This window comes from Marmota monax, unplaced genomic scaffold, assembly GCF_021218885.2.
Source record: "Marmota monax isolate L192 unplaced genomic scaffold, Marmota_monax_Labrador192_F-V1.1 WCK01_AAM20220418_F8-fsc00730, whole genome shotgun sequence".
Lineage (NCBI taxonomy): Eukaryota > Metazoa > Chordata > Mammalia > Rodentia > Sciuridae > Marmota > Marmota monax.
Window position 1 is genome coordinate 10,513 of NW_026693495.1, and position 110,477 is coordinate 120,989.

General features: G+C 37.8%; 4 protein-coding genes and 7 pseudogenes across 4 annotated transcripts in view; all 11 read right to left on the reverse strand.

The window, feature by feature from the left end:
• Positions 1-630, reverse strand: part of LOC124102099 (olfactory receptor 7E178-like) — a 936-nt gene extending 306 nt beyond the window's left edge. Inside the window, exon 1 of the mRNA XM_046458340.1 lies at positions 1-630. This exon is cut by the window's left edge and continues 306 nt beyond it. Within this exon, the coding sequence (XP_046314296.1) occupies positions 1-582 (582 nt within the window). The 5' untranslated portion in view covers positions 583-630.
• A 7,418-nt stretch (positions 631-8,048) lies between these two features.
• LOC124102100 (olfactory receptor 7E24-like) lies at positions 8,049-8,993 on the reverse strand. Its single transcript, XM_046458341.1, has one exon. The coding sequence runs from the start codon at positions 8,934-8,936 to the stop codon at positions 8,049-8,051; it is 888 nt and encodes a 295-aa protein (XP_046314297.1). The 5' UTR covers positions 8,937-8,993.
• Positions 8,994-25,406: 16,413 nt separating this feature from the next.
• On the reverse strand, positions 25,407-26,343 carry LOC124102107 (putative gustatory receptor clone PTE01; annotated as a pseudogene).
• Positions 26,344-31,856: 5,513 nt separating this feature from the next.
• On the reverse strand, positions 31,857-32,807 carry LOC124102101 (olfactory receptor 7E24-like). The gene has a single exon (XM_046458342.1). The coding sequence runs from the start codon at positions 32,751-32,753 to the stop codon at positions 31,857-31,859; it is 897 nt and encodes a 298-aa protein (XP_046314298.1). The 5' UTR covers positions 32,754-32,807.
• A 6,234-nt stretch (positions 32,808-39,041) lies between these two features.
• On the reverse strand, positions 39,042-39,988 carry LOC124102109 (olfactory receptor 7E24-like; annotated as a pseudogene).
• Positions 39,989-47,103: 7,115 nt separating this feature from the next.
• On the reverse strand, positions 47,104-49,453 carry LOC124102102 (olfactory receptor 7E24-like; annotated as a pseudogene).
• Positions 49,454-51,825: 2,372 nt separating this feature from the next.
• LOC124102103 (olfactory receptor 7E178-like) lies at positions 51,826-52,655 on the reverse strand (annotated as a pseudogene).
• Positions 52,656-61,683: 9,028 nt separating this feature from the next.
• LOC124102111 (olfactory receptor 7E24-like) lies at positions 61,684-62,669 on the reverse strand. Its single transcript, XM_046458345.1, has one exon. The coding sequence runs from the start codon at positions 62,512-62,514 to the stop codon at positions 61,684-61,686; it is 831 nt and encodes a 276-aa protein (XP_046314301.1). The 5' UTR covers positions 62,515-62,669.
• Positions 62,670-76,284: 13,615 nt separating this feature from the next.
• On the reverse strand, positions 76,285-77,221 carry LOC124102108 (olfactory receptor 7E178-like; annotated as a pseudogene).
• A 4,851-nt stretch (positions 77,222-82,072) lies between these two features.
• LOC124102104 (vesicle transport protein GOT1B-like) lies at positions 82,073-82,611 on the reverse strand (annotated as a pseudogene).
• An 11,430-nt stretch (positions 82,612-94,041) lies between these two features.
• On the reverse strand, positions 94,042-95,002 carry LOC124102115 (olfactory receptor 7E178-like; annotated as a pseudogene).
• Between the last annotated feature and the right edge of the window lie 15,475 nt (positions 95,003-110,477).

A 110,477-nucleotide genomic window follows, 5' to 3' on the forward strand; every position in this document is an offset into this window, starting at 1 on the left:
AAGGCCATAAAATGCTCCCAGAATATACTGGACAATGTTATTAGAGAAGTTGTCAGAACAGGAGAGATTCAGAAGTTGAGAAGGGTCAAAGAAGAAACTGGAAATTTCCACACTCTTGAAGTTAGTAATTTTTAAGATCATCAAAATAACTAGCTGGGAGTCCAAAAGGCTGAACAAAAATGACACCAAAATTAAGAAGCCACAGAGACGAGGGTTCATCATGACCAAACAGTGCAGGGGGTGACAGATGGCTACAAACCGGTCATAGGCCATCACAGTCAGAATCATGTAATCCATACAGACAAAAATGGTAAAAGTAGACATCTGTGTCAGGCAGCCCACATAGGAGATGGCTCTGCTGTGAGTCTGAATGTTCATGAGCATCTTTGGGACCGTGGTGGAGATTGAACAGATATCACACCAGGATAGGTTGGAGAGGAAGAAGTACATGGGGGAGTGCAGGTGGGAGTCAGAGCTGACGGCCAGGATGATGAGTAGGTTCCCAAGCACTGTGACCAAGTACATGCACAGGAACAGTCCAAAGAGGACTGGCTGCAGGTCTGTATCTTCTGAGAGTCCCATGAGATAGAACCCTGAAACGTGTGTTAAGTTTTGTGCTTCTGTGCTGCTTGGACACCTTTTGAAAAAGCAAAGAGTATAAGAAAAAAAGAAACCCATCAGCAGGTGCCCCTCACTCTGTGTGCATTCAAATTCAGGTATTCACTAGGAAGCTGCTCACAATGGAGATCCACATGCTCTCAATAGTTCTCAGGAGTGCAACACCCAGTCCTGCTCAATCTTTCACTGTTGCTCTCTCCATCATTCACCCCACTTTCCACACCCTCTTTGGAGACATTGAACTGAGAAAACTTAGAAACCCAGGAGCAGAGGAAAGAAGAAGTTCATGATCACAATAAAATATAGCCTACTGTTTAAGATAAAATTCAGGAAAAATAATAACTTTTCTACTGAGAAAAAGCAATCTTCATGAAAGCACAGTTATGAATCTTGAACAGCATGCTTTTTTACCAATGCCCTTGCCCATGCCCTTGCCCATGTCTTTGGCCTATGCCCTTGGCCCATGCCCTTGCCCTTGCTCCAAGCTTTGGCCCATGCCCTTGGCCCATACCCTGGGCTCAGGCCCCTGTAATTTGGGGAAAATAAACAAGTGCAGGGAAAAGTGGTGCAAAATTGTGAAGCTCCACCCTGGCTCCCCTCCTGTCCAGGTCCTGATACAGCCCTTCTATAAACATTGGACACCCTTCCCAAAACAAGGCTGCCTCTCACCCTCAAGACAGGCCACATTAACCCTTGCATGTGTACCTGCCTTTGTAAATAAACCTCTGTCCATGCCTCTGTCCAGCTCCTGCTGAAATCCTTCTCCATCACATATGACAAGAACCCCACTGGTCTGGAGTTGAGCTCCCCTCTGCCCTGAGAACTCCTTGGACTCATCTCCAGAAATATCTTTTCTCCTATGACATTAGTATCTTTGCCTGATCCCAATCTTCTGCAAACCTGTCTCCCAAACAACCTACTTCATGAAATGGGGATGTGTGATTTTCTGTTGATGTTTCTATGTCAATATTAATTTATGTTCCCATAAATGTTTCCATTAAAAATTACCTAAAGAGCATCTAAATCTCATCTAAGTAGTGCACAACAATGCCTATTGCCCCAGAAATGCACCATTTACATTAACTGGAGGTGCTAATTCCATTTGTGAAGAACATTCCTCTACTTCAAAGACTTCATCCTACACAAAGCATTTCCTGAAGAAAGGACATCTTTGATCCAGTAAGATTTTCAATATGACAATCATTTCAAAAATTCTGTTCCTGTATCCATATCACACAAGTAAGAAATTCTCTATAACCTATTGGAACATTGAATGTCCAAGTTTACTACATCAAAGCTACATATATTTAACAAATTTAGAAAATCATCATTATACTTACACTCAGTAGTTGGGTTCATTATTTTCCATATCATTATTGTATTATAGTTGTACATAATGGTTAGATTTATTGTTTCATATTCATACATGCACACAATGTAAGGATTTAATTTGTCCAGTATCATTCCCTAGTATTTCTTCTTTCGCTCCCATGCCCCTCTCCACCAGTCCCTTTTCTCTGCCATATTGATCTACCTTTGATTTTTAAGAGCATTATATTTATACATAGTAGTTGTGTTTATCCCAATATAATCATATGCCCATGGAACTTGATTTATTCCATTTCAATCCCCATTCTCTCCCCTAATCCCCCCTTCCTGACTCCCCCACTCTCCTCCCCTTCCTGTACTGATCTTCCTTTGCCTTATTTATTTGTTATGATTTATTGGTGCTTTCTATGTATACATCACATGGAAGTCACTGTGGTATAGTCATATACCAGAAGTAAGAAGTCCATTAATCCAAATTAATTTTGTTTGGTTTGGGGAAGAAAGATGAGGTGAATCCAATGTTGAAGAGATCTTTTTTTTATGCCTCCCTGTTCCAAGACAAAAATGGACCCCAGTGAGAAAGACAGAGGGAGACATTCAGCCAAATACACAGTGAATACATATGGAGATTCAAAAATAAAATATCCCATCCAGAAATAGAAAAATGTAAACTTTGAGTAGGGGATAATTATTTGAGTGGCATGAAGATTAACATAATCATTACTAACAGCAGCAATATCTAGATCTTATTTTGCCTACAACTTATTCAAATGTCCCATATTATTCCCTAAGACCAAGTATCTATCTAATCCTTAGTCAATGCAATTGTAGCAGAAAAATCAACTCAGATAACAAGGCTGAATCCAGACATTAGTGACTTGCTCTAATTCACAGAGACAAGAAGTGGGACTGACAGGCTCTGAAATCCATCCACTACATGTTTTTATTCTCTCCCACCCCATATAAAGATTCCTGCCTAGATCCTGAGGTCTTAACTACAGCTAAATATCAGGTGTACATTTGAATTCTTTCCAGTTTTATGAGTAAGAATAAAATCAAGACCCAATATTAGATTTGCTGTGAGATAGAGAGGGCTATTTTCAAGCATGGAGGAGCATGTGGTGAGCTCCAAGGAGGTTCTGGAGGGGGCCCAGGAGTGAATGATCATTACTCTGCTGAATGATCATCAGCCTCCCCTACTGTGACCTCTCCTGTGACCTGTGGCTGTTCTTCCATAGTGTATTCAGCAAGCGCCCCCCCCCCATACTCTGCCCTGTGATTCCCCAGGAATCTCACAGGAAGAGCACTATGGGCAAGGCTCTCTTTCTGCAGGAAAGGGATGAGGAATGGCTAGTGGGCTTGCTGATGGGACAGCCTGCCAGGATTTTCCCATGATGCCCTGCATCCATGGTCTGACAGCCCAATGCAACCAGGCTGCTGTCTCCTAGCAAACAAGAACAATTTGCATACATAGAAACTTTTCTTTTACTGTAAGATAATAATAAATGAGGTGTGCATTATCAGAGTAGGACACACAAGAAGTGAGACAGATAACACAAAATCTGTTCCTCAGCCTCTGAGCCTGGGAAGCCCTGAAAGTCAGTTCATGATGCTCTGGCTTCTGTCGTCCCCTCATCATCCTTATCAAGACCACCACAGTTCTTTCCTAGAGCTTCAGAAATGTAGTTGAAGGACCAATTTTGCTGTCATAGGTGATATTTTTATAGGAAATAAAAACAGAATGGGTGGAGAGCACATTTTAAATAAGATATATGACAGCACAGAAAAGTATTTTTTTAAAAAATCACAAATACCATACATGAAACTTGACCTCCTGAAATCCCCTCCATGTGGAAACTCCAACTTTGATGTTTGTTCTTCTGATGCAGAAGCAATACTCGTAATTCTAAGGCTCCCAGTGCACTTACAGGGTTATGCTGCTTCTCTGCTGGGTAATGATAAGTAGTGCACATGCCAAGACCCACCCATACCTGATGTCCAACAAAGGCTCAGACTCTGTGCCCAGCATTCCCAGGAATATGCTGTCAGCTGGGAGCTTCATGATGCAGAACCACAGCATGGAGACAGAAGCACGCAGCTCACTGAACAAAAATTATCAGCAAAAGGGCTGCAGGCACAGGCTGATTGTGGACTAGCATATGACCTTGGAAGCTCTATGCACAGAGCTCATAATTAGACTAATTGGTCCATGCAATGCCCATCTCTAAGGACTTCCCAATATTAATGCAGAATGATGAAGAAGAAAAATTGAAGATCCCCTTAAGATTTGGACCCTAGCTGTAATTAGGAAGAAACTTGCATAATCAATTACTTCTTTCATTTTATGTTTTTTAAATATTTCTGTTTTTTTTTCTTTTTTTAAAATTTGTTCTAACTGGTTATACATGAAAGCAGAATGCATTTCAATTAATTCATTGTACACAAAGAGGACAACTTCTAATTTCTCTAGATGTACATGATGCAGAATCACACAACTCATGCAATCATGCATGTACATAGGGTAATAATGTCCATCTCATTCCTCCATTCTTCCCACCCTCCTCCCATTACTGCACTATGCCTAGTCCAAAGTTACTCCATTTTCCCCTACCACCACCCACTATGGATTAGCTTCTGCATATCAGAGAAAGCATTTGGCCTTTGGTTTTTTTGAGATTGGCTTATTTCATTAGCATAATATTCTCCAGCTCTCCATTAGGCTGAGTAATATTTCACTGTGTATATGCCACATTTTCTTTATCCACTCATCTGTTGAAGGGCATCTAGGTTGGTTCATAGTTTAGCTATTGTGAATTGAGCTGCTATAAACATTGATTTGGCTGTGTCTCTGTAGTATGCTGATTTCAGGTCCTTTGGGTATAGACCAGGGAGTGGGACAGATGGGTCAAATGGTGGTTCCATACCATAAACTTAACACCAAAAAACAAATAACCCAATCAATAAATGGTCTAAGGAACTGAACAGACACTTCACAGAAGATATACAATTGATCAACAAATATATGAAAAAATATTCAACATTTCTAGCAATTAGAGAAATGCAAATCAAAATTACTCTAAGATTTCATCTCACTCTGGTCAGAATGGCAATTATCAAGAGCCATGTGCCTCAAATCCACATAGCACTTCAAATATGGCTTCAGTTATTCAATATGAATAACTAGCCCAAGTTACATGAACTTTCTCATTTCTGTTATCTAAAATGAAATTATGTGATACTTATGCCATGGAAAGACTTTGCACATGAATTCAAAGAATCTACAAATAGAGGATGTGGGGGGAAAAGGCTCACTCATACATTGCTGATGGGACTGCAAATTGGTGCCACCACTCTGGAAAGCAGTATGGAGATTTCTTAGAAAACTTGGAATGGAACCACATCTCTGTTTTGTTTTGTTTTTAAGTTCCATTTTTATTAGGTTAAAATATAAATAAGAAAATTTACTATTGAACCATAATAAGTATACACTTGAGTGACATTTATTTGGTCATTAAGTTTTCTTTAAATTAAACATTCAGTTTTTTAAAAAACAGTGGGTCTACTGCCCAGAAGGATTGTCAAAGGACTTTGCAACATTGAAATGATGTGAAACTCTGAAGTGTGTCTCAGACCAAGCTCTAAGGTTCCTTCACTTCCCTCTGTTCCTGCTTTGTGTTTCCTAGGTTCATGAATGTCTCTGCCATTGATGTTGAGTAATTGAATGTTGCAGATGCTGTTGAGAGGAAGTATGGGGCTTCTGTGTCCATGCCACAGACACAAACATAAGGTGCTCAATATCATCTCCTGCTCATAGGGACATTTTTTAGTAGATTGAAGGTACAAAAAGGAGAACACCACTGTGTAGAAACCCCGCTTGAGCATGTCCAGGACCTGTGAATGTAGCAAAGGTCTATTCAATGTTTAACAACATAGTTTTCATTTTTATCTCTCTGTGCCTAACATGGTAGAGGCTCTGGGAAATCAGAAATGAGAAAGAGAAGGTTTTTCACCCCACATACAGTATATACATATGAAAGGGAAATAAGAAACTGTACCATTACAGAAATATGAAAACAATAATAGGTCACAGGATAATTGATTTTAATAATAAAGATTGGCATTTCTATATTTATAATAACTAATTTTCTTTTGGCCATATGTTACAACTTCGTCACATATCAATCACACAGGAAGAAAAAATTTCTGTTTAATCTGGGTTCAATGATGTTGTATCAACTAGAAATCATCTTGGAGGACATTGCTGAGTATCATAGACACTAGCACCTGCACTTTGTTCAAGGTAGGATGAGTCCAGCCAACAGCAGCCAAAATTAAATTGTGAGTCTCTGGGTCTGAGGCAATCATCTTTTTCATTTTTTTTCAACAATTAGAAAGTTTTCAGCAGAATAAAGAGGTCTTAATTAGAGAAGAATCTCTGGTACATTCTTAACCCTTTAAAGTCCCTGAGTAGTAATGAAATCCAGACCTACTTTGCTCCTATTTGATGAAGAGGGTTAATTATAATATACAGGTGGATGTGGCAGCTGCAGGTGTGTCCTGGAGTTGGAGACACAGGGGGATGTTCTGGATTACTTGTGCTGACTTGACCTTAGATTTTGTCTCAGCTCAGACTTTTTTGCAGAAATGATTCAACTGATACCCATGACTGCATTGTCCTGGAATCTACCAGAAATCCCAAAGGAAGTACACAAAAAAATTGGTCCCATCTTGGAGTCACAGGAAACAGAAACACATGATTGTTTTGTGGAGGGGACAACCTGTCAGCAATGGCTTCCCCAAATGCCATGTGCCTCAAATCCACACAGCATTTCAAACATGGCTTCAGTAACTCAATCTGAATACCTAGCCCAAGTTACATAAACACCTAAGCTCATTTCGGTTCTCTAAAATAAAATTGGGTGATACTTATGCTGTGGGAAGACATTGCACGTGAATTCAAACAATCTAAATATAGTACATAGCTTAGCACCTGGCATTCAGAATCCCCAACAAAAGATCATCCTCATCTTCATTCACATCCTCATCATCACCTTCACAGACCATATGGAGTGTTGAGGACACAGTTTAAAGGGATGCATTTTCTCCCCTTGTGGGTGACAGTGTGTGGCAGGAAGAGTCAGGAGGCAGTTAAAGAGGACTTTCCATGAGCTTTCTGTTGCACTCACCACAACAAAGCATATGAACTCACAGTTTCATTCCTGACAATGTGCACCTCGTTCTCCCATCTGGGTAGACAAAGTGCATGCTCCTCCTGATGAGGAAGAAATAATGCTATGCAATGCCCTTCCTCCACCCTTCCCTTCCACAGCAGCTCCTGATTCACACTGGGGCTCTGCTGAATTAGAACTAAGGAGGGCAGGTCCAAAGCCCTCACCTCCCTGGTGCCCAGTGTCCTGACTTCAGCCTCCGGGTATCAACACACAATCAATTAGGTGCTTCCTGATACAGACAACCACAGCAGGAAGAGATGCATAATGGCACCCACTTCACTGGGGTCCTCAAGCTGAAGGGCTGGAGGCACAGGCTGGTTGTTGACTACTGTGTGACTTTGGTGGCTCAGTGCATAAGGCTCCTAGTTTACCAAGTAGCTAAAGCACATAAGAAACTCTTAAGAGCTTCCTAATATTAATGATGGAGAAAAGGAGCAGAAAATGAACAACTATCAATGTTTATCAGTTTATCTCTATTAAGGAAGAGGCTCTTCTCTACTATAAATTTTTCATTTCTTTAAAAAAACTTTTTAGCTTTATATTACTATTGTTGCAGTAAATTGAAGTTAAAAAACTTTCCTTCTAACCATTCTCAAGTATCATGATAAGCATTATTGATCACATAGATTTTTTTGAAATATTCATCATCACCATCTCAAAAATCTTTCATTATTTCAAAGTGATACTTTGTTCCAAATATGAAGAACTCCCAAACATTCCTCCCCATCACTGTCTGCAGGCATTACACTTACATCACGTGTGGTATTAAACCCATCAATGTTCCTGAAGAGGCAGATTAACCCAACTTGATAATTAGTTATAATGAATTTTCCAACACACATTGCAACTGGACACCACAAGGTCTGAGATTTAGGCCATCCTGCTGGGCAACCTCCTCAGGGCACCTTTAATGTCCCTGTTCCTCAGACTGTAGATGAAAGGGTTCAGCATGGGGGTGACCACAGTGTACATCACGGAGGCCATTGTACCCTTCCTGGGAGAAGGCAATGCAGCTGACCCAAGGTACACTCCAAAGCCTGTCCCTATAAATAAGCTAACAACTTCCAGGTGAGAGCCATAGGTGGAGAAGGCTTTGTACTTCCCACCTGAGGATGGAATCCTCAGAATGGAGGAAATAATTTTATAGTAAGAGAAAAAGATCCCTGAGATGGGGAAAAGGCCATAAAATGCTCCCAGAAAATATTTGACAATGTTATTAGAAAAGGTGTCAGAACAGGAGAGATTCAGAAGTTGAGAAGGGTCACAAAAGAAACTGGAAATTTCCACACTCTTGAAGATGGTTATTTGTAAGATCATTGAATTGTGCAACTGTGATTCCAAAAGGCTTAATAAAAAGGATACCAAAATTAAGAAGCCACATAGGTGAGGGTTCATAATGACCAGGTAATACAGGGGGTAACAGATGGCTACAAAGCGATCATAGGCCATCACACTCAGAAGCATATAATCCATACATGCAAAAATGCCAAAAATAGACATCTGTGTCAGGCAGCCCACATAGGAGATGACTCTGTTGTGAGTTTGGATGTTCACAATCATCTTTGGGACCGTGGTGGAGATGAAACCAATGTCAGCCAAGGACAGGTTGGAGAGGAAGAAGTACATGGGTGTGTGGAGGTGGGAGTCAGAGCTGACAGCCAGGATGATGAGCAGGTTCCCAAGCACTGTGACCAGGTACATGGACAGGAAAAGTCCAAAGAGGATGGGCTGGAGGTTTGGATCCTCTGAGAGTTGCATCAGATAGAATTCTGATATGTGAGTTATATTTTGTGCTTTTGTGTTGCTTGGACACCTTTTGAAAAGCAAAGAGTGTAAGGAAAAAAAAGAAAACCATCAGCAGGCTCCACTCGCTCTGCATGCATTTGGATTCAGGTATTCACTAGGAAGCTGCTCACACTGGAGATCCACAGGCCCTCAACATAGGTTGGGGCCCTCAACATAGGTTGAGACACCCAGACTTGCACACTCTTTCACTGTTGCTACCTACATCATTCACCCCTCTCTCCACACCCTATTTCAGACATTTAACTGATCAATATTAAAATCCCCGGAGCAGAAAGAAGAAGTTCATGATTGCAGGAAATTATAGCCTACCATTTAAGGGGAAATTCAGGGAAAGTAATAAGTTTTTTATCAAGAAAAAATAATGTTCATGAAAGTTTATAAAGAACCACTTAAATTTACTATGCTTTTTTCTACAACTTGAGGGGGATGTCTCCCAGTCAGAAAGCATGGTTATGAGCTACTTGTCTTCAAAGTGTTTCATCATTTTTTTAATTTTCTCATTGCCCTACTCTGCAGATTAAAGCTTGCTCTTTAAAGGTATGTAATATAATACAAATATCCTTGTCTTTGACACATTTAAAATTTAGATAAATATGATTGATCCAAATGCACAAAATCAATAGTAACCCTGATCACAAATGTGGCTGAAAGAGATGATATTAAAAACATAAATGATAATAAACACTTTGAATAGTTTGTTTTTATACTGGTTTATTTGTATGAGCCTATACAATATCAGCAGAATAGCTGGCATATAGAAGAGCTCTTCACTGTTTTTCTTTCCTTGATTCTGTCCTCCAGCTGACCTGTTAAAACTGCTCCATGGTTTTGTGATCTTAGTCCATCAAGTTTGCAGTTTAAGATTTCATCACCAAAAAAAGGCCCAAAGCTCAGCTCTTATTTCCAACATACTTATTTCTACTTTGTGGACTCTGGTCAGTCATTCCTGATATGCAGATTGTAATCCTCTCACTTATGCTATGTGAGTGTAACATGGGTTCATTATTTGTCTCTTCTTGCTGTGATTTAATTTGTCTAAATTTGGGGTAATGATTACCTATCTTGGTTTCTGGTTATAAAAAATTATTTTAAATATCTTTCCAATTGCCTAACTAGTGGTTTTGTCTCAGTTAAGGTTAATATTCATCTTTGGATATTTTAGATTATTCACATACTGTGAAATCAGACCAACATCAGTTTAATCAGGATATCTGCATGTGAAATCCTAGGTGGTTTTTTTCTTACACCAGAGTTGGAAACTACTGTCTGACAATATCCTGGCACTTAGAAAAAGCTCCATGAATATTACCTTCTCATATTTTAATAACACCCACTGCCTATGTTAAAATATAGGTATTTGACAATACTTGTCTAAGGACTAACTCTGTATAGAGAGACTTGAACAATTACCTCAGAAATTTGAGTTCTTAGTGAGCTCGGGATTTAGGATAAAGAGAGAGAAATATTGAATCTGAAAGAAAACATCCAATATTCACTGTGAGATGTAGAAAGTACAGTTATAAATCTTGAACAACATGCTCTTGGCCCATGCCCTTGGCTCATGCCCCTGTAATATGGGGGAAATAAACAAGTGCAGGGGAAACTGGTGCAAAATTGTGCAGCTCCACCCTGGCTCCACCTCCTGTCCAGGACCTGATACAGCCCTTTTATAAACATTGTACACCCTGCCCAAAACAGGGCTGCCTCTCACTCTCAAGACAGCCCACATTCTCCCTTGCATGTGTACCTGCCTTCATAAATAAACCTCTGTCCATGCCTCTGTCCAGCTCCTGCTGAAATCCTTCTCCATCACATATGACAAGAACCCCACTTTGTGGACTCTCTGGTCAGGCATTCAGGTGTTCACTAGGAAGTTGGAACTTCACTAGGTCAGAGCTGAGCTCCCCCCTGCCCTGGGGACTCCTTGGACCCATCTCCAGAAGTATCTCTTCCCCTGTGACGTTACTATCTCTGCCTGATTCCACTCTCCCACAAACCTGTCTCCCAAACACACCTACTTCATGAAATGGGGAGGTGTGATTTTCTGTTGATGTTTCTATGTCAATATTAATTTATGTTCCCATAAAGGTTTCCATTAAAAATTACATAAAGAGCACCTAAATGTTATCTAAGTAATGCACAATACAATACCTATTGCCCCAGAAATGCACTGTTTACATTAACTTGAGATGCTAATTCCATTTGTGAAGATCATTCGTCTATTCAAAGACTTCATCCTACACAAAGTATTTCCTGAAGAAAGCACATCATTTAACCAGTAAGATATGGCAATCATTTCAAAATTGTTGTTCATCTCTCCATATAACACAAATAAGAATTTCTACTAAATATATCAGCAGAGGATGTGTGTATGGTTTCCAAAGAACAATTCATGTCCAAATTTACTTTTTAAGAGCTACTTTTACTTACCAATTTAAAAAAGTAATTATTATAGTTATACTTAATAGTTGGGTTTGGGTTTTTCCATGTTATTATGAGTGTATGATAGTTGTACATAATGGTGGCATTTATTGTTACATATGCATACATGAACTCAATATAATGTTATAATTTGAGATGTATCATTCCCTAGTGCTTTCCTTTTCCTTGCATCCTCCCTCCCCCAGTCCCTTTCCTCCACCATATTGATCTCCCCTTAATTTTTAAAGAGCATTATAATTACATATATTAGTTGTTTTTATCCCAATATAGTCATATGTCCATGAAGGGGAACCAGATGTGTAGAATCAAAAGGGTCTTGGTATGCATACTGGCTGCTTATCCGATGGCCAAATGTGTCACAAGTTTACTGTGTTAAGTTTCCTTTTTCTCCAATAGACCAAAATATAGCAATCTTTAAGGATCAGAGAGAGAACATGGGAGTTTTCCATAGGAAAAGTTTCCCTAGAAGCTGCTGGAACAGTCCCTCAGTCCTTTACTTTACTCACAGGCACAGCTCCTCTGCTTCATCACAAGACAAAGCCACAAGGTCCTAGTTCTCCAGCAGTCATTTCTTAATAAGCTCACCAGCCACCTGGCATCCTTAGGGTGGAAGGGGGTTGCCTGGAGTGTTAGAGCTGCCCAAGAAGACTAGGGTGGGGGCAGCTGTGGGATCCCAGGTACATTACCAATTTGTTTCCAAAGCTTCATCTTGTCCCAATACCAATTCAACATTACAAAGAGGGCTTTGAGAAAAGGGAAAAATAAGAATTATTGCTTTGTTAGCAAAGAAGAAACACAGAGGAATCTTGACATAGAGACTGTGATTCTCACCTACATCTTCATCTTAATATGTGTCATCCAAACACTGCTGACCATGACATATTCTCTGCATAATGACTCCTGAAGAAATCTTATCTGGATTATAGGATATTTCCATGTTGCTCAGGTAGAAGAGAAAGCACTTGCACTTGAGTCATAAGAGCAACACTTGATATCACAGCCCTGCCAGTGTGTGCACAGTGTGTGAGAATCACTCCACTTTTCCTGGCTCCAACTGCTTAAGGAGAGAGGGAGAGCAACACCCACTTCCGAAACATGTGCAGCACCAAAGGGGAATTCAGAACTTGATAACTGATTGGTCATTGTCACTTTAAATTAAAAGATGTATGATTAGGGAAATGCCAACAGTATTGAGGAAAGAAATTGAAAACAGACCCCAGAGACTCCACAGTGGGAAACTCTGATATGTGCCTCAGTAGAAGGCTTGGGTTTCAGGGAATCCCCAGGTACTACCACATTTTGCTATTCTTTTACTTTAGAAAATCTATGCTGTGAGTGCTCAAATTTGACTAAGTTAGAGGGAATTAAATAAAAATGAAGGGTTCATATGTCCATGACAAGGACATAGAACGATAGTGATTAACTTGCCATGATTTTCATGGGACATTGCTTCAAAGAATGAAAGTACAGACTGGAAGCAAGAAGTCCATGAATCCAAATTAATTTGGACCATTTTGGGGAAGAAAGATCAGGTGAATTCAATGTGGAACACATCTGTTTTAGATGCCTCCCTGTGCCAAGACAAGCATGGGCCCCAGCAAGTCACAAATAGAAAGAGGGACACCTTCCCAAATACACAGCAGAGATGTGTGGAGCATCAAAATAAAAATATCCAATCCAGAAATAGAAATATTGTAACTTTGAGTAGGGGATAAATTATTTGAGTTGCATGAGGATTGACCTAATCACTACTAACAGTAACAATAATATCTAGATCTTATTTTGCTCAGAAATTTTTCAAAAATTCCTCATTATTCCTGTAAGAGCAGGATGTATCTATTTCATCCTTAGTGAATGCAGTTGTATCAAACAAAAACCAACTTAGATAGCAATGCTGAATCCAGACACTAGTGACTTACTCCTTCACAGACACAATTAGTGGGACTGAAAGACTCTAAGACCCATCTGCTGTGTGTTTTTGTTTTCTTCCACCCAACATAAAGTTCTCTACCTATGTCCTAAGATTTTAAATATCAGGTACACAGTTAAGTTCTTTCCAGTGACGTAAGAATAAAATAAAATAAAGACATAATATTAAGTTTGTTTTAAGATTAGAGGGCTGTTTTCAAGCATGAAAGGTCATATGATAAGGTCCAAGGAAGTCATGGAAGGGGCCCAATAGCATGATCTGTGCTGAATGATCATCAGCCTCCCCTATTGTGACCTCTCCTGTGACCTTTGGTTGTTCTTCCACAGTGCATACAGCAGGCACCCGCCCTGCTCTGCCCTTCATCACCAGGAATCCAGCAAGGAACTGCACCATGGGCAAGGCTCTCTTTCTGCAGTGACAGGGAAGAGGAATGGGACAGGATTCTCCTGTGGTGCCCTGTGTCCACGGTCTAACAGCCCAGTGCAACCAGGCTGCAGTCTTTCCTATCTAACAACAAGATCAAGTAGCATAATTATAAAGTTTCTTCTTTACTGTAAAATAATAATAAATGGGTCATCATTTTCAGAGTGGGACAATGCACAAGAAATGAAACTGATGATAGGGAACACTTGATCACCCCCTGAGCCTGGGAAGCCCTGAGCCTCAGTCCATGCTGCTCTGGTTTCTGGCATTGTCCTCCTCATCCTTATCACCACCAGAGGCTTCATGGTGCTTAGGAAATCTTTTTTCTATTCATTCTTTCTGGTTTTTTTTTTCTTTTTTTGGTACCAGAAATTGAACTCAGGGGTGCCTAGCCACAGGACCATAGCCTTAGCTCTTTTCATTTTTTGAGACAGGACCTCCTTACATTAATTAGGGCCTTGCTAAGTTGCTGAGGCTGGCCTTGAACTTGCAAACCTCTGCCTCAGCCTCCCAACCCACCGGGATTACATACACACACTGCTGCACCAGGCTAGTGAACACTTCTGAGGACACATTTTGTACCCTATGGGAAACAGAACCAGTGTGAATGGAGAACACATTTTAAATAAGATATCTAATACCCTAGTAAAAATAAAAACATAAACTTTTCAAACAAGATGCATGAAAATTTACATACTGAAAACTCCCATTTGGATACTCAAACTGTGATGTTTGTCCTTCTGATACAGGAACAATACTTGCCATCTTTCTTCCAGGGTCCCAAGGCTCCATCTGCACCTACTGGATTATACTGCTTCTCTGATGACTCATGAAAAAGAAGTGCACATGCCAAGACCCACCTATACCTGGTGCCCAACAAAGGCTCAGACTCTGTGCTCAGCATTCCCATGAATATTCTGTCAGCTGGGAGCTTCCTGATGCAGAACCACAGCAGGAGACACAACCACGCAGCTCACTGGACAGGAACTATGCACTGAAGGGCTGCAGGTACAGGCTGAATGTGGACTAATATAGGATCTTGGAAGCTCAATTCACAGAGCTCATTATTGAATTAACTGGTCCATGCACTGTGATCTCTAAGGATTTCTCAACATTAATGCAGGAAGATGAAGAAAAGAAAATGAAGGTCCACTTAAGATTTGGAACCTAGCTCTAATTGGGAGGGACTTTATGTACTCAATTTACTGCTCTCACTTCTGTGTTTTAAAGATAATCAGATTTTAATGTCTATTCTCAGTACAAATGTGCAATATAAATATAAATCACAAAACATTGCTATTTGAACCTAATGAGCATATGCTTTAGTTACATTTATTTGGCCATTTTTTTAATGAAGCATTCAGTCATTTAAAAAATAGTGGTTCTCCTGCTCAGGACAATTGTCAAAGGACTCTGCAGGATTGGAATGATGAGAAACTCTAAAGTGTGTCTCAGAACAAGCTCTAGGGTCTCTTCTCACTCCCCTCTGTTCCTACTTTACTTTTCCTAGGCTCATGGACATGTCTGCCATTGTTCTTGAGTAACTGAAGTTTGTAGATGTTGTTAAGGAGAAGTATAGGGCTTGTGTTTCAGTGACCAGACAAAAACAAGACCTGTTAGTCAGTGAAAACCAGCAAAGGGAGGATCTACACTAAAGGGACATTCAATCAAGGGAGAAACTAAGTCAAATTAAAAACCAGAAATAAATCAAAATGACAGGGAATACAAAACATCACAATAATAACCTTGGATGTCAACAGCCTAAACTCATCAATCAAAAAACATAGATTGGCAGATTGGATTAAAAAGCAAGACTCAACAATATGTTCATGGGCAAAGACATTTTCAGGCTGAAGGTGAAAGGATGGGGGGAAAACTTATCACTCATATGGATTCTGTATACAAGCAGGGGTTTCCATTTTCATCTCAGATAAAGTAGAGTTCAAACCAAAGTTATCAGAAGAAACAAAGAAGGACATTTCATACTTCTTAAGGGAAGTATATATAAGCAGGACATAACAATTATAAATAGTTATGCCCCAAACAATGGAACATCTATGTACATTAAACAGACTCAATTTCAAGAGTCAAATAGACTACAGCACAACAATACTGGGTGAATTTAACACACCTCTCTCACTGCTGGACAGATCTTCAAAACAAAAACTAAATAAGGAAACTATATAACTAAATAATACAATCAATAATTCAGACTTCACATACATAATCCATCAACAAATGTATATGCTTTCTTCTCAGAATCACAACTCTTTCTCTAAAATAGACCATATCTTATGCCACAAAGCAACTCTTAGTAAAAACAGATAGAGAGAGAGAGAGAGAGAGAGAGAGAGAGAGAGAGAGAGAATACACTATATTCTATCAGATCACAATGGAATAAGAAATCAATGATAAAATAAAAAAAATACAACTACTGTAACAAATGGAGACTAAATTATACACTATTGAATGATGAATGGATAGTAGAAGAAATCAAGGATGAAATAAAATTCTTACAAGTAAATATTATATCACAATCTCTGGGACATCATGAAGGCAGTAGTGAGAGGAAAGTTTATTGCATTGAGTGCATTCATTAAAAGAATAAAAAGTCAACAAATAAATGAATAAAACTACTTCTCAAAGCCCTAGGGGGAAAAAAGAAGAAGAAATCAACACCAACAGCAGTAGAAGACAGGAAATAATTAAAACCAGAGCTGAAATCAATGAAATCAAAACAATTGAAAAACTGACAAAAAAGTTGGTTCTTTGAAAAAATAAATAAAATAAACAAACCCCTGGTCATTCTAACAAAAAGAGAGAGAGAGAAAACTCAAATTTCTAAAATACAACATGAAGAATAAAATATCAAGACTGACATGTCTGAAATACAAAAGATAATTAGAAACTATTTTGAAAATTTATATTCCAAGAAAATAGAAAATATCAAAGACATTAAAACATTTCTAGACATATGATCCACCCAAGTTCAACTAATGAAATAAAAAACATCATCAAGAGCCTACCAACCAAGAAAAGCCAAGGACCAGATGGATTCTTTTTTTTTATAACAGTCACATTTGTAACATAGTTTTATTGCCTTGGTTAATTGTATTGTTAACCTACTATAGATGAAATTGTTTAACATAGAACAGTGATTTCAAGTTTTCAACTTATTTTGAATATATATTTTTTGTTTTGGGTGGACACAATATCTTTTTTATTATTATTATTTTTATTTTTTATTGATTAAAAAATAAATGACAGCAGAATGCATTGCAATTCTTATTACACATATATAAAACAATTTTTCATAACACTGGTTGTATATAAAGCATATCAGCACCAATTCATGTCTTCATACATGTACTTTGGATAATGATGTCCATCACATTCCACCATCCTTGCTAATCCCCTGCCCCCTCCCTTTCCCTCCCACCTTTCTGCCCTATCTAGAATTCTAGATAGGATCAGATCTGCTTTGCAGACTCATCAGTGCTCCATTAATGTCCCTGTTCCTCAGGCTGTAGATGAAGGGGTTCAGCATAGAGGTGACCACAGCTTACATCACTGAGGCCAATGCACCCTTTTTGGGAGAATGTGACACAGCTGAACCAAATTATTCATGAATGCCTGTTCTATAAAATAAACAAACACAGCCAGATGAGAGCCAGAGATGGAGAAGTCTTAGTACTTCCCTCCTAAGGATGGGATCCTCAGAATGGAGGACATAAAATTAGTAAAAGAAAAGGATCCTGGAGATAGGGAAAGGCCATATGTGGCAACAAAAAAAAATACTTGAATATATTATCAGAAAAGGTGTCAGAACAGTAAAGATTCAAAAGTTGAGAAGGATCAAAGGGCTGGGAATATGGCTCAAGCTGTAGCACGCTCGCCTGGCATGCGTGGGGCCTGGGTTCGATCCTCAGCACCACATACAAACAAAGATGTTGTGTCCACCGAAAACTAAAGGAAATAAATATTTTTTTTAAAAAAGGATCACAGAAGAAACTAGAAATTTCCACATCCTTGAAACTGGTAATTGGTAAGATCATCAAATTGTGCATCTGGGAGTCCAAAAGACTCAGAAAAAAAAGACGTCAAAATTGAGAAGCCACATAGGTGAGAGTTTATTATAACCGGGTAATGCAGAGAGTGACAGATGGCCACAAACTGGTCATAGGCCATCAGAGTCAGAAGCATATAATCCATACATCCAAAAATGGCAAAAAGAGACATCTGCGTCAGGCAGCCCACATATGAGACAAATTCCTTGTGAGTTTGAATGTTCACCAGCAACTTTGGGACAGTGATGGAGACGAAATCGACGTCAGTGAGGGACAGGCTGGAGAGCAAGAAGTACATGGGAGTGTGGAGGTGGGAGTCAGAGCTGATGGCCAGGATGATGAGCAGGTTCCCCAGCACTGTGACCAGGAACAGGGACAGGAGCAGTCCAAAGAGGAGGGGCTGCAGGTCTAGGTCAACTGAGAGACCTATGATGTGGAATTCTGGGATGCATGTTAAATTTTGTACTTCTTTATGTCTCAGACATCTTTTCAGAAAACAATGAGAGTGAGAAAAGACTACATCAGCAGGCCTCCCTGATTCTGTGTGCATTTGAATTCAAGTATGCACCACAAAGCTGCTCACAATAGAGATCCACATACCCTCAACATAGTTCTCAGTAGTGCAACACCCAGTCTTGCACATTCTTTCACTATGGCTCTCTCCATCATTCACCCCTCTTTCCATTCCCTATTTGAAGACATTAAACTGAGCAAAGTTAGAAGCCCAGGAGCAGAAGAGAGAAGTTCAAGAAGATAATAAAATATAGCCTATGGTTTAAAGGAAAACAGAGAATAAGTAATGGCCTTTCTATTAAGAAAAAGCAATCTTCATGAAAGTTAATTAAGAACCAGGACAATTTACTTCATTTTTGTGTATGTAACAAAACAAACTTCTTTGACTTATTCTATTTAAGATACCATTGGGGCTCCATTCTCTGACAACTAAATTGAGGGTGATGGGTCACTGTCAGAAAGCAGGTTATGAGCCAGTTCTCTTGAAAGGGTTTCATCATTTGTTGATTTTTCTCACTTCTCTCCTCTGAGAGTTTAAGATTGCTGTTCAAAAATTATGATTAATATGAAACAAATATTCTTGTCTTTGGCACAATTCAAATGTCAATAAATATGATTGAATTAAATGCACTTAATCAATAGTAACACTGACTATTAATGTGGCAAAAGTAGATGATATTAAAATTACAAATGATAGGAAATACTTTTCAATAGTTTAATTTTATACAGGCTTTTTTTCTATTCATACAATATCTGGAAAATATCTGATATTCAAAATAACACTTTGTGATTTTTCTCCCTCTGACCTGTTAAAACTGCTTCAGGGTTTGGTGATCTCAGCTCATCAAGTTCAAAATATAAGATCTGAGCACCATGGGAAGCCCTAAAGCTCTCTCTTATTTCCAACCATCTTATTTCCACTTTATGGATATCTGGTCATTCCTTATGTGTGGATTTCAGCTCTCTGTCTTAAGCCACATGATGACAAATCTGGTTTGTTATATGTTAGTTCTCACTGTGCTTGAATTAGATAACAATTCATAAAAGGACAGTACAAGAACTAACGTAAACACTTCTGGGGAATTTTCAAATTTTAAATATAGGAAAATAATTACCTATCTTGGTTCTCATAAGAAATTATGTTTTACCTTTCCAATTGTGTATCTAGTGGTTGTGTCTCATTTATTACTATATCCACTTGTGGATATTTTAGTATATCCATATAATGTGACATCAGATCAATACCAATTTAATCAACATATCTGCATTTGGAGGTCAGGGGTCCTTTTTCACTAGAGTTGGAAACCAATGTCTAACAACATCCTGGCACATAGAACAGGCTCCATGAATATTACCTATTCTTATTGTCAATAATACCCTCTGCCTATATGAAAGCATAAGCATTTGATAATACTTGTCTCAGGACTAACCTTGGATAGAAACTGTACAATTATCTAAGAAACGTGAGTCTTAGTATTTCTTCCTGATTCCATTCTCCTGCAAACCTGTCTCCCAAACATACTTATTATTATGAATTGAAAAGGTGTAATTTTCTGTCAATGTTTTCTATGTCAGTATTCATTTACACATCCATCTAGTTTTTCATTAAAATCCATCTAAAGAACCTGTTGTCTGCAACACAATACCCATTGCCCCCCAAATCTACTAGTATAAATTAACATGAAGTCTTAATTCCATCTGTGAAGTACATTGATAGACTTCAAAGTCTCTATTGGATGCAAAGTGTCACCTGAAGAATGGACATTGCTTAACTGGACAGTTTATTAGTATGGCAACCATTTCAAAACGCTTCTGCCTCTCTCCATGTCACTCAAATAAGAACTTCTGTATAAGATATTGACACAGTAGAGGTGTTTGATTTTCAATGGGAAAAAATGCATGCCCAAATATTCTATTAATGGCTGCATTTATGTCACTATTAAAAATAACTGTTATCATGTTTACCTTAGTCTTACAATGTATCATTAAAACATTGAAACACTGCTACATGCAGGCATATTCTCTACATGATAACACCTGAAAAATCTTATCTTCTATAAAGGATAATATTTCCACTTGGCTCCAGTAGAGGAGATGGTGCCCTGGGCTGGGTCAGAAAGGCCACAGCTCAGTCCCACCACAAGGACCTGCCAATGTGTGCACAGTGTGTGAATCCCTCCATCTCCCTCACTCTCTGCTTAATGAAAATAGGGAAAATCACACCCATCTCCAAAACACGGGGCAACAAAGAAAAGGAAGGAAGGTAATAAATTTGGTCATTGTGATTTTAATTTTAAGAATTCCATGATTAGGGAAATATCAAAGTTAGGGAGGAAAGCTATTTTCAGGTGACACTGGAACCTTGAAGGATGTGGAATCTGATCTGTGCCTCAGTTGAAGAGTCAAGCTTTAGGTGTCCCTTATGTTTCTGCTTCATTTCCTTTTTAAACTCATTAAGATCTGTGTCATGATCCCATACAAGTTGACTATTGTAAATGATATTACAAAATAATAAGGAGGACCTGTAACTGTGATAGGGACACAGAAAGACACTTTAAAGTTGTCATTGTTTCCACAGGGCATGGCTTAAAGAATGAACAAACAGACAGGAATCAATAACCCCATTAATTCAGATTGATTTTGGCCAATTAAGGTAAGGAAAATGGGGGAGGGGCAGGTTTCAGTGCTCAACAGACTTGCTCTAGCTGCCTCCCTGTGCCAAGCAAAGCAGTGTCACAGGAGTCAGAATAGAAGGAAGGAGATGTTCTCCCCCAGTACAGCACACATGCATCTCCAGTGTCTATTTAATCCTTACTCACTGAAGGGGTGTCAACTAGAAATCAACCCAGATGACAATGCTGAATCCAGACACTAGTGACCTGCACAACTTCACAGACAGAGTAAGTGGGACTGGCAGACTCTGAGACCCATCCACTACATGCTTTTATTCTTTCCCACCTAACAGGAAGTTCTCAGATTATGTCCAGAGGTCTTAACCACTGGCAAACCTCAGGTACATTTTTTAAACCTTTCCAGTTTCATGAATGAAATAAAAACCTGACCATAGGTTTGCTTTGAGTGTGAAAGAACTTTTTACAAGCATGGAGGAGCATGTGGTGAGCTCCAAGAAGGTTCTGGAGGAGGCCCAAGAGTCTGATCAGTGCTGAATTATTATCAACCTCACCAACTGTGACCTCTCCTGTGACCTGTGGCTGTTCTTACACGATGCATGTAGTAGGCACCACCTACTGCTCTGCCCTGTGGTCCCCAGGAATCCCAAGTGGAAGAGCACCACTCTATCTGCAGTGACAGGGAAGATAAATGTCAGGTTGGCCTTCTGATGGGACAGGCTACCATGGTTCTCCTGTGATTTCCTAGGTTCATGGTCAGACAGCCCAGTGCAAACAGGCTGCACCCTTTCCCACCTAACAATGGAGTACATGTTACAGAAGTAAAACACATTTTTTCCTTTTTCTATATACTAATAATAGTGTGGACACATATAACAAAATGAGGTGGTGCACATGAAATAAGACCAAACACTCTGCTCAGCACCTGAGCCCGGGAAACCCGGCACATCAGTTCATGATCTAGTCTCCTGTCATCCCCTTCATCATCCTTATCATCACTACATAGTCCTTTCCTAGAGCTTAGGAAACACTTCTGAAGGACTCATTTTGTGTGGTTGTTGGTGAGATTTCTGTGTGAATTAGAACCAGTGTGGGTGGAGAGCACAGTTTGAATAAGATTTCTCATCTCCCCACCTGAAACAAAATCTTGAACCCCACAACCCCAAGTTGAAGCTGCATGTGGTGTCCTCCCTTCTGGATACTCAGTGGTGAGTGTCCTCATGCTGAGGTCACACTACTTCCCCAGTCCTTCCTACATCCAAGGCCCCCTTTGCACTTACTGGGTCACGCTGCTTCCCTGCAGTGTCATGACCAAGAAGTGCTGATCCTGAGACCCTACCAAGTGTGGAGCCCAGGGAAGGAGCAACTGTGTCCAGAGGAACAGATCGTGTGCTCAGGAGCTTCCTGATGCAGATACCCCAGGAGGAGGTACAGCCATGCAGCTCACTGGACAAGAACTATCAATGGAAGGGCAGCAGTCACAGGCTGATTATGAACTATGATATGATATTGGAAGATCAGTACACAGAGCTCATAATTAAACTAATTGGTCCATGAAATCCCCATCTCCAAGGAGTTCCCATCACTAATGGAGAATACAAAGAAAATGTATGTCCACATGAGTTTTGGACCCTAACACTAATGAGGAGCTAAGCTGCATGTTCAGTTTACTTCTTTCACTTCGACATGTTTAAAGATACATATTTAACATCCATTCTTATTAGGATAAAATATAAATAACAAAAATTTGCTGTGGGAACCTGAATAAGTCTACCCTTAAATGGCATTTACTTAGTCATTATGGTTTTTATGTTTTGTGGTTTTTTTAATTAACCATTCAGCCTTCAGTTATATAGTGGGTCTAATGATCAACAAAACTGTCAAAGGACATTGTAGACTTAGAACGATGTGAAACTCTCTAGAGTATCTCAAACCAAGTTCTAAGAGTCTCCTGTCACTTCCCTTTGTTCTTACTTTGGTTTTCCTAGGCTCATAGACACCTCTGCCATTGTTGAGGTTTGTAGATGTTCACAAAGGGAGGTATGGGCCCTGTGTAAGGGTAACACAAACAGGAGATGCTCAATCTTGTCTCTGACTCTGGGGGACATTCCTGAGTAGAATGAAGATACAGACAGGAGAGCACTCGTGTGTTGAAAGACCACTGAGCAAAGCAAAACTGTTTGTAGAGAAATGGCCTATTCAACATTTAACACATTTTCTAATATATATAATTAAAATATATAATATGATATATATATATATATATATATATATATATATATATCTTCTGTGCCTAAAATGGTGTAAGTTCTTGAGTATAAGAAAAGAAAGACAGTTGGTCATTCCACCCCAGATATACAGCATATACTTATATAAGGGGAGTATGAAAATATAACATTATAGAAATATCAAAATAATAAATTCATGTCAAAAACATTTCACTTGAATACTGTGAAGTTTAGCCTTTCCATATGAATAATAACTATCTAACATTTTGTCCATATTTTGCACCTTCATCAAATACCAGTCACATAGGTAATACACATTTTCAGTTTAATGTGGATTCAATGACATTCTATCACCTATAAATCACCTTGGATGACATTGCTGAGTATCATAGACACTAACAACCTTCCAGGTATTGAAGAAAGAACCAGCTGAGACAACAGAAGCCAAAATTAAATTTTAACTCTCTGGTTCTGATGCACTAATCTCTTCACTGTTTTCCAAAAATCAGAGATTTGTCAACAGAATCCAGACTTCTTAGCTGCAGGTACGTATCGAATACAGTCTTATTCCTTTCCAAGTAGTAATGAAATCCTGACCTGCTTTTGGTCTCCTATTTAAATTGAGTGAGCTGATTATCAGCACACAGGAGGATGTGGCAGCTGCAAGGGTGTCCCAGAGAGGGGGACACAAGGAGATCTGTCTTGCATTATCTGTGCCCACTTGACCTTAGATCTTTGTCTTATAACAGCCAATCTTCCATAGCTGGTGCAACTGATGCCATTGGCTTCTCTGTCCTGGAATCCACCAGAATTCCCACAGGGAAGTACACAGAAAAACAGGGTCCTCTCCTGGACTGACAAGAATGTAAAACACAAATGGATTGTGGAGGGGACAACCTGCCAGCACTGTCCTGCCAAGATGCCATGTGCCTCAAACCCACAGTGCATTTCAAACATAGCCTCAGTTAGTTGATCTAAACAGCTAGCACAATTTACTAAAAACTCTGATCCTCTCAATTCTGTGAAATAAAATATCATGGTCATGGCACTTATACCTTGTGAAGATTTTCAGACAAATTTAAACAATCTGCAAATAGCTCACACTTCAGGCACTCGGGGATCTCTCATTGAAGGAACATATGTTGGTGTGCTGTCCTCATCCAGGTCCACCTCCTCCTCCTGACCTACATAGACATCTCTCAGTGCTGAGGACAGTGTGAAGAGCACATTCCCTCCATGAGGATGACAGTGTGTGGTAAGAAGGATCAGTTTGGGAGGAAAAGAAAACTGTAGTGACATTGCTGCCATGCTCACCACCACTGTGGATGTCACACACATGCCTCCACGCTCAATCCCCATGACTGACACTGTGCAGTGCTCTCCCCTCTGGGCAGCCACACTGCATGTTGGTCCTTCCTCCATCCTCACCTCCCTCAGCAGTTACCTATTTACACTGGCTCAGGTGGTCGTGACTAAGGAGAGTGGATTCCACATGGCTGGTACCCAGTCACCTCTCACATCATCTTTAGGGCTGACATCTGTGCACACTCAGGTAGGGCCTCCTAATAGACACAACCAGGGTGAAAAGAAACACAGGATGGGGCCCACCTGACTGGAGCCATCAAGCTGAAATGCTGGTGGCACAGGCTTCCCATTGACTATGGTGTGACCTTGGAGGCTCAAAGCATAGCACTCCTGGCTGGCCAATAGGTGAGCACATCACAAACTAAGGACTTCCTAACAGCAATGGTGGAAGAATAAGGGTAGAAAATGAACATCAACTGGTTATTTTCAGTAATTCTTTGTGAAAAAAGTCCATTTTCACTCTTGGATTCTTTAATTAATTTTTAAACATAGTAGCTTCCCAAGAACATTTTCATCATGGCATTTTAAAATTATAAATATTTGCCATTATCGTCATCATCAATAGCATAGTTTAATGGCATTAAATATAGACTTTGTTGTGATACAATAACCATCATCCTTCCCCAACATTCTTCATATCACCAATATTAATCCTTGTTCCCAGTAGGAAAACTTTCCAAATTTGCCACCCAACACAGTGTGCGCCATTCTACTATGGAACTCTATGGGAAATTAACACATAAGAAGCATATTGACAGGGCCAGTTATTTAGCTTTACTACATTTTCCCACACACATTGCAACCAGACCCTACAGGGACAAAGATCAGACTGTCCACCTCTGCAGCCTCCTCAAGGCCCTTTTAATATCCTTGTTGCTCAGGCTGCAGATGAAGAGGTTCAGCATGGGGGTGACCACAGTATACATCACAGAATCCACCGCATCCTTCCTGGGAGAGTGTGATGCAGCTGAACCAAGGTACACTGCAATACCTGTTCCTAAAAATAAGCAAACACCTGCCAGGTGAGAGCCACAGGTGCAGAAGGCTTTGTACTTCCCTCCTAAAGAGGGGATTCTCAGAAGAGAGGACATAATTTTATAGTAAGAGAAAACGATTCCTGAGATGGGAAGAAGGCCATATACAGTAGCAATAAAATACTTGCCAATGTTATTAGAGTAGGTGTCAGTGCAGGAAAGATTCAGAAGTACAGAAGGGTCACAGAAGAAACTGGAAATTTCCACATTCTTAAAGTTGGTAATTTGTAAGAATCATCAAATTGTGCAGCTGAGAGTCCAAAAGACTCAGCAAAAATGACACCAAAATTAAGAAGCCACAGAAGCGAGAGTTCATAATGACTGCATAATGCAGGGGGTGACAGATGGCCACAAACTGGTCATAGGCCATCACAGTCAGAACCATATAATCAATACAGACAAGAATGGTAAAAAGAGACATCTGTGTCAAGCATCCTACATAGGAGATGATATCATTGTGAGTTTGAATGTCTAAAATCATGTTTGGAACCCTGGTAGAAATGAAACCAATGTCAGCCAAGGACAGGTTGGAGAGGAAGAAGTACATGGGAGTGTGGAGGTGGGAGTCAGAGCAGACAGCCAGGATGATGAGCAGGTTTCCCAGGATGGTGACCAGGTACATGCACAGGAATAGTACAAAGAGGATGGGCTGCAGGTCTGGATCCTCTGAGAAGCTCATGAGTAGGAATTCAGAGACACGGGTTAAATTTTGTGTTTGTATGTTTCTTGGACACCTTTTGAAAAGCAAAGAAAGTGTTTAAAAATAAATAAAACAGGCACCCCTCATTCTGGAAACATTGAAATCAAGTTTGCTCAGGAAGGTGCTCAAGATTTAGGTCCACACACCTTCAACAATAATTCTCAATAGTGAAAAACCCCATCTCCATCATCCACCCCTCTTTCCATACTCACTTGAGACACATTGATCTGAGCAATGTTAGAAGTCCAGAAGAAAAGGAGGGAATAAATTCATGATCACAATGAAATATTGCTTATCTTTAAGAAAAAAAGGAAATTAAGAAGCAGTTTGATATACCTCCTTTGGTTCTAAGGCCTTTCAACAAAGTCCTTTGACAAGATATTTGAGACTGCATAAGGACTGCTTTTCCTGACAACTAGATCAAGGTTGATGGATCATAACAAGAAAGCAGTATGGACCCATTTTTTGCAAAGTGTTCTCATCATTCTCATTTGCCTCCTTTGTTCATTAAAGTTTTCTAATTAAAAATTAAGTAACATAAATAAAAATCCTATCCTTGGTGAACTTCAAATTTGGATAAACATGATTACATGAATAAAATTGCTGACCACAATGTGGCATTAGTGTGCACTGTACCTGTCAATGATTTTAAAATCATAGACTGTAAGAATCTCCTTTGAATAGTTTTATTTTATGCAGGTTTATTTTATCAACCCATATAATATCAGCAAAATATCTGTTATATAAAATGCCCCTTGATTTTTTTTTTCATTTTCTTGATTCTGTACTCCATCTGGCTTGATAAAACTGGATCATAGTTTTTTGATCTCAAACCATTAAGTACATTGTTGATGATCTAAACACTAAGTAAAGACTCAAAATTCCAAGTTTTATTTCCAATCTACTTATTTCTTCTTCATAGATTTTCTGGTCAGTCATTCCTGAAACATTGATTTCAATTCTCCTATTTAGGCTACATGAAGTACATTTAGGTTCATTATTTATCATTTCTCACTGTGACTGAATTAGATACAGTATGAAATAGAGTACAACAAGAAATAATGTAACAACTTCTTGGAAATCTCATTTGTAAAAAGTGGGGTAGTAATTACCCACTTTGTATGGCTGTCATCAGAAAAATTTTTTAACAAATCTTTCAAGTGGCATAACTTGTACTTCTACTTGTGCATATTTTAGGATATCTAACATAGTGATGTCATTACAACATTAATTGTATCAGCATATCCACATCTGAAGTTCTCAGTGGTTCTTTTTTATACCACAGCTGAAATTGACTATCTAACAATATCCTAGTGTATAGAACATGCTCCGTGAATATTGCTTATTCTTATGATCCATAACATCATCACCTATATTAAAACATATGAATCTGACAATACTTCTTCCAGGACAAACATTGGCTAGAGATCTGAATTATTACATAGGAAATTTGAGTCTTAGTATCTCTGCCTTTTTCCATTCTCCTCCAAACCTGTCTCCCATACACAGATATTGTCTTGAAGTGGGGATGTGTAAATTTTCTCTTGGTGTTTTCATGCCAGAATCATCTACTTTGCAGTTTTCCTTTACCATGTCGCCTTAAAAGTACTTAAAAATACTCATCTAAGTATTCTGCAAAACAATACCTATCGCCCATGAAATATGCAAGTTTACATTAACCTGAGAATGTACTCTGTGAAGTACATTCACCTTCTGCAAAGTCTTTATCTGATGCAAAGTGTTATCTATTGAAAGGACACAATCTTTTAATTGGATAGTTTATTAATTAGATAATCATTTCAAAACCCTCTGCCAATCTCCATGTCACTCAAATAAGAATATCCAACTCCAACAAATGTGTTGGTTGGGGCTAGGTGATTGATTTCCAATAGAAAAATGACTGTTCAAATTTGCTACTAATAACCTACATTTATGCCCTTCAAGAACAGCCAGTATCACCCATATCTTCTAAATCCTAATATGTATCAGGAAAATGAAGCGTCACCCCAAGTAGTAATAATCTCTCCTTGATGAATCCTTAAGAAAATTTGCAAATTCAGGAAATACTCTTTCCCTTGGATCCAGCAGAAGAGATCATGCTGGAGTCAGGAAGGTAGCATTTCAGGCCCACATCCCACCTGCCAGTGTGTGCACAGTGTGCGAATCTCTCCTCTTCTCCCTGCTCACTGCTTAAGGGAAACACAGAAAATAACACTATCTCCAAAGGGATATTTGAAACTCAACAAATGTTTGGTCATTGTGATTTAATAAAAAAAATTCCATGATTTGGGAAATATCAGCATTATGGAGGAAAGCCATGGTCAAGGGCACTGGAGGCTGGAATGAGGTGAAACTCTGATCTGTGCCTCAGTAGAAGGCTGCAGTGTTAAGTGCCCTTCAACTTCTGCCTCCTTGCCTTTCTTCAAACCCATGAAAATCTCTGCCATGATTTCTGAAACTTTTTCTGCTGTGGATGACATTAAATGAAAATAAAGAGTCTCTACATCCAAAACATGGACACAGAGAGACAGTTTTAACTTGTGTCTATACCCATAGACACTGCTGAAAGGAAAGAAAGTACAGACAGGAGGCCACAATTTGCTAATCCAAATTCATTTTGGTCAATTTAGAAAAGAAATGGTGCTGGGGGTTCAATGCTGAACAGACTTATTCTGATGCCTCCCTGTGCCAAGCAGAGCATAGGCCTCAGGGAGTCAGAAATAGAAAAAAAAGGAGACGTTTTTCCCAAATATCCAGCACACATATCTGTAAGGTCAAAATTAAAATGCCCATCCAGAGATAGGAAAATGGTCATTTGGGGTCACTGGATATATTTGTTGAGTGGCATGAAGATTAACCTAGTCAGGACTAACACTATCAATGATATCCAGATTTTACTAATGAATCATAATAAATATATACATCAGTGACATTCATTTGGTCATAAGTTATTTTTTAACTAAGCAATCAGTAATTAAAGAAATAGTGTATCTACTTCTTAAAATGATGGTCAAAGGACTCTACAGCATTAAAATGCTGTGAAATTCAAAACTTTGTCTCAGGCCAGGCTCTAAGTGTCTACTGTCACTTCCCTTTGTTCCTACTTTGCTTTTCCAAAGCTAATGGACATCTCTGCCATTGTTTGGAGGTAACTCTATCTAATTTGGTTTTTCCTATATTTTATTCTATGATCACATATTAACTACATAGATAGCACAGGTTTTCTGTTTAATCTGGATTCATTGTCATTGTATCAACAAGAAATCACCTTGGATGACATTATTGAGTCTCAGAGATGCTAACAACCTGCCCTTTGTTGAAGAAAGAATGAACCTAGCAAACAGCAGAAAAAATTAAATTGTAAATCTGTGGTTGTGTTGCATTAAACTTTTTGACTTTTTTCCAAAATCAGAATATTTTAACTGGGATCCAGGGGTCTTAGCTTGAGGTACATACATATCTGGTACATTCTTAACCCTTTTAAAATTCCTGAGTAGTAATGCAGTATAGACCTGCTTTGCTCTTCATCTGATGGAGATGGCTTATTACCAGAATGCAGGAGGATGTGGCAGCTACAAGGATATCCTGGAGTGGGGGACACAGGGAGATCTTTGCTGGAATATTTGTGCCCATTTGATCTTAGATGTTTGTGCTCATCTCAGCCACTCTTCCACAAAGAGATCCCTCACCATAATTGTAACATATAAGCTTCTTTGGGGACAACATCATAATTAAGCTTTTTGACAGCAAGATTTTGCAAAGAGTATCAACAGGATTTCACAGGAGATCTGCAGAGTGCATATTCTTGTTTGAAGCTTCCTCTTTCTAAATACAAGGTTTGCTGACAAAGGCTGTAATAGACTGTTTCAACAGACATTTGTATAAAAGTTAATATTTTGTTTTCTTTGGTAAAACTTGTGAAACCTCTGTCAAGACTAAGACTATGGGACAAAGAGTACCTGCCATGTAACCAACCACTATTATGAATCTCTGCCCCCAACTGTGTATAAATCTCAAATAATCTTCAGATCCAGAGTCCAGAGATTTTAGTCATTAGACTCTTGGGACCACTGCAACTTAAATAAACCTGCTTCCTAAAAATACCTTGGGTGTCCAGCCTGATCTGTCCTACATCAGTGCAACTGATGCCACAGACTGTTCTGTCCTGGGATCTACCAGAAATCCCAAAGGGAAGTGCACAGGAAAGGGATTGCATCCTATACAGACAGCAAGGTGAAACACAGGGTTGCTTGTGGAGGGAACAACCTGTCAGCACTGTCCTGCCAAGATGCCATATGCCTCAAAGCCACAGTGCACTTCAAACATGGCTTCAGCTATTTGACATGAACACCCAGAACAAGTTACTAAAATCTCTGATCTTTTCCAATATGTCAAATATAATAATGTGGCAATTATACCTTGATAAAAATTAGGCAGACAAATGTAAACACCCTACACATACCACACACTTCAGCACCTGCCACCCAGCACCCTCTCAATAAAGGATCATATGTTTGTGTGCTGTCCTCATCCAGGTCCACCTCCTCCTCCTCACCCTCCTAGACATCTCTCAGTGCTGAGGACAGTGTGAAGAGCACATTCCTCCATGTGGATGACAGTGTGTGGTAAGAAGGACCAGTGTGGGAGGAAAGGAAAACTGTAGTGACATTGCCGCCATGCTCACCACCATTGTGGATGTCACACACATGCCTCGACTCTCAGTCCCCATGACTGACACGGTGCAGTGCTCTCCCCTCTGGGCAGCCACACTGCATGTTGGTCCTTCCTCCATCCTCACCTCCCTCAGCAGTTACCTATTTACCCTGGCTCAGGTGGTCGTGACTAAGGAGAGTGGATTCCACATGGCTGGTACCCAGGGACCTCCCACCTCATCTTTAGGGCTGACATCTGTGCATGCTCAGGTAGGGGCTTCCTAAGACACAACCAGGGTGAGAAGAAACACAGGATGGGGCCCACCTGACTGGAGCCATCAAGCTGAAAGGCTGGAGGCACAGGCTGCACATTGACTATGATGTGACCTTGGAGGCTCAATGCATAGAAGTCCTGACTGGCCAATAGGTGAGCATATTACAGACTCTACGAACTTGCTAATATTAATGGTGGAAGAAAAATGTTAGAAAATTAACATTAATTAAGGTTTTGCACCAACTTTTAGCAAAAAGGAAGTTTATCTATACTACTGATTTTTAATTGGTTTTTTAAATAATAGTTTCTTAAGTCCACTTTCATTATAGTAAATTTAAATTACAAAAAAATTGGCATTATTACCATTGTCAATTGCATATCTTAGTGGCATCAAATATAGACATAGTTGTTCAACAATCACTATCATGTACTCCAACATTCTTTATCTAACCAAAGTGAAACCATGTCCCCAATGTGAAAAGAACCAAACATCCCTTCTCAACATGAGTTCCAACCACTTTACTATAAAACTTGGTGAGAAATTAGCATAAGGGGCATATTGACAGGACCAGGTATTTAGCTTTGCTGCATTTTCAAACATGCATTGCAACCAGTCACCATGAGTGCTGAGATTTGCTGTGCAGTCTCCTCAGGGCACTCTTAATATCCCTGTTCCTCAGGCTGTAGATGAAGGGATTCAGCATGGGAGTGACCACAGTGTACATCAGAGAGGCCACTGCACCCTTTCTAGGAGAATGTGATACAGATGATCCAAAGTACACTCCAAAGGCTGTTCCTAAAAATAAGCAAACAACTGCCAGGTGAGACCCACAGGTGGAGAAGGCTTTGTACTTCCCACCTGAGTAAGGGATCCTCAGAATGGAGGAAATAATTTTGTAGTAAGAGAAAAAGATCCCTGCAATGGGGAAAAGGCCATAGATGACAATAAGAATGTATTTGACAATGATATTAGGGTAGACGTCCGAACAGGAAAGATTCAGAAGTTGAGAAGGATCACAAAAGAAACTAGAAATTTCCACATTCTTGAAGCTGGTAATTTTTAAGATCATCAAATTGTGCAACTGGAAGTCCAAAAGACTCAGCAAAAATGACACCAAAACTAAGAAGCCACAGAGGCGAGGATTCATAATGACTGGATAATGTAGGGGGTGACAGATGGCCACAAACCGGTCATAGGCCATCACAGTTAGAAGCATATAATCCATACAGACAAAAATGGCAAAAAAGGACATCTGTGTCAGACAGCCTGCATAGGAGATGACATCATTGTGAGTCTGAATATTTACAATCATGTTAGGGACTGTGGTGGAGATGAAACCAATGTCAGCCAAGGACAGGTTGGAGAGGAAGAAGTACATGGGGGTGTGGAGGTGGGAGTCAGAGCTGACAACCAGAATGATGAGCAGGTTCCCAAGCACTGTGACCAGGTACATGGACAGGAATAGTCCAAAGAGGATGGGTTGCAGGTCTGCATCCTTTGAGAAGCTCATGAGTAGGAATGCAGAGACACGGGTTAAATTTTGTGCTTGTATGTTGCTTGGACATCTTTTGGAAAGCAAAGAGGGTGTTAAAAAAAGAAAAAGAAATACATTAAACAGGCACCCTCATCTGGAAACATTTGAATCCAACTATGCACAAGGAAGATGCTCACACATGAGGTCCACATACCTTCAACAATAATTCTCAATAGTGAATCGCCTGATCTCTACATACACTTTCATTATTACTTTCTCCATCATTCACCCATCTTTCCATACACACTTTTGAGACATTAAACTGAACAATGTTAGAAGTCCAGGAGAATAGGAGAGAAGGAGTTCATGATCACAATAAAATTCAGCTTACTCTTTAAAGAAAAATTAGGGAATAAATAATGACCTTCCTATAAAGGAAATTAAGAGGCAATTTGATACACCTCATTTTTCTCTCAGGACTTTAGTCAAAGTCTGTTGACAAGATATTTAAGACTGTGTAAGAACAGCATGTCCAGACAACTAGATCAATGATGATGGATCAAAACCAGAAAGCTGTATGTGCCCATTTTCTGTAAGGGTTCTCATCATTCTTTGATCTTTTCATTTGCCACTTGTATGGATTTAAGTTTTCTCTTTAAAAATTATGTAACATAAAATAAAAATCCTTGTTTTGGTAAACTTAAAATTTTGATAAGTATGATTGAGTTAGTGCACATAATCAATCATAGCATTGACCATAAATGTGGCATTAGTGTGTACTGTACCTGTCAATGATTTTTAAATCATAGACTTTAAAAATCTCCTTTGAATCACTTTATTATGTGCAGGTTTATTGAATCAACACATATAAAAAAAGCTAAATGTCTGTTATAGGAAATAGCCCTTAATTCTTTCTTTTTCTTGATTCTGAATGCCATCTGGCCTGATAAAACTGCTTCATGGTTTTGTGATCTCAACCCATAAAGTTCATATTTTATGATCTAAGCACCAAGGAAAGTCCTGAAGCTTTGGTTTAATTTCCATACTTTTTCTTCTTCATGGGTTTTCTGGTCAGTCATTGGTAACACATTCATTTCAATTATATTATCTATATTATAATAAAATAACACTTGTGTTCATTATTTATCATTACTCTTTGTGATTGAACTGCATATAGTACAAAGTACAGCATAACAAGAAATAATGTAACAACTTCTTGGAAATTTTATCATTTGTAAAATGAGGTAATAATTACCTACCTTGTATGGTTATCATCAGGATTTTTTTAACAAATCTTTCGCATTGCATAACTTGTACTTCTCTCCCATTATTTAATCTACTTGTGCATATTTTAGAATATCCATACTCGGTGATGTCAGACCAACACCAATTTTATCAGCATATCCACACGTAAAGTTCTTTTCTTATACCACACCTGAAATCCAATGTCTAACAATATCCTGGCATGTGGACATGCTCCATGAATATTACCTACTCTTATTGTCCATAATACCCATTACCTGTATTGAAACTTGAATCTGATAATACTTGTGGGAGAACTAACATTGGAGAGACGTCTGAATAATTACCTTAGAAATTTGAGTCTTAGAATCTCTGCCTTTTTCCATTATCTTGCATACCTGTCTCCCAGACACACCTACTATCTTGAAGTGGTGAGCTATAATTTTCTGTTGGTGTTTTCATGTCATAATCATCTACCATACAGTTTTCCTTTACAAAACTGCCTTATGACTGCTTTGAGATTGAGAAGGCTGTTTTCAAGCATGGGGGACCATATGGTGAGCTCATGGAGGTTCTGGAGGGGGCCCAAGAGCATGATCTGTGCTGAATGATCATCAGCCTCCTCTACTGTGACCTCTCTTGTGACCTGTGGCTGTTCCTCCATAGTGCATGCAACAGGTGCCACCACTGATCTGCCCTGTGATCACCAGAATCCCACGAGAAAGAGCACAGTGGGAATGGCTCTTTCTGCAGTGACAGGGAAGAGGAATGGCTGGGTGGCTTGCTGATGGGACAGCCTGCCAGTATTCTGTGATACCCTGTGTCCATGGTCAGACAGCCCAGTGCAAACAAGGCTTCACTCCTATCTAACAAATGAGTACAAGTTACATAATTGTAATGCACTTTTTCATTTTATATAATATAGTAATAATGTGGACATATATAACAAAGGTGAGAAGGTGCACATGAAATGACACAGAGCACCTTGCTCAGCTCCTGAGCCTGGGATGCCCTGCACCTCAGTTATTGGTGCTCTGGCTTCTGTCATCCTCATCATCATCCTTACATCACCAACTTTAGTCCTTTTCTAAACCTCAGAAAACACTCTTGAAGGACCCATTTTGTACTGTTGTGGGTGAGATTTCTGTGTGAATTAGAACCAGTGTGGGTGGAGAGCACATTTTGAATTTCTGATCTCCCCACCTGAAACAAAAGCTTGAACCCCACAGTGTCCAAGGTTGAAGCTGCATGCTGGTGTCCTCCTATCTGGCTACTCTGTGGTGAGTGTCCTCATGCTGAGGTAACACTACTTCCCCATTCCTTCCCACATCCAAGACCCCCTCTGCACTTACTGGGTCATGCTGCTTCCCTGCAGGGTCATGACCAAGAAGTGCTGATCCTGAGACCCTACCAAGTGTGGAGCCCAGGGAAGGCTCAACTGTGTCCACAGAACAGATGGTGTGTTCAGGAGCTTCCTGATGCAGACACCCCAGGAGGAGAGACGGCTACACAGGTCACTGGATGATGCCATCAACTGAAGGACTATAAGCACTAGCTGAGTGAGGACTATTATATGACCTTGGAAGATCAATACTCAGAAATTATAATTAGATTAATTAGTCTATGAAATCCCCATCTCCAGGGATTTCTGATCATTAATGAGGAAGACAAAGGAAAATGAATGCTCACATAAGTTTCTGGCCCTAACTCTAATTAGGAAGACGTTTATATATTCTATTTTCTTTTATTTCTTTGCTTTTTAAGATATATCTGTGATTAATGTCCATTTTATTGGGGTATGATATAAATACAAAAAAATTACCATTTGCACCACATTAAGTACATATTTTGGTGACATTAATTTCATTCACACTGCTGTGCCATGATCATTAGCATTCAAATCCAGAAATTTTCCATTTTCTAGAATTTAGCTGTGTACCCAGGTGAAAAAACTCACCATTCCTCCCACCCCAAGCCATTGACCACCATTCTTCTGTGAAGCATGATGAGAAGAGAGTCATTCAAACAAAAAGCAAATGCTCAGGGAAGGGGCATTTCCATGACTGGATTTAATTATGTTGTATTTTCCATCCTGCATTACCATCGGGTGACTCAGATCCTGAGAATGCTAGCAGCCTCCTCAATGGTGGAGTAATGACTCTGTTCCTCTGGCTTAACTGAAGTATTCTGAATACAGGTGCCTACTGTACAACCATGGAGACCAGAACACATTTTCTACACTCCAAAGGTGCTTGAATTTGCCCTATTTTATACTTCCAAGTCATGGTAATGGGGAACAAACATTTTCTGTTTAATTTGTATTCAATGCAACTGTATGAGTAGAATCCACCTCAGTTGCTGGTTCTCAGTGACACTAACAACCTGCCCTGTGTTCAAGAAATGATAGGCAGATCTAGCAGCACTGATGGTAAATTGTGAATCTCTGGCTTCATGAATGAATCTTTTTAATGGTTTCCTAATATTAGGAACATTCTAAGCAGAGCTCCAGAGGCCTCAACTGCAGACACATCTCAGGTACACTCTGAACACTCGTCAGTTTCCTGAATCATAATAAAATCCAAGCATGACTCTGGGTCTTCTTTTCATGTTGAGTGGGCTCATTGTAAGAATGCAGAGGATGTGGGCAGTTCCAGGGATACCCTGTGGAGGAGGTCTGTGCCCAGCTATTCTTACCTACTTTTTTACTGATTTTTTCCTCTTTGAGCCATTCACCCATGTGCCCTGTGTCTCAACTCCACAGTGCAATTCAAATGTGGCTGCAGTAATTCAACCTAAAAACCTAGCATGAGTTACACAAAAAAACTGTGCCCCATTTTTGTAAAGTAAAATAAAGTGCCATGTAGACATTAGGGAAAACCTTGCAGATGAATTCAGATAAACTGCATGGAACACTGTTCAACACTGGCACTTAGGAATCTCTTACTAGAAATTCATGATGTTATTTATGGTTGATCTCCTCATCCTCATCACCTTCATACACCCATATAATGCTTAGGAGAAGTATAAATGGAGTGTATTTACTCGCTTTGTGGAGGAAACTCTATGGGAAATAGAATCATCAAGGCAGGAAAAGAAACGCTTTGCATGAGATTTTGGTTACCATCACCACAACCAGTCTCCCGTGTGGCTACTCAAACATCATGTTCATCACCATGAGGAGGAGGTAATGCTTAGGACATTCCCTCTTACAATCTTCATCTCCCACAGAACTTACTGGTTTGCCCTGTGTATCTGGTAGGTCATTACCCAGGAGAGCAGCCCCAACACATCTCCGTAGCAGGAGTACCATGGCCCCATTCAGGATGAACATCGATGCAGTTTTGGATAGCAGGTTCTTGATGCAAATAATCATTTGCAGAAAATAGATGGAATATGAGAATATTATGTTAAGCAAAGTAAGTCAAATTCAGAATGTCAAGGGTCATATACTTTCTTTCATTTGTGGAAGATAGAGAGGAAAAAGAAAAGAAAAGTGGGGCATTATTGCATGAAAAGCAAAGGGATGTCAGAAGAGCAGAGGAAATGAACCAAGGGGTGGAAGAGGGGAGAAGATTGGGGGAGTGCTGGGGAGTGACATCACCAAATTCTGTTTTTATATTGTGTGCATGTACAAAAATGTAACAATAGATGCAAACACTGCATACAATTAAAATGCACCAATAAAAATGTAAAAGAAAAAACTACAGAAATCCACTTCATCATCAAAAAATTATGATCACTGTTCTTGACAACTAAATCTTGTAGGAATTTTAATGACTTCATATAAAATTTCAGTTCTCGGCATCTCTGCCTGACACTATTCTCCTGCACATCTCTGTCCTAAAAGCAACTACTCTCAGAAATTTTAAGGGTGGATTTTCCTGTTGTTGTTTCCATGTCTGCATTTATTTATGTATACATAAATAGTTTTCTTAAGCACATGCATAAACAGTACCTAAATTTCACCTAGGGAATATACAACAAAATATGTATTGCCCTGCAATGTGCTGATTTGTTTCAACATGTAGTTTAAAGTTTCCCTAAAAAGTACATACATCTACTTTGAAGGCTTTAAACTGCTATGCAACATTACCTGAGAGACAAACATTACTAGTTTTTTTTAGTTCATTATTACAATATACATTGCAAAATCCTTGTGCACTGATTCATAGCATACAAGTGAGATTTCATATAATATGTGGATACACAAGAATTGTATGACCTCTGTGTTAATCACCTTTCTGTTACTGTGACAAAATGCCAAAGAAAAATCACATAAAGGAGGAAAAGCTTATTTTGTCTCATACCTTCAGAGATTTCAGTCCATTGTCAGCTGGCTCCATTGCTTGGAGCCGGAGGTGAGGCAGAGCATCATAGAAGAAGGGAATGGCAGGGGAAAGCTGCTCACCTCATATCAGCCCAGAAGAAGAGACAGAGGAAGGGAGGGAGGGAGGGAGGGAGAGAGAGAGAGAGAGAGAGAGAGACAGAGAGAGAGAAGAAAGGAAAGGAGGAACAGAGGGAAGGAAGGAAGGAAGGGGGGAGGGAGGGAGGGAGGGAGGGAGGGAGGAAGGAAGGAAAAGAAATTGGCTAAGAAAAAGTTGCATGCCCCAAAGGCAATCCCACAAGAACCCCCTCCCTCCAGATATGTGGCCCCTCCTACAGTTTCTCACATCTCTCTGAAATCCACTGAGCTCTGAATTCATCTGTGGACTAATCCACAGATGAGGTCAGAGCTCTCATGGACCAACCATTTCTCACCCAGCATCTGAACACAGCCATGCTTTGGACCAAGCCTTCAACACACAAGTCTTTGAGAGACAGAACAGATTCAAACTGTACCAGTTTCCAAACAGATATTCATATTCAATGTTCACACAACTACAATTTTGAAAATTCCAATTAAAAGTTCCCATTTATCCCTCCCAAAAAATGACAGCCATCAATTTGCTATTAAATATCTTGATATATGAAATCCAATAAATTACAAAAATATTACTAATAATGCAGTATTTAAAGATTTATTTGCTTCATTTTATTGGATTTTCCTAACTACTTATCAAGTGGAGGTCAAAATTCCTGAGATTAGACTATTCTACAGAGGAGCCTCCTCAGGGCATTTTTAATGTCCTTGTTCCTCAGGGTTTAGATAAAGGGGTTCAGCATGGGGGTGACCATACTGTATATCACTGAAGACACCACATCTTTCTTGGGTGAGGATAACACAGCTGAACCAAGGTATGCTCCAATGCCTGTTATAAATCTAAAACATAAAATAAGCAAACAACTGACAGGTGAGATGCACAGGCAGAGAAGGTTTTGTACTTCCCACTCAAAGATGGGATCGTCAAAATGGAAGAAACAATTTCATAGTAAGATAAAAGGATCCCTAAGACTGGTAGAAAACCATAGATGGCACCAATAAAATACTTGATCATGTTACCAGAGAAGTTGTCATAACAGGAAAGACTAAGGACTTGAGTAGGGTCACAGAAGAAATTAGAAATTTTCACCTCTGTGAAGTTGGTAAACCCTAATGCAATCAGAATACAAAGCTGGGATTCAAAAAGAGCAAACAACAAAGACACCAAAACTAAGAATCCACACAGATGAAGGTTCATAATGACTGGATAATGCAGGGGATGACAGATGGCCATGAAGCGGTCATAGGCCATTACAGTCAGAAGCAGATCATCCATACATGCAAATATGATAAAAAGAGACATCTGTGTCAGGCAGCCCACATAGGAGATGACTCTGCTGTGAGTCTGAATGTTCGTGAGCATCTTTGGGACTGTGGTGGACATGACACCAATGTCAGCCAGGGACAGGTTGGAGAGGAAGAAGCACATGGGGGTGTGGAGGTGGGGGTCAGAGATGACAGCCAGGATGACAAGCAGGTTCCCAAGCACTGTGACAAGGTACATGGACAGGAACAGTCCAAAGAGGAGGGGCTGCAGGTCTGGATCTTCTGAGAAACCACGAAGATGAAATTCTGATATGATTGTTAGAATTTTTCCTTCTATATTACTTGCACACCTTTTAAAATAAATGGGAAAAAAGAAACATATAAACAGGCACCCATAGTTCTGTATGTATTTTGAACTCATATATTCACATATTAAGTATTCACACTTGTGGATTATACCCTTCAGCAGTATTTCTCATTGATAAACCCAACTATCTTGGAACTCTCATACTATTGGTTTCTCTGTTTTCCTGCTCCTTCTACATAAACCTGCTTTACAGACACTCAACAATGTTATAAGACCACTAACATAAGCCAGATGTGGTGGTGCAGACCTGTAATTCCAGTGTCTTGGGAGGCTGAGATAAATTCAAGGGCAGCCTCAGCAATTTAGCAAGGCTTTAAGCAACTTTGTGAGACCTTGTCTTAAAATTAAAAAAAAATAAATAAATAAAAATGACTATTGATGTGACACGGTGGGTAGGCACCCTGGTTTCATTCTCAGGACCACACACACACACACACACACACACACACACAAAGACCCATAACATTAAACACAAGCTCCCAATCACAGTAAAAGACAGCCTGGATAAAGAATAATATCATTTATTCTCTGCTTCTTTTAAGAAAGAAATAAACAATAAGCAATAGCCTTTCCACTTTCAGAAGAAATAATCATTAAAAAGTAATTTAAGAAGCACTCAAATGTATCTATTTTTATCTAAAACCATGGCATGATACAACTATACATAGAATATTTAGAAAACATTTACAAGACTTAAGACTGTAGATACTGATACTAAATCAAAGTTGATAGCTCATAATCAAAACTGTGTTATGGGCCAATTTCCTCCCAGCGACTTCTCAGTAATCTTGGATTTCTGATTTCCCTCCTTTTTGCAAGTAAATATCCACTCAAATGTAGTTTGCATTTTATGAATACTTATTTGTAATTCCTATTCTTGGATTTGATGAACTTCAAATTTTTATAAACATTTTTAGAAAATACACAAATGTATAACATCCCTGACAGCAAATACAGAATTAGTGCACACTGCACTGGTCACTGGTCAAAGCATAATGAAATGTTGAGAATCTTTTTGAACATTTTCATCAACACCGATTCACCTGCACACCTTTATCAATGTAAGACCTCATCTGTGGTAAGGACAGATATGTGGGACTTTTCTTTCTAGATTCTCTGTTCTTTAGTGAGCTGGCAATGCTCTTTCACTGTTTCTCTGATCACAAAGTGAATCCTTTTCAGGGAGGACTTTGACCCCAGGCAAAGCTCCAAACTCTAGATTTCATTATCAAACTTAATTCCCTGGGTTTTGATCAGATAGACATATTCATGACAATTCTTCCTGAAACATGGATTGCAGATCATTTACTTCAACAACCTGAAGGAAACTCAGGTTCATTATTTCATCACCTTTCACTATGATATAGTTTGGAAACAAAGCAAAGGAGAAAAATGCCCAAAATAATGTAAGCACATCTGACAATTTTCTCATTTATAACATGGTGACAATATTTTCCCATTTTATATACTTTATAATCTTTTTAACAAACCTTTTTAAATCCCTGGGTCTAGGAATATCACTCAATTGTAGATAACTTGCCTGCCATGTAAGCCGTGGCTTTTAATCTCTGAATTGTTTATTATATTCACCAAATATTAACAACATACAGGGCATCCTTTATCTGTTTAATCCTTTCTTGATGCAGTTGCCTCAATTACAACTCAACTCAGAAGACAAGCCCTAAGCTAAGAGAATCCATACCCTGTTCTTTATCACAGCAATGGAAACAGCCCTCAGGGCTCAAAACTGAATTCTCCACCTCTGGGTGACATGCACCCCTTCTGCTCATTGTTCCCAACAATCCAAAAGAGAGCAGAGGTACAGAGGTCTTAGCTATAGGTTCACCCCAGGTGCACTTTAAAATTCTTTCTAGACTACTGAGTAGTAATGAAATCAAGACCTGAACTTCAGACTGCTTTTGAGATCAGGTTGATGTCAAGAATGAGGAACGTGTGTACAGCTGCAGGGATATCCTGGGGTGGCGAGAGAGGATCTATACTGAATGAGTGTCTGTCTTCTTTTTCTCTGAATTCACCCTGTGATTTCAGACATTCTTTCTATAATTGTAGCACCAGATGCCACCCACTGATCTGTCCTGTGATCCACAAAAAAATTCCAAACTGAAGTGCACAGGGAAGGAGGGTCTCATCCTGGAGTGACAGGGAAGGGGAATGATCACCGGGACAGGTCACCTGGCAGGACAAGGCCTGACAGGCCATTCTGCCCAACCTGCTCAAATGTTCTGTCTCTAATCAAACCTCAATTCAAACAGGACTTCAGATTTTCAACCTAAAATCCTACCACAAATTACATAAAAATATTGTGCTTCTTTCTTTCCTGAAAAATAAAAGTAATGTGGCACTTTTGACATTGGGTAAATGATGGGAAAAATGCTTTATACAGTTCATACTCCATCATAAATTGATACAATCTATATAGAATGCAAAGTCAGAGTTTGGAGCTCAGAAATATACCAATAATAAGAGAGACAGAGTAGAGGCAGAAGTCAGGAGAAGGGAAGAGGGAGGACTGAATGGAGGAAGGGAAGATTGACATTGATCAAATTATGCTATATGCATATATGAATATGCCACAATGAAACCCACTACTCTGTGTCATTAATATATGCCAATAAAAATATTTAAAAGAATAAATTTTGATCAGATAGACATGTATTTGAATCCTGGATATTAATTTTTTCCAATTCTGCCACAGGGGTTAATTAGTTAAGAAGATTTTATCATTTAAAAAGACTCAGCATGTATAAAATGCCCACACCCATGACTGGCACACAACAGTGTGCTTAATTATTATTAAACAAAAAGGTGAATTTCAGTAGTAAATTTAATAAAGCTAAAAATCTGTAAAGGTCAATTAATATTGGCTCATGATGTGATGGACACTATCCTCATCCTCATCATCACCTTCATAAATGTCTTGGAGAGCTTGAGAAAGAGTTCCGTGGGACCCACTTTCAGTTATGGTCTGAGAGCTATCCATGGGAAGTAGAACCAGGATGGAGGAAAGCAAGACTCTGAATGAGATTTCTAGGACCCCACAACAACCAAGATCATAAACTTCACAATCCTGGTAACTGAAATTTGACCCATTCTTTTTCTCCCATCTGCTCTCCCAAAATGCATGTCTGTCCTGGTGATGAGGAAACAATGCTTCATACAGTTCATACTCCATCATTAGCCTCCCTCAGCACTTACTGATTTGCACTGGGACTCTGGTGGGTCATGGCCAAGGAGTGAAGATCCAGAGCCCATCTGATGCCTGGTACTCAATGAAGCCTCAGGCTCTGTCCCCAGGATTTCTATCCATGCAGTCTCAGATAGGAGCTTCCTGAAGCAGACCAACCATGGAAGGAGGAGGCACAGGGATGGAGCCCACTGGACTTGGAGCCATCAAACTGAAGGGCTACAGGCACAGACTGATTGTTGACTGTTATATGACCTTGGAAGCCCAATGCACAGAGCTCCTAATTAGCCAAATTGGTCCAGGTTATTAAAAACTCTAAAAGTCTCCTCATATCAATGCCAGCTGAGGAAGAGAAAAATCAGTGTCCACAAAAGTTCTTGGACTCTTCCTCTACACCAGAGAAACCTCCTGGGTTTATCATTTCTTTCATTAATTTTTTCCTTTGCCTTGTTCCATTTTTATGATGGTGAAATTTCACTCCCTCTAAAAATGGCAATTTTCCCCATTGCCAAGGGCACAGATCAGCAGCATTAATCACACTCACACTGTGGTGCATCCATCACCAGCATCCATAGCTAAACTGAAAATTTCTACACAACATAAAAATCTTGCTATTCCTCCCAGCCACAAAATTGGCTCCCAATATTCTCCCATCAAAAAGGATGACAAATTGAAGTCATTATGCATAATGTGACAGAAAGGCAGGCTAGATTTCCAGGTTTATTTTTGTAGGTTTGTTGCTTTTTCCACCCTACATTTAAACTGATTGCTTAGGTCCAGACAGTTCTGCTGTGGAGCCTCCTTGAGACATTTTTTATGTACTTGCTCCTCAGGCTGAAGATGAAGGGATTCAGGACATGGATGAGCAAAATGTAAATGACTAAGGCAATATCTCAGAGATTTTGACAAACTGAACCAAGGAACACTCCAATGATGGTTCCACATTATAAGCCAAAAACTGATTGAAGAGTCTTACAGGACAGAAGCATTTATATTTAGCAGCTGATATGAGAGTCTCAGAACCAAGGAAAACAATTTTTTTAGAAAGATAAAAGACTTCCTAAGATGCAAAAAAAAAAACATGTGCAAAAAATACCTGACAATGTTATTAGAGAAGGTATCAGGTCAGGTGTGATTAAGGAGTTGAGAAGGATCACTAAAAAACCTGGAAATTTCCACATCCATAAAGTAGGGAAATTATAATCAAACTGTGCATCTGGGAAACCAAAAGGTTAACCATGTAAGACACCAAACTAAGAAATCACAGAAGTGAGGGATCCTGATGACTGGGAAATGCAGGGGAGACAGATGGCTACAGTTCATAGGCCATGTTACTCAGAAGCATATCGCATATGCTTTCAAAAACAAGAAAAAAGCCATCTGTATAATACAACCCACAAAAGAGATTATTCTATTGTGGATTTGGATGTTCACTGTCATCTTTAAGACCTTGGCAGACCCAGGACAGGTTGCAGATGTGTTGGCAGGATAAGGAGCAGGAACATGGACAATCCAAGGAGGGATGACTAAACATCAGAACCACCACAGGTGCCCAGGAGTAAGAATTTTGTGACATGTGTAAGATTCTCTGTTAATGCATTGTTTGACCATATTCTGGGAAAATAGAGAGTGTTGGATAAAAGAACAAATAAAAAAAACACCCACCACTCAGTATACATTTTGAATTCAGGTATTCAAAGGAAGGTATTCACATACCATGGTACATACACCTCACAATACTTCTCAGTTGTGACTAAAAAAATCTTTTTAAAACCCTTGCATTATTATAATCTGTGTTATATTACATAAACTCCTACTTTAGAGACACTCAGCTGAGCATGCATAGAAGGCCAAGAGCATTAGAGATAATGGTCATGTTCTCTTTGAAGAAAAACATAGAAAATAATAAATATGCTTTCCCTTTCAAGAAAAATCACTTTTATAAAGGGAAATTAAGAAGCTGCCCAATATAATTCATTTCATTCTGTGCTAGTGATACAAACCCTCTTTATTTAGGACTGCCTTATCTAAATTTTAAGTTAAGACTCATAGTTATGACTGGAAAGCATTGTGTTAAACCAAGAGATATTTTTATTAATCTCGGGTTTTCTAATTTCCCTCCTTTCTGGATGCAAGTGCTCAGACAAATAAGATTTATCTTAAAAATCACTTAATATATGATTAGAATTCTTGGTCACAGTAGATGTAAAATTTTGATAATATAATTTGGTCAACCCACATAATCAGACATCACTGACCATAAATGTGGAATTATTGTACACTTTGCCTGTCAATAATTAAGTCATCATGAAATTTGAAGAATATTTTTGAAAATTTTTATTTAACACAGCCTTCCTTTTGATCAACCCATTAAATATCAGTAAAATATTTGTTTATAAGATATCTTCTGCATTTTTCTCCATTTTGGTCCTCCCTTTTGCTGTAGCCTGGCAATACTTTTATTTTTTTCTGGTCATAAAGCCTTTTTTTATGGTTGAAGATTTTGGCAACAGGGAACATGCCAAACCCCAAGTTTTGGTGCCAACTGTATACCTACTTAATAGATTTTTTTGTCAATTTTTCCTGATACATGGACTAGAACTCTCTTGCCTCAGCTCCCTGAAGACAAACCCAGTTTATTATTTTGTCAGGCCACTCTGATTTGATAGAAAACAGATAAAAAAGAGAAAATTACAGGAAATATTATGAACACACCTGGGCAATTTCCTCATGTGTAAAATGGGTATAACAATTATTTACATTATGATTGTTTTAAGAAATTTTATTTCGGGGCACAGTGGCATATGCCTGTAATCCCAGAGGCTCAGGGGACTGAGGCAAAAGGATCACAAATTCAAAGCCAGCCTCAACAAAAGCAAGGCCCTAAGCAACTCAGTGAGACCCTGTCTCTAAATGAAATACAAAATAGGCCTGGGGGTGTTGCTCAGTGTTCAATCCCTGAGTTCAATCCCCTTAGTTCAATCCCTGGTGCCAAAAAGAAAAAGAAGAAATTTTGTTAATTTTATGGTCTTAATGGTGCATTATAATTGTACATAATAATCAGATTTATTGTGACATGACTGTTAGAAAACTATCACCACAGAGTATAACTTGCTCAACCTCATTCCTCAGTACCTTCTCTCTCTTTCCTTTCCCTTCTCTTCCACCTTATCCCCTTCCTCTATTGTACTGGTCTCCTTTCTATTTTTTCTAATTACCAAATTATAAACACATAAAAATGGGTTTCATTGGAGTATACTCATACATAGAAATCACATAATTTTGTTCTCCAGTGAATTATTCAAATAAAGAATCCCATCACTATGTAAAATGTGAGTTTAATGATGAACAGTTTTTAAATGACACTTCATCCTGGAGTGATGTGATTTCTAACATGTACCTCAAATAAAATCACAAGTTTTGCCTAGCCCCATCTATTTGTGCTACATTTTCTAGTTTTATTTTCTAGAAATCACCTTTTTGTACATTTTAGAACCACATATTTATTTATATTTTCTATCATGTGCAATTTAAATGTACCATTTTAAGCCTTGTTAACTTCACAGTTCATTGGCATTAATTATATTCATGTTGTTAGAAAACTATCACAAACACACATTTCTAACAAATTTTGATCTTTCCTAATTGAACCTTCATACCCTATTACTGCCTTTCTCCAGTGGTGACAACAGCAATCTCACCATGAATGTTAGAAATTAAAGTTAATAAACTACAAAAATAAGGTGACCAAAGAGGCAAGATTTATAGGTATTGATGTTAAATTTTATTGTTATTCCAAACTAAACATTAAGTTGATGTCCCAGATAATAAGAACAGACAATTCTACAAAGAAGCCTCCTCACAGTGTTTCAAATGTCTCTGTTCCTCAGGCTGTAGTGAAGGGGTTCAGCATGGGGGTGACAACTGTGTACAACACTGAGGCCTCTGAAACCTTTCTAGATGAATGTGACACAGCTGAACCAAGGTACACTCCAATGCTTGTTCCATAAAATAAGCAAACAACTGACAGGTGAGACCCACAGGTGGAGAAGGCTTTGTACGTCCCACCTGAGGATGGTATTATCAGAATGGAGGAAATTATTTTATAGTAAGAGTAAAAGATCCCTAAGATGGGAAAAGGCCAAAGATGGCACTGCCAAAGTACACAACTATGTTATTTATGAAGGGGTCAGAACAGGAAAGTCTGAGTACTTCAGAAGGAACACAAAAGAAATTGTAAATTTCCACATCCTTGAAGGTGGTAACCTGTAATGCAATCAAATTGTGCAGCTGGGATTCCAAAAATCCAACAAAAAAAAGTCACCGAAACTAATAAGTCACAGAGGCAAGTGTTCATAATGACTGGATAATGCAGGGGGTAACAGATGGCCATCATGGTCAGAAGCAGATCATCCATACATACAAATATGATAAAAAGAGATATCTGAGTCAGGCAGCCCACATAGGAGATGGCTCTGCTGTGAGTTTGAATATTCTTGAGCATCTTTGTGACCATGGTGGAGATGAAACCAATGTCAGCCAAGGACAGGTTGGAGAGGAAGAAGTACATGGGGGTGTGGAGGTGGGAGTCAGAGCTGACGGCCAGGATGATGAAAGGGTTCCCAAGCACTGTGACCAGGTACCTGGACAGGAACAGTCCAAAGAGAAAGGGCTGCCAGTCTGGGTCCTCTGAGAGTCCTAAGAGATGGAATTTGGAGACACTTGTGAGATCTGTGGTTCTGAATTGATTGGACAGCTTTTGCAAAAAAAAAAAAAATAGGATGAGAGAAAGAAATACATGAAGGCCCCAAGCACTCTGTCCACATTTGAATTCAAGTATTCCCAGACATTTTCAACAACATTTCTCAGTAGCCAAAGCCCAATCTTCATACATTCTTTCATTATTGTTCTCTGTGTTATTCACTCTTTTCTACACTCACTTTACACTCACTTTAGAGAGATTGAACTGAACAATGTTGAAGTCCAGGACCATGGAGAGAATACATTAATGATCACTGTACAATGCAGCCTATGCTTTAAGGAAAAAAAGGGGAAAAACAGCCTTCCTTATAAAGAAAAGTAATTTTAATAAAAGGAAATTAGAAGCAGTCCACTATACCTTGATTTGTACTAAGAACTTGGGACAAATCCCTTAGAATTATAAAACTTAAGAAACTGTACCTCCTATATCAAGAAAACACCAGCTGTGACAAATCAGAAATGAAAGAGATATTTTTCCCAAATACACAGCATATAATCTGTAAAGTCAAAAATAAAATGGCCAATCCAGAAACAGGAAAACGGTACCTTCAGGTCAATTGATGTTTTAGTTGAGGGGCATAAAGAATACCTCTTATCATCAGTAATAATAATAATAACATCTAAATTATATTTTGCCCTAATTTTGAACATGCATCACATATTAGTCATACACAGAGCACCTATTTTCTGTTTCATCCTGACTCACTGCAGTTGTCTCAGCTAGAAATCAACTTAGATCACAATGTTGAATCTCAGACATAAACAGCCTGCCCATGTCACAGTAAGGATAACTGAAGTCTGGCCCATTCAACATTTATAGTGTTTCACAGATGACAAAGTTTTCAGCAGAGGTCCTTTAAACTCTTTTCAGTTCCATGAGTAAGAATGAGATCAAGAGCTGACCTTAGGTTTCCTTTTGAGATTGAGAGATTTACAAGCATGGAGGACCATGTGATCAGGGGCATTAATACTCCTGACTGGGTGTAAGAGCATGACCTATACTGAATATGATCTCTCCTGTGACCTGTGGTTGTTCTTCCATAGTGGATGCAGCAGATATCACCCAGTATTCTGCCCAGTGATCACCAGGAATCCCACAAGGAAGAGCGCAGGGAAAAAGGTTTCCCTAGTGGAGTAATTGAGAAGTGAAATGTTTGATTGGCTTGTTGATGGTACAGCCAAGCCAGGATTCTCCTCCATGATGCCCTGTGTCCATACTCGCACAGCCCAATGTAAACAAGGCTTCACTCTTTGCTACCTAACAAATGAGTACAAGTTATATAAGGATAATGCACTTTTTCATTTTCTGTGAAAATGGGCATACATAACTAAAATTAGGTGATGCACAAGAAATTAAACATATCACATAGAAGTGTCACTCAGCACCTGCAACGTGGAAGCCTTCTTTATGGGTTCATGATACTAAGGCTACTGTCATTCTCCTCACCCTGATCATCACCATCATGGATCTTCATAGTACTTAGGACACACTTTAGAAGCACCCATTTGTGCTGTTATGTGCATGATTTCAATGGGAAGAAGAACTCAATGGGTAGAGTGAACAAGATTTGAATAAGATTTCTGACACTCCACCTTTTTATTGGTTCTTTGTAGTTACACATGCCAATAGAATCTATCTTGGCATAATTATACAAGCATGGAATATATCTTCTTCATATTCAGACCATAGGACCTATTCTTCCCCTACATTTTTCCCACCTCATGTTCCCTTCCCTCTATTGATCTTTCTGCCATTTACCCATAGTTATTACTATTTTAATTAATTTCTTGTGGATGTACACAATGGTGAGATTCACTGTCATGTAAACTTCACAATCCACATCATTGAAACTTTACATATTTGTGTCCTTCCAGCTGGCTACTAAACTGTGATGTTTGCATTCGTGATAAGAAAATAATACTTCCAACAGTCCTTCCAAGATCCCAAGGTTTCCTCTGCACTACTAGATTACATTATTTCTCTGCTGGGTCATAACAAAGAATTTCAGATCCCAAGATTCAACCATACCAGATGCCCAATAAAGGCCCAGACCCCATCTGCAGGATTCATATGAATATCATGTCAGATAGAAGCTTCCTGAAGCAGATGACCATAGGAGGAGGCCCATCAGTGCAGCTCACAGAACAGACGTGGTTAAGCTGAAGGACTGGCTTAAGACATAAGGCTACTTGAAATGCCTTAACTGATGCACAGTATTTATTGTAAGGGAGGGACATCATTTGATATGTTAGTTTATTATCACAACAAGCCTTTAAAAATTCTTGCTCCTCTCTCCATGTAATTTCCATATAATATGCAGATGGAAGACAGTTGTTTGATTTTAAACAATTGATGTATATTCATTTTATTATTAAAAACCTATGTCTGTTGTCCAAACAAAAATATGGGTCATTATCAACTACATCCTCTTATTCTGAAGTTCTATTATTGAAATATCTCATCAATCTGTTTAGAAATAATGCTCCCATGATAAATCACCAAGACATTTCATCCAGTATTATGAATAATATTTCTACTCAGATCCAATTGGAGGGAGAATGGCCTGAAATGGGGTGAGGAAAATAACATTTTATTCCCATATCATTTATTTAACCATGTGCATAATATGTGGAAAATTCTTCACCTCTCTATGCTCATACTGCTTAATAGAAATGGAGACAACACCCATCTCCATTCCAGGTGTGATACCTAAAGGAACATTGAAACTTAGTAAATGTTGGGTTTCCCTGGCATTTTCAAAATAAGAATCCTATCACTATGGAAAAAGTTAGTCTAATGGATAATAAAATTTCAAATGGCATTGCACTCTGGAGTGCTGTGAATCTTAAATGTGCTTTAGCCCTCCTCACAGTGTTTGCTTATGCCCCTCTATTTGTTTTTTTCTTTGTCAATCATGATAATCTCAGACATGATCTTGGAATGTAAAAAAAAATGCTGCAGGTGTTGTCCAGTGGAATACAGGCCAGTATTTCCATGACATAGACAAAAATGTGCCAACATAACTTGCCTCTGGTTCTACAAGACATTCCTAAAAGGTATGAAATGGCAGGCAGAAAAAAGCAGAGTGTGTTGAAGACACAGTGATTATGGACATTTTTATGACCCAGGGAATGATCTCTTCAATGTTTAAAACAGATTTTTACTTTTTATGCCTCTGTGCCTTTGTGTAGGTTTTGTGGAATCAAAAATGAAAGAGGATTAATCATTCCTCTTCAAATACACAGCATTTACTTGCAGAAGGATAGAAATAAAAGGGCCCATTATAAAAAAAATGCTGACTTTGGGTCAGAGGATATTTTAGTTGTTATGTTTCCCCTCTTACAGTTTCCACCACCTCCCTGAAGCCCTCTCACCTATGTATCCATCCATGAATCACTCCACAGAGGAGGTTAGAGCTCTCAGGGACCAACCATTTCCCACCCAGCATTTCTCACCCAGCATCTGAGCACTCCTGTGCTGGCACCAAGCCCTCAATGCTTGAGTCTTTGGGGGACATTCCAGGTCCAAACTACACAAACTCCCAGCATGTGTTCACACCCAAGGTTCACCAGCAGACGTTCACATGCAAGGTCAACCCACATGCGTTCACATCTAAGGTCCACACAACTACACACTGTTTCTCAGTTTTCAAAATCTCACTTGAAATTCCCCATTTATCCCTCCCACAAATAATGAACCATCAATCTGCTGTTAAACATCTTGATATATAAAATACAATAAGATACAAAAATAGTGTTACTAATAATGCAGTATTTACATATTTATTTGCTTCATCTTATTGCATTCTCCTAATTACTTATCAAATGGAAGCCAAAAGCCTTGATATTATACTGTTCTACTGTGGAGCTGCCTTAGGGTACTTTTAATGTCCTCATTCCTCAGGCTGTAGGTGAAGGGGTTCAGCATGGGGGTGACCACACTGTACATCACTGAAGACATCACATCTTTCTTGGGGGAGGATGATTCAGCTGAACCAAGGTACACTCCAATTCCTGTTCCATAAAATAAGCAAACAACTGACAGGTGAGACCCACAAATGGAGAAGGCCTTGTACTTCCCACCCAAGGATGGGATCCTCAGAATGGAGGAAGCTATTTTATAGTAAGATAAAAGGATTCCTGAGACTGGGAAAAAAAACCATAGATGGCACCAATAAAATACTTGATTAGACCAAAGAAACTGTCAGAACAGGAAAGACTCAGAACTTGAGCAGGGTCACAGAAGAAATTAGAAATCTCCACCTCTGTGAAGCTGGTAAAATCTAATGCAATCAGAATGTGAATCTGGGATACAAAATAGCTAAACAACAAAGACATAAAAACTAAGAAGCCACAGAGGCATGGATTCATGATGACTAAGTAGTGCATGGGGTGACAGATGGCCACAAAACGGTCATAGGCCATCACAGTCAGAAGCATACCATCCATACATCCATAAATGATAAAAAAGGACATCTGTGACAGGCCACCCACATAGGAGATGGCTCTACTGTGAGTTATAATGTTCACAATCATTCTTGGGACTGTGGTGGAAATGAAAAATATGTCAATCAAGGACAGGTTGGAGAGGAAGAAGTACATGGGGGTGTGGAGGTGGGACTCAGAGCTGACTGCCAGGATGATGAGCAGATTCCCAAGAATAGTAACCAGGTACATGAACAGGAACAGGCCAAAGAGGATTGGTTGCTGGTCTGGATCCTCTGAGAATCTCAAGAGTTGGAATTCTAAGATGGCTGTTACATTTAGTGCATCTATAATGCTGGGACACCTTTGACAGAAAACAGGGTGGGAAAAAGGAAACACATGAGCAGCATTCATCACTACATAGGTACATTTAACTGAATCCCTTATCATTAGAGCATTCAGACTGAGATCTGTACACCTTCACCAGCCTTTCACAATCTGACCAAATCCTCTTGGAACTTTCTCAGTACTGTTCTATGTATCATTTATCCCTTCTGTGCATACACATTTTTTTGCCATACTAGAAAGCAAACCCAGGGTCTCACACTAGGTAAACACTCTACTAAACTGTATATCCATCCACTTTTATTTCACTTTGAGACAGACAGGGTCTCCCTAAAGTTGCCTAGACTGGCCTTGAAATAGATCTCTTTCCTCAGCAAGCCTAGTAGTGGGTATTACAGTCATGAATCTCTGCACCCAAACTACATACCTGATTTAGAGTCAATCAAATGAACAATGTTAGAAAACCAAGAACACTCCACATAGCAAGATAATGACCACAGTAAAATGCAGTGTACTCTCCAGAAAACAAAAATAGTATAAGAAACATTGCTTCCTCTTTGAGAAAAAAAACACACTTTATTAAAGGCAATTAAGAGGCAGTCTATTATACGTTACCATATACTAAGACAATTGTACAAATCCCTTTTATGAAGAATATTTATAAACACCCCATAAGAGCTAGAACTGCATGATCTGAATATTAAATTAAAGATGAAAATTCATAATCAGAACACATTCCTAGGGACCAGTTTTCTTCTGGGATTTTATCACTTCTAGGTTTTCTTATTTGCCTCCATGGATTTATGACCTTGGTCATACACTGTTTATCTTTTGAAAAGCAATCAATATGTTTCTCTTATCCTTGCTCTAGATAGACTCAAATATTAAGAAATATGGTTTGATATCTGTACATAATCATTGATGTCATAGACCAAAATCATAGCATTAGTGAACATGGTGCCTGTCAGTGATTTAAAAATAATGAAATATTAGAAAACAATTTGGAATTTTTTAAATTTTATACAAGTTTATTTATATTAGCCCCATACCTGTCTGGTGAGGAAAAACCATCCCTTGCAGGATTTTTTAAATGATTTTATTAGTGTCTAATATTTATACATAACAGCTGAGTTTGTTTTATTTTTTTTAAACTGGGGATTGAACTCAGGGGCACTCAACCACTGAGCCATACCCCCAGCCCTGTTTTGTATTTAATTTAGAGACAGGGTCTCACTGAGTTGCCTAGCACCTAGCCCTTGCTGAGACTGACTTTGAACTCACAATACTCCTGCCTTGGCCTCCCAAGCCTCTGGATTACAGGCATGTTCCACCATGCCTGGCAATTAAGTTGACTATGACATCATCATGCATGCACAGAATTTAATTTGCTCTTGGGTTTTTCATAGAATAATCTACGATAACATGCTCCCATCCAGCACTATTTTTCTGATCATAATCACTCTCATTACACCAGTTATATGCCCCCCAAATCCAGTTTCAGTTCCAACCTTTTTTGATTATCATATAAGTATTAACATCAGGGGCTGGGGTTGTGGCTCCGTGGTAGAGTGCTTGCCTAGCATGTGTGAGCTACTGAGTTAGATCCTCAGCACCACATATAAGTAAATAAATAAAGTCCATTGACAACTAAAAAATCTAAAAAAAAAAACTTTTAAAACTTTCACATCAATCTCTATGGTATATGAATTATAATTAGTTCTGCTCTGTGAAGAAAACTCAGGATTATGATTTTTGTCAGGTCTCACTATGATTTAATTGAGATAAGAGGCAAAAGAGAAAAGCACATGGACCATTGTGAACACACAGGAACAGATTCTTCATACGGACAAAGCAATAAAAAAGACCTAATTTGCATCATTGTTGTAAGAAAATTTTAAATAAAATATATTGCTTAACTAGTGGCTTTCAATTTTGTGTATCAACATATTTACCTATGTAAATGTTAAAATATTCAGATAGCCTGGTGTCACCCCAAACTCAATTTCATGAGAATATCTGACTGTCTTAAATTATAACTGGCATTAAGATTTACGATACAGTGCAGTCTCATTACCTGTTATTACATGAATGAAATAGAATATCAATTTGAAAATATAAATATTTGGTAATAATTGTTTCACAACTAAAATTATATCAAGATTTGAATTATTATCTTTTAAATTTGAGCTCTTGGTATCTCTACATGATTCCTTTCTTCTGCATAGCTCTCCTCCAAACACAGCTACTATCATGAATTTGGTGGACAGATGCTGCTGTCAATGTTTCCATAACAATTGATTTATTTATTCATAAACAGTTTTCTCAGAAACATCCAAAAGGCAAATAAGTTCATCTAAGGAGTGCACAGCACAACTTCTCTTGTCCCTGAAATGTACTACTGGACATCAACATGTGCTTTTTAGTCTCCCTGTGAAGTACAAATACCTGTCTCCAAAGCTTTAAGTGATGTACAGCATGACCTAAGAGAGAGACATCATGTAACTTTTAAGTTTATTATTATAATACTACTTTCAAAATTGTTATGTCTAGCTGGGTGCAGTAGCACATGCCTGTAATCCCAGCGAGTTGGGAGGCTAAAGTAGGAGGATGAAGAGTTCAGAGCCAGCCTCAGCAAAAGCGAGGTGCTAAGCAACTCAGTGAGACCCTGTCTCTAAATAAAATACAAAATAGGGCTAGGGATGTGGCTCAGTGGTTGAGTGCCCCTGAGTTCAATACCTAGTACCCCCCCAAAAAAATTTTTGTTATGTCTATTTCACACAAGTGAAAATTATAATGTGTGTGTGGTGAATAGTTTTTTGACATCCACTATGGATGAATGTTAATATTATTATTAATCACCTATATCTATTGTCCCAGGAAAAAAATTCATCATCATGTATACCCACTGTTTTCCTAATATGCACTATCAAAATTACCCCTGAGACCCAGCTAAGAACAATTCATCTGAAGTATCTACTCCAGAAAATTTATATTGTATTGGGAGTATTATCTACATTTGACTCTAGTAAAAGAGAAAATAGCCTGCACTAGGAGTTACTAATACACATTCTTGGCATGTATATTGACCTGCTACATAAGCAATACCTCTCTGTGCTCGTACTACTTAATGGAAATAGGAAGAATAACACTCGTGGTCACACCATGTATAGCTTGCAATATACATGTTTGCATCTTAATAAATACTTGACCATTGTGGGGTTTTTCTTAAGAAATCACTAAGAAAACAGTCAGTTCTCTGTTTACCTACTCGCTATCTGCTGGTGAACACTATTGTCAAAGGACACTGGAACGATGGAATGATGTGGAAGTCTAACATGTGTCTCAGCCCAAGAAAGGAGGTTTCCTGGCACTCCCATTAGTACCTAGTTTGCTTTTCTTATGCCTATGAAAATCTCTGTTGTTGTTTAAAAAATAACTGAATGTTTTAGATGCTGTGAAGCATGAGTATAGGGCCCATGGGCCCATGACAACAGCAAAAACAAGAGTTGTTACTCATATCTCTTGTTCTATGGCACGTTCCTAAGAAGCTGAAAGCACAGACAGGAAAGCCTCAAGTGTGTTGAAGACACCCAGATAATGGCCAGGATCTGTGAACAAAGGAAGTTCTATCCAGTGTTTAACATTTTTTTTATTTTTTATGTCCTTTATACCAAATATGTTAAAGGCTCTGGGGAATCAGAAATAAGACAATCCTCTCCAAACATACAGCACATAAGGACACAATTAAAATACCACATTACAGGAAAAGGCTGACTAACTTCAGGTCATAAGACATTTTATTTGAAGGAGTATGTAGATTAACCTTGCTATATTGCCATATTAATAATAACCAGCCAACTTGTATTTTCCCCTGTTTTATACATTCATCCCATATTAATCACATAGGGAATACCCATTTTCTTTTTAATCTCTACTTAATACATCTGTATCAACTAGAAATCTATTTGAATGACAATGTTGATTTTCAGAGATACTAACAACCTGCAGTACGTTCAAGAAACACTAAGTTGGAGCCAACAGCAGCAGTCAAAATGAAACTGTTAAACTCTGAGTCTGATGTGCTAATTTTTTTTTCATTATTTTACAACATTAAGAATATTTGAACATAATCCAGAGGCTGAACTGCAGGCACATAACAAATACATTAATAACTCTTTTCAGTTTCCTACATAGTAATGAAATAGAGATGTGACACTATGTCCACTTTTCAAATTGAATGCTCTATTTATAAGAACAGGAGGATATGGACAGCTGCAAGGACATCCTTGAGTGGGGGAAGGAGGGAGGTCTATGTAGAATTATTGTGTGCCCTCTTTGTTTTGGATCTCAGTCATCTCATCCATTCTACCTGAATTTGTGCAGCAGATGTCACACATTATTGTATCCCTAGAACTAACAGAAATTCCAAAATGGGAGCAATAGTAAAGTCCCATCCTGAAGTACAAGAAAGAGAAATGCATGGTTGGCTTGAGAGGGGACAATCTGTCAGCATTGTTGAGTCCAGACACCCTGTGTCTCAAATCTACAGCTCAAGTCAAACATGGCTTCAGTTATTCTACCCAACCTAAACACCTAGCACAAATTTACATAAACAGCTGTGCTCCTTTGGTCTTTGTAAAAATAATGTAGTACTTATACCTTGGGAAGAACTTTGCAGATAAATTCAAACAATCTACATGGATCACATAGCTCAGCACTTGGCACTCAAAATTCTCCAATAAAGATTCATGAGGCTATGGATACTATCGCAGTGCTTAGGATACAGTCGAAAAGGGTGCATTTTTTTTTTTTTTTGCTATGGTGGATAACAGGCTGTGGAAAGCAGAGTGTGGGAGGAAAGATTTCTCTTGCAAAAATCACATATGCAAACTCAGAGTACTCATAAGTAAAATTTTGCACATTATTCTTCTCCAATACAATTACCTAGATATTTTTACTTTCCTGATGAAGAGAAAACAATGCTTTGGGTAGTCCCTCCTCCATCCTTCAGTTCCTACATTGATGATTTGCCCTGTGTCTCTGGTGGGTCATGATGAAGGACTGTGGTTCCAACACTCCTCCCTCCTTGGTAGTAAATGACCTGCTCAGGCTTCAGGATTGATATCAGTGCAGCCTCCTGATCCAAACCATGGAAGGAAGAGACATAGGTACGGCATACATTAGACTGGAGCCATTGAGCTGAGGGACTAGAGGCACAAGCTGACATTGACTTTTATAGGACCTTGGAGACTCAATGCTCAAAGCTCATAATTAGTTAAATTGGCCCACACTAAGGACTTCCTCATATTAATGGTGGAGGAAGAGGAGGAGAAAATGTCAAAAAGTGTTTGTAGTCCTTTCACTACTGAAAAATAATCTTCTGGGTATAATTAATTTCTTTAATTTCTTTTTAGGGATGAATTTTGCCTTTATTTACATTTTATTACAGTAAAATCAGTATTTGGGAAAAAATGCAATTTCTTCGCTGCCAAGTGCACATTTATAGGCATTGATTACACTGAAATTGTAGTAAACTATCATATCATCACCATCCATCTCCAGAAAATTTTCACGTTTGCAAATGGAGGATTTGTTTCCATTTTAAAAACTCCCCAAAACACCCTCCTCAGCAGTGGCTACCCCAGTGTCCTATGATTCCTGACAAGAAATTAAAGCCATGGAACTATAAAAATAATGTTACCAAGGAGGCTAAATGGAGAGGACTAGGCATTTAGCTTTGCAACATTTTACAATATATATTCCAATTGGATGCCACAGGTCCTGTGAAGCCTCCCTAGGACACTTTTAATGTCCCTGATCCTTATACCATAGATGAAGGGATTCAGCAGAGGAGTACATCATTGAAGTAACCACAACCTTTTAAGAAGAAAATGATATAGCTGGTCTGAGGTTCACTTCTATGCATGTTTTGAAAATAAGCAGACAACTGACAGATAAGATCCACAGGTAGACAAGGCTTTATACTTTCCACCTGTGGGTGGATTCTCAGAATAGCAGAAATAATTTTACATTAAGAAACAGGATTCCTGAGATGGGGGAGCCATAAACATGAACAATAAGATACTTTACAATATTCTTAGAAAAGGTGTCAGAACAGGTAAGATAAAGCAGCTGAAACTAGAAAATTTCACGCCCTTGAATTCAGTAAATTGTAAGACAACCAAATTTTCAGCTAATAATCCAAAAGGCTAACCAAAAAGACATAAAAATTAATAAACCACAGAGGCCACAGCTCATAATGACTGGGTAATGCAGGATGACAGAAAGCCAAAAAGCTGTCGTAGGCCAACACAGTCAGAAGCAGATCAACTATGTACCCAATAATGATAAAAAGAGATCTGTGTCAAGAAGTGCACATAGGCGATGAGTCTTATTTTGGATGGTGGAGATTTAAAATGCATGCTAATGACACTTTGGAGAGAAATAAATATATGAAGGAGTGCAGGGGGAATCAGATTTGATGGCCAGGAGGATGAGCAGGTTCCCAAACAACCCAACCAGGAATATGGACAGGAACAGCCCAAAGAGGGTGGGCTGTAGTTCTGGATCCTTTGAGAGTCCCAGGAGATGTAACTTTGAGACACATGTTAGATCCTATGCTTCTATATTGCTTATATACCTTCTAAATAGAAAAGAGGACAAGAAGAAGGAAGCATGCAGGCCCAAACACTGTATTTTATTTTATTATTATTTTTTTTTTGTATTGGCTGATGGACAGCTTGTCTTTATTTTGTTTGTTTATTTTTATGTGGTGCCAAGGATGGAGCCCAGTACCTCACAAATGCTAGGCAAGTGCTCTGCCACTGAGCTACAACCCCAGATCTCTGTGTATATTTTTAATAAAAATATTTATGATTAAAGTATTCAGGCTGAGGTCCATACACCCTCAGTAATATTTCACAGTTGTAAGCAACCCAATGATCTTGGGATTATTTCATTATTATTTGATGTATCATTCACCTCCTTACACACACCTACACTTTTAATGTCCCTGATCCTTAGACCATAGATGAAGGGATTCAGCAGAGGAGTACATCATTGAAGTAACCACAACCTTTTAAGAAGAAAATGATATAGAGGATAATTAGAGGAAGAGAATGCTTGATGCCTGTGTTCAAAGTATCCAAAGCATGGAGAGCACCCTATCTTTTATACTCCTATATCCTCTCTAATCTCATTTTTTTCTATTTTTTTCATAAATCCTTTCTATTTTCTGGAGCAATATTCTCCAATCTGAAATCACTGTTTTTTCTAGAAGCCCATTTTTCTTTCCCTCAACCCCAACATGGGCCTCCCTGCTTCTTTCTTGCCTTTCAGTTCTCTTAAGCAAGTCATCCACAAACCACACATTAAATAGTAGAAGCCCAAGGAATGACCTCTGTTGTTCAGTTTGGGATGGCATTGTGGGGTTCTTGTTTTGAAACACAAGTCTTCAGTCATGTGATTTTAATTGTGGCATTTTTTCTGTGGCATTTGGAGAATGGATTATGAAATTTAGCATGTTGGTGTCCTCCAGTTTGGCTAGCCAAAGTGTAATGTTTGACCTGAGGAGGAGGAAACAACATTTCTAATGGACCTTCCACTATTCAATGTCTACCTCAGGATTCACCAGTGTATGGTGCATCTTTGCTGGGTTATAACCAAAGAAAACAGATCTAATGCCCCTCTCCTGCTTGGAGCCCATTAAGTGCCTCCTCAGTCCCTAAGATTGCTATCAATTCAGTCTCAAATAGGAGCTTCCTGATGCAGAACCATGGAAGGAAGAAACATGATTTGGAGTCCAGTGGATCAAATAGATCAAGCTGAAGGGCTACAGGCTGATAATTGACATTCGTATGACCTTGGTTCAATGCAAAAAGCTCATAATTAGACAAATTGATCCATGTTATCTAAATCCTGAAGGATTTCAGTATTTCAATATTGAGTATTGTGATGCCTCCAGCTCTAATCTGCTTTGGTTATTCTGCATCTGAGTTGCATTGGCTATTCTGAGTCTCTTGTTCTTCCACACAGATTATAGAACTGTTATTTCCAGTTATTCTCAGAACTATATTTTGATGAGTATTGCATTGACTCCTGTAGGTTGCTTGGTAATGTGTCAATTTTAACAATATTAAATTTTCCTAACTCTGAACATGGGAGGGCTTTCCATTTTCTGGTGTCTTCTCTCTTACTTTTTCCAGCCTTCCATACTTTTCTTTGAGGAGGTCTTTCATCTCTTTGGTTAAATTAATTCTGAAGATCTTTTGAGGCTATTGTGAATGGAATTGTTTTCCTGATTTCTTTCTCAACGTATTCATTATTGATATGTAAGAAAGCAACTGGCTTTTGTGTGCTGATGTTGTATACTGTAAAATTGCTCAATATGTTTATAAGCTCAAGAAGCCATTGGTGCAGTTTTTAGGATCTTCTAAGAATAGGATTATATCTTCAGCAAATAGACAATTAGACTTCTTCCACATGATTTATGTTTCTTTATTCTTCCTTCACAAATTCAAGAACAAGGCAAAAATGTACACTTCCATCACCTCTATTCAATACCATCCTTGAGACATTTGTTAGAGAAATTAGGCAAGAAAAATAAACTGTGGTAAATTTAAATCTCAAAACCATTACAGTTTTTACCATTTTCAAGTACACAGCACAACAGCCTTAATTACATTGACATTGTGGTCAACCTATCATCATCATCTATCTCCAGAAATTTTTCACCACCTCAAAGTGATATTTTGTTCCCATTTTGAAAACTCCCCAGACCTGCTTTACAAATAGTAGTTACAACCATTCTTATATGAAATGTGATGAGAAATTAAAGTCATTAATGTTTTGAAGAAGATGAGTTTGAAAGGACTAGATGTCTGACTTCACTACATTTTCCAAAATACCCTGCTGTTGGACACCAAACGTCCTGGGTTTAGACAGTCCTGCTGTGCAGCCTCCTCAGAGCACTTTTAATGTTCCTGTTCCTCAGGCTGTAGATGAAGGGATTCAACATGGGGGTGACCACAGTGTACATCACTGAAGCCACCACAACTTTTCTGGGAGAATGTGACACAGCTGATCCAAGGTACACTCCAAAGCCTGTCCCATAAAACAAGCAAACAACTGCCAGGTGAGAGCCACAGGTGGAGAAGGCTTTGTACCTCCCCCCTGAGGATGGGATCCTCAGAATGGAGGAAATTATTTTATAGTATGAGAAAAGGATCCCTGAGATGGGGAAAATGCCATATATGGCACCAAGAAAATACTTGAGGATGTTATTAAAGAAGGTGTCAGGACAGGCAAGGTTAAGAAGTTGAGAAGGGTCACAGAAGAAATTAGAAATTTCTACACTTTTGAAGTTAGTAAATTGTAATATGATCAAATTGTGCAGTTGGGAGTCCAAAAGACTAACCAAAAAAGACACAAGAACTAAGAAGCCACAGAGTTGAGGGTTCATGATGACTAAGTAATGCAGAGGGTGATAGATGGCCACATATCGGTCATAGGCCATCACAGTGAGAAGCATATAATCCATACATGCAAAAATGGCAAAAAGAGACATCTGTGTCAGGCAGCCCACATAGGAGATGACTCTGCTGTGTGTTTGAATGTCCACAATCATCTTTGGGACTGTGGTAGAGATTACACAGATGTCAGCCAAGGACAGGTTGGAAAGGAAGAGGTACATGGGGGTGTGGAGGTGGGAGTCAGACCTGACAGCCAGAATGATGAGCAGGTTCCCAAGCACTGTGACCAGGTACATGAACAGGAACAGTCCAAAGAAAGGGGCTGCAGGTATGGGTCCTCTGAGAGGCTAATGAGTTGGAATTCAGAGATATGTGTTCTATGTTGTGCTTCTGTGTTGTTTGGACACCTTTCAAAAAAGAAAAGAGGTTGAGGAAAAGGGGACACAGTAATAAGTACCTAATACACTTGAATTCATGTATTTGCAAGTGAAATATTCTCACTTGAAGTCCACACAACTTCAACAATAACTATCAGTAGTGAAAAAATCCAACTCCCTGAAACACTCTCTTTGTTGCTTTATGTGTTATTCAACCCTTCTTTCTATATGCACTTACAGACTTTGAAGAGAACTTTAAGCAGAATGTTAGATGTATAGGAGCAGTAGACAGAACAGTACATGAGCACAATAAAATGCAGTCTACTCTTTCTGGAAAAAAATACAGAATAAGTAATAGCCTTCCTCATTAGGAAAGCATCACTTTCATACAAGGAAGTTAAGAAGCAACCTAACATACCTTATTTTCTTGTGGACCTTGAGACAAATTCTCTTGTCCTATAATATTTGAAACAGTGTGTGAGGACTCACTGAATTAAGGTAATTAGCAGAAGACATTTTTACAAGCCTGTTGTTATCTGGGGTTTTCATCTGTCTTTGATTTTCTGATTTTCTTCCTTTGTGGATTTAAGTTTTTCCTTTAAAATTATGTAAAATCCAACAGGTAAATGGAAAAGAAAATGAGGCATATATACACTGTAGAGTTTCACTCATCCATTAAGAAGGATGAAATTGTGGTATTTGGTGGTCAATGGGTGCAACCAGAGAACATCATGCCAAGTGAAATAAATTAGACTCAGAAAGTCAGGAGTCAAATATTTTCTCTCATATGTAGAAGCTACAATAAAATTTTTAAAAAAGAGGCAGGGCTGGAATCCCATGAAAATAGAAGAGATATGAATGAAGTTAAGTGTTTGAGGGGGAGAGAGGAGGCATGGGAAATGGGAGGAATGTTGGAGTTAAATTGACCAAACTATCCTAGTACATTTATGAATATACCACAGTGAATTTCACCATTGTCTACATTTTGTAACACCCTAATTTTTAAAACTATAATAAACAGGAAAAAGAACAGTGGGAAGGGAATAGGAGGAGAGAGGAGGGGAAAGTACTGTAGACGAATTGGAGCACACTGTATTTCATGCTTGTATAATTATGTCAAAATTAACCCCAATACTATATATAACTATAATATACTAATAAAAATTTTAGAAAATAAAAAGCTATTTAATTATTATTTCTCATCTTTTTGCTATTGTTTTAAAGTCCAGTATTGCACAAAAGTGTTACCTTATTTAACTCTTCTTCTCAATGCTTTTAATATGATCCATTATTTAACATGTAGAGGTATATTTCAGTTGTCACTTTCCACTTTATTCCTCACATTTTTTTTTAATTTTTTTGAACAACTATTAGCATATGTTGTTTCCATGACAATAAATCATGGCCAGAAATGGAAAAAAATCATGTAAAATAAATCAAGTACCCTTGGCTTCGTTGGACTTTAAATATTGATAACTATCATTAAATGCACATAATCAATGTTATCTAAGACATTGGCAAAAGCAATGAGTTCCTGATAATTCAGAAAATAATAAGAAAAAATCAACAAATGGACTGTTTCAAATTAAAAAGTTTCTACATAGCAAAGGAACCAATAGAGTGAAGAGATAGCCTATAGAATGGGAGAAACATTTTATGGGCTACTCTTCCAAAAGGGATTAACATACATACTATATAAAGAACTCAAAAAACTTAATATCAAAAACAGAAACAACCCAATAAATAAATTGACAAATGAAATGTACACATACTTCTCAATGGAAAAAGTATGTATAGCCAACAATTACATGAAAAAATAATGTTCAACACCTTTACCCATGAGAGAAATATAAATCACAACTACACTAAGATTTCATCTCATCCCAGTCAGAATAGTTATCACCAAAACTACCAAAAAAATGCTGACTAGTACATGAGGATAAAAGTAACCCCTGTACACAGTTTTGGGAATGTAAATTAGTTCCGCTACTATGGAAATCAGTATGGAATTTCCTCAAAAAACTAAAAATAGAAATACCATGTAATCCATCTATAAGATTTGGGGCATATGACCAAAGAAATTAAAGTCAGCATACTATAAAGACACTTGCATATCCATATATATCATGGCACAACTCATAATATCCAATTTATGGGATGAGCCTAAGGTCCTATCAACAGATGACAGGATTAAGAAAATGTGGCATATATACAGAATAAAGTATTATTCAGCCATTAAAAAGAAAAAACTCATGTTATTTTCAGGAAAATGGATGAAAATGTAGATCATAATGTTAAGTGAAATAAGCCAGACTCAGAAAGGCAAGGGGTACATGTTTTCCCTCCTATGTGGAACAAATGGTGGGGAACATATGAAAGTAGCAGAGTGATCATTAGAGAAAAGGGAGAGGGAGGAGTGTAAGGAAGGTTAATGAGGAGGTGGGTATGATCAAAGTATGTTATTTGCATAAATAAACCTAAAAAAGAATATGTATATATGCCACAATGAAGCCATTTATTCTACATAATTAAATGTACTAATAAAAAGAAAAAAGAATGTATGCCTAAAAAAAGAGAATATTTAATTTTTTAAATTATTTTTGTTTGTTTTTGGTGGACACAATATCTTTATTTTATATTTATGTGGTGCTGAGGATTCAAGCCAGCGCCCCATGCATGCCAGGCGAGTGCGCTACCGCTTGAGCCACATCCCCAGCCCCTAATATTACTATTGATTCACCCTTCTCTTTCCCCAGGTCCAATACAAGCTTCAAAACAAAAAAAATGGAAAATATTACACATAGCAACAAAAACAGCATGGTACTGACATAAAAACAGACACATATTATTCTGTGAATAATACACACCTCTTTATTAAAGTTCAAAAATTTAGCAACATTTTTTTCATACTTAATATTTTATACTGATTTGATAACAGTGTGGGAAATTTGAATTCTGGACATCTCTGCATGATTACACACTTCTACACACCTGTCCTCCAAAGGCAACCACTGTCATGGAATTGATAGGTAGATTTTCCCGTCAGTGTTTCCAAGTCACTATTGATTTATGTATTAATGGGTACAGTAAAAATAATCTACCATATGATTTACTTGATCTAGCTGTTTCACTTCTTTATTCAAAGGAAGGAAAATAAACCCAAAAAAGAAGAAACCATCATACCAAATATATACCCTCATGCACATGTTTATTGCAGCACAACTCTCAATAGCTAAGATACAGAATTACTCTAGGTGTCCATTAACAGATGAAAACATGGTACATATATCCACAGTGTAATATTATTCTACCATAAAAAAGAATAAAATCCAGTCATTTGAAGCAGAGTGGATGGAATGGAGGACATTATGCTAAGTGAAAGAAGCCAGACAGAGAAAGACAAAATACCACATGTTCTCCATCTTATGTGGAAGCTTAAAAAAGTCAACCTGGAATTATAATAGTGATTACTAGACATTGAGAAAATTGAGAGGGTTGGGGTAAGGGTGATTAGAATTGATTAGTTGATTAGTGCACACTGTATGCCTGTAAGGAAATATCATACTGAATCCCATTAATGTGTACAATTATTTTGCATTAATTAAAATTTATTTCTTAAAAACTTACCTAAGAAGTACCTAAAGCTCATCTAAGTAATCTACTACACAAAATCTATTGCCCCTGAAATATACTAGTTTACATCAACATGTGGTGATGTAAGCACATACATCAACTTCAAATGCTTTAACAGGTACATGCCATTACCTAAGGGATACACACTATTTGTCAGTTTATTAATACAATAATCATTTCAAAATTCTTGTGCCTCTGTTCATATTTAACAAGTGAGAATTTTCAAATACTGTGTGGGTAAAGGATAGTTGTTTGAACTACAACAGTTGATGCATGCTCAATTTTATTTCTGATCACCTATATTGTCATAATAAATGATCACTCATTCTCAACTACATCCTTATTGCATACCGTAAAAATATTTATAGAGTATATTAATAGTCCCTTCATGATAAACCATGAAGAAATTCCATCTTCTATGGGAAATATTACCACATGCTTCCAGTAGAAGAGACAGTGCCCTGGAATGAGAATTAGGACATCCACATTTAAGTCTTGTATTATTGACCCGCTACTACACAGAATGTGTGTAAATCTCACCACATCTCTGATTACTGGAAATAGAATAACACCCATCTCTACTACATGCATGGCACATAAGGGAAGGTTGGAGCTTAATTAATATTTGGTCAATATAGATTTTTCTTAAATGAAGCATTCACCTAGGTTCAGGGGTGCACACCTATAGTCTCAGTCACTTGGGAGGTCTAGGCAGAAGAATCACAAGTTCAAGTCCAGCCTTAGCAACTTGAAAAGACTATGTCTCAAAATTTTAAAAAATAAAATTAAAGGGCTAGGTACTCAATAGAGAGTGCCTCTGGGTTCAATCCTCGGTACCTCAAAAGCAGATAGATAGATAGATAGATAGATAGATAGATAGATAGATAGATAGATATGATTCAGGGAAAGGAGGGTGGATGGGAAAAGAGAGGAATGGTGGAATGAAAATGATCAAACTATGCTATGTACATATAGGAGTGTTCTACAGTGAATTTCATCTTTATGTATACCTATAAAATACTAATTTAAAACAGAAACTATAAGTAAATACAAGAAAGACCAGTAGGGTAGAGAAGAAGAATGGGGGAGGTAGGAGGAAAGAAAAAAGGAAGTAATGGGGACTGAAGTAGAGCACATTAGAATCCATGCTTATATGATTATGTCAAAATGAGCTCCAATATTACATATATATCTAATACACTAATAAAATAAAAAACAAAGCAGTCATTATGAAAAGAACAAGTTTATTGATGAATACAATTGTCAAAATGGACTGGAGCAACTAAACAGACACTTCACAGAAGAAATACAATCAATAAATGTATGGAAAAATGTTCAACATCTCTAGCAATTAGAGAAATGCAAATCAAAACTACACTGAGATTCCATCTCACTCCAGTCAGAATGGCAATCATCAGGAATACAAGAAACAATAAATGTTGGCGAGGATGTGGGGAAAAAGGTACACTCCCACATTGTTGGTGGGACTGAAAATTGGTCCAACCACTCTGGAAAGCAGTATGGAGATTCCTCAGAAAACTTCCAATGGAACCACAATTTGACCCAGCTATCCCATTCCTCAGTTTATACCAAAGGACTTAAAATCAGCATACTACAGTAATGCAGCCACATCAACATTTATAGCAGCTCCATCTACAATAGCTAAACTATTAATCAATCTGGATGCCCTTCAACAGATGAATGGATAAAGAAAATGGAATATTACTCTGCCTTAAAGAAGAATGAAATTATGGCATTTGCGGGTAAATGGATGGAACTGGAGAATATCATGATAAGCAAAATAAGCCAATCCCAAAGAACCAAAGGCTGAATGTTTTCTCTGATATACAAATGCTAATTCACAATAAGGTGCAGGGGTCACAATAGTGGTATTTTGGACTAAACAAAGGGAAGTGAAGGGAGGGGAGGGGACATGGGGGTAGTAATGATAGTTGAATGAATTGGACATTATTACTTCTGGTGCATACATGATTACATGACATGTGTAAATCTATATCATGTACAACCAGACAAATTAGAAGTTATACTCCATTTAAGTATGATGTATCAAAATTCTACTGTTATGTATAACTAATTAGAACAAATAAATTTAAAAATATATAAAATAAATAGGCTTAAAACACACACAAAAAAGGAACTGGAGCCAGAATTATGTGAAACTCTAAAATGTCTCTCAGTTCAAGAAATGAAATGTACCTGACCCCTTCACTTTGGGCTTGATTTTTTTTTATATCCCATGAAGATTTCTGCAATGGTACTTGAATAACTGAATGTTACCAATACAATTAAGTGGGATCACAGGCACTGTGTCTCAAACTCTATGGGATATTCATGAAAGGGAGGAAAGTATAGACAGTCTGGAAAGTGCTCAGTGTACAGAAGCCACACTGATTATGGCCACTGTTTGAACCAAGGAAGGGTATATTCAATGTTTAACAGAGATTTTTATGTTTGATGCCTTCTCTTGGCAAGTGAAGTGTCAGTTCTTGGAAATCAAAAATAAAAGAACCAGTGTGGAAGGAACGAAACAGTTTGAATGAGATTTCTGGGACTCCATGACAACCACAACATAAATGTTGCAGTCCTCACAGTTGAAATTTTATGTATTTGTATCCTGTCACCTGACCACACAAATTGTCATTTTTGTCCTGATGATGATTAATAAACAATCTGCCCTGGCTGTTCCCTCTATGCATTCTCTCTCTCTCAGCACTTACTGGGTTAAGTAGTGTCCCTGTGTTTCAAGGACTGCAGGTACCATGTCCCTTGGCTGTATGATGCCCAATGAAGGTTCAGGCTCCATCCTCAGGATTGATATTATCAATGTCACAAAAGACTTTCATAATGCAGACAACTAAGAGAGGAGAAGGCACAGGCATGGAATTCATGGGACTTGAGCCATCAGACCAAAAGTCCCAAAGCATAGACTCATTATTGAATATTATATACCCCTAGAGGCTCAATGCACAGAGTTCATCTTTACCCATTTTGGCCTAATTTATCCCAATAATTAAGGACTTGCTAACATTAGTGATGATGATGATGATGATGATGATGATGATGAAGAAGAAGAAGAAGAAAGAAAGAAAGAAAGAAAGAAAGAAAGAAAGAAAGAAAGAAAGAAAGAAAGAAAGAAAGAAAAGAAAAGAAGAAGGAGGAGGAGGAGGAGGAGGAGGGAATCAATGACCATGAAAGAATTTGGACTCCTCTACTAATGAGTAAGCTCATGCATAATATTTATTCATTTCTTTCATTTCTTTTTTTTCCAAATACCAGTGTGCCTTTTATTGCCATTGTTTGTAACTGTCAAATATACAGAACAAAAAATTGATCATTTTAACCACTGTTAACGATGCAGTTCAGTGGCATGAATTACACTCATGTGTAACTCACTACCATCCATCTCCAGAAATTTCTCATCTTCACAAACTGAAAATGTACCCATTTTAAAATCTCCTGTGGGAGGCCAACCTTATGGGTGACTGAGTTACACTCCCCAGCTGGGTGCTGAGGCACTCAGTCACAGAAATGGGTGTGTCTTGCTACAGCCCCATGGGTGAAGCTATGCTCACCTGTTCCTTTGTAATATAACCCCTTGCCCTGTTTAGGATAGAATCTTCCATGGAAGTGCCTTGTGTGTGTCCCCTCCTCTTACTGTGCCCTTGGGTGTGGCCTACCCAGGTGTCAGTCAACCTGCTGACAGTGGACATCAAGAAGATAGACTCAGCCCCCTGAAACCTGACCCCTTGCTCATTTGAATAGCTTCTCCTCAATAAAAGGGGTCAGCGTGTGCTCTCTCTCTCTCTCTTTCTGCAGACCCTTAAGGTCAGAGGAGCCGTCACAGCAACCCCAAAGAAAAAGGTATTTGTGTCTCTTGTGTGGTTATATCGTGCAGCCCAGTTAGCCCAGTTTAACTAGAGTGACCCCTGAGCCTTTTAGTCGAGAGAACAGAAACCCAGCAATTGGTGCCCAACCTGGGGCGAAAGGTCTGCGTCTTTAGGCTGCTGGGACAAAAGCGACAAATGCTGGCTCCTAAGGGGTCTCCAATTTAAATATTAAAGAAAGTTAGTGAAGTTGAAAGTTCTCTCCAGAAGTTAAGCATGCTTAGGATTGCAGAGTATTGTGGGCAGAATTGTAGAAAGTAAGTGAATTAGACAAAAGGAAAATCTGTGACGTTAAAATTTTTAATATTGGGGTATAATTGTAGAGACTCTAAATAAATATAGTTATTAAGATGATTGATGGGCTATGTTGTTGAGTCCTCTCCATGGAAAGCGCACTTTTGTGGATTTTTTAAAATTGTTTTTATAAATCTTTATAAAAGATTTTTTGGGGGCTAGGATTATTGCTCAGCGGTAGAGTGCTTGCCTAGCATGGGCGGAACCTGAGTTCGATCCTCAGCATCACATAAAAAAAAAAAAAGCTTTTAAAAAAAAGAGATTTTTTTGGCCTTTATGTTCTAGAAGTTTGCGCTAGGAGAGTGAGAAAAAAGGAGAGAAAATGTGATGTTTACCCGGAGAGAAATAAGTTTCAATTTTCTATTGTTTTTGTCAATACTCAAAAAGTATGTAAGGGACCTTTTTACTACATGATTGTCCTATGAATCAGAATGGCTGTAACTCAGCCGCTGGAGACAAGAGACTTTAGCCTCTGCTGCTTGCTGCTCACTATGGGGTCCTAGACCCTGCGGCCAGCAGTGCTTTTAACCCTTGAATTACTTGACCTAAATGCCAAACACAGACTAACTTAAGATCTGATAGTAATGCTAGCATTTGCTGCTAAAAAACCTTTGGAGCACCTACGTGCCACAAAAAAAAAGTACAGGATGTACACGAGCTGCAACCGCAGGTCGCAGAGACAAAACAAGCTGCTACCGCAGGAGGATCTTGGCCAGGTGAGGGGAAAATGCAGACAAAATCAAACAAAATGCAATTGGCTAGGAAAACTTGGGGAACTTTTGCCCAGACGATGGGCAGCGGACTCCATGTTGTTTGCATCACCATGGTAACCACGGGGTGTCTGGCCGGAAGAGCGGGCTTCCTGGTCCCACCTCCCACACTTTTGCAGGCTTCAGATTGGTTCTTCCACAGTCACTCAGACAAGACTTCTAGTCCCGCCTTCCAGCCACTAACCTGTACTACTGTGTTTTAGATTTCTACCGGAGCTGTTCAGAGCCTGTATTTTTAAGAATGCCTACCTGTAAATGGTAATGAAGATATCTTTTTCAGACAAAATTTAATTCCACAGGTTTCTATGTTGCAGCCCTAAATTTAAGTTAGTTCTGAGTTAAATAACCTGACTTTTGTCTATACTTGTGTTACTAAATAATGTTCTATTGATGAGAGATATCAAACATGCTTCTTTATATTTTACTTTTAATTTTGGAGGTTATGAGGATGCATTTGCTCACCACAGGAACAAAGCCGGCAATGTTCCTGTGATGACCAAAAAATCCTTATTCTCATTCCTAACTATAAAAAATAAATATGTATACTCAAGGATCTTATTTCAGTTACATCAAGTGACATCACATAGAAGAGTGCACTACTAGTTAAAAATAAATTAAAATGGATCCAAATATTTTAAGACCACGTGGTTACATAAAGTTAATACAATTATAAGTTATGTTCTTATTCTTAATATATATATATTTAGATAAACTATATTTGTTAATCTATAAAATAATTAGCACATGCTTAATTGATTAGTTAATATATATTTGCCTAATTGTTTTTCTTCAACAGAAAACCCATAATTTATGTTTTATATCTACATTTATTAGATACTCTGCCTTTGCAGTTACAGATATTTGAGATAAATGTATTTACTATAAATTTGCTTTTAAGTGAAAATACAATCTTCAAGTAGTTTCTAATTCTCAAAGTTACTGTTCAAACTCATAAGATGATAAATAATTATAATTATGTCTACAAAATAAGGATTTTAACTATATTTTCATTGATATTTCTTATCAAAGTACAATAATTTGTTTATAGATTTTAAAGTTTTCAGAAATTGTTCCAAAGTATAACCAAAAATATTTTTTTCAACAAAGAAAAAGCACACATGGATCCTAAAAAGAAAAAAGAAATCATCTTTGGGTAAAACAAGGTCTTTATATTCATATTTCAATGATAAAAGTATTTTCCTAAGTAATAAAGATTTTTATATTGTTATCTAAACAGATGATGTAAAAAGTTATAATGATTAAAAAAGAGATTTATATATACTAAACTGACTATAATTAATTTAAGGGTATTAAATTAGGCTATTTTCCTAATTTAACTATACTAATGTGAGCTAAGATTTTGTCCATATTTTAATATGATAAGCACCTATTAAAATGTAAGTTTATTTCCTTAAAAAAAGATCCTTATTGCCTAATAATTCTTGCTGTTTAAGACAAAGATTAATTTTGGTAAATAAATTCACATTGTTGATTAAACATTAAGTATATTGAACTACTAACTTAAATCCCGATTTTAACAATTGTCCTTAGAGACTAAAATTGATTGATTCTAAGACACTAAGATACTAATTTTTACATATTTTGTTTGTTAGATAATTATAGAATTAAAAAAAACATTTTATTAAAACTAAGTTTCTCCAAATTAAAGTTATATATTAATTTTAAACAATAAAGGTTACCAGCTTAAAAAAATTCATTGATATTATATAAGTTCTCTGACTAGATCTATTGTCCATAAAAAGTACAGTAAGATTTATACAATGCTCCCTACACAAAAAAAAACCTTAATCATATTTTTAAAGGCAATTAAGAGATACCTATTTAAAGGATAATAGATACCTATTTAAAGGATACCTATTTAAAGGATTCTAAAATATAGAGATTTTGAGACCTTCTCTCAAAAAGATTGAAGATTCTTTCTAAATTGTTCAGATGGATTGGCTAGTCTATATTAAAAAAATTTAATAATCAATAAAAGGTAAATCTATTCTTAGTCATTTAAATACTTGTACTGTTATCTATAACTTAAACTAATAATACTATGAATTATGCCAAGCCTTTACTCAATTTTATTAAATAAGGAAAAGGGGAATACAGGATCCCAGAGAGACACTAGATTTTACAAAATACTTTAAAAGTTTTTTCTTAAATTGTAATATTGAGAGTCTTAATGTTACTGAATATGATTCAGTAAATTAAATCAGATATCAAAGGAGAATTTAAACCAGTCATCATTATAATGACAGAAACCTGGCACAGGAAGGTAAATTTTCAGCTACAGAGTTTATAGCCATGCAGCTTCACGAGCTTGTCAGGTAAATAAAAATTATGAAAAGACTTGTATGGACCCATTTCCCAGGTCCACCTTTAATGTGTCTTGCAGTGTGGACTGGAAACTCTACCCATGAAACTAGATTAATTGTCCTCACTGTAATGGTCAGTTATACCTATATATTGATTCTATGGTAAACAGACTGTCTGGAAGTATCTTTTGAGAAAAAGACATTGTTGAAATAATGGATTGTTCCGCATCCGTATGGATGGTGGCTATGGACCAGATGTGAGTAACACCAATTAAGGGCCAGTTCTGTATGAGGGATCTCTCTTCATCTGTCTCTCTCAGCTTTGTCACTATATTACTGTTTGTCTGTCTGTGGCCTTTCTCCTTCCTTCCTGAATGCATCCCCACCAGCCCAGTGCTGTGAGCTGGGCCCTCCATGGAGAAGAAACCTGAGTTTGCTGATCCTAGGGTAAATGCTGGTGTGGAGGCCACAGGGGCATTATCTATCAAGGAGACAGAGAGCCCTCTTGGGGACGATGGCATGCACACTCCACATCACCCTGTTTGGCCCCGGAGGATGGCTGGTTAGCCAATGACGGGTAAGATTCCTCAAGGGAAGGACAACCTAAGACAGGCACAGTTGCAGAGGGGCCATCAGGAGAAAATTGGGGGGCCAACAGAGGTGAGACAAAGAACCTCACCCCCCACTGGTGCAAAGGCCTAATTCTTCTCCCCTTCTGAGAGAGGTCTCCTGCCCCATGGCTGCTTTGCTCCCCACATCCAGCTCAGATCAGAACCCTAGTGACAGAGACCCAGTCAACAGTGACTGCCTGCTCACCACAGCAGGAGACAAATGCAGCTACAGGAATGGGCCATGTCTGGATGCTTTTCTCTTTCTTGGTACTCATTTTTTTTCTATGCCTTTCCTTTTCCTTTATTTTCTCATCAGGGTTCTCCTTTGACAATAAATTTAATAGAAGAGGAGAAAATGTTAGAATAGCCTTCAGTTGCAACTAACAGCTAGGAGCATATAGTTTCCTCACAGTATGGTTACATTAGGCAGAAGATGATTGGCTTATGGATATTATCTTGCTAATGTAGATTGAAAGGCACACCCCACTCAAACCCTATAATAGTTGTGTACATTCCAAAAAGAAACTGAGCTACTGGACATTGACTTGAGGTTTGTCACCAGCCAGTTATCACCAGCTCCCAGGACTGAGGTAGCCAAATAGCAGAGCAACAAATTGACCACACCAGTGACAGAAACTTATGCTAGACAGCAGATAAAAAACTCAAGCCAGCCAATTTTGCTGGACTTTAGTGACTAAGACTACATTTACCTTTATGGACAATTGTTGGAAAGATTATTAAAATAAATTTTTCCAAGGGTATTTGTATTACTGACAGACCTAATTAACTCCTTAAATATGAGAGTGAAGAGAAAAAATGATAAATATCCTGTAGCCTATAAGAATACAACTTATTGCCTCATTAATTATTGCCAGCTAATATTTCAGAACTATAATATGCTGAAGTCAATATTCAGGCTTTGAAACAGGTGTATGTCTATTAACCAGACCTAGACAAACTGCTGGTCTCATAATCCCTAAAGTAACTACTTTAAATATTATTCCTTGCTTATTCAATTTTGGCCTTTGTGGCTATGTCTTAACATTTACAATGTATGGATTTTCTTAATGTTTGACTTAAATTACATCCAACTTCCTTCATGGTCAGATAAGTGCTGATGGAAGGATGAGAACTAAGTAATGATGTTCTAGAAGACAAGGTAATGAATAATGTAAGTGGGCCCTTTGCTCTATGGTTTATGGAGAGGCCTAAATACCATGGCAATGAAAATGTCTGTTACTATGGCCAAAAACAATGCATCCCAATAAAATTGGGAAAAGATTAAAAATCTTCTGATGAGTGTTTGGCAAGGTAATAATAATCCAGATTATTGTGTTGACTGTTATGAAGATAATATGTTTTCTACTAATTCTTTTTGTGTTTCAATAGCAGATTGTGATGACCTTGGTCCAAGAGCCAAGTGACTGAAAGAAGATTTCCCACATTCTTTTTCTTTATATTAAGAAAGGGGGAATATGTGGGAGGCCAACCTTATGGGTGACTGAGTTACACTCCCCAGCTGGGTGCTGAGGCACTCAGTCACAGAAATGGGTGTGTCTTGCTACAGCCCCATGGGTGAAGCTATGCTCACCTGTTCTTTTGTAATATAACCCCTTGCCCTGTTTAGGATAGAATCTTCCATGGAAGTGTCTTGTGTGTGTCCCCTCCTCTTACTGTGCCCTTGGGTGTGGCCTACCCAGGTGTCAGTCAACCTGCTGACAGTGGACATCAAGAAGATAGACTCAGCCCCCTGAAACCTGACCCCTTGCTCATTTGAATAGCTTCTCCTCAATAAAAGAGGTCAGCGTGTGCTCTCTCTCTCTCTCTTTCTGCGGACTCTTAAGGTCAGAGGAGCCGTCACAGCAACCCCAAAGAAATAGGTATTTGTGTCTCTTGTGCAGTTATTTCGTGCAGCCCAGTTAACCCAGTTTAACTAGAGTGACCCCTGAGCCTTTTAGTCGCGAGAACAGAAACCAAGCAATCTCCCCTTCCTGTTTCCCACCAATTGTATCAACTACTATTCTGAAAGTGATAATTAGTCATTAAACTATAAAAATTTATATATCCAAGGAGAAGGAATCTGCAGATCTAGATATTTGGCTTTGTTGTATTTTCCAAATTAGATTCCAAATGGATGTCAGAGGTCCTGAGATTAGACTGAACTGCTGCGGATCCTCCTCAGTGAGCTTTTAATGTCCCTGTTCCTCAGGCTGTAGATCAAGGGGTTCAGCATAGGGCTGGCAACAGTGTACATCATTGAGGCCACTGTGTTGTTTTGGGGTGACTGTGACACAGCTGATCCAAGGTACACTCCAATGTCTGTCCTATAAAATAAGCAAACAACTCACAGATGAGATCCACAGGTGGAGAAGGCTCTGTACTTCCCACCTGTTGATGGGATTCTCATAATAGAAGAAATAATTTTACAGTAAGAGAAGAAAATTCCACAGATAGGAAGAAAAACAGACATGGAACCAACAAAATACATGACTATGTTATTGGTGAAAGTGTCAGAAACAGGCCAGATTAAGAACATGAGAAGGATCATAGAGGATATTGGAAATTTCTACATCCTTGAAGTGGGTAAATCACAAGGCAATCAAATTATGCAGTTGGGAGTCTAAAAGGCTAAATAAAAAAGACACCAAAACTAAGAGGGCACATAGGCAAGGGTTCATAATGACTGAATAGTGCAGGGGGTGACAGATGGCCACAAACCAATCATAGGCCATCACAGTCAGCAGCATACCATTCATACATCCAAAAATGATCAAAAAAGACATCTGAGTCAGGTAGCCCTCATAGAAGATGACTGTGCTGTGAATTACAATGTTCATAATCATCTTTGGGACCAAGGTGGAGATGAAACCGATGTCAGCCAGGGACAGGTTAGAGAGTAAGAAGTACATGGGGGTGTGGAGGTGGGAGTCAGAGCTGATGGCCAGGATAATGAGCAGGTTCCTAAGTGCTTTGACCAAGTACATGGATAGGAACAGTCCAAGGAGAATGGGCTGCAGTCCAAGATAATAAGAGAGGCCCTTGTGATGAAATTCTGAGACACGTGTTGGATTTTGTAGTTCTATGTTGTTTGGACAGCTTTTTAAAATGAAAAGTTAGAGAAAATGAAATAAGTATGTCATCTAGTATTGTGTCTACATTTTGGACAAAGCAATATACAATATACAGACTTATACCTCTTATACAGACCTCACATTTGACCATACACATTTGACCATAAATCCCATATCCTGTTTTTTTGTTTGTTTGTTTTTGCTGTGTGTGCGTGTGTGTGTGTGTGTGTGTGTGTGTGTGTGTAATACCAAGGATTGAACCCACAGGAGTCACATCCCCAGCTGTTTTGAGGGTTTTTTTTAATTTTTATATTTATTACAGACAGGGTCTCACTGAGTTGCTTAGGGCCTCACTAAGATGCTGAGGCTGGGTTTGAACTCAATTCTCCTGCTTCAGACTCTGAGTCACTGGGATTACAGGAGTACGCCACTCCACAAACACTTCATTTTTACATAAAATACAACCAACTCTTTTCAGATTAAAAACAAAAAAAAAAAAACGATGTTTACAGCAGCACAGTTCACAATAGCTAAGATATGGAGCCAATCTAGGTACCCTTCAACAGATGAATGGATAAAGAAATTACTCAGCCATAAGGAGAAGGACTTTATGACATTTGCCAATAAATGGATAGATCTGGGAACTATCATGTAAGTGACATAAGCCAATCCCAAAAAACCAAAGGTAGAAATTTTTGCTGATATGTGGAAGCTAAACCACAATAAAGTCGGGGAGAAGAAGAGAAGTTTAATAGATTATACAAAGGGGAATGCAGGGAAAGGAGGAGGGATAGGAATAGGAAAGACAGTGCAATCAATGTAAAATAATTTTCCTATGTTTACATATGAAAATACCTAAGTGAATCCCACCATCATGTATACCCACAAGAATGGGGTCCTAATTAGAATAAGTTATATTCCATCCATCTTTAAATAACTATAACACAATGGATCCTACTGTGATAACTAAAAAGAACCAATATAAATAAATAAATAAATAAATAAATAAAGTAAAACAAAAAGACCCTTCCTTCATTGAGAAAAGAAAAATCATTCTAATTAAAGGTAAATGAAAAACAGTCAAACATAGATTACTTTTTCTAAGACAATGATATGAATTTCCTGGATGCAGAATATTTATAAAAACTATGTGAGAGCTAAGACCATATTATTGGAATTCAAATAAAGTTGAAAGTTCATAATCACACTTTTATTTACCAGTTAAATTCATGGATTTTCATAATTCTTTCACGTTAATATTTCATTCTTTCACAGAAAGAGGGTTTCATTCAAATATGTAGATCATCTTTTTAAATCATTTTATAAACCTAACCTTGGCTTTAGTGGACTTCAAATTTTGATGAATATGCACATAATCATGAAGCATCACTGATCACACACTAGCGTACAGTGCATGTGTCAATAATTCAACAATAACAAATTTAAAAAACACTTCTGAAATGTTTTGTTTTATTCAGCGTTTTCTATATCAACCCCACACAAATATAAGGAAACATCTTATACATAAGAACACTTTTGCTATTTTCTATTTTGGCAAGGTTTTTTATTTTTAGATTTTGCTCTTTTTTTGTTGCTGTTGTTATTTGGTTTTGCTTTGTTTATTTGTATTCCATAGTGTCCTGGTAATATCAGTTCTTTTTATCATAAATCCTATTATTTACAAATAAAGAATTTAGCACCTCAAGATACGTCTCCATCAGGTTTGAAACTCAGCATTCTTAACCTCGTTAAAAGAATTTCATGCTAAGCCTTCCCATGAAGGCAACATTCATTGACTAGTACCATGAGGGAGAGGCCTACAGGAGCTAGAATAAGTGTAGGAGAAAACAGAACTTTGAAAATTCCTGGACCACATCACAAACCAAAACATAAACTTAGTCCTCTAAGCTGAAACTTTGCATACTGGTATTATCCCAACTGACATGGTTGCACCAGTGATGAGGAAACAATGATGCTGATGGTTCCTCCTCTTTTTACCATCTCCCACAGAACTTACTGGGCAGTACTGCATTTCTGCTGGGGCATTACCAAGGAGTGTGGATCCAGTGCTCCTCTCCTCCTAGTGTGTGATGAAACCTCAGTCTCTGTACTCAGGACTTGAAAAATGGCTCAAATTTATGAAGATGCCAATGAAGACAGTAGACAATGCTGTGGAGCCACTACACTGGAACTGGCAAAGTAAAGGGCTAGAAGCATGGGCTAATTAGTTCAGTTGTGCAACCTTGGAGGCCTAATTAGCCAATAGGTACACAATAATTCAATCTCTGAGGACTTGTTAATATTAAAGGAAACAAAAAAAGAGAAAAGTAAAAGTACTTGGTCTGACTTCCAAGTTGTTGGATCTTTATGTAAAACTCAGACTACTTTTCTTCACTATAACAATCAAATATGGGATTTGGTCATTGTATTAATCTAAAAATATATTGAGAATTAGATTTCTTGTTTCAAGAATCTCACACTATTTCCATTCCTATATGTCTCTAAGGAGAACTTCATATTTCAACTTATTTTTACCTTTGCTTGGTTTGGTACTTTACGTACTGAAGATATATGGGTTTTTTACTAGTCCAACTGAATCTTGGTTCTTTTTTCTCTAATGAAATTACATTGATACATTATAAAACCACTGAAGTTTACATAAGTTTTTGACAACATACTGTATTTAAATACTCCAGGAGCAGGGATTGGGCTGTAGTTCAGTGGCAGAGTGCTTGCCTAGCATATATTTGATCCTTAGCACCACATAAAACAAATAAAGATACATCTTGATCTAGATGTACAAAAAAAAACTTAATAAAATTAAATAAATAAATAAATACACTAGGAGCAGGAGGAGGAAACTATATTTTAATATTAATTTTTCTTTTTTAACCAATACATAATAATTGTACATATTTAAAATGCAATGTAATATTTGGAATCAGGTATACATTATGTAATGTCAAATCATGGTGATTATATCTCTTCAAACATCTGTCATTTCTTTATGGTGAAAATATTTAATATTCCTTCCTGTAACTTTAAAAAATTACAGTATATATTTTATTTGCTACTCTCAAACTAGAAAACTGTAATTAATCCTTCCCCATCACTCCCTCCTAATCTTCAAGGCCTCTGATAACTATCATGCTACTATCAACTTCTGAGACCACCTTTCTGAATGATATCAGGTGGTGCTTGTCTTCAGATTCTGGCTTATTTATTGTCTTCCCCTTCCATCCATTTTGTTTCAAATGGTAGAATGGCATCCTTTTATGGCTGAATAGTATTCATCGTGTGTATGTCCAACATTTTCTGTATCCATTCATCCATTGATGGACAGTTAGGTTATTTCCATTCCTTGGCTAGTATGAATTGTGCTTCAGTAACCATGGGAGTTCAGATGTCTCTTCAACAGATGTATTTCATTTCCTTTCACTACATACACAGCAAATGGATTGCAGAATAATATGGTGGTTCTATTTTTAATTTTTTTAGGAAAACTCCTTGTGTTTTCCACAGTAGAAAGCCTGATGCTTTTCTTTCTATTCTCAGAAGTGACTTCCCATCACTTCTTCCGTGTTCACATTGCTGAAAGGGAGTCTCTAGGTTCATGCCATACATCATGGAAGTCACACAAGGGCATAAGAACAAGGAGGTAAGGTCATTGGGAGTATCTTAGCCCCTCCTCACCTCATCTTCTATCAGAACATTGGGCTTGATACAAAGAAAAGTTTAATGCATACATAATGGATATGGGACAAAGTATGCTGTTTAGCTGTACATTGATAAATTATAAAAGGAATAAATAAATTATTTTGAGGGGATCCCAAATGGCAGATATATAGAGATAGATATGAGAGGAAGAAGCTGAGTATATTCAGACATTTAGAATACCTGGTCTTTACAAAATGTATTACTAAACCAAAGCCATTTCATATTAGATGGAGGGATAAAATACTACGATTATAGCCAAGGATGAATTTACAGCACATGACAAATGAACACCAAAGATAGTTATATTTGCATACCAAAATGCTTATTTTCACTTCGCCCTCCCATGATCAGTATCCTTGAAAAAAAAAGAAACACTAAAACTTTTTTCATTCTATATTGGATGTTCACTTGAAAGTTTTCTGACCATATACTTTTATACACTTGGAGACTTTTTTTCTAGAAAGGAAAGAGTTGATAAATCAACCTTTTATTCTATGAGTTAATATTGGACATACTATCAGTAGAGGAGAATAGATCCCATTATTCATATTTTTTCAGAAGAACCTCAAAAGTTTTATTTTAACTCCATGTTTACAAAAAATAGGGATTCATACATGAACTGGGTTTTCACTGGGTTTAATATATTAAAATGACATAATCCAACCCTACTCATGCATTACTTTCAGAGATACAGGACAACTGGAAATAGAGTTGCCATCACAGTGGACATTTCTAAAAAGCAAATGCCCATGGGTGCTCCTGAGCCCTCAAAACAATAATAATAGTAGTAAAAACAAAAGTAACTGACACCACAGTTCTCTAAGAATGGCTGTGTTCTGCACATTGTGGAAAAATAATAAAAATAGCCTTCTAGAGTTTCAATATGCTTCATAACATGGATTTCATCTCCCTTAGTTTGCTTGCTGCCTTCTGAGATCACTTGATTAGAAGCCTGTTTTCGGGCTGTGGATGTGGCTCAAGCGGTAGCTCGCTCGCCTGGCATGCGTGCAGCCTGGGTTCGATCCTCAGCACCACATACAAACAAACATGTTGTGTCCACCGAAAACTAAAAAATAAAATATTAAAAATTCTCTCTTAAAAAAAAATAGAAGCCTGTTTTCATTGCTTCTGTACTAATTGCTGTTGGTCTTTGTAGGCTACATGTTTTAAGCTTCTGTAAAGAACATTACAAGTTATTTGATGTAATTTAATTTTGTACTGAATGTTCTTCAAAGAATTTTATAAACAATACAACATTTTAAATGAGTCTTCAAATTCTCTTGTTGTGAAACAATATTGTTGCATTTTCCAACTTTATCTATAAATGATCTAATTCCAGGTAAATTTAAGAGGGATCCAAGAACTGGCATTCTTCTAATAAAGCCAACAACACAGAAAAGAAGCCCCTGAGCAATTTAAAGAATCCAAAAATTTCAAAGATCCTGCCTCTCAAAGGCCAACCAATAAGAACTACAAATACACCACCTAGGAAAAATCCTGTAGCATTCATTTTATCTTTTTGGAAGAAGAATCTGAAGGTTCTTTTGAAACTGATTATAAAAGCCTAGCCAGTCACAAACAAAACATTTCCAATAGCCAGTAGTACTTTGTCAAAAAAGAGAATCATTCCAAACAACAGGAAAAACTGTTAATCCCATTTCAATTTTCTGGGTGTCTGTTAAGGAGATCATGGTTGTAGTGGAGAGGGCAGTGGAGGCAGCACCTCGAAATGCCCAGCGTGGAAAGCTGAGTAGGGAGAAAAGAAGGCAGGAAGTAGCCCAGGAGAGCTGTCACATCTTCTGGAAACATCCACTGTTCATAATTTTGAACCATACATTTCTCTCAAAAGTTGAGAAATTAGAGAACAGGGCATGGAGACACATACCTAGAATCCCAGCAAAAATGGAGGCTAAGGCAGAATCACAAGTTTAAGGGTAGCCTCGGCAATTTAGTCAGGCCCTAGCAATTTAGCCAGAACCTGTCTCCAAATAAAAAGGGCTGGGGATGTTGCTCAGTGATTAAGCATCTCTGGGTTCAATCCCTGGTACCAGAAAAAAAAAAGAGTTGAGAAATTAATCTATGGAAGGTCTGGTGGTCCTGGGAAGAAGTACCATATTGAATATGCATGTAAAAATATCTTAAGTTTCTCCTCTGAAACAGTGGATAATTTGCTTGATGTTATATAAGGTAAAAGTGTGCCTATCTCTGCCCTACTGTATAAGACTTTGGATATATAGATAAATGACATTCAGTTTATGCTTTAAACTGCTTAAGTTTAAAGAAGAATTCTCAGTGACATTTCTTAAATTCCCTCTATGAACAGAGAATAAATTTCATAGGTCTCTGAGCAAAACATTTACATTTTAGAGCCATTCAGTATAGCCATTCCAATGACCTTGCTGATCCTCAATTTGAGAAAGCAATGCTCCCAATAGTATCTCCTGCATCTCTGTGTGCCTCCCAACACACTCACTGAACTAGGCTTCCTTCCTAATGGGGTGGACCTACTGAAATTCATTCCCTCTTCACATCTGATGAGCAGTGAGAACTGAGGATCTTTCCTCATGAATGACAGGACTCATTCCACAGAATCAGGAAGGGGCCTCCTAATACAGATGACTCTGGAAAGAGACAGAGGTGTGATTTCCACTGAACTGGAACCAGCAATCTGAAAAGCTGAAAGAACAGGTTGATATTTACTGTTGTGTGATCTTAAGCACGCTGTGTGATCAAGAGTGCTCTTGATGTTGTTCTGTAGGTACCACAAGATTTTGGACCTATCCCTCTTCTTTCCAGCAACTTACACAACCCATCAAATCACCATAATCTCATCCAAACTTTCCTGTCACATGGGACGAAGTAGCTCCGTATTTGATATTTCAGCAGATACCACCATGTAGTTCCTTCCCATGTAGTATTGAAAAAATGACCCTACTTTCTCTCCTACTAGCAGGATTCCTCCAATGATGTCTCAATAAACTGCAATCATTCTGTGTTCAAATTCAACACATATTGTCATAAATTCTTATTTTTGCTTATCAAGTAATTGCTCATTTCACTTCAGAAATTTTTTTCTTCTGTCTTTTTATGGGTGTTACCAAAAAACAAAGTCTTTCTTTTTATTTTAAATAATTTATTTATTTCTTCTATTCTAGGATCCAATCGAAGTTCACATGTTCCATTTAGTTATCATGACTGGTTGAACTTCAGTCTGGGACAGTTCTTCAGCCTTTATCTTTCACAACCCTGACATTTTTTATGAGTCAGAGTTTATTTTAAAAGGATGTCCATCAATCTGAGCTGTGAAAATATTTTATACTATAATATTTGTAGGGTCTTACACCTTTCAGAATTAAACACACACACACACACACACACACACACGCACACAAAAGACACACTTGGCAAGAAATTAAATGAACCTAATTTTGGAAGATGGAAGATGGATGGCCACTGCACACGGGGATTGCTGAAGTGCTGAGCGTGGTGCTCAGAGCAGCAGCTTTAATCGAGTTTTCGTGCAGCATGTAAGAGCTCCTTTCACCGTTAATCTGTAGCGGACCACTTTGCCAAGCAGCAGGAAGAACAAAGAGATCAAACAAGAGACGCTTGGCTCCCGGACGCTTTGCTGCCCAGAGCCGCGGGCGCTTTGCTCCCATGTGCTTCCTCTTTCGCTTCGCTCTGGGCAGAGAAGGTGAATGTGTAATCAGCAGTGGATTGTAAGTACCCTATGCAAAGAAAGCTCAGTGCGCCCCGCCTTTTTTTTTTTTTTAATATTTTTTATACAGGGAGAGTTTGTGGATTGGGATTGTTGCTGGTCTGCGGTTTCTGTGCCGAAAATCCACTCCGTGGGAGCCGCCATATGCTCTCTGATGCTGTCTTGATGGCTATGTCTACAGTGTCTGGCAGCCGCACCTAGAGGTTGGAGCTGGGCTGCGTGCCGAGCCCTGTCCTCCGAAGGCTGGACCGCAGCCTTGAGCGCCTGGGTCACCTGTTCGTCACTGCACCCTCGGGCAGAGCCTGCTCTGGGGTCATTCTGCATCCCCCTGCGAGGGGACCCATGCTCCAGAGGAGGGGTCTGGAGAGCCACGGCGGCAGCTGCTTGGGCCCCGGGGGCCGGGCACCGGACGGCGGAGCAGCTACAGTCGCGGACGAGCACGGCGCCCCTGAGCGTGGCCCCGGGGAAGAGGCGACGGCAGCAGGGTTTAATTTCTAGAAATCTGGACTGGAAACAGAAGCAGCAGTTTGTATAATCCCAAGAACTTGCTTATGCCAGGAAGCTGTAAGGGCAACATGAATATCATTGAGGAGATCTAACATGGCAGCGGGCGGGGAGAGATCAAGTCTCTGACCTCTTCAAGTGCGCGGGCATAGGGAGCTGTAAATTGTATAAATGCTGTTTGCTCAGGATCACTAGGCAATTCTGAGCTGATGTGGATCTGGGGCGTACAGTCTGGGCCCCTCAGAACACACACACCGAGCCCGGATCGGCTGCATTCAAGTTCCGGTTTGCCTGCTTCTCGTGACTCAGCACTAATGATCCCGCTGAAATAACTGGTTGGCCCTTATGAACTTTCAGAGGTAAAAACCAACCGAGCCTTCATAGGCAGTGGCCACAGGATTGAAATGGGGATTGGGAGAGACAGTCAGGACCCACCCATTGCATTGGTCACCCAGCAAAGGGAATGAACGGTCACCATTTGCATGGGATACCACCTTGGCAGAGAACTGACATCACGGGCGGAGGAGATAACTGCATTGAAACCAGCATGACAGGGCTCCCAGGAGCAGCAGACATGGCATGTAGCCAGTATTGTGGTGAGCGTCACAGGTGAGCACGGCCTGGCTTGAGGAAACACAAGAGAAGGCCCTAGGCACTCAGGATTGGAGACCCGCCCAGTCTGTGAGGAAGAGCTGCTGCACAGTGATTGGTTCCCACCTAGTGAGAGGAGAAGCTTGACCCAGTGGGCACAGCTCCACCTACTGGAAGAGAAATTAATCGAACTCTATGACTGCATTTATTATTATTATTATTATCATTTTTTTTCTTTTTCTTTTCCTTTTTCTCTTCTTTCACTTTCAATTTTTTTGTTGTTGTTGTTCTTTAACTTTTTTAATGTTTTTAAGTTTTTTTAATTTTTTTATTTTATTATTATTATTATTTTTAATTTTAATTATTTTTATTATCATTATTATTTTTGTAAAAAAATTTTTTTTCTTTTCTTTCTTTCTTTATTTTCTAACTTTTTTGTGTGTGTTTTGTTTTTGTTTCTTTTGTCTTTTCATTTCTTTTCAATTTTCTTATTCCCCCTTCCTTGAATTCTACCTGCCAACTCTCATTCTCTTTAGTGACTTCTTCCCTTCCATTCTAATATCTTTCCTCCCAAGCATCAAATAAATTTATAAGAGTAAACAGTAACTCAGCAATCAAACAGAACAAGAAGTAACATAAGCAGCATAAAAAAGCAAGGAAGAAAAGGGGTACAAACAATGAAGGACAGCCTAAATATTCAGGAGGACCTAGAGTCAGCAGAAAAATGGTCATATAAAGAACTCAAGGAATACCTTAGACAGATGGAATGGAACCTTAAAGAGGATATGAGACAGCAAATCCAAACAGTGAAAGAACACTTTGAAAATGAATTACATAAACAGATAAAAGAAGAAGTTAAGCATCTTTATCAGGAGATAGAGATTATTAAAAAAAATCAAACAATAATTCTAGAAATGAAGGAAACGATAAACCAAATTAAAAACTCAATTGAGAGTATCACTAACAGAGTGGAGCAAGTAGAAGCCAGAACGTCAGATAATGAAGACAAAATATATCATCTTGAAAAGAGCCTAGCCAACTCAGAAAGGCTGGTTAAAAATCATGAGAGAAACATCCAAGAGATATGGGATAACATAAAAAAACCAAACCTACGAGTCATCGGGATAGAAGAAGGTACAGAGATTCAAACCAAGGGAATGAGTAGCCTGCTGAATGAAATAATTACAAAAAACTTTCCAGAAATAAAAAAGGAAACGGATATACAAATTTTAGATGCATACAGGACACCGAGCACACAAAATCACAGTAGACCAATGCCAAGACACATTGTTATGAAGATATCCAATATACAGAACAAAGAGAAAATTTTAAAAGCTACAAGAGAAAGGAGGCAGATAACATTCAGGGGTAAACCAATAAGGTTACCAATGGATTTTTCATCACAGACGCTGAAAGCGAGAAGATCCTGGAACAACGTATTTCAAACACTGAAAGAAAATGGATGCCAACCAAGAATTCTGTATCCAGCAAAATTAAGCTTCAGGTACGACAACGAAATAAAAATCTTTCATGCTAAACAAAAGCTAAAAGAATTTGCAGCCAGAAAACCAGCATTGCAAAGCATCTTGAGCAAAACACTACACGAGTAAGAAATGAAAAACAATAACCAAAACCATCAGTGGGAAGTGCCTCTATAAAAACAGAGGGCGGGGGGAAAGTTAACCATGGAGAAACAAACTAAATTAAAAAAAAAAAAGAAGAAGATAAATAATCAAACATGGCTGGAAGTACAAACCATATATCAATAGTAACTCTAAACGTTAATGGCTTAAACTCTCCAATAAAGTGACATAGGCTGGTAACATGGATTAAAAAAAACAAATCCAACAATATGCTGCCTCCAGGAGACACATCTGATTGGAAAAGACATACACAGGCTGAAGGTGAAAGGTTGGGAAAAAATATACCACGCACACTGTCCTCGTAAGCAAGCAGGGGTGGCCATCCTCATATCGAATAAAATCGACTTCAAGATTAATCAAAAGGGATAGGGAAGGACATTATATACTGTTAAAAGGAACCATTCACCAACAAGACATAACAATTATCAATATTTATGCACCAAATAATGGTGCTGCGACGTTCATAAAACAAATTCTCCTCAAGTTCAAGAATCAAATAGACCACAACACAATAATTATGGGTGACTTCAACACACCTCTCTCACAATTGGACAGATCCTCCAAACAAAAGCTGAATAAAGAAACTATAGAACTCAATATCACAAACAACAACCTAGACTTAACTGACATATATAGAATATATCAACCATCATCAAGTGGATATACTTTTTTCTCAGCAGCACATGGATCCTCCTCAAAAATAGACCATATATTATGCCATAGGGCAACCCTCAGTAAATATACAGGGGTGGAGATAATACCATGCATTTTATCTGATCATAATGGAATGAAACTGGAAATCAATGATAAAAGAAGGAAGGAAAAATCCTACATCACATGGAAAATGAACAATATGTTACTGAATGATCAATGGGTTACAGAAGACATAAAGGAGGAAATCAAAAAATTCTTAGAGATAAATGAAAATACAGACACAACATATCAGAATCTATGGGACACAATGAAAGCAGTTTTAAGAGGAAAATTCATTGCCAGGAGGTCATTCCTCAAAAAAAGGAAAAACCAACAAATAAATGAGCTCACACTTCATCTCAAAGCCCTAGAAAAGAAAGAGCAAAACAACAGCAAATGTAGCAGAAGGCAAGAAATAATTAAAATCAGAGCAGAAATCAACGAAATTGAAACAAAAGAAACTATTGAAAAAATTAACAAAACTAAAAGTTGGTTTTTTGAAAAAATAAATAAGATTGACAGACCCTTAGCCATGCTAACGAAGAGGAGAGAGAACTCAAATTACTAACATACGGGATGAAAAAGGCAATATCACAACAGACGCTAGAGAAATACAGAAGACAATTAGAAATTACTTTGAAAATCTATATTCCAATAAAATAGAAGATAGTGAAGACATTGATAAATTCCTTAAGTCATATGATTTGCCCAGACTGAGTCAGGAGGATACTCACAACTTAAACAGACCAATATCAATAGATGAAATAGAAGAAGCAATCAAAAGACTTCCAACCAAGAAAAGCCCAGGACCGGATGGGAATACAGCGGAGTTTTACAAAACCTTTAAGGAAGAATTAATACCAATACTTTTCAAGCTATTTCAGGAAATAGAAAAAGAGGGAGCTCTGCCAAATTCATTCTATGAGGCCAACATCACCCTGATTCCGAAACCAGACAAAGACACCTCAAAGAAAGAAAACTACAGACCAATATCTCTGATGAACCTAGATGCAAAAATCCTCAATAAAATTCTGGTGAATCGGATACAAAGGCACATCAAAAAAATTGTGCACCATGATCAAGTAGGATTCATCCCTGGGATGCAAGGATGGTTCAATATACGGAAATCAATAAATGTTATTCACCACATCAATAGACTTAAAGATAAGAACCATATGATCATCTCAATAGACGCAGAAAAAGCATTCGACAAAGTACAGCATCCCTTTATGTTCAAAACATTAGAAAAACTAGGGATAACAGGAACTTACCTCAACATTGTAAAACCTATCTATGCTAAGCCTCAGGCTAGCATCATTCTCAATGGAGAAAAATTGAAGGCATTCCCCCTAAAATCTGGAACAAGACAGGGATGCCCTCTATCACAACTTCTATTCAATATAGTTCTCGAAACACTGGCCAGAGCAATTAGACAGACGAAAGAAATTAAAGGCATAAAAATAGGAAAGGAAGAACTTAAATTATCACTATTTGCAGGTGACATGATTCTATACCTAGAAGACCCAAAAGGGTCTACAAAAAAACTACTAGAACTAATAAATGAATTCAGCAAAGTGGCAGGATATAAAATCAACATGCATAAATCAAAGGCATTTCTGTATATCAGTCACAAAACTTCTGAAATGGAAATGAGGAAAAACACTCCATTCACAATATCCTCAAAAAAAATAAAATACTTGGGAATCAACCTAAGAAAAGAGGTTAAGGATTTATACAATGAAAACTACAAAACCCTAAAAAGAGAAGTAGAAGAAGATCTTAGAAGATGGAAAAATATACCCTGTTCATGGATAGGCAGAACTAACATCATCAAAATGGCGATATTACCAAAAGTTCTCTATAGGTTTAATGCAATGCCAATCAAAATCCCAGTGGCATTTCTTGTAGAAATAGATAAAGCAATCATGAAATTCATATGGAAAAATAAAAGACCCAGAATAGCAAAAGCAATTCTAAGCAGGAAGTGTGAATCAGGTGGTATAGCAATACCAGATTTAAAACTATATTACAGAGCAATAGTAACAAAAACAGCATGGTACTGGTACCAAAACAGGCGGGTGGACCAATGGTACAGAATAGAGGACACAGAGACTAATCCACAAAGCTACAACTATCTTATATTTGATAAAGGAGCTAAAAGCATGCAATGGAGGAAGGATACCATCTTCAACAAATGGTGTTGGGAAAACTGGAAATCCATATGCAACAAAATGAAACTGAATCCCCTCCTCTCGCCATGCACAAAAGTTAACTCAAAGTGGATCAAGGACCTAGATATCAAATCAGAGACACTGCATCTGGTAGAAGAAAAAGTTGGCTCCAATCTACATATTGTAGGGTCGGGCTCCAAATTCCTTAATAGGACACCCATAGCACAAACGTTAATAACAAGAATCAACAAATGGGACTTACTTAAACTTAAAAGTTTTTTCTCAGCAAGAGAAACAATAAGAGAGGTAAATAGGGAGCCTACATCCTGGGAACAAATCTTTACTCCTCACACTTCAGATAGAGCCCTAATATCCAGAGTATACAAAGAACTCAAAAAATTAAACAATAAGAAAACAAATAACCCAATCAACAAATGGGCCAAGGACCTGAACAGACACTTCTCAGAGGAGGACATACAGTCAATCAACAAGTACATGAAAAAATGCTCACCATCTCTAGCAGTCAGAGAAATGCAAATCAAAACCACCCTAAGATACCATCTCACTCCAGTAAGATTGGCAGCCATTATGAAGTCAAACAACAACAAGTGCTGGAGAGGATGTGGGGAAAAGGGTACTCTTGTACATTGCTGGTGGGACTGCAAACTGGTGTGGCCAATTTGGAAAGCAGTGTGGAGATTCCTGGGAAAGCTGGGAATGGAACCACCATTTGACCCAGCTATTGCCCTTCTCGGACTATTCCCTGAAGACCTTAAAAGAGCGTACTACAGGGATACTGCTACATCGATGTTCATAGCAGCACAATTCACAATAGCTAGACTGTGGAACCAACCCAGATGCCCTCCAATAGATAAATGGATAAAAAAAAATGTGGCATTTATACACAATGGAGTATTATACAGCACTAAAAAATGACAAAATCATGGAATTTGCAGGGAAATGGATGGCACTAGAGCAGATTATGCTTAGTGAAGCTAGCCAATCCCTAAAAAACAAATACCAAATGTCTTCTTTGATATAATGAGAGCAACTAAGAACAGAGCAGGGAGGAAGAGCAGGAAGAAAAGATTAACATTAAACAGATACATGAGGTGGGAGGGAAAGGGAGAGAAAAGGGAAATTGCATGGTAATGGAGGGAGACCCGCATGGTTATACAAAATTACATATAAGAGGTTGTGAGGGGAATGGGAAAATAAACAAGGAGAGATATGAATTACAGTGGATGGGGTAGAGAGAGAACATGGGAGGGTAGGGGAGGGGAGATAGTAGAGGACAGGAAATGTAGCAGAATACAACAGTTACTAATAGGGCATTATGTAAAAATGTGGATGTGTAACCGACGTGATTCTGCAATCTGTATTTGGGGTAAAATTGGGAGTTCAAAACCCACTTGAATCAAATGTATGAAATATGATATGTCAAGAGCTTTGTAATGTTTTGAACAACCAATAAAAAAAATTAAAAAAAAGAAATTAAATGAACCCAGAAGCAGTAAACTTCAAGAAGCACTGATTAGCAAAAACATCAGCAGACAAGGCCTGTTTAGCAGATATTATGTCTTCTTAAATAATAAATTTCACCTGATTATAAAAGCAGAACACAAGCATTAAAGGCCTCTCCCCTGTTAATTGCCTGCACTTTCTCCCATCCTAGGAAGAAGGCCACCACCAGAATAAAAGCCCCACGACATCACAAAGTGATCATTTGCAGGTTCCATTTAATGAAATAAACTTTTAGCCACAGAAACATCAATGAGACAATGAAATAGTAAGTGCAAAACCTTAATTCCTCCACAGAGACACTAAATTAACAACATATATGGACCAAGTTGCCTTCGTGAGAACTCCAAGAACTAGTTAAGAGATATTAGCACATCATGGAAACACAAATTCAGGAAGAGGTGAATAAAAATGGACAAGAAATGTTGCTGTATTTGCTCATCAAGGACCTAACCCCTCCCAGAAGCAGCATGGCACAATCAGGAGAAAATTCCCAAGTTCTGCCCTGAAAGAAGAAGGAGAAGGTGGAATATTCATGTAAAGTTGTATCTTTCTAGTAGGCTTATGCCCTTGCCTGACTTAAAGCCACTAAAGAGAAAGATACACAGAAAAATGTTAAGGCTCATACATTACCAGAGAGACTGTAGTACCACAAACAGATGACAGGTGGGACAAGAGATGATGGGCTCTGAGAACAAAGGCAAACCTCTTTAATGGTGAAAATTACACAAACAAGCCCAGAGAAAATTCATTCTCTGAAAAAGTTTGAGAATTTCTAGGCTTTTTTATTGGCAGGGCAGGGAGACAAGGGGCCTCTGGGGATTAAATCCAGGTCCTCCCATATGCTGGGCAAATGCTCTATCACTGAGATACATCCCCAGCCCTAAAATTTCTATTAGTCTGTGGTGAAAGCCTTCCATACATGAAATCAATCCATAAAAACTGTGAGAAGTAGCTATTTTCTCAAAAGCCAAAAACTCAACAAAGAGAACAAGGCATGCAAAAAATTATGGAAACATGGCCCAACCAGAGAAATAAATTAAATATTCATAAACTTACTGTGAAATATTCTTTAAAGAAATTAGATCTATGATTTATCTGACAAAAATACAAAACATCCACCTGAAGGATAGTCAGTAAGCTAAAAGAGAACACAGACAACAAAATCAGGGAAGCAATGCATGAACAAAATGAGAATATTAGCAAACACCTATAAATTATTAAAAAGCAACAAAAATTTTGGAGTTGGAGAATCAATAAGTAAATTGAAATATTTGGTAGTGTCATAATAGACTCAATCAAGCAGAGGGACATAATCAATAAACTTAGGAACACATCATTTGAAATTATTGAATCAGTGAAGCAAAACAGAAAGGATCAAATAAAAGTGAAGAGATCCTAAGGATTTTATGGGAAACTATTAAGCTGAATTTTTTGCATTAGGGGAATTTCAGAAAGGGAATAGGGTGGAAGAGATAGAGATTCAACTTTTTAAAATAATGATTGAAATTTTAAATTTCTCAAATTTGAAGAATAGACATACATATCCAAACACTAAATAAGCTCTGATAAATCCAAAGACACCCATAACGAGATACATTACACTCAAATCATCAAAAGTCACAAAGATTGAACCATGGCAGTATCAAGGAAAAGCAATTAATCATGTACAAGGAAGATCCTAAAGCAGTATCAGCAGATTTCTTAGTAAAATCCTTGGGCATCTTAAAAAGTCACAAGCTCAAGGCACGCGCCAGTTCAATGAATCAGAATCTCTGGTGGTGAGACTCAGGCATCAATGTTTTTAAAGATCCCTTAGTGTTTCCCATAAAGGCAATCTGGAGGACCAGTGATATGCATCCTAATAGATAACCTGCACAAATAAATTTTTGATAAATGCAAATTTTATATGGTAAAGACACAGAAGCTACTGAAAACATATTAATTATAAGAAATTTTAAGTACATAAAAAGAGAGTTGCTCATCTTTCTGAGATTCTTGGATAATTAATAATAAAGTACAGAAGTTTGCATAAGTATAATAGAATTCAGAAATGCATGAGTAAGGTGTACAAAGAATACAGGAACACCCACAGTTTCACTAAAGACAGTTTTTTTTTTAAAAAAAAAAAGCAATATTTAGATATGAAATAGGAAGAGGAATGAAAACCACAAGAGCTTGAAAATAATGTGATGAAGGAGATGAGTTTTGCAGGCCTAGATGTGTAGTTTTGTTGCCTTTGCAAACCAGCACTGCAAATAGATGACACAGGTCCTGAGACTAGACTATTTTTCTGAAGAGCCTCCACATAGCCCTCTTGATGTCCTTGTTTCTAAGGCAGTATATGAAAGGGTTAAGCATAGGGGTGTCTACAGTGTATGCTACCAAGGCCACTGCACACTTCCTAGGAGAAAGTGAGACAGCTGAACTGAGATACATCCCAAGGCCTGTCCCATACAATAAGCAAACAACTGACAGGTGGGACCCACAGGTAGAGAAGGCTTTATATTTCCCACCTGATGATGGAACTCTCAGATAGAGGAAACTATTTTATAGTAAGAGAAGAAGATTCCTGAGATAGGAAGAAAACAGAGATGGCACCAACAAAATATATGACTATGTTATTGGTAAATGTATCAGAACAGGCAAGGTTGAGGAGCTGAGAAGGGTCACAGAAGAAATGAGAAATCTCCACATTCTTGAAGTAGGTAAGTTGTAACACCATTGAATTATGCAGCTGGGAGACCAAAAGGCTGATGAGAACTGACGACAAAACCAATGAGCCACAAAGGCGAGGGTGCATAATGACCTGGTAGTGTAGTGGATGGCAAATGGCTACAAACCTGTCATAGGCCATTACAGTTAGAAGCAGACTATCCAAACATCCAAAAAGCATAAAAAAGACATCTGAGTCAGGCAGCCTGCATAGGAGATGACTCTGCTATGTGTTTGGATGTCCACAATCATCCTTGGGACCATGGTAGAGGTGAAACTGATGTCAGCCAAGGACAGGTTGGCGAGGGAGAAGTACATGGGGGTGTGGAGGTGGGAGTCAGAGCTGACAGCCAGGATGATGAGCAGGTTCACAAGCACTATGACCAGGTACATGGACAGGAACAGTCCAAAGAGGAGGGGCTGCAGTTCTGGATCCTCTGAGAGGCCCATGAGATGGAATTCTGAAACACGTGTTACATTTTCTGATTCTATATTTGAGGGATAGGTTTTGAGAAGGAAAAATGTTGAAAAAAGTAAATAAGCAAACCAGCACACAGCACTGTCTATTATTTTGGATTAAAGCAATTCACTAGTAAAGTCCTTTTTTTTTTTTGAGAGCTATATATCCTCAGCATTATTGCTTAGTTGTGACCCACCCAAACATCTTAGAAATCTCTCATTGTTTATTTTTGTGGTATTCATCTTTTTCTATACACATCAATCATAGAGACACTCAACTGAAGTATATTTTAAAAGCAAAAGCATTAGAGATAAATATGTAATTATGGTAAAATATTCTTTTAAGAAAAAACAAAGATAAACATCCTTTCACCTTTAAGAAAAAGACCATTCTAATTAAAAGAAAGTAAAAACTATTTTATTCAAATATAATGCAAGAAATTCTCTTGTTATATAATATTTATAAGCTCTATAAGTGCTAAAACCAAAGTATCTGGATTCTAACTCAAAACCAAATATTCATAATCATGAAGCATTTTTATGTGCCAGTTATCATCATGGATTTTCATCCTTTTTTGGCCTTCTGACTTTGCTCCTTTATGGAATTAAGTGCTCACTCAAAACTGTAGGATGTATGTTTTTAATTCTTCTCTAATATAACATCTAACCTTGGCCTGATATATTTCAAATTTTGACAAACATGTTTTGGTTAAATATACTAAATCATACAGCATCACCAATCTCATAGATGTCATCAATGTATAATAATACCCAAATCATTAAATACATAATAATTAACATTTAAGAAATATTTTCTAGTAATTCTCATTTTATTCAGTATTAACTTATCAATCCTACGCAATCTCAAGGAAACATCTGGTATTTCATACTTCTTTGTGTTCTCTCACTCTCTTTTAATTTTGTGATGGCTGGTTAAAATACTTAAAGGGATTTCTTTTATTTCATTGACAAAATATAGTCATGTGTTCGGGGGGTATAGAGCGATATTAAGATATGGTTACAAAGTAACTGGATCAAGTTTAAATGAATTTCTAATCTTAAGCATTTGGAAATGTTGTGTCCTCAAGAAATCCAACCTCCTTGTTGATGGTTGAGGAATTTACGGCCATGGGTGAACCAAACCCAGGCCTGACACATGGCCTTCTTATGCCTAATTAACAGCTGTTCACTTCAATCTTTCCTGATACAGAAATTTCAGTTCTCTTTCACCAGATCCCTGAGGGCAACTGTAGTCCTCATTTCTCTGAAGTAGGTAAGTTGTAACACCGTTGAATTATGCAGCTGGGAGACAAAAGGCTGATGAGAACTGACAACAAAACCAATGAGCCACAAAGGCATATCACAGTATGATTTAATTTAAGAGAAAATACAAAAGGAAAAAAAGGACAGACAGGTGAATGTAATACCTGGAGAGTTTCCACAATGTAAAATGAAAATCATAGCTGAACTTACCTTACAGTGGTGTGTTTAAGAAATTGGGTGAAACGAAACAAAGTGCTTAGACCAGTGGTCATCAATACTAATTGATCAATATATTCACCTATGGGTATTTAAGATATATTGATGTTCTGCCATAGCTCAGAATGAATTAAATAATTATCTCTGTATATAGGGTTCTTAGTGGTCCAGGACCAAGAATCAATGTCTCAGAATACTGCCACACTATAAAATGTTCTATTAATAGTATATATGTTATTATCATCATTAACACTTACTACCTATATTAAAAATATAAGCAATTCAATATTTGCTTCAGAACTTCTATCTATAGAGATCTGAAATATTACCAATAAATTCTGAGTTTTCTTATATCCATGCATAATCCCATTCTTCTATACATCTGTCCCCCAAATGCAAACACTGTCAGGAATTTAGTAAGTATATATTGTCCATGATTTTCTAACATTAGTATTGAAATTTGCTTATGTGTAATTCTCTTGAAAATCTAGTTAACCAATATACTACTCTATATTACATCTAACATTTTAATAAAATACTGAATTAAAGTCTTTATCTGAAGTATATATATTCAGATATAACATTTCAATGCATAACATTGCCTGAAGATTGGATTTCATTTTATTTTTTTTAATTTCTCATGACAACAATCCTATGAAAATTCTCACACTTCTCTTATCACACAAGTGAGAATTTGTATATGATGTGTGCCTGCAGGATAGCTGTTTTGAGTTGTAAAAAGGATGTATATTCAATTTTTACTATTTAATGCCTACATTTGTTTTTCGAATAGAAAAAAATCAGGTGCTAGCAAAAAGTTTCTTTTATTAAGATATCAAATGAAGCAGAGCTCAGTGGCACACACCTGTAATCCCAGTAACTAAGAAGGCTGAGGTAGGAGGATCACAAATTCAAAGCCAGCCTCAACAAGTGAGGCCCTAAGGAACTTAGTGAGACCCTCTCTCTAAATAAAAAATAAAAGCATCCCTGGGTTCAATGCCCAGTACAAAAACAATTCAACAATAACAAAAAAGATATCAAATAAGAAATATTCTTGAAGTCTGTCTAATAAAATCACTCTGTGAGAATTCCATGTGAAAATTCTCATCTTATATAGGAAATAATATTTCCATGTCTCAGATTTCCAAACTTGGTTGTAAAAATGCATTATTATTCATTTTAAAATTACATACTTATGTCAGAAATGCCTCTATAAACCACAGTTCATGTTGCCACTTCTCAGATGAACTCACTGAATTGCAAGAGAAATAATCAATGCTACTGCCTTGGTTTGTTCATCTGTGCTCGAGGAGGTTTTACAAGAAAAACTCTAATTTGGCTCTCATGAGGAAACAAAGTCCTGAAAGTGCAGTCAATAGACCATGGTGTGAGTCCAATTTCTTTTTCTAACACACTGTAGTATGTATAAAGAACACTCCCCTTCTCTGTACTAGCTTTCCTTATCTGGAAATGGGGAGAATAATACTAAACACTAGACATGTACAGTGCCTAAATTTAATAAATATTTGTTCATTATTTTGTAAACAGAATTTGAATCATCATTGGAATTTATTCCAGGCTTATTCATAAAGTACAATCCTATATAGTTTTTATGCCCTATTATTGTTATATGGTATAGAAGACAAGTCTCTCAGGTCTCAGGCACTGGAGCCCAAGAGAATTGAAATAGAAAGTTCTATTCCTTTCAAGTAAAAGAACAATAATGTTTTATACCTGGGAGTGATCATTGTAGATGAAATTAAATAAACTATATAGAGTCAGGCACTTGAAAGTTTAATAAAGAATCATGACATCATCATTATAGTCATCTTTGTTCTTATCTTCATCCTGACCTTCATGATCATTTTAGAGCACATAAGAGACAGTTTAGAGATATGAATTTCTTGTGCTAATGAGAGAGATACCCACCAGAGCTAGAAATACTGTGGCAAGAGAACAGAACTCCATTCAGTCTTGGATCCTGACCAGAACCAAGAGTATAAACTAGAATAGTGGTCACAGAGGGTGGGAAGTGTAGGGAGAGGTGGGAAAGAGGGAGATTGGATAACAGGTACTAAAATACAGTTAGCTAGGAGGAATAAATTTTAGTGTTCTATATCACAGAAGGGTAGGCAAAGTTTACAACAATTTATTATATATTTTATAAAGAACTATGCTAAGAGCCACAGCCAGTAATATGATGCATGGCATTTTTGGTTGAAAGGTGACCCCAGCAAGCCATTGAGATGACATGATTATGTTAAGATCTGCATTCATATGGATATTGGACTCCTGCTGTCCACCTCAGCCTGCTAGGGGACTCCTGGAGAGTTCCCATTGGTTGGGGAAGTGCGGTAGGAGGGAATTCCGGAGGAAGGACTTCCTGTGGGGTTCCGGGAGAACGCCACGTGGGTCGGTTGGCAATCGTCCTGGGAGCATACAGGGAATTGGCGGCAGTTTCAAAAATAAAGTTTGTTCCTGCTTGAGTGGCTCGTGATTTTGTCCCCAGCCAGACTGCAGCAATTGGTGGCCCATACGGGGAACAGCTGAAGCTTGGAGGTGAGTAAAATTGCTCGCCCCTGAGGGAAGGCAAGAGAATGGATGACCATTTCAAAAAACAATGTGTTCTTGTTTTGATTTATTTTGTTTTTGTTTCAAGCTGTCTATCCCTAGAACTTTCTCAGGCAAACTGGGAAAAATGGTTGGCTCAAGGTTTGAAGTTGTTCAGCTCTGAGAAAGAGAAAATTGATACAACGATTTTTTGTTCCGTTTTTGTTTCATTCTGTTTTGGTTTTGTTTTATGTTATCTTATTGGGTTGCATTAACTTATAGTAGATTAGAAATTAGTAAAAAACAAACCGAAAGACTGTTAAGTAAATTGCTAGAGGTCCAGACTATGGTAGAAAGCATGTTAGGTCAAGCAAAAGAGAAGGTTTCTCGAGCTAGTCAGAGGAAAATTTAAAGGAAGAAAGCTTAAAAGACAAACAACCATCACAACCATCGGGGGGGAGGGGGGGAGCTACAAAAGGAGGCTGCTACTAACTCCGTTCTATCACCAGAGTGCATAATTCAACCAAAAGCTCCATCTACAGCTGAGTGGCCCTCAACCCCCGTAATTGATGGACGGAATCCTGAGTCAGAACCTCAAAGATTAGCATGCCCTGTACTTGAGAAGGCAGGAGGGCAACGAATTCACCATGCTTTAGATTTCAAAACAGTGAAGAAATTAAAGGAGGCTGTAACAACCTATGGCCCGCAAGCACCCTTCACTGTGAGCATGGTCGAATCCATTACCAACTTGGACATGACGCCAGCAGATTGGGCTAACATGTGTCAATCTGTGCTAAATGGAGGACAATATTTGTTATGGAAGGTTGCCAATGACGAATTTTACATGGAGAGAGCTAGGCGAAATGCAGCAGCCGGTTACCCTCAAAGAAATCTACACATGTTTTTAGGAAAAGGACCTTATGAGGGTCAATGGACAAGGACCAAGTGTTTACCCACGATATCATGGAGAAAGGCATCAGGCTCCATTGCCAAAAAACGGACTGGGGGGCCCAATGCTCCAGGGCCCACAACCACAAATATGTGGGGCAATGGAGGAACCCAGCAACACCATCAGGGTAGTGCCCAGGACACATTATCCATTAAATCCCTCATCAGACAATTACCTAATTTTAATTAAACCATTTAAATCACGTGAATAAAATAAAAAATAATAATTTGAATCCATTTTTTCATGAGCGCTCCTTATATATGATATATGGACATACGCACACACAAACATATAACACAAAACACAAATGGGCACACAAACGTACAACACATAAGACAATAATAAAGGCCTTGGAGCTTTACCCAGGTGAAATCTCCATTGCAATGTTTTAAAACTCCACAGTCAAAAAATAAAACTGATCAGAAAAACATTAACCTAGGTCTGTATGAGCTCAAAAAATAAAATAGAACTTTATGATGTGGGAAAAAGCAATAATAAAATAGATATTGAAAAAAGCATCCTGGTTAATCACTGTCGCAGATGTAAGAATAGCCAAGCTGGAGCTTTAAATATCAGCTGTTATGGATTTGAGTCAAATCATCTTCTTTTTGATCTGTAGAAACTGCTTTGGTTAATCTCTCTGGAATCCAAATCGGCTGCTGTTCTCCCTGTGGAAATACACAAACAAAACCCCGACTCCAGACAATCACTGGGTCAGGACCTTTCCATTGTCCTGTTATAATATCTTTCCAAAGTACCTTAGGCTTATGTACATTTTTTTTGATACATATGTCTTTCCGCAGCACTAAGCCCTGATGAATCCAAATTTAGAAAGTTTAAAGTAAAAAGCGTTATTTTAAGTTTATCTTTGGGGGATATATAACCCTTTCCAATTCCCTCTTTTTGCTTTAATAAGTACGTTTTAATAGTTTGATGAGCTCTTTCAACTATGCCTTGTCCCTGTGGATTGTATGGGATTCCTGTTATATTAGTAATACCAAATGATGAGCAAAATTGTTTAAAAGAGGTAGAAGTATAACCAGGACCATTATCTGTTTTTAACTGTTTAGGAACGCCCACAGTGGCAAAATTTTGTAAGCAATCAGCTACAACATCTTTAGTTTTTTCTCCGGCATGAAGGGAGCCCATCAAAAATCCAGAAGACGTATCAACTGTAACATGTAAATATTTTAATTTTCCAAATTCTGGCATGTGTGTGACGTCCATCTGCCAAATATGGTTAGGTATCAGTCCTCTAGGATTGACTCCAAGATTAACTTGTGGTAAAAAGGTCACACAATTTTGACATTGTTTTATTATATATCTGGCTTGTTCCTTAGTTATTTTAAAACGCTTTTGTAAAGTATTAGCATTAACATGGAATCTTTTATGAAAATTTGTAGCCTCTTCTAGTGTAGAGAAAATATGTACGTCATGTGTAGTTTTATCTGCTAAATCATTGCCCAAACTAAGGGCTCCAGGCAATCCTGTATATGCCCTGATATGTCCTATAAAGAATGGATCTTTTCTGTCCCAGATTAGACTTTGTATAGTGGAAAACAAAGAGAAAACAGTAGAGGAAGGAGAAATCCTACCAGCATCTTCAAGGGATACTATAGCATTAACTATATACTGACTATCAGAAAATAAATTAAATACAGAATCTTTAAACATCACAAAAGCTTGTAAAACTGCATTAAGCTCTACCTTTTGAGCTGATTGTTTGGGTACTAAAAATGTAAAAGATTGATCAGGGGTAACTATTGCTGCTGTACCATTATTTGACCCATCAGTGAATATATTTGGAGCATTCATGATAGGGGTTTTTCTTGTCATTTTTGGAAAACCTACAGCATGCTTAGACTAAAAAGACAACAAAGGATTAGATGGTAAGTGATTATCAAATGAAATATTAGACTTGCACATGATTATTGCCCAAGTATTTAACTCATTAGCTAACTCATCAATTTGATCCATAGTATATGGAGTAATAATTTTATTGGGAGGAATCCCAAACACTCCCTTTGCTGCTTTTATTACTTTGAGTATTAATTGTCCTACAGCCTTAGGATATCTAGTAAGAATAGTGTTAGGAGAATAAGATAAAAGTATCCACAATAATGGACCTTCTTGCCAAAATACTCCTGTAGGAATATTTTTTTGTTGGTAGTACAATAAATAATAAAGGCAAACTTATATCAATTCTATCCAAATGCATATTTTCCATATACATTTCAATAATTTTTGTTTTGTTTTTGTTTTTGTTTTTTTTTTAATTTTTTGTATTGGTTGTTCAAAACATTATAAAGCTCTTGACATATCATATTTCATACATTAGATTCAAGTTGGTTATGAACTCCCAATTTTACCCCAAATACAGATTGCAGAATCACATCGGTTACACATCCACATTTTTACATAATGCCCTATTAGTAACTGTTGTATTCTGCTACCTTTCCTATCCTCTACCATCCCCCCTCCCTCCCCTCCCATCTTCTCTCTCTACCCCATCCACTGTAATTCATATCTCTCCGTGTTTATTTTCCCATTCCCCTCACAACCTCTTATATGTAATTTTGTATAACAATGAGGGTCTCCCTCCATTACCATGCAATTTCCCTTTTCTCTCCCTTTCCATCCCACCTCATGTATCTGTTTAATGTTAATCTTTTCTTCCTGCTCTTCCTCCCTGCTCTGTTCTTAGTTGCTCTCATTATATCAAAGAAGACATTTGGTATTTGTTTTTTAGGGATTGGCTAGCTTCACTAAGCATAATCTGCTCTAGTGCCATCCATTTCCCTGCAAATTCTATGATTTTGTCATTTTTTAGTGCTGCGTAATACTCCATGGTGTATAAATGCCACATTTTTTTTATCCATTCATCTATTGAAGGGCATCTGGGTTGGTTCCACAGTCTAGCAATTGTGAATTGTGCTGCTATGAACATCGATGTAGCAGTATCCCTGTAGTACGCTCTTTTAAGGTCTTCAGGGAAAAGTCCAAGAAGGGCAATAGCTGGGTCAAATGGTGGTTCCATTCCCAGCTTTCCCAGGAGTCTCCATACTGTTTTCCAGATTGGCCGCACCAGTTTGCAGTCCCACCAGCAATGTACAAGAGTACCCTTTTCCCCACATCCTCTCCAGCACTTGTTGTTGTTTGACTTCATAATGGCTGCCAATCTTACTGGAGTGAGATGGTATCTTAGGGTGGTTTTGATTTGCATTTCTCTGACTGCTAGAGATGGTGAGCATTTTTTCATGTACTTGTTGATTGATTGTATGTCCTCCTCTGAGAAGTGTCTGTTCAGGTCTTTGGCCCATTTGTTGATTGGGTTATTTGTTATCTTATTGTCTAATTTTTTGAGTTCTTTGTATACTCTGGATATTAGGGCTCTATCTGAAGTGTGAGGAGTAAAGATTTGTTCCCATGATGTAGGCTCCCTATTTACCTCTTTTATTGTTTCTCTTGCTGAGAGAAAACTTTTCAGTTTAAGTAAGTCCCATTTGTTGATTTTTGTTATCAACTTTTGTGCTATGGGTGTCCTATTAAGGAATTTGGAGCCCGACCCTACAATATGTAGATCGGAGCCAACTTTTTCTTCTATCAGACGCAGAGTCTCTGATTTGATATCCAGCTCCTTGATCCACTTTGAGTTAACTTTTGTGCATGGCAAGAGGAGGGGATTCAGTTTCATTTTGTTGCATATGGATTTCCAGTTTTCCCAGCACCATTTGTTGAAGATGCTATCCTCCCTCCATTGCATGCTTTTAGCTCCTTTATCAAATATAAGATAGTTGTAGCTTTGTGGATTAGTCTGTGTCCTCTATTCTGTACCATTGGTCCACCCTCCTGTTTTGGTACCAGTACCATGCTGTTTTTGTTACTATTGCTCTGTAATATAGTTTTAAGTCTGGTATCGCTATACCGCCTGATTCACACTTCCTGCTTAGAATTGCTTTTGCTATTCTGGGTCTTTTGTTTTTCCATATGAATTTCATGATTGCTTTATCCATTTCTACAAGAAATGCCACTGGGATTTTGATTGGCATTGCATTAAACCTATAGAGAACTTTTGGTAATATCGCCATTTTGATGATGTTAGTTCTGCCTATCCATGAACAGGGTATATTTTTCCATCTTCTAAGATCTTCTTCTACTTCTCTTTTTAGGGTTTTGTAGTTTTCATTATATAAATCTTTCACCTCTTTTGTTAGGTTGATTCCCAAGTATTTTATTTTTTTTGAGGATATTGTGAATGGAGTGTTTTTCCTCATTTCCGTTTCAGAAGTTTTGTCACTGATATACAGAAATGCCTTTGATTTATGCGTGTTGATTTTATATCCTGCCACTTTGCTGAATTCATTTATTAGTTCTAGTAGTTTTTTTGTAGACCCTTTTGGGTCTTCTAGGTATAGAATCATGTCATCTGCAAATAGTGATAATTTAAGTTCTTCCTTTCCTATTTTTATGCCTTTAATTTCTTTCATCTGTCTAATTGCTCTGGCCAGTGTTTCGAGAACTATATTGAATAGAAGTGGTGATAGAGGGCATCCCTGTCTTGTTCCAGATTTTAGGGGGAATGCCTTCAATTTTTCTCCATTGAGAATGATGCTAGCCTGAGGCTTAGCATAGATAGCTTTTACAATGTCGAGGTAAGTTCCCGTTATCCCTAGTTTTTCTAATGTTTTGAACATAAAGGGATGCTGTACTTTGTCGAATGCTTTTTCTGCGTCTATTGAGATGATCATATGGTTCTTATTTTTAAGTCTATTGATGTGGTGAATAACATTTATTGATTTCCGTATATTGAACCATCCTTGCATCCCAGGGATGAATCCTACTTGATCATGGTGCACAATTTTTTTGATGTGCCTTTGTATCCGATTCGCCAGAATTTTATTGAGGATTTTTGCATCTATGTTCATCAGGGATATTGGTCTGTAGTTTTCTTTCTTTGAGGTGTCTTTGTCTGGTTTCGGAATCAGGGTGATGTTGGCCTCATAGAATGAATTTGGCAGAGCTCCTTCTTTTTCTATTTCCTGAAATAACTTGAAAAGTATTGGTATTAATTCTTCCTTAAAGGTTTTGTAAAACTCCGCTGTATACCCATCCGGTCCTGGGCTTTTCTTGGTTGGAAGTCTTTTGATTGCTTCTTCTATTTCATCTATTGTTATTGGTCTGTTTAAATTGTGAGTATCCTCCTGACTCAGTCTGGGCAAATCATATGACTTAAGGAATTTATCAATGTTTTCACTATCTTCTATTTTATTGGAATATAGGTTTTCAAAATAATTTCTAATTGTCTTCTGTATTTCTGTAGTGTCTGTTGTGATATTGCCTTTTTCATCCCGTATGTTAGTGATTTGAGTTCTCTCTCTTCTTCTCTTCGTTAGCATGGCTAAGGGTCTGTCGATCTTATTTATTTTTTCAAAGAACCAACTTTTAGTTTTGTTAATTTTTTCAATAGTTTCTTTTGTTTCAATTTCATTGATTTCCGCTCTGATTTTAATTATTTCTTGCCTTCTGCTACATTTGCTGTTGTTTTGCTCTTCCTTTTCTAGGGCTTTGAGATGAAGTGTGAGCTCATTTATTTGTTGGTTTTTCCTTTTTTTGAGGAATGACCTCCAAGCGATGAATTTCCCTCTTAAAACTGCTTTCATTGTGTCCCATAGATTCCGATATGTTGTGTCTGTATTTTCATTTATCTCTAAGAATTTTTTGATTTCTTCCTTTATGTCTTCTGTAACCCATTGATCATTCAGTAACATATTGTTCATTTTCCATGTGATGTAGGATTTTTCCTTCCGTCTTTTATCATTGATTTCCAGTTTCATTCCATTATGATCAGATAAAATGCATGGTATTATCTCCACCCCTGTATATTTACTGAGGGTTGCCCTATGGCATAATATATGGTCTATTTTTGAGGAGGATCCATGTGCTGCTGAGAAAAAAGTATATCCACTTGATGATGGTTGATATATTCTATATATGTCAGTTAAGTCTAGGTTGTTGATTGTGATATTGAGTTCTATAGTTTCTTTATTCAGCTTTTGTTTGGAGGATCTGTCCAATTGTGAGAGAGGTGTGTTGAAGTCACCCATAATTATTGTATTGTGGTCTATTTGATTCTTGAACTTGAGGAGAATTTGTTTTATGAACGTCGCAGCACCATTATTTGGTGCATAAATATTGATAATTGTTATGTCTTGTTGGTGAATGGTTCCTTTTAACAGTATATAATGTCCTTCCTGATCCCTTTTGATTAATTTAGTCTTGAAGTCAATTTTATTCGATATGAGGATGGCCACCCCTGCTTGCTTACGAGGACAGTGTGCATGGTATATTTTTTCCCAACCTTTCACCTTCAGCCTGTGTATGTCTTTTCCAATCAGATGTGTCTCCTGGAGGCAGCATATTGTTGGATTTGTTTTTTTAATCCATGTTACCAGCCTATGTCACTTTATTGGAGAGTTTAAGCCATTAATGTTTAGAGTTACTATTGATATATGGTTTGTACTTCCAGCCATGTTTGATTATTTATCTTCTTTTTTTTTTTTATTTAGTTTGTTTCTCCATGGTTAGCTTTCCCCCCGCCCTCTGTCTTTATAGAGGCACTTCCCACTGATGGTTTTGGTTATTGTTTTTCATTTCTTCCTCGTGTAGTGTTTTGCTCAAGATGCTTTGCAATGCTGGTTTTCTGGCTGCAAATTATTTTAGCTTTTGTTTAGCATGAAAGATTTTTATTTCGTTATCGTACCTGAAGCTTAATTTTTCTGGATACAGAATTCTTGGTTGGCATCCATTGTCTTTCAGTGTTTGAAATACGTTGTTCCAGGATCTTCTCACTTTCAGCGTCTGTGATGAAAAATCCGTTGTTAACCTTATTGGTTTACCCCTGAATGTAATCTGCCTCCTTTCTCTTGTAGCTTTTAGTATTTTCTCTTTGTTCTGTATATTGGATATCTTCATAACAATGTGTCTTGGCGTTGGTCTACTGTGATTTTGTGTGCTCGGTGTCCTGTATGCATCTACAATTTGTATATCCGTTTCCTTTTTTAGTTCTGGAAAGTTTTCTGTAATTATTTGTTTCAGCAGGTTACTCATTCCCTTGGTTTGAATCTCTGTACCTTCTTCTATCCCGATGACTCGTAGGTTTGGTTTCTTTATGTTATCCCATATCTCTTGGATGTTTTTCTCGTGGTTTTTAACCAGACTTTCTGAGTTGGCTAGGCTCTTTTCAAGATGATATATTTTGTCTTCATTATCTGATGTTCTGGCTTCTACTTGCTCCACTCTGTTAGTGATACTCTCAATTGAGTTTTTAATTTGGTTTATCGTTTCCTTCATTTCTAGAATTATTGTTTGGTTTTTTTTTATAATCTCAATCTCCTGATAAAGATGCTTAACTTCTTCTTTTATCTGTCTATGTAATTCATTTTCAAAGTGTTCTTTCACTGTTTGGATTTGCTGTCTCATATCTTCTTTAAGGTTCCATTCCATCTGTCTAAGGTATTCCTTGAGTTCTTTATATGACCATTTTTCTGCTGACTCTAGGTCCTCCTGAATATTTAGGCTGTCCTTCATTGTTTGTACTCCTTTTCTTCCTTGCTTTTTTATGCTGCTCATGTTACTTCTTGTTCTGTTTGACTGCTGAGTTACTGTTTACTCTTATAGGTTTATTTGATGGTTGAGAGGAAAGATATTAGAATGGAAGGGAAGAAGTCACTAAAGAGAATGAGAGTAGGCAGGTAGAATTCAAGGAAGGGGGAATAAGAAGATTGAAAAGAAATGAAAAGACAAAAGAAACAAGAATAACAAAGATTAGATAATAAAGAAAGAAAGAAAAGATGAAAAAAAAATTTTAACAAAAATAATAGTGATAATAAAAAATGAAAATTAAAATTAAAAAAAATAATAATAATAAAATAAAAAAAATTAAAAAAAATAGAAACATTGAAAAAAAATTAAAGAACAACAACAAATAAAAATTGAAAATGAAAGATAAAGAAGAAAAAAAAAGAAAAAGAAAAGAAAAAAATGATAATAATAATAATAATAATAATAATAATAATAAATATACGTTTCAATAATTTTTAATGCCTTTCTTGCTTTAGGAGTTAACATGCGGGGTGAATTTGGATCTGATGGACCTTTTAGGATATCAAATAAAGGTCCTAGCTTTTCCTGTTGGTATGCCTAGATAAGGCCTTATCCAATTTATGTCTCCCAATAACTTTTGAAAGTCATTAAGTGATTTGAGTTGATCTACTCGTATTTGAATTTTTGGTGGATGGACCATGGTTGAGGATAATAGAACTCCTAAATAATTAATTGGAAAATTTAATTGTACTTTATCTATTGCTATCTCTAAATTATAATTTTTTAATAAGTTTGTAAGTGTGGCATAATATTCCAGCAATGTGTTTTTATCTTTATGTGCTAATAATACATCATCCATATAGTGAAATATTTCTAGTTCAGGATTTTGATTTCTAAGTGGCTGGATTGCTTTGTTAACATAGATTTCACACATAGTTGGACTGTTAGCCATCCCTTGAGGGAGTACTTTCCATTCATATCTCTGATCAGGACCTTCATGATTTAGTGCAGGGATAGTAAATGCAAAATGTGGACTATCCTAGGGATGAAGTGGAATTGAAAAAAACAATCTTTAATATCTATAGCTAAAACATGCCAGGTTTTTGGCAAAGCAGACAATTGAGGTATCCCTGATTGAGCAGGTCCCATAATAACCATCTCATTATTAATGGCTCTTAAATCTTGCAATAATCTCCATTTACCAGATTTCTTTTTGATGACAAAAATGGGAGTATTATGGGGAGATATGGAAAGTTGTATATGTCCCTCCGCTAATTGTTGTTTGACCAGATCATGGGCTACTTGTGTATCTTTTCTTTAGTCAGGGGCCACTGAGGAACCCACACTGGTCTTTCTGATTTCCAAGTAATTTTGATTGTCTCAGTGGCCCTTTCTGAAAATCCAACCCATGTCTGTCCGTTCCTTGATCTATTTGTATTGGTGCTGCTATACCTTGTTCTTGTTCTCCTAATCTTTTTTCTTTCCTAAAACCTTGTCTAGCCCTAGTAGTGGGCACATTAGGATTGATGTTATTTATTAATGTCAAACCTAATTGATCTAGGACATCTCCTCCCCATAAATTTATAGGAAGATGATCCAATACATATGGCTGTATAGTTCCTTCACATCCTTCAGGATCCTTCCAATTTAATATCATTGCACTTCTATGGGGATTAGTCGCCACTCATAGGCCTGGAAGCGTCTGAGTGGCTTGTTGTAATGGCCAATGTTTTGGCCATTCTTGACGAGATATGATGCTAAGGTCAGCACCTGTGTCCAGTAGTCCATTAAATTCATATCCTTGAATATTTAGTTTTAGCATTGGGCGAGAATCTAAATTTAAAGAAAGCATAGCCCAATCTACACCTGTGGAGACTAATCCCCTGGAACCTCTTTCTACACTACAACTAAAAAATTTATTATGTAGGCTGAGTATTATTAACAACTGTGCTATTCTATCTCCTGGTGAAATTACTGATGTACCTCTTGGAGAACTAGCTATAATTTTTATTTCACCTTCATAATCGGGATCAATTACCCCAGGACTTATCATAAGTCCTTTTAGTGTAGATGAACTACGTCCCAATAATAAGCCTACTGTTCCTTGGGGAAGAGGTCCTTTTACTCCTGTGGGAATGATTTGAACTCCCTTCTCTGGAGTTAGTACTGCTCTGGCAGAGGCACAGATGTCCAACCCTGTGCTCCCTCGGGTTTGTCTGATGAGGGATTTAATGGACAATGTGTCCTGGGCACTACCCTGATGGTGTTGCAGGGTTCCTCCATTGCCCCGCATATTTGTGGTTGTGGGCCCCAGAGCATTGGGCCCCCAAGTCCGTTTTTTGGCAATGGAGCCCGATGCCTTCCCCCATGATATTGTGGGTAAACACTTGGTCCTTTTCCATTTTTTGATAATGGAGTACCCTCTATGGTGGTTTGAGAACGGCATTCATTAGCCCAATGTCTCCCTCTACAGCATCGTGGGCAAATATCCAGTATTCTACTCCTTTGATACCTAGCTTTGTTAAACCCTCCTCCTATGGGGCAACTTCTTTTAAAATGTCCTGTTTGTTCACAATTATAGCATGTTTTTGACCTGGCATCTAAAGCCTGTTGTACTGCTGCCAAGACTTGCCCTTGTTCATTAATGTCTCTACATAATTTAATATATGTGTTTAAATCTTCATGTCCCCATAGTCTAATGACCTCTCTGCAGCAACAATTTGCTTGGTCATAAGCCAGTTGTTTTATAAATGGCATTGCTTGTTCTATATCCCCAAAAATTCTGGAAGCCATTTGAATAAGCCTGTCTACAAATTTAGCATAAGGTTCATTAGTTCCTTGTATTACCTTAGATAACTGTCCTTGTAAACCTCCATGTCCCAGTAAAGTCTTCCATGCCCTAACCGCATCTGCAGCAATTTGTGCATATATAGCAGGATCATATTCAATTTGTTGCCGTTGA

Bases quoted from the DNA above. Each gene is read 5' to 3' on its own strand.
- LOC124102100 (XM_046458341.1), bottom strand. From the start codon at position 8,936: ATGCAACTCTCAGAGGATCCAAACCTCCAGCCCATCCTCTTTGGACTT.
- LOC124102101 (XM_046458342.1), bottom strand. From the start codon at position 32,753: ATGAGCTTCTCAAAGGATGCAGACCTGCAACCCATCCTCTTTGGACTA.
- LOC124102111 (XM_046458345.1), bottom strand. From the start codon at position 62,514: ATGTACCTGGTCACAGTGCTTGGGAACCTGCTCATCATTCTGGCTGTC.